General features: G+C 35.1%; 1 protein-coding gene across 1 annotated transcript; it reads right to left on the bottom strand.

Moving 5' to 3' along the window:
• Positions 1-2,792: 2,792 nt before the first annotated feature.
• Positions 2,793-107,808, bottom strand: LOC140169454 (uncharacterized). Its single transcript, XM_072192717.1, has 4 exons — positions 107,581-107,808; positions 53,469-53,537; positions 7,900-8,358; positions 2,793-6,290 (listed from the first exon to the last, which is right to left on the bottom strand). Exons 3-4 carry the CDS (start codon positions 8,336-8,338, stop codon positions 5,701-5,703), a joined length of 1,029 nt encoding a protein of 342 aa, XP_072048818.1. The 5' UTR covers positions 8,339-8,358; positions 53,469-53,537; positions 107,581-107,808; the 3' UTR covers positions 2,793-5,700.
• Between the last annotated feature and the right edge of the window lie 505 nt (positions 107,809-108,313).

Below are 108,313 nucleotides of genomic sequence, written 5' to 3'. Positions count from 1 at the left end.
TATTATTATATTATGTAAAATAAATTTTGGATTTATATAGCACCTTTTTCCAGATCTCAGATGATTAAAAGTGCTGTACTTTCGCTGCCACGGTGAACCATCACAATCCGATCGCACTATCCGCACTTAGATTGTAGCATCCACCAATTATCTTTATGAGCTTCATTGGCTACCCATTAAATTCCGGATTCAGATTCAGATGTGTCTTTGCTTACCGGCACTTTGAGGGTATCCTTCCTTCTTCTCGGTTCTCTGTACTCTCATCGGTTGCCCCTGTAGCTTGGAATTCCCTTAAGGTTGTTTGTGTTTTACTGTGTGTCCTTTGCTTTTTTGTGCAATTGGGTAAGGTGTTTTACCTCACTTGTTTCGGCCCTCCCAGGTGTTATGGGGAGTTGCTAGGGATACAAAATGGTGTTCATATCCGAAGTTTAGGTGCAATCGGGTACAATAGAGTTTTAGTAATTAGCTCAGAAAATTCAATTGCCAGCTTGGGTTGGAGTGGTAATGGTGGTGGGATGAGTGTCGTATGAAAATGAGATTTGGTCTGTGATTTGGCATGCCGGTGTATCACAATAGGCAGGGTCCAACGATTTTCGCGGCGCGAAATCGCGCGACGCGCCAGCGAAATTTTCTTGTTTGTCTGTATTGAAATATCAGCCTTGTTTGAAGCGTCACAGTAATGTAATGATAGATAAATAAACAATTTAATGTAACAATTTGCTAATTTGTCTCGTACCAGTGATTTGAATACTGACTTATGATAGGTTGTAATTTTTTTGTGAAGCGGGAACACTTTTTAGTCGTGACGCGGGAAAACGTTTTAGTTGTATCTATATAACAGAAACTGGTATACTTTATGGTGCATTATGGGTAATCAGAATTGTCTTGTTCTTTTTAGTAAGGTGGTCGCAGCTGGCGCAGGTCTAATGTGACTTAATTGGCTATTTTATTGAAGAATGCAAGCAACATTCCTCTAATTATTAATATTATGTCTCGCTAATGAATTGAGTACTAGCCATGTCCAATGGGATATGAAGTAAACTATGAAAATCAGTTAAACGTTAAATATATATCATGCAGAGAAGTTGCAATTTCGCTTGGTGATGAGTTCGTGCGGGATTCATTATTATTTCCAGCGGAAGCGACACACCAAATTTGTTCTGCAAATTGACTTTTGAAAACGTGTCTGAATCGTATATGATTCATTTCAGAAAATGTTTGACAATTTTCCCGTTGCAAGTCTTAATATAGTCAATTTAGTTATTTGAGATAAGATCACGCTCTCAATATTTGGGTTAAATGTGATATTCCAGTTTAAATCCATTCACCCTATGAAAGCCATGACCGTAATCTCCGTCACAGGGAGTGTGTATTTCATATGGGGTTACCTGAATCTGTGACTCCATATGAAATATGTGGGAGATTAGGGTTATGACTTCCAGAAAGGGTGTCTGGATTTTAATTGGAATAGCCCAAAACGTTGGCGTTTGATAATTCTTAATTATTTATTGGCACGAAGGTAAAGACAAGAAGGAAAGCATTAGATGTATGATTTAGAAAACTAAATATCAGTTCAAACTTTTGCAAATTATTCAAATTATGCCTAGACGGATGAAAGCTAATTATTTTGTTTATGTCACGACAAAGAATTTTGACTAAGTCATGCACCGTGTGCATATCTGTATCATGAAATGCATAATAGCCTAGAAAACTAATATTATGAAAATTTCTGACTTATATATATTAACCAAGCCCGTATTATGCAATAATATCAGAGTGTTTACGCATACTGCTGAATACCAGATTACTATGAATCATTCGTATATGTGACCTGCTATAGTTTGATCAGCTCGTAATCGGCGGGAATTGTTAGGCTTTTACCACTTTGCCGAAAAGTAGACCGAAAAGTAAGAGTGATATAGTTGGCCTATCTGATCGATTTTGTGCGTATTATATAAAGTAGATAGAGTATAGGACTTTGAATTAATAATTTATGATACTTCTGGTGAGATATCACAAGACAACTCTCGAAATAAAATATATTGATATTAGTCCGCGATGTTTTAAGGCCTGCCGATTACGAGCTGATCAAACTGTACCACAAAATGAGTATAAAATCGCAAGATGGTAGTTTCGAGACACCCTGGTTACTGCGTTTTCTTTGTTCCATACGCACCTGTTCAAGCCAGTAGGATGTCTGATGTCCTTTGTGAATAAGGACACAATGGGCATTCACGAAGGGCGGCTTGTACATTGAGCGGCAAATAAAGAACACCAAATCAGCCAGCCAGGATGTCTCGAAGCTACCAAGTTGCGACATATGAAATAGCTAACGCGATTCATTTAACGACGGTAACGACAATGTCAATAACACCCTTGCAAGAAATGGATTCACCTTCTACAGTCAGCAAGAAATCGATGTCGCCCTCTATAGTGCGTATAAAACAAAGAGACGGTTTATATAATTGAAGACCGAATTAAAAAGACTAATTTGCGTCTGACCTCAGGGCAAAGACGCAATGTGATTGATTGTTGACCTGCGCAGTACGGCACCTTCGGTCTAGTTGACAGGACGTCATACGCAAACTAGTCTTTTTAATTCGGTCTTGAAATATAGTTATCCTGTGTTCATCAGTAAGACAAAACACGATGAAGTATGGGTAATGCTGCCGGTAATGAGATCAGAGAATAGCTAATTCGCACATTGTGACCGGGAAGGGCCTAGGGGTGCACGCTTTCAACATACCATGTAATACGCAAATGACTCAAAGAATGACACACAGAAAAGATGATTATTTTCAGGGTGTTGCGCACAATGCTAAAAATTTACTACATTACTGTTTTGTGATATCATACAACATCTAGTTGACAAGTGGTTTATTTACAGGTGCCTACCAAAACATCACAATAATAATTATGCTTGGCTAACTTACTTCCAATGTGTGATATCGAGCCACATTCCTATAGGAAAACACCTGCCTTAAGCTGAATTCACACTCTGTTGCTTGAGGGAAACGCGATTGGTTTCTAGCCAATGAGATAATGCGCTTTTTGTTGCGTTGAGAAAAGCGCATTTCCTCATTGGTCAAATAGCAATCGCTCGTCGAGTAGCAATGTAGTATAAACTCAGCTTTTTGTAATTCTTATAAACAGATAACATTGTATTTTCGTTGTAGAAATGTTCTTCAGTTAATGCTTATCATCGATGGGTTTTACACCTGCATGTACATTAATCAGGAATATGTGTGCAAATACATCTTATCAAGAGCTTACTTACGTAGACGGTCAGGAAGAACACTCATCCCTAGAATCAATGTATTACAAATAAATAAGTAGTTTTACGATCTATCATGTTTATTTCAGGTGAACAACCTTTGCATTTAAAGTCCACACTCCACCTGTTAAAAGATTTTGGAAATATCTTCCACAGAGGGAGTATGAATTTCAAATGGAATCAGCACATTAGGAAACTCTATTTGAAACTTACCCTCTCTCTATGGAAGATTTAGGTTTAATCTTTCTTAACGTGTATGAAATTCAAATGGATCTGCCTAATGTGTTTATTCCATTTGTAGTTTATACTCCCCTATGGAAGACATTTATAACGTCTTCCACACGGGGAGTGTGGATTTTAAATGGAATCGCCCATTCCGATAACATTTCTACAGAATAGCATGTGCGCTTACAAAGTCCTGATCAATATCCATTCTAAAATGAGCCATTTTTTGTAAGAAGTCCCTTCATATCATGTCATAAATTGTCATGAACCTTATCTTAAACATATTATTGTTAGTTATTGTTCGAAAGTTTCCCAGGGCATTTGTATTTATATAGAAGGTCAGTGCAAGTCGGGTTTAGTACTTCTTGATATTGTTTTGAATATCACACACTATAAAGCTGAATTTATACCATAACGCTGACGATAGCGACTGGGTTTTAGGCAATGAGGCAGAGCACTAAGAAAAGCGAGCAACATCATTGGTCAAATACTCATCGCTTGTCGCTCAGCGATAGAGTATAAATTCAACTAAGAAACAAATTATATATGGACATAGGTGTCAATTTCAGGCTATACTTGACAAAGTTGAACGTTAGTCATAATCATCAGAGACAATAACATTTTTTAAGTACCATTTTGGAAATACAATTTGGCTACCAAATTAGTGTTTGAAATTACGTTCGTCTACCAAAATGATTTTTGCATGGTAAAACAGTCGTAAAAGTGTTTGGGTGCATCTGAAAAACACCGTTTACATAATATTTAAGAATAAAATAAGTCCGTATAAGTTTCAATTCAAAAAGAAAAACAGGCGCAATGTCCTTTATATAATTGAATTGATTTCGCTTAAAATGCAAAGCACCACAAAACAACCGTTTACAAAATACTTATCTGCAAAATATGTAAAATAGTTAATTTTCTCAAAATGGCTCATTATTCTGTATTGCAGTTTACTGTCAGTCACAGGCCTGATATATTTGGTCCTAAAGGGCTCTTATAATACAGGCGTAATATTAATATAATAGTCATACTATTTTTCTTATTTACAATTATTATTATCAATAGCGCATATATACACAGGCTCTAGGCAGACACACTTAAATTACATTAAAATATAGGTTTACTCTCGTTGTTGCAGTAAAAATGCAAATAGCAAAAGCTCTACAGCCATAAATTATCATCACTATTATTAAATCCAAATTTTATTATCATAAGAATCTTGTTCATGTGTACAAACAAATGCGTTAGAATCAGTCCTATATCAAGCAATATGAAAGAACAATGACCCTAGTCAACCTTGCGTAGAACTAAATCTTCTAACATCATTGTTGTATTTTAAGGTTATTGATCATCTACTAAGGTGTCAGGTTTTAGTTAACTGGTTCTTCACATCATTTTTGTTTCAAGTTTAAATTCACGGACATGGTAAACTTAGATGGGTATTTAGATTAAATAACATTATTTAAATAACTAAATTATTGCATTTTGATAGGTCGGTACAAAACAAAACATCTACCTCGCCGAAACTCTGCAATTCTGTATAATAAATCTCAGACAACTGCACATCAAAGAAATTAGAGCCACAGAGCACCGACCCATAATTGCACCGTCGGTAACGTTATGGTAATTGGGCCATATAACTTATTTCGTTGTCACGTAGGGCGGAGTGCGTAACCTTATGGTAAAGAACCATATATTTATTTGTGACGCAGGGCGGAGTCGGTTCTCTTTGCATCAAATATCAGTGGTGCACATAAGCGTTTTGAATTTCTATATACATCCTTAATGGTTCTTGCTATCTTTCTTTGAAAATTTTTGGAATATACAAGAATATATTCTTGTCGTTATGTACAAAATATATTTCCTGCATTTGTTTTACAGGTTGAACTATTTTGTTACAGTCATTCAGTAAGATAGCCGACACCAAAGTCAATATTATTTTGTTACGGGCATTAGATTTTGATCAATTAAAGTTTCATTCCACAATGTTCCTTACGGAGTAAATCTCTCGTTCATTGGTCGGTGTAAAAGTAAACAAAATTATAATAGAAAAAAACATTATTAGGCCTATTGGTCTCCGTATTATCTGCATAGAAATAACTACCTTTAAGAACCCCGTAATCATGATTTTTGATCTAACTTAAATGGTCCAGATTATCTAATTAACGTAACCCTGTCAATTGCCTTTACCTATGAACTTATTATTTACCTGCTCTACCTCTACCTCTGCCCCCATTCCCACCTTGAAGGAATCTATTACCCCGCTTGTCTTCTGTATCAAGTAACTCTGCTACTATATTGTCTTCTTCTCCATCCTCTCTCTTGCCGGGACGTCCCCGACCGCGTTGACCGCCGCCTTGGAGATATCGATTACCACGTTTATCTTCTTCTTCAAAAAGTTCATCATCACGTTTTCCAGGTCTGCCACGCCCTCGTCCTGCTCCGCCACCTTGTAAGTATCGGTTGGCACGTTTGTCTTCTTCGTCTAAAAGTTCTTCGCCTTCATCGTCACGCTTGCCTGGTCTGCCTCTTCCTCGTCCTTTTCCGCCGCCTTGTAAATATCGGTTAGCACGTTTGTCTTCTTCGTCTAAAAGTTCAAATTCTTCTTCTTCTTCATCGTCACGCTTGCCTGGTCTGCCACGCCCTCGTCCTGCTCCGCCACCTTGTAAGTATCGGTTAGCACGTTTGTCTTCTTCGTCTAAAATTTCAAATTCTTCTTCTCCTTCATCATCACGTTTGCCTGGTCTGCCTCGTCCTCGTCCTGGTCCACTGCCTTGTAAATATCTGTTGCCTGTGACGAACAAATACAGAAGGGGTGAGATTAGCGCGACAACTAGGGAATATCAGGTGACTATAAACCGTTACTACAATACCCTTGAAGTGCCTTACACAATGTAGCGCATGTAGACCATAGACAAATTGGATTTGCCCCGTAAAATATCGCCCTCTAAACAAATAAGTGCGGTTGCGGACGGTTTATAGCTGCATGGCATTCGTCAATATGTGATGAGCATGAATATAATGGTCTGTGTTATACGAGGGTTATTCAAAAAGTTCTACCTCTATTGTCACATCTCTGTTATCTTACGTGCCAAGAAATTAAAAATACCCATAAATTTTGGCTTTGGCTAAAAGTAAAATGGGATTTTTGGTTGTTAAGATGTAATACTTCCAGATAATACAGTTTTACTTGGTATCGTATCTTTTGCACAACAAAACCGATAATTATAATGTTCAGAATAGCTGTCATATTGACCCTTTCCATAGGTTGTTGACTTCGATCGGGTGAGCACTTGTTGGTTTAATTCGTATTAATTTGTTCATAAGTTAAAATCAAAATAGTCGTATGCATAGTTTTTTGTTTTTTGTAAGAACAAAGTATATACATGGTTATTAACAAACTGTTCATCTTATTTCCCAGCCAGCAATTGGACAACCGCATCTTATGAACGTTTTTATGCAGATTATTCAAAGTTACATTATGATGATTACTACTACTTTTGGCTTCAGTTTTTAATCATTTCCGAACGTACCAAATCAGTATTTGCTTTAACCAACTTATCTAAACCACCTAATATAACATTGTAATTTTTATTTGGTAGCTTAGAGTGTTACCATGGGTAATTTCAATATCCTGACACGTAAGATAACAGAGATGTGTTGATGATGGTTAAATCACTTAATCAAATGTTCGGTATGTATAAGTTCGTCTTCTACGCTAAATATAGATAATTAGAAGGACTGCATTACTGTATATTAGATAATTAATTCGAGTTATCGAAATTCAATGAGGATGGCTCAAATGAAGAGATTTTAGAATTGCGTCAGTATATAGTCTGTGTCATCTCCAAGGATATAAAAATAATGCGCAACAACATCTACCTCTGAAATATGTATTTGACAACCTTCGTTTGATTAGCACGATGCTCTAACCAATTGACAAATTGCGGCACGTCGAAGCAAAGCGATAGATTGAAATCTATAGGTGTTAGGTTTAAGAATGTAATACCATCGAACCCAACTTTATTAGAACCAAATACCTCTACTCTAGCGTGCACCTGTTGCTCAATTGGTTAGAACGTCGTACTAGTCATCTAAAGGATACAGGTTCGAATCAAGTCAGACGCATGCACTGATTTTTTACAACGTTTATGAGCGTTGGTTGGTCTTGAAAAATATTTAGCTAAGTGCCCTTAATGAAAGATCTGAGCTAGTATCTAAAAGTCGTCATGGATACAAACCAGCCAACCGTGCTAAGAAAAAATAGGACTGTGTGATCATTGTCATATCATTCCACCTGATGATTGCTACATGCTTGTAGCATGAAACTCGGAGTAGTGGCCATGATGTGTTAATTAAACTTAATTAATTATTTTATTTTAGCTAAAACAATTATGTACCTCTCTTGTCTTCATCTAATAAATCGTCCGTAAATTCCCCATCTTCACGTTTGCCAGGTCTTCTTCCTCCTCTGCCTCTGCCTGCTCCGCCACCTTGTAAAAATCTATTTCCACGCTTATCTTCCTCCTCCATTAAAAGTTCTTGTAATTCCTCATCATCTCTCTTCCCTTGGCCACGTCCGCGCCCGCGACCACCTCCTTGTAAATATGCATTCCCGCGTTTTTCTTCTTCTGTTGCCTCATCGACAAGTTCGGCGATGTCTGCGTCTTCGCCGTCACGCTTACCAGGACGTCTATTCCGTCCTCGTCCGCCACCTCCTTGTAAATGCATGTTGCCTCGTTTGTCTTCATCTATTTCCTGCTCCTCTACGGGAGCACCACTGATATGTGCGAGGAATACAACAAATGATATGCATATAAGAACTATCCTGGTCTCCATGGTTAGGGCTGTTTTTATCTCTGAAACAAAAAAACAGAGAAAGAGGGAGAAAAGCACATTAATATTTTTGAAGGGTACCAAGCATAATTTGGAGCTGTCCCGTAATATTACATTAACATATGTCGTTAACCGACAAAATTACCAATATAGCCTACATGATAGCTGTGGTCTAAGATCACAAACACAGCCGTGGTGTGACCCCTTTATAATGACCTTAGAACCAAAAACTCTCGAACACCCACATTCAATGCATGTGTGCACGTGGCATCACTCTGCTATGTTATTTGTGGCAGGGGCTTTTCGAAGGTGTTTAGTCTCTGACCGAAAGTGACCCTTTAATGACCTTTGACAACAAGAATAAGAATTTTCTTGGCTGATAAAAGTTTTGAAGGTATTTTGTTTTTACACCGGAAGTGACCCCTTAATGACATTTGACCCCAAATAAAAAAAATCCCATACACATTGGATAACAATAATTCATGTGTGAACATACCGTCACTCTGCCATGTTTTTCTAAGCTAATACAATTTTTTGAAAGTTTTTGTTTACACCGGAAGTTAAACCATTCAGCTGCTGTAATGAAATTAATAATGAATTCATTCTCCATCGCTGAGGGACGAGTGTTTGGTATTTGACCAATAACAAAGCGCGCTAACTCTGGTCTGCCTCGTCCTCGTCGCTAGAAACCAATCGCTCAGCGATGGTGTATAAATTCACCTTTATCGTTATGTGTCATTCTTGTATAAATCGTGTTTTTTGCATAATGCCGAATAACAGATCACTATAAGCCGTCTTTATGACATGTATGAGTAGCGCTTAAGATCGCCCTCTGTATGTACAGAATAATTAAAAAATGATGAAGAAGCTGTCGCTTTATAGTCGGATGCTCTTCGGCCATATGTGGTGACCCTACCCTGACCCTAACCCAATGAAAATGGGGTATACCAATGATTATCTACACTCCAAAAACAAATTTTCACATTCAAACGCAGTAAAGTGTGTATTTAGGGCAACTTTTATAACATCCGAGATGGTGTTCGCTGTGTCCCCACAGTAGCAATGTGGATAACCCAAGACTAACTGCATCCACATTGATCTGGATTCATATTGTCATATGGCTTGCCTTAATAAATTCCATGTCGTCTGCTCATTATATCCGACATGATATGTCGGATATAATGACTGGCAGACATAGTAACTTCGCCCTACATTTTCCACAACTAATTTAAGCCTGGTTTCATTAATTACGCCAAGCGTCTGTGAGTTAAAAGCAATATTTACCCACCATTCAGGTAAATATTTTATAATTTCATTTGAATTCATAACCATTACTTAGTGATGATTTTGGCGGTAGTCTAGTCACGTCTGTCTAACCGTGTCAATAATGCTTAGATTAAAGCTCAGTTTATGATCACTGGCTCGCGATTAAAATTAAAATTCAGACCAGAGGTGATGAGGTGGTTCGTTCCTTGCTGGTTTGGAAAGAGCGATTGAGCTCATCGTCGCCAGTGATTCAATCTGAAGCTAACATTGTGACTAAAGCAAACACAGTGGTGCAGGAGGCAGTTCATTTTCCAAAGTGATTGTATCATACTTTCTGACTTTCGTTCTACTCCCATAAGAAAAGCTAAGAATTGCCTCATTATATTACACGTAGAAAGCACACAAGTAGGTATTTGAAGGCGGGTCGGCGAGGAGCACAATCTAGTGGTGTTTGAGACAAAAAAGCTGCCACACAAGAGGAATGACATGGCTCTATAAAGGATACCTGAAATACCTGAAATAACGGGTGTCATTTCTTCCTTAAAGGCAAAAACGCATAAACTACCGTTTTGATATTTATATAATTGGCCTTAACTCTAGAACACAAGCCATATGGAAATACGATCGTTTGATTTCTTGTCTAATTTCCTAATTTTATTAAAAGGTATAGTACAAGTTTTTGGTTAAATAACTAAACCTGGAAAATATGGCGCCTGCATTCAAACTCGCTGTAAGAACCCACCCTATCTAGATGCTTATAGCTCCTTGTATATTGAGCTATGAGCATGCCTGATATTAGGGACTGGTACCGATTGTGCTTATTTCAGAATATTATAAAGTTTGGCATTAGCATGAAAATTGCATTATAATGAGTACAAACAAGCCTTGTATTGGTTCAATGATTCTTAAGATAACTGTTGATATTGTGAGAGAATATCTCAAAACTTGAACTATTTATGTCAAATCCAATGGGCTATAGCACGTAAAGCATAAATTAAGGTTTCCGGTTCACAAGAAACACACACTTAGAGGACAAGTGCCCGGTTTTGACAAATAAAGATGGATCATGTCCAAGCATTATGCAACTTTAATGTATTTTGCCTCAATCTCTATACTTCACCTTGGACGCATGAACCATCAGAATTATTTACACTTGAGAGATTTCCTGTATAATATTTATTATAGAAACACGCCCATGGCTAGGTAATCAATATCTAGTAATACCTTGTCACGGTATAGCAATATTGTATGTATAGAGCAGTTTGAAGGAGAGAAAGACATTAACTCGAACAAATACTTGCAACTGTTTGGAGAATGAGTATGATGAGGTGTTTTTGAATGATTTGATGCCTATAAGCCACGTGTCCTTGTTATAATAATAATAATAATGTCCTTGTTATGTTTGCCCACACGTAGATGTTATACTGAATTGTTCAGGCTAAATTAATGTCATAAATACTCCAGGACCGTTATCGCTATGAGCCAGTGATCTTATTTTTAATGGCAAATGTCTATGATCCCAAATACTTGAACATTGACCTCATATAGACGAATCCAATGAGCCAAGTGTTGGTCAGAATCTAGTCGGCCATTACTGGGTCCCGTCTGCACCAAACTGGTGTTGTTACTGCCCAATTGGGTGGATTAAATCCGCTTAAAAATCGACGTTGAATTGTATTGTGTTTTAACTTTCATCATTATTTTGTCTACATGTAACATGGGCGATGGAATGCAGTTTAATATCCCCGCCAAGGCCACATCATTTCACATTTTAGGTGTGATAGGGGGCCCGGGGGGGGGGCACTCACACTTTGGAGGTGACGCGTATGTAGGGCTGTTAAGACCCCCTTTTTCAGCGTCACTCTCACCCAAAGACCCCATATTTTTTTACGAACACATGTTCTGTCACCCAAAGACCCCTTATTTTTCCATTTGATCTTTCACCCAAAGACCCTTACTTTTCAATTTGAACAGCAACTTTCATTTATCACTGATTTTGTTACCTATTTTTGAAAAAACTAAGAAATTTGAAGACTTTTTGAACTAAAAATTCGATTTTCGAGTTTTTTTGACGCTGTTTTTGTCATTTTCTCACCCAATGACCCCATATTTTTTACATTTTGCTCTCACCGAATGCCAAAAATCATGCTCTCACCCAATGACCCCATATTTTTTACATTTTGCTCTCACCGAATGCCCCTTAGTGCGAAAGTGCCAGCCCTACACCTATATCCATTTCATATTGAAGTGCCCCCCCCCGGGATAGGGGATCCAGTTATGGCGGCCAATGAGGTGTAGAAATGCGTGAAATTGGATTCGTCTATAGTGGCTTCATTCAAAAGCCGTGTTATGAGTGTACACATTAGTAATAACTTTTTAGAACTGTACTGACAAATTTGCGTATGGGTGATGCTCACATATTCTCTTTTTAGAATTACTCAATTTTTATTGCGTAATAGCCATAGCAAATATGAAAGGTTTATTTTGAGAAACTTTCGTAAAAGGTTAAACCAGATTTACCGGTGAATTTGTCGCCAGTTTTTGCAATCCAAACACCGATATCTATTTCATACTGTTGATATATTCAAATGCAATGTTTACCACAAATATTTATTTGTTCAAATTTGTACTTTAGATTCATTCTTGAACGAGCAAACAAAATATCAACTATCTCTACGCGGGTGTCGACTGCAGACGACAATTAGCAAACAAGTTTCTTGAAACATACTGGATATGCTTCAAGAACTTTTCTTGCGAATCTACATTAAACTATCCTGATGAATCAAGAATGCAGTCGACCAGTTTCAAATTTTTTAATTAAAAATTTCAGTGTACATTTTCATGACCATATTTGGAATCAGAATGAAAAATGCATTAAAATGAGCACAAACAATCCTAGTATTGGTGCAGAGGCTCTTGAGATAGCTCTTGATATTTTGAGAAAATATTTAAAACTTGAAATCTTTACGCAGAACATTAAGACTATAGAACATCATATCATACATGAGGCTGCGCCCCTATTGCCGCATATTGGCGCACAACAAGGAGCATTGAATTAAGTCAATAATTGACGATGGTGCATGTATTCGATCTCTAGTCTTGCATTAAGGACCCGAAAATTTGAAGCCTCACCGACTTGAAAATATATTTTGTAACTCCAGTTGTGAAATTCAAAATTCAGAAATGTTGACAGGTTGCTTTCAGAACTCGGCTTTGATTGATAACTATATTGGAGATAACGTGTGAAAGATTGTAACAACCTAATGTCATTAATTAAAACACCCACCTTTATGTGGAAGGTTTCAAGTTTAATGAATTTTGGAGACAGTGGAGAACTTACGTTAATAGCTTCTTATTATCTGTCACTCGTTGTTATGAAAAAAAAGAACACACAAAAAAGAATGGAAAGAATCATGAGCACATTATCATGACAGTCTAATCCTCATAAACCGTCTTTGCATCCTATCATTAACTCTCTCCACACGGTTGTCGATTGCATACTACAATAGTTCATTTTTTTTAATTAACAAATTTCAGAATTGTCCATTTTTATTACCATATTGAAATGTGAAAAATGTATTACAATGAGTACAAACAAGCCTAGTATTAGTTCATTGGTTCTTAAGATAGCTCTTGATATTTGAGAAAATATCTCAAAACTTTTTATGTTGAAGCATATAACTAGCATCCTATCATTAAATGTTGTCGTTTCCTATGCCATCACTCATCTGGTTCATATTTCCGGATATAATATTGCCGTCAGTGATTGATAAGCATCAGTAATAAGACGATTCCATTAGCAAACAAACCATTACTTTGAGATTTATCAAAGCGATAAGCAATGACCAATGATGGCTCAAAGTCATCCAAGGATGGACATTAATCATCTTCATCTCATATCACAACTTGCTTGGCGTGCTAGCTATAGGCTTCAACATAATTAGTTGTGAGATGTCAAAAGCTATTTCTTGAACCACTACCCCATTACTGGTCTTATTTGTACTCATTTTAATACATTTATCAGGCTGATTCCATAATCATGAATACGTACAAATTTGGTATTATTGAACTTTCAATGACAATTTGAAACGTCCGGTGTGGAGAGGATCAACTGTTTATGCGCATATTGATATAAAATAACAATATAAAGTGTCATCCAAACAGAGTCACTTCAGTTCATATCAGGAATACATAATACAGTACTGACAGTTCACCAAAAGAATAAGCTTTTGATTGTTATGATGGCAATCATGGTTACCTAATGGTTACGCTATGAGCAAAAGTAGTACAGATAGGTGCGATATTCAACTCATTTAAATATCATTCTATGAGTTGAGTTTACACTCGTATTCGGTTAGACTTTTAAGATTTAAATTTGTATATGTCCTTTCATGTCCTTTCATGTCCATTGCGTATGTGTATTGCGCACAAAAATAATTATCCGAACACTTAAACCAAAGCACTATCTTACTGACACTCATCTTAAATTACCAAATAAATTATACAATAGATGGATAAATTTATTCTTCGTACTTTGATACCTCATTTGACACGATGCGATTTATTTCTTTAAGCTATACCGAATTGAATGAAAACGAGAACATTTCAAAAGTGACAAATTTGGCATATTTATTCGTTAAGGGTGATTCCTACCAGCTATTGAGTGTATGCAATAAACCAGCCTGAACAATATGCGCACAATATTGAAATGGCAGCCATGTTGGACATGTTGGAGGACAGTTCTAAGATGTATTAAGATGACAGAAGGGCCCACGAGTCCACAAAACGGGCAATTATACTACCAGGTACTTTATAAATTAATGTGGTCCTTAGTTTCAAAAACAATAGAGGTATTCATTGTGACGTCAACGCCGCCATCTTGTGGGTACGGAGGTCCTTGTTGCTAAGATCACTGCGTTGACGCTTGACTGAAGAGGTGCGTCATGCGCCGCGACTTCCGCGTAATCGGGGGCGTAATGTCTAACGCATGACATGCAGAACGGCAGTACTCCCAAGATGGCGGATCCCGCGGAAAAGGCTAACGGCCTCTATAGATGTACGAGTATTAGTATAGTAATGAAAGATGGAACACTAGTTTGAGTATTTCATCTTACATGCCTCTTCAATCTGTAGACTAGAGGGTGATGGGTCTTTTTGTTGTAACCTGCTGCATGTAGTGTTTTTCCTGAACTGAGCTTGCTTGCCTTCAGTGACTTAGTGACCATCTACTTGTTGTGAATTTTTACTACTATTTTTGGACACATCTTTTTGGTCCTATAGTGCTACCTTAGCTTACTAGACAACAAGCCAAGCTGAGGTACCTTCATACTCCTGTCTAACATACATATATCATGATTAAGCACCACTTAAAATATCTACGGCGTCGAGTAAAACTATTGTGCTAATTTGATATTATTTCAATTCAGAAACAATTAATACTAGTAATAATAGTTCATTTGTCATTCCAAATCCATTATTGCCATCAATGAGTGTTTCATTAATGCTTTGCGTGCTAGAGACCTATCTCAAGAAATACTGAAACATTACAGGGCTTGTTGTAATAATATTTTCATGCTGATTCCAAATATTTCCATGAAAATTCTGAAATGTGTATTTCTTTGCAGAAAAGTTGATGCCATCTGCGGTCGACGCCCGTGTTGAGAGGGTTGAAACTATAGCAAAGAATACCGGAAATCAGGAAGAACTGTCTCAAAAACCACTGAACTCGAACTAGGTTTGTATGTAATTTTTTTGTAATTCATACAGGTATCAATGTGTAATGTGTGATAATGGGCTTTACTAATGGCAGACACAACAGTAGAGTAAGGGCTAAAAATATCATTTACAAGGTTCATTGCAATTGCAACATAAGTATTAGATCATGGTATGATACTTAGGCTGTCCCACAGAGAATTATAACTGCTTTTAATGTCAATTTTGTCTCCAATGGATAGTTTTTAATGGGTTGTCTTGCACGCAATTTAGGCTGGAAAGTGTAGATGGTCGTAAAATATAAATCTACATTCAGAATAAAATAGTCATTTCCTTTACACCGAAATTATGATTCCAAGAATAAGAAACAAACAAGTAAAGCAAACAACAAAAAGTACATTATTTTAGATCACAGTGAATGCCCTTTGTATATGTTCTTCTGCAACTTTTTCTGCATTTGAAGACCTGAGCGCAAGAAGACCGTAAGTCCACTTGGCCCCTCAACATGTATACACTAAAGTTGCGTATAATTTCGTATAGTTTGGTAATATTTATACATGTTCAGGGGCCAAAACAAATCTTTCACAACCTTTCATGATGTTTTCACCCAGGAACATGTATTAAACATTATAAAACCCTAAGAAACTATGCGTAACTTTAGTGTATACATGATGAGGGGCCAAGTGGACTTACGGACTTTTTGCGCTCAGGTCTTCATTTGTTCTTTTTGTTCTTCTACTTTTTCTCATTTGATTTATTTGTTCATTTTCAAATAAGTCGATAAGAATTCATAATAAGTTATAGTATTTCTACGAGTACGCCATCAGTGTTCACAGTATTGGTGCAACCGTCAATGTGTGAGTAATCGAGCTTCTGTAAAATGTGTCTCTGATGAAGCCAGAGACACATCTGACGAAAGCTCGGCTACTCACCCAAGGACCGGTTGCATTGGTACAGTGATAACTGACGACCCACGCCTAGAAATACTTGCACTTTAATAATAATAATATTGAAGACGGACGCAAAAAACAATAACAAAACAACAACAAAACAGTTTCCTATTTATGTATACTGTTTAATTTCTTCCCCATAAGTACAATTTCAATTTAGCAACTGTTATTAGGAAAGTATAAACGCAATTTATAACGCTAAAGAAGCAGCCCAAGCCCATATGTGGTATGATCAAGCGAAATCAGTCTGAAGTCGGACGTATTAGGATAAACTTAAAGAGTTTCCAAAACAATAGGCACCAAAGGGAAATACTTTCTTTGGCTATATCTCAATACAACTATTTTCGACTTCCGACACGTAACATTTCTTATGAAAGGATCTCAAAATCAGCTATTATTAAAAAATGAACATCATAATGTAACGAGACTGTTTTCCTTAAAAAACTTAAACACACATTCCTTCAGGAAAACCTCACACATCCCTCATTCGATGTCTGTTCAAATCAATGTCGCAATATCTTCGGTAAATGAACTTTGAAATGCCGTCAAAGGTTCATTGAAAAACACATTTAAACAAATATTCAAATGACTTGTACAGATATTAGAATTTAGTACAAAGGCATTTACTTTATCAAGTATTTTCCGTGAAGGGGCCGAATATTTTAAAAGTAAATGAATGTTTTTAGTCTTATAGAAAAAGTAGCCGTCTGTGGCAGTTTGCAAATGCATAAGCCTCTTTGCTACCGGTACTGTATATCATAAATATATTTACAAGTATGATCAGGTACTTTTGACGTGGAAGTAACAAGTCTTGTATGAAATACAATCCCGATGTATGGGCCAAATGGCTACAGATTGACTGCGCTTATAATACACAAGAGTCAGACTTATTCCCGCCATTTAATGTCGCAGGCGGTAGGTCAAAATTCTATAAAATGACAAGAAATATTATGTTACATATCACTTGTTTTCTAAATGTAAAATGCCTACCAAAATGCTTACTAATGCTTTAGTGGATTTGTTGTATGTTTTTGTTGTTGTTGTTGTTGTTGAAAATCTATATATTTAATTGCAGTAAATACACGTTTGAACATTTAGTAAGGCAAGATGCTGGCTTTCCGTGCTGCCCATATATCCTTTTGAGATATTTTCTCCAAAAATCAATAGCTGTGTCATGCACCTTTGAAAAATTCCGAAATATATGAAACTTATAATCCTCTCCATTGATGGCAGACGACAAGCGCTAAAGTTTCTTTAAAATTTCACATTTTCACGACCATATGTGACGTGTCATGTCAAAAGGAGACACTTTGGGGCAGGTTATCAATTTTGAGGTTTTTACATATCTTAAATACAGAGATATTTTGCTTTACAACGCCGTTTTCCCCAAAGAAATCGGACATTCCTAAGCGAAGATATTGAGTTCGCCTTTAAAAATATTATTGACAATGTTGAGAGTAGGAATTACTTTGAAAAATGTCTCAAAAATACAAGATGCCAGTTATATTCCGGTCTGAAACTATCAAACAATATTGTTAACATTAATAACATCACAAATTCACAACAAACCCAAATTGGGAAAAAATCACCCCCGGACAGATTTTTGACTATTTCTCCATTTATGATCCTGCCCAAAAGTGTCTCCTTTTGACATGACACGTCACATATTTTGAACCCGGATTTTGAATCAGCATGAAAAAATACATTAAAATGAGAATAAACAAGCCTAGTATTTGTTCAGTGGTTCTTGAGATAGCTCTTGCTATTTTGAGAAAATATCTTAAACTGGGCTCTTTATGTTGAAGCTTATTGGCTTTAATTGCGTTTTTCTCTTTAGTCGGTATTGGTATATGAAATTTGAAAACATAATAATTATCTTCTGCTATCGTATTTCTCCTTTTCCTAAGCAACGTTTTCAAACAAAAAAGAATGAAGAAAGTGTCTTTAAAAATCCTTATAAACCACGCATGCAATATTTAACACTTGTTCTAGTATGTCTACACTGAGGGTGTTAAACGCTTTATTGAATAAAGCAAAACGATTTTATTTATGTAACAAGTAGAGTTTCCTGATAGTGTTGGCATAATTGACCAAGAAAGAGAACATAGCGAGAAATAAAATGTATTTGTTGCATTGCGGATGGAGATACGAGTAGGGCATTGTAGGAATGTCTGGTAATTTGAAGTATTATTTTCAGTCGACACACCAATGTTATAACTAGAAAAGACAAATAAAACACGAAAACAATTCTTAAGGCTTGGGTAAAGGCTTTGTAAATCAAATAATCAGCTGAACGAATATTTTTGCGTGATTTTTGCATAGTGCCGATACCAGATTACCGCCCTAACTGAACCATGGTGTTCCTTAGATGATTTATCGTGCGCGGGAAAGTGACCAGGAAAAGGCCATAACATCGCCCTCTAACGTCATTTTATTAAATCTAAATATGTGCCGCGCAGAAATTTACGGTCTTCCTCATTAGACCTCCTTGATCCACCACGCAATGTAAAGACTAATTCTTATGGTCAAAGATCCTTTTCTGCCACAGCTCCAAAACTTTGGAATGCTCTTCCAGCTAGCGTTCGTTCGGTCAACACTCTCCTCCAGTTCAAGTCTCGCTTAAAGACATTTCTGTTTGCAAATTAATATTGTCTGATTATTGCCATGTCTTTGCTATATATATGTGCATCATGCCGGGCATCATGCATACCTTTTTTGGTTTTGCCACTTTGCGTTTTCCTGAGTTGTACCTTAAGATTTGTGTATATGATATTTTGTCTTGTACCTTAAGATTTTTAATGTGTTTGAAATAACGTTTTGCAGCATTTGTATATTTTTTGGCTGCTTTTAACTTTTCTGTTAGCGCATTGAGTTTCCTTGTGGTATTATATGCGCCCGAAAAACGCGTTTATTATTATTATTATTATTATTATTATTATTATTATTATTATTATTATTATTATTATTATTATTATTATTATTATTATTATTATTATTATTATTATTATTATTATAAAAGGGTGCGGATGTCAACGGTTTATAGCTATTCGTTATTATGAAGGACGATTCCAACGCCTTACCGAAGAAGTGACTTGGAAATGGAAATAGTTTGCACTAAGATTAATTGCTTCAAGGATTTAGTGTGACATAACCTAAGAAAAAATTAAGATAACAATATTGGTACCTTACCATATTTTGCTTCTTGACACATGAGCTTTATGAGTTACACCTAGCAGTTTAACGGGGAGCTGTTATTTTCAATATAACGAAAATTAATCGACAAACACGAAGGTATTAAGGAAAAAGCTGCATCGGTCGTTAACTTAATGTAACCGGAGGCGACTTGCTTTAATGGCCCTGACTAAGTATGATTTTGAGTAGCGTTCATATATCTTCGTCATGAAGAGAGTAAATTATACTGCATCGGGTGACAGAGTCGTGGATTATAAGACTTAGAAAATAGTACTGTATAACTGGATTTTGTTTTTAGTGTGGACTCAAGACCGCACTATCTTGATTATCGATAAGAACAAAATGACGATATATAAAGTGATAATCACACGCGCGGGTCAAACCTATATTACAAGATCTGTTCTTTTAGCTCCAGGTTCTTGTGTCTATTTTGATATTTCATTATCAACATAATGAGTTGCTTTCTTAAATATCACTGAATTATAATTCGTTATAAATTCGGCAAAGTGACGAATCGAGAATTTTGAGCAAATTGAGGTATTGTATGATTATGATTATATTTCATTATATCTTTAACGATAAATCTTACTCCCCGACGTAGATATAGAAATTGTGATTGGGACAACTCGCCCCCTAAGTGCGATTAATAAGAAACGAATAATATACTTGTGTTTTCAAATCAGGTTAATCTATTGTATAGTACAGCTGGAAACCCCGAATCTATATTACATGCCCTATACCGTATATTTGATACCAATGGGTAACTATAGGTATCTTTTATCCAGTGATACCAAAATGAGTACAACCATTCCCCACACGATATCGCTATGGCGTAATTATGTCAGAGCGCCGTCATTAAATTGGTAAATCACAAAATACAGGCCAATATTATTATTTCTACTCTAATCCTTGATTTCAACCGGAGTTTTCACAAAATATTGTAGGGATGACTAATTATAACCGATATACAAAGTTTAGAATCTATAGCTTTAGGACAACCAGTATTTTCAACACAAAAGACCCAAATCAAGGATGAGTGATATAGTTTACACGTAATTGAATGCGTATTGGACCCACTTTGTGCATTGGCGGACACTTTTTGGATTAAAGCCGAATAGCTGCAAATACCTGTTATGAGGGATATATTTTGATTGTTTCAGAACATAGAAGTATTGCAAATAATTGGTGCACATTCACTTATTTAATGTAAACATCTCAAAAAAAAGTAACTAACCCCTTAAATAATGGCTATTATTCAAAAAGGGGGCATTGTATTACAAATCTGTAAAATGCGTTGGAAGCAGAATTTATGTCTGCGCATTTTGACACCTCATTTGATACGATAGCCCAGAAAACAATAAAACACTGGTTAATTTAACGCAGTGAGGTCCAGATTTAAAAGTTGCACTTACACACAAATTTTTACAATACAAAAACACTCAGATATCATTACACAGATTTCCTTCCATTACACTGAATGCAAAATCAATGCAATTTACTGCAACTTTCAAATCTTGGGATACATTGATTTAAATGTACGCAGTGACATCAATATTCATGTCCGGCTCACTGACCACTGATGCAGCCTTCACTGCCGACGACAATCTCCAAATTTTCTTTAAAAATTTATAAACATTTCGGAAGTGTACATTTTCATGACTATATTTGGATCAGTATGAAAAATGCATTGAAATGAGTACAAGCCCAGTATTAGTTTAGTGGTTCTTGAGTGCTATTCTTCGAATATATTTATAAACATGAAGTTATCAATACGCATGTGACTACCTCCGCGCTGCCATAACCTATTTTGCTCAGCTTTGTAATTATATTGTAAGCGTTTCCGTCGTTGAAATGTTTCCGTGATATCGTCAAATACTTTCAAAATGTTGTTTTTGATAACATAACAAATTCGGAATCCCCCATGTGTAATAATTTTGCTATTCAATTAATACTTCAATTTCATGAATTTGGTGATATTGATATTTATCTACATGGTTCCTATCCTTTTCTGTGTAGTGTTAAATGCATGAGGAATTGGTTACGCTTGCTGGGTCTTGGTATGTTCCATGGGTCACGTGCGTATTTATAAATATAGTTGAAGCATACTGCCTATGGCTAGCACACAGAGCACTAAGAATCCTTGAGGCAAAGTTCAATTTGATGAACGTTACGTTTGTGAGTGCGAATAAAGATATACAGTAAGCCAAAGAATTAAGGTACCAATCTTTCAATCTATGTTTTCACACACGACTCCGCGCGCGACTCCTCGCGCGTTTCTGTGCTCTCCTCTTCCTTTGTTTTCCGGCACGCAAAAGGTCATCACTTGGCAAAGGTCTATGACCGAAAATTCGTGTTTAATTTTGCCACGCAAATAAATTTATACAAATGTGGTTTGACACCAAATATTTCTGCTCTTGGACTCTTTTACGAATTAAGGTACCAGTTATGTTCACCCCTGTATATCCTAAATAAAGACAAATATGTCAAAATTAAAACAAGCAGTCAATACCTGTACTCTTTAGCTCTGATTTTAGACCTTATTTGTTGAAATTGGTTGAGAATTAAAGAAACGGTGATCTAAAAACCTAATGAAGAAACGAAATCAAAAGTTGCATTTTTGTGTTCTAATCAATGAAAGCACGACCCTAGTTTTAACGTGCTAATCAATGGAAGCACAGCGCTAGTTCTCATGTTCACGAACGCTTTGTGTACAAATCAATAGGGTATTTGATGCAGCAAACTGCAACTTTTAAATTGGTATCTTCCTTGGGTTTTGGGATCGCCGTGTTTTTTTGTGTGAACAATATCAACAAATAAGGTCTTAAATTCGAACTAAAAGATGCAGCTATTGGCTGTTGGTTCCAATTATGACATATCTGTCTTTGTTTAGGATAAACAGGAGGTAAACATAACTGGTACCTTAATTTTTTGGCTTACTGTAGTTAAATAAATTTGTATAAAGATAATAATGGGTTATTCCATTTAAAATCCACACTACCCCTAAGAAATATATCTTTCATATGGGAGTATGTATTTCAAACAGACTCCATTTGAAATATTTCGATAGCTCCATTTGAAAGTCACACCCCCTCTGTGAAACATTCAACCTGAAATATAGGAGCTCAGAGGGAGGGCGAGTTGGTTAATGTGCTAATTAATTGAAATTCATACTCTGTGGAAAATATATATAAATTCATCCACATGGGGAGTGTGGATGGGTTAGCCCAAGTATTTTTTTATACCTACTGCAACTTCTTTTGTTGTTGAAAATGTGTTATGCTTTTAAATTTTTTAAAGGAACAATGGTGTTCCTGACAAACGTAACGTGTTTCTTCCACGTAACTGTAATCTTCTGGAGGAAAAATTAATCAATATTTGCTCAAGTTTTCATTTACTCTGTAGTAACGTGTTTATAAATCTTGTCATATTTGTCACCTACAACGAAATGAGTTTGACAAATTCCTACCTAAGGAGAAGTGGATGGATTATCGTCGCTTCCGTACCGGGTGGAAATATGAGATCGGTTCCTTCTTTATAAATTCGATTAATCATCTTTCTTTAAGCAGAAACAGGCAAAAACATTCCATAGCATTTAGTTATTCCGTTACATTCATTGTGTAATTGATAAAACAAACCGACCAATCAAATCCCTACGGGGATACATTCAATGTAGCGTTTAGATATCCAACATTGATTTTCTCACATTGACTTCTCCCCATTCACTCTAGGACAAACACTTTACTAGTTAGTATGTCCACAAAGTAACGCTACACTTCTTTGCTCCTTCAATGCCTCTAACTTGGGCTCATATTTCCGTGGATCGAGTGCCCTATTTCTATATCGTCTACAGAATAGAGGCAAGAACGGCGTAAGTGAATTTATGAACCAGAATGGTCATTGCTCGAAATTTGACCTCGAGTTGTCCTACAGATTGCAAAAGAAGTAAAAGTTATTTTCACCCCTATATATCTTAAACAAAGACAGATAATGTCATTATTATAACAAGCAGAAAATTGCTACATTTTTACCTCGGATTTAAGAAAGGAAGACACGATGATCAAAAAATCCCTTGGAAGATGCAAATTCAAACGTTGTAGTTTGCTCCATTGGATGCTCTATTGATTTGTACACAAAGCATTCTCGGACATAAATGTACACGCATTATGTCCTTACAGATGATGTCATTCTATAAATGTACACGCAATATGTCCTCACATAATGTCATTCTATAAATGTACACGCATTATGTCCTCACAGATGATGTCATTCTATAAATGTACACGCATTATGTCCTCACATAATGTCATTCTATAAATGTACACGCATTATGTCCTCACAGATGATGTCATTCTATGAATGTACACGCATTATGTCCTCACATGTGATGTCATTCTATGAATGTACATGCATTATGTTCTCACAGATGAGGTCATTATAATTATGAATGTACACGCATTATGTCCTCACAGATGAGGTCATTCTATACCCCCGCCAAGCATTATATCCACATACAGTAAGCCAAAGAATTAAGGTATCAGTTGTATTCACCCCTGTATATCCTAAATAAATACAAATATGTCCAAATTAAAATAGGCAGCCAATATCTGTACTCTATAGCTCTTATTTGTTGGTTGAGAATTAAAGAAACGGTGATCTAAAACCTAATGAAGAAACGAAATCAAAAGTTGTACTTTTGTGTTCCATTGAAAGCACGAAGCTAGTTTTAATTTGCTGATCAATGGAAGTACGGCGCTAGTTCTCTTGTTCGCGAACGCTTTGTGTACAAATCAATAGGGCATGCAATGGAGCAGACTGCAACTTTTAAATTGGCTCTTCCTTGACTTTTTGGATCGTCGTGTCTTTATTTCTTGAATAATTTCAACGAATCAGGTATTAAATCCGAGCTAAAAGACGCAGCTATTGATTGCATTATGATATTTGTTTAGGATATAAAAAGGGTGAAAATAACTGGTAATTTAATTCTTTGGCTTACTGTAGATAAGCATATTTGTTTTCCATTGTCACTTCCTATACCATCTTAAATTCTCCCATGCAGCGTATAGAAATATTTCCTTTACAACGACTAGGATGTCCCACACCAATCTCAGGACAGACTAACAAACATTAAGATGTCACACACCAATCCCAGCACAGACTTTGAGAAGTTATTGCAAGAAGGTCCTACCTGCAATAGCTGCCCTATTGACACTTGAAAATGTCTGTATTCTAAAATATGACATATGGCAGCAATTGAAGATGAGACTTTCTTGCAATGACACCTTAACTTATTGAAAGTGTATATTTTCATGACCATATTTGGAATCAGCATGAAAAATGCATAAAAATGAGTATAAACAAGCCTAGTATTAGTTAAGTGGTTCTGAGATAGCTCTTGATATTTCGAAAATATATCTTAAAACTTGGACTTATTATGTTAAAGCCTATAGCACACACAACATTAATATGCAATAACGATGAGGTAAGAAGGGATAAAGCACTGAAACGTATAGCGGAATAACCACTTCATTCGTTATGGACGAGCGATTAAATATTGACCATTGAAGTAGATTGGTCTTTCTAAAGTAACAATAAACGACACATCTCATTGGCCAGCTTTCAATTGGTTAGCTCATGAGTCTGCAAAGAAAAATTAATATGCAATTGGCCTCTGTAATGCCTCTTTTACTTTGGGTCACGTTACAATGCATCGAGTGACCTATTTTACTAAAGACCTTTTCAGATTGAGAAGAAGACGATTAGTCATGAATTCGCAGTGATCACAGATATAATGTCATAGTGTGGCCGGTCCACTATTCCGAAGGGGCGTTATTTCAAATTGAAAAGAACTGGTGTTATTCCAAGAACGGTACGGATTATGGTTAGAGTAAGCGTACGGGTTATGGTATGGATTAGTGTGAAGGTTGCGATAATAGGGTTTTACAAAACATGTGTTTTGTGCAGGTCCCAAAGTAGACAAGAGCACATTACATCAAAATCCATATTATAATTAAAAATATACAAACAAATAATTAATTTTAAATTTAGAGGGTAATATAATGAACTTTTCGATGCGTCTTTTGCCATTTGATTGAACGCAGTATTTGTGTAAACATATTAGACACATTTTATTAGTAATAAAAAACCCCAAACATAACAATCAACGCCGTCTCTTCGTACTGTCAAAATGACTCTGTTCAAGACGTAAATGCGGCCTCTGGTAATTATTCTGTAATCAGTTGATGTCTACGCCGTGTTACGTGATGCTGTCTTTGGAATCTTAATGAAAAAACAATATTGGCTGTTGATTGTACAGGTGGTTGACATTTGCCTGTGAATTACTTTATTGACAAAGTATTATATCGTGCACATTTATCAAACTTCATATGGTTGGTATTCGGTAGAATGTAAGGTTGTTGAAAGATATAATGAAAAACATAGACACATTTGCATTCTGTTCACGATATTTTTCAGTATTTCAAGTAGAAGTAGCTTCACACATTTCAATAATAGAGAGTTTGCCGTCTAGAAGGTTATAGAAATTATATCCAAAACCACTCCACTGTGAAACCCACTACTACAATGGACGAAGCAAAAATCGAAGTAAATTTCGAATGGCATTTCGCTACTCTTCAATGCCTTGCGCGAAAAGTTTAAAGGTTAGAAAGAAAAATATGTCCCTTGTCTTGTGGTAATCTTATCGTTAATATCAATGTGGGTGCTTAAGAAACGTTCAGAAGAGTTTACGAGTTACGAAAAGTTTAGAAGACCCGAATAATATCAAATATAATTTTTTAGAGTTGGTATTTTGGGTTTGCCATAAATATTTGTATCAAGACCGTCTATGTAATAGTTTACTTTGACCATTAACATATGATTCGATACTGTCTATATTTAACCGTAACATACACTGGACACGATCGTTACTGCTAACCTGAGATTGCATCACTGAAACAATATTACATTTACTGGTGCTATGATAGTCAATTTAGTTTTGTGAGTCAACCCACGCGATTTAATACCGCGCCACTGGAGATGACAGATCTCGCAAATTTCGTAAGCATGTTAATGTTCAAAATAAACTTTTACGTAAACAGTCAAGAAAGTGGAAACAAATATTTATGGAACAACCAAAATATCGACCCAAATTTTTTTTATGATATTGAAATCAAATGGATTATGAATTAAAATTGCACTATGATCATTTCTGGATACCTTGCAACAGTATGGCATAATAATCATCCATTGGGTAAAACAGTAGATTGGCATTATTATATAATTTTCCTTCTTCATGCTGGTGTCGAATGCAGACGACAAGTTTCAAATTTTATTTTAAAAATTCAAAAATTTATTTTCATAACCATATTTGGAATAAAAATTAAAAAAATGCATGAAATGAGTACAAACAAGCCTAGTATAGGTTCAGTGGTTCTTAAGATAACGCTTAATATTTTGATAAAGTATCTAAAGTATCTAAACTTGGCATCTTTATTTTGAAGCCTATTATGGCTAGCACACAGAGCATTACAAGGCTCATTAGATACACGTATGTCGGATTTCAATTAATACCATAATTCGTGTTGTGCAATGGCAGGATCTTTGCCTTATTTGTATTGAAAAAAAAATAAAAGGAAAATGTAGATATATGACACGAGACCTGTCAGATTCGTGTGTTTTGTAGCATCCAACGCGTATTCGTAATTAACACATAATAAGTTACGTTACCATTCTATTCGTTATCACTAGCCCTGTACTTCCTGACTTTCCGCATATGGCCTCTTTTGTCATTATTAGTTTACCGATGCATTGATTTATTTATCTATTTTGGCTATAAGACCAGGGAATGGAAATATATGAATAAGCTCTCTAATTTTATAATCCTGGCTAGTATGAGACTATTATGCTATGTATCTGTTTGTTACAAGCCCTGAAGCCATGATACGAGAGGCATTACACTTTTACTAGCTGCTATATAACTTGCAAAACGTTGTAGTCATTTTTTTTCCAGGATTTAAGAAATGTTCACAAATACCGGAGTAAGGACCCAAAAATTATCCAAATTTAGCTGAATTGACGCCATTGTACGACGTCATAATGTGTTGTTCTAGTTTGTGCATAATGTTTTACAAGTGACATCTGCGGCATCAATGAAACAAACCACAGCGTACATAATAATAATCCATTAGTATTGATCTCTTTACTCAGATCGAAATAGATTAGTCTACCTAATATATTATGAGTATTGAGTTCAGTAAAAGCATGGAAGCGATTATTTGTCTGGACCAGGTTTTGTAACGTGATTTGTAGATATTTAAATCACGTCAAACCATTAACCAGAAAAAACGAGACAAAACATACGTGACGTTACGGCAAAGTACAGTGTTGTAAACACATGCATAATAAACAAATGCAAAGAGATCACCGTGATTAAATGAAGAACAAAATATATAACAACATTTTACGGCAACATTATTTGTTTTGAAAAATGCAAAATCAGTCGGGAAATATTGATTTTGAGATATAGCCAAACAGAGGAAGTATTTCCTTTTATTTCCTATGATTTTGGAAACTCTTCAACCATGTTAACTGCACATATTTTGAACTGTTTGTCCAAATTCAATGGGGTTTCTGCAAAATGTATCTTTGCAAATGCTGTTCATAATCCTTTCCACTTTGGACTGATTTTGCTTGATCACACCACATGTAATATACTGTGATGAAAATTGCATTTCTTTAACACAACACCCGATTAATTACATTACCTCAACAATTCGGTTATGTTGCAAATGTTGAACTTTTACTTTTAAGTAAAAAAGTTTATTTGGCATTTTGTCACTCAGGTTCAAAACTTTTGCTTCTACAACCGCAGTCTTGAGATCCATTGCAGGTAATGTAGTGCTAGGAGACTTGTTTTACTTATTCAAGCCATCAAACTGTTTTTCGATCAAACTTGGTTTTAGACCTCGTAAAAATATTTGACAATGTTACAATTGGTTAAGCATGTAAGCACGAAATTTTGAGCTATTTCCCATGTGTATGCCACTGGATTTGACTTTGGCATTGTTTTGTCATTATCAGAGCGAAATTGGTTGCATTGATGCGAAGAAAATGGGATGTTTAGCTTGATTTCCTAACATTGTTTCAATTTGAAAGGTAATTTCTTGAACTTGATTGATTTTGAAATTCTGAATTAGATTAAGTTCCGCATGTTTCCCGACTCTAAGTGAATTAAGTATCATAATTAGTATAATAGACATGTCAATTCAACATTGTATTTCACAGCACAAATATTGGCATGGTTTACAGCGAAAAAACAAATCCATATTCACGTATTTAAAGCAAGTGTTTAAAGAAATCCGTTTAAAGCTATTATGGCCAAGTCCACTTAAGCTAAAGTTTGTTCGGCTTATAATGGGCGAAAATTATTCGGCTTTCGTTATTGCGTGTGACAATAAAATCCCAACTTACGCTCGCGTAAATTCACATAAGCGTGCGCCAGTCACGCATTACGCAACGCACAACTAGTATAAATACTGCGCCCAACTGCGTGCACACCGTTCTATATCAACGGTGCTATGTGTCTTATTTTTGTCACCTTATGTAAGCCGAACAAACTTTAGCATTAAATTTTCCTTAACAAAGAACTTCACTGTTGCTCTCCTCCGATATACTAGTATGAAAGTTCGAGGAGCTATAGTGCTAGCTGCTATGGTAGTTCTAGATTTGAAACGTGCGTGTCCTTTTTGAATTTGGGACACACTCTATTAATCACTCCGGCAGATGTTTAGTGGAGAGCAATTTTATTCAACCAATACTCATCAAGAGGGAGCTGAACTGAGGACCTTGTGCACCAAACGAGTACATAGCAAATGACTTACTGTTTGACGTAATTGTAAAGTAATAAGTGATAATGACACTTAAGTAATGTACCTGGTTACGGGATGTTTTTCCTCGTTCCTTACTGCACTGAATATTTCTCTGTCACAAGTTCAACAATCTTTGCTATATCATGATATCGATTGAAAAAAAAATCCCAGAGATAACAGAGGTGCACTACCAATGATCTATGAGAAACGACAGTTGGGAAGTTTTACTTTTTTCACGTAAATGTCACATGATTTTGCAAAACACTATCTCATCCAGTCTCTACTTTAATGCTCACATACTGTGATACTGTTAGGCTAGGCTTTGGCGAGGATTTAGCTCTACATTATTCAGTACAAGAATTCCTTTTGAGTATGTACCATGTGCCTGTCTATGGTGGTTATCGAGAGTGATAACAATAAGACACCTCCATTTATCCTCTGCGAACATATTGAAACCAAACTTCTACTCATGAATAATGGCGAGGTAGCTCGTGGTCTTGGGTTCAAATTTCTGCGGTGCCAACGTGTTGTGCACTTAGGCAAGGCTCTTCACCTCTATTGCTTCTCCCCATCCAGTTTGACAAATGGGTACCAGATTTATTCAATGCTGGGACGATAAAGGAACCGCTGCGGCGGAGGTATAGCGATCTCCACACAGCAACATTGTATGAATGATATATGGATGAGTCTGGCCCAATTGCTTCGAGAGGGAGATGAGCACTCCGGCCTCTTGGTACCCTTTACCTTATACAACATGATCAGATATTAGTTGGTTGAGTGCAATGAGAAGGTACTGACTGAAACCTTATCATAATCTTATGTGGAATGGGTAAACAGTGTCAATGAGTGATATGAAATGTTTGGTTACATTGGCACAAATGATATCGAACCAACCAATACGAGATCATATCTTGTTGGAATGTAAACTACGATTCATTTCATTGGCAAATAAACAATTCATCACGAGCTACTAAACTATAGAATTGATCGCGATGTCATTCCTAGTTTGGTTATTTCACACCCACATTCATTAAACCAACATCTGTTACGTGATGATACCATTAGGATTGCTGTGATATAAATTCCCTCATCCCAGATAGAACTAGAATAAAACGACGAGACGCAGTAGTCTTGGAGTAATTCCCAATTCTGGCTAATCCAGAACTCAAAATACCTAAGAAAGATCATAAAACCTTAAATAGATTAAAAAGACCAAATAATGTTAAAAAGATCAGAATCCTAGAAATGTTCGTGTTCATACATGATCTGTCTTTCCGATTCGGTCGTTTGTATTTCTGTCTGTGGACACTGGACGGACAGGGATTCAATACTGTGGCTTATGGGGCATTGTAGTACATGTATTTATGCGCAGCTTTCAAATTCAAAGTTTGGAAATAAGCTTTTTTTGTGGATATCTACTGGTACCCTAAAATGAGAATGCTATAATCACGAAATACCCCTTTAATCAATTAATTCCAAAGCCATTATAGTGTTGACGCATTGTATGCATAAGTGTGCATATATCCACATTAATCCGGTTTTAAGTGTACCATCTAGACAGCCATTATGAGATGAAGCAATTTCAGATCGTGCTTGGCTTATTGTGCTTCATGTCTCAATTTCATTTGTAAATCAATATAGCCCCCCCTTTGTTCGATACTTGTTCCGAGGAAATAAGTCTGTCACAGGCACGTTAACAGTGTATCCCTTGAGCTCAAGTAACTGTAATAATGCTATTTAACCCTTTATACCGAAACGTCGACTGGAAATTATATGGAAAGTCTGCAATTGTATACAAAACAGAACATTATTTAAAACTCTAAGAACAGAATCAACTTCATCCAAAAGCTAATTATTTCAATATATCCTACCACCTGTCCGTTGGGTTTTGAGACAATCTTCATTTATTTTTCATTTTTGTTTTGTTGATATGGCCATGGTTAAGCTGTCATTTTATTAAATCAACCTCGAGCGACTGTTCTAATGCCACTTAATACACGGAAGTTTTCTACTTAGTGTCAAAATTGTTTAGTGGTTTGCAGGAGGCTATGAAATTCAATGTTTTCTCCCTTCTAAATTATATTGCTCCTGATATATGCTATACTGCTACAAATGAGTGATAAGTCGCCATGCAAAGATGTTACCTATATTGGCAATAAATATAATAACTATATTATGACTAAATAGCAGTATATTAAAAGGTACAAATGATTCGACTTGTAATTTTTCATTAACTCATCAATTATTTTTATTTAAATGTTCCTAAGGGAGTTAATCATCTTCATCTAAATGTATAAAGTAACATGAAATGAACCAATACGATGCATAGTGGTAATCATCTAAGTGCATAATAATCGTTGTGATTTTTCATAATGTCGAATAAAATATTAGTATGGACCGTCCCTTGCGCAATCGATTATAACGTCATCCTCTGTTATCTCTGTAATGAGAATAATGTACAGACCGCTAAATAATTAAGGTACCAGTTATGTTCACACTGTATACACTAAACAAAGATAAATATGTTACAATTATAATTTGAACCTCATTTGTTGAAATTGGTTGAAAACTACAGAAACGGTGATATAAAACCCAAGGAAGGAACGAAATTAAAAGTTGCACTTTAATATTCTAATCAACGTATGGCGCTAGTTCTCTTGTTCGAGAACGCTTTGTGTACAAAACAATAGAGCATCCAATGGAGCACACTGCAACTTTTGATGTTGCATCTTCCTTGGTATTTTAGATTACTCTGTCTTTATTTCTTGACTGATTTCAACGAATGAGGGTTTTTTTAAAATCCGAGCTAAAAGATGCTGCCATCGGCGGTTAGTTATGACATATCTGTGTCTTTGTTTAGGGGTGCCAATACCTTCATTATTTTGCAGTCTGTATGGATGCAAACAACACGCATGGTTTATAGTTGCATTCTATAGGTGACCCCGGCCATCTGGGTACTTATTTTACATGACGTTACACGCTTTCGCTTTTACACTTTTCAACCCACTATAGATCGTGGAGCAGAGCGACTAATTGAAGACTTGTAGCAGAGCTGACTCACTTTGTTTACATTTTGTTTTGACCTCGAATCGAGCAAACTTCTGCGCCGATTTAGGTTAATAAAGGTTAAATACGAAAATTGCATTTTATGTGAAGCTGAACACATGAACATGTATAGGAGAGTCTTTATTTTTGTTGTTGGCTGGAGGCACCATGTCGAGAAGTTATAAAAATGGTAGTATTTTCCGATTTGGAAAGGGACAAACCACAAAAAACTACAAATTTGACTTCAGAATCGGATTTGTTGTCAACGGAGGTCAACGGCTTGTGACGTCATTCCGGGGTCACCTATTCGTCGATATTAGGTGAACGCAACAATAATATTATGTTGTTTATTAATTAATTTATTTGAATATACCCAATACCAGAGAAAAATATAACATTGTATCTAAACATAATACCCCTACTATATGGTGCACCACAACTCCCAAGTAATGTACTAGTCTAGTAACATCGTTTAACATTTATCGCCATTTTCACATACGTATAGTAGTCAACCCCCTCGGAAAATAGCAAACATTTTGATGTGGTGCACCTAGCGGATAGAATTTCAAATCTCTTACGTTTACATGACCCCTCTAATGCAGTCACAACGATTTCTGATGTATTGCTTATAGCGTTAAATAATATTAAGTGATACTACATTATTGAGTTTGATATATTTGACGCACTATTGGCTCAAATTATAACAAAATTGTACTACGAGTATGTATATTGTATACTATTGTTTCTATCCACAAACAGAAGCTGTGAATAAAATATACGCATGGGCCGAATCATAATTTATTTTGGACACTCTTATGTAAAGAACGTAGAAATTCATACTTTTATTAGTTAATTTATATGGGAGAAGGATTGAATTGACTGAAAAATTAACATTGAACGGCTGCATTTCTACAAAAGCTCTAATCATTGGCTAATATTTATTATCCTCTAAATCATCCATCTAGTAGCTTTTATGTTTTATTTCACAGTGACACACTGTTAAACCAGGCCTCATAGAGGAATTATTGATTTGAACTGATATCAGTGTTGATCTCCAGAGTCACGCCTATTACATGTCTAATGATTTCATCTCGGATTATAAGGCAAAACGAGGAGGCAATAATTGATATGTTTCTGTGGGGAGATGAGCGGGAAATTTGCCAACGGAATCACGTTGCGTAAACCAAGACTTATATCATCTGTAATGGACAAGCTGCTATGCAAACGGAAAAATAAATTGAATTTTGTATTACACACATTTTAAATCAATTGAGATGGTAAATAAAGATAAATCAATGAGAGGTATCGTTAGCTGTAACGGGCTGTAACACTAATACTGGGAAGGACATCCTATGGCCAGCGCTCGGCATGTCATTTTATAATATGATATACTTACACATGTTGGTGGCTCGCAGGTTGTATTGTCCCAGACGGTGACATAGATTACTATTAATGCTGTCCAAATACATCGGGCACCCCTCGGGGGAGGGGTACTCGAGTTTGATTTAGGTAGGGGTGTGCCGCTGAGAATTTGAAAGTGAATCCAAAAATATACCAAATTTTCAAGAAATTTGGACCCATTGAAATACTAAAATTCACAATTTTCGGTCGAGTTTAACCCATATTGTATTAATTTGTAAACATTTCCCAAATTTTTTGGGACAATTTCGAAAATTTTAGCTAGATTGAGGGCTATTTTTCGAAAAAATTGAAAGAAAAATTTAAAAAAAGGACCCATTCATATACCAAAATTGGCTTAGAAAAAGTGGTCATTGATATATCCAAAGCCTGAAAATGGAACCCATATTTGCGGCACGTCCCCGTATGGTCATTTGTACTAAGTACCTCCCCCACCCCCTGGGTTGGGCACATGCCACACATGACACAATTATTTTATACAAAGGCGCTATCCTGTATTATTTCCCCTTAACTTAAACTCACTGCATCATTTATCAACTCTTGATTAATACTACTACTTTGGATTAAAACAACTTGTAATGACTTGCCGGTCATATTGATGGATAGATGCAGGAAGAGATAGATTAAACGAGAGGAAATTACAGTGGACTTTGTAGAATGCTGTGATCAATGGCTACTCTATGTGAGCTCTATTAGAAAATCAGTACTTTAATCACGTGTTGGCAATGTTGTTGATGTTGTTGTTTATTGCACAATACAAACACGTTAAAGGGATAAGGCAAAAGGGATCAAATATAGAGCAAGAACAACCAAAACTTAGAATAATAGCGGCAGGAAGAAAACAGTGGAGAAAAAGGCGACGAATAAATAAAACAGAACAAGAACATTTATAGTGGTATTAAAACAAGACGCTTTTAAGCATTATGAGACTATTTTTAGTAAATAGAAATATTATAAAGAACTTTGAAATTCCTGACTCTAACATTAGGTAATAGGACTATTAAAACCAATAAATAGATGTATGCCGTTTTCATTCATTTGCTGCAATAATAATTATTATAGCGTAACATATTTCGAAAACTATTTAAAAAGAGACGACTTCGTTGATTTTTCAAATTGTTTACGTAGCTGAATGTCCATTTTGGTACTGTATTTACACGAAAGCTATATCATAGACATTAACGAGGGTAACAAAAGCGTCGGTACAGTATTTAAATAAGTATAATGTGCAGAAAAGCGTTATTATCCCAGTGATTGATAGTAATGATATAGGACTAATATTATCATAATTATATCCTTAATATGGTATGGAAGTTTGAAGGAATAAAATCGAGGGGTAAATAGTACGAGAATACCCTAACTGTAATAGCTGCCAGGTGACATATGTTCAGATGTTAACCGTACTATAATGCAGACATTGCATACAATATAGAATACTGAAATGATAAAATATATAGGGCAACTATTGCAGATCAAACATTTCCTTATAAAGCGCTGATACATAATGATAGCATGCGATCTATTCTAATAACGCGCATCACAGCATATTAAATTCAATGTGCTAATACACCGACAAATGGCTTGGAACAAATGTGGTACCATCCTTTGCATTCATGTTAGGTAAACATTATTGACCTGACAATTTACCCTAAGCATGAACGACCGTCAACTCTCGAAGTTTTGCTTAATGAATATAACATTTTTGGGTGTTTTGAGTGTAGTGTTTAGTCGTGTATAGTGTATTAGGTAATATAATGCAGATAAATTAACAAGTTTGTACAACCTTTTGTTCACATTGTTGTAATCCAGCGAGGGACCACTTTTATACTCATGCTTGAAGGAATGACGCATTTTATATGAAAAGCTGATTATTTTAAATGATGTCGTTTTCCTTTCTTTCCTTGTTTTGGCCGTCAGTTTCTTTCCATTCGTTAGTAATCCGTAACAAGCCCACTGATAACAAACAAAGTCACTCATACATATCACACGCGGCAAATAATAGTCGTCTCGGATCACTTTAATTGTAATATACAAAATGAGGCCCTATGTTTGGAGTGAATGCTTGACACACACTGCGTCAAATTTGTCAGCAGACAGAAGATGCAAAAGTGTTACAAAAGCATTTTAAATATCAGAAATAGATTTGTACCTATATTTAGATGTGACACCAGCATAGAAAAGGCTGATTACATATTGTGTTCTTGCAATTGATCCGGCATTTGACCATGCATTTGTTAATGTCCTGGTCATATTTTTAAACAGCAAAGTCAAAGTATTGAGATCTTTTCTCAAAATATCAAGAGCTATCTTAAGAACCACTAAACCAATAGTCTGCTTGTTTGTACTAATTTTGATTCATTATAAATGCTGATTCCAAATATGGACATAAAACACAAAATTCTGAAATATTTGAATTTTTAAATAAGATTTGGACCTTGTCGCCTGAAGTCGACACCCTTCTTTAGAGGGTTAATTAGATGCCGTTTTACGTTGAATCCAATGTGGTAATGTGACAAACCCTTGAAGTTAATGTTATTGATGCATATTGCGCCGAATTTGCAAACATGAGACCGTTGTTAATAATCAAAATATGATATTAGTGTTAATACTTTGGACGCCGCTATGGCTTCATGTTAAAAAAATACAGACATCATCCTATTGAAACGTTTAAAAATCTAGTTAGTACAAGATATAGTCCAAGTTCTGAGGATACTTTTAACCGCATTTAAATAAATTAGTATCTAGATTACTTCATTGATGAAAAATGTAATTTGAAATTGTCTACAAATCTTGAACCTAACAATAAGATTGACAAAAAATGATACAAAACTTTTTATACGAAGCTAAAAAGCTTAGAAATATGCGAAAAGAAAAGAAAAAGATTGAGATTGGGATAGTCCATTATTTTAAACTCCATCCCGGGGAAGAATTTTTGGAAAATCTTCGTGGAATATTCAGATTGAATATTTCTCAGAGTTTACGGCAATCACAACATTATGCCTTATATGTTTGAAACGAACTCATTTTGTTAATAAACACGATGGGTTTAATTTCAAACTTTTAAATGTACATCTTTTTCATTGAAATGGTCACCATGACAACAAATTTAGGGCTATTAAGACAAGGTATCAAAGTTTTCAATTAAACTTTGCTTTTTTTTCCTATTTCAGTTTTAAAATTTGATGCATAGATTTTGAGTTAGTATCTCGTAATCAAGGGGCATTATTCTGTTAAGAGTAAGCCCTGTTACCTATCCGTGATACCTGCAAGCGATGATAGGAAATAATTGAACTTAATAAGAAATATTAGACTCTTGGCCAGCCGATACATTTGTGGGCTATTTTTGTTTTTGACTTGTCTCTTGCCCCTTCGAATAATTATTCCAAAACGCGATAATTACGCGACTATATAAATCCGAAATTTATTTTATTTATTTATTATTACCTGACCATTTTTCCATTACAATTTATGTATAACCCATTAACGATCTGAAAGAAGAGTTGTCATTGCGCATTGAGAGTTTTGGGAATATTGATTGTGAAATAAGGTATGAAGGTCGGATGGAATTCGGCGCCTATACGGAAATGTTGTTAAATATTTTGCTGAACTATTGTATAAATATTCAATCTTTCCTTCAAAGTGTGTGTCCCATTCATAAAGGCACCATCTGCAATTACAAGCTTGTTAAATAATGTACTGGAGGTCACTTGCCACTGCGTCACTTTGCTTTTTGTTACTGCAATTTGTCCCTTCTCTGTCATTTTTCCTTTTGGCGTTCACTTGCTACCATCTCTAGCATTACGTCTTTACATCACTTTGTTTTGTATTACTGTAATTTTTGTCTTTTTTCTGTAATTTGTCCTTTGTTTTTTTGTCACTTGTCAATTTGTTCTTCTAATTATACTTATTTGTTCATTGGTCACAATGATTGCCCTTTATTGTTGCTCTTGCAAAGGTCAGTTACGTTGATGTGTATTCGCACACGCATAATATACCAAAATATCCCAGGACAGTTGAATACCTGAATACAAAACCTACCCAAGTCCATATTTTGGCCCAATTGAGTTAAGCATGGGAAATTGTTGCTTAGACATAGACTTATCATTATGTATGAAAGAACAACTCAAATCCACCCTCTACGTGCGTCTATTAAGCATGTACAACCCAAGTCCAAGACTTAGTGGTACTCCCATTCCAACAATGTTGCCTTTGTATGTGATTAAAAAAAGTCCGGCATATAAAAAGTCCCTGAAATACGAATCGTCACACCAAATACAGTGTAACCCACTCATTTGCGTGTGAAACTTGCCATATTGACCAGGTAAATCTACCTGAATTAATAGAAATTATGTACATTTTTTTAGTTTTCTGAAAATCTCTCTCCATGGGATTCTGTATCCATGCATTCAGTTATATTGTGTTTGGACTTTTATTGACATTTTAAAGTTTTTGAAAAGGATAGGATTCAAATAACGATTTAACAACACTTGCCTTTGTTCTCCTATATTATCCTTGACTCACTTTATTACTTTTTAAGCTTGAACATTTAAATTTGTCCGTAAATGTTACAAAAATTAATGCACATTATTCCTTTATTGGTCATCTTTGTTATTATGTGATTAAGTACAAAGTAAAGGCAAAATGTTTTTATAACTTGATTTCTTTCTTCCTTATTTGTGCATTAGCAAAATATTTATCAAATTATTATTATTATGCTAATTTTTCCTACCAATTAACCTTTGACTGTGTTTATTTATAAATTTGGTTTCGGTGCCGTCAGGGCTCTGCAACATAACCAAACCAAATTTGGACATAACCAAATAACCAAATTTTGACATAACCAAACCAAATTTGGTTATTTACTTATCATGAAACACAAATGAATGGACATGCTTTAAATGAAGACGCACTTACTATTCAAAAACATGTATAGGGTCATTTTCCGCATGGCATGCCAAGGTTATCATGTAACCTTGTTTTTGAATCACATTATTAAAATTAGATTTCCCAATGCAAAAAGGTGAAGAAAATTAACGTTGTGCTTGTGAATTTAGGTATACGCTATTGACAGTACGTCACAATGTAATCAAAGTCATATCAAACAATGCCCAAAAGCTCAATTTCAGCAACAGTGTGAAGGTAACAGACCTTCTCATTTTTAAGATGAACATTATCTATTCGAATAGAGTAAATGAATGGTGAATAATATCCTTAGAATAATTGTTAAGTTGACAAACGCCAACATGATCATTAACAACGTATAAAATGGACGTATTGTTTTGAAGTATTGTTACATTTTGCTATAAGATTCGCAATTGAGGTTTAGTTAATTACTTATTGGCTTTAAATGCTCTGATACTTAGATACTTATAGCTACTTATTGTACAAATTATTTTTTTACCATCGGCAGCTAATTCAAAAGAATCTTTGATACATATCCTGGCAGTTGATATACTGCAAACATGTTAAATAGCATTTGTGTAACAAAGTGACAACAGTTGATTTGGCGGGTATTTGATGTAGTACACGAACTTAATAAAACATACACAAGTAATGCACATACTTTATAGGGTTTACTTCCAAATGGACAAGTTGTCAATAATTGAGAAACATTGTCACAGGCATGGGTACTCTTAAGGCATGAGTATTATAGTATTATATCTGAAGTACCGAAGCTACAAAAAGAGTAGAGACAGAACCCTCACATATACATATCCCGGGCACGTATTTATGTATTACATTAATGAGCCGCATAATACTAAACTCTAACCCTAATAACCCTAACAGGATTGCAGGTTGCGGCCCATTGTGGTTGCAAAAGGCACATTTTGGTCTTACACATACCAGCTCATACCACTAACACACCCCACACATCTATCATCCATCACATGTTACCTGCTACCACGAAATGAGCGTAAAGTCGCAATTTGGTAGCTTGAGACATCATGTGTGCTGAGTTGATGTACTTTGTTTGCTGCGCACATGTAACAAGCCCATAGTATGACCAAGAATGATCCATTGTGCTCCCATTCAGAAATGACAATACACTCATACGAATGGCTAGAACATGTGCTTGGCAATCGAAGAGCATTAACTCAGCAGCCAGGATGTCTCGAAACTACCTTGTGACTTAACGTTCTTTTCGTGGTAACAGGTCACACATTATTACCTGTACTACTTTTCAGGAACCTTTTTCTTTACATGTACGATGATAATTAACATTTCTCAGTTGCTTGAGACATCATGACTCTTGCCGACTACTGCTACCATTTCCTGGTAGTCTGATGACATCTGATGTATAACACGCACTTAGTCGTGACTGACAAACGTGGCAACATCCTTAAGTAGTGTCATTGATTATACATGGAAATGCTGCTTAATCAATCATAAATGTTCGTGAAACAGATTAACACACTCTATGCCACTTGCAAGGACTACAGACAAGTTGTCAAAGCACATTAATATATAGATGATTATTTTCATCATTTATCATTCACACTACATAATGATGATAAAGCATTAGAATACTTAAGTATACTTTATACTCCTTTAATATTTTAACAAGAACAGAAGAACTAGAATATTATAAAATTAAAGTATAATGAATTAAACCATTGAACGGTAATGAAACATGAAACCACAGTCAAAAACTTGTCATGGCGCGGCCAGGAAGTAGTCAATTATTGAATGCGTTATATTTCAATTATGAGTAATGAATGATTAATTGGACAGGGGTGGAAAAAAGGCGGATCTCTTGAAATTTAAAAGCTGCTATATTGAAATACGAGACCGCTATAGCAATAGCAGTAAATATACATTTGAGCAATTTATTGATACAAAAGTAGTAACTTCTTTGAGCGGGGCAATGTAACATGGTAACCAAGGTTATGTTTCTATTTAGGCCTCCAACAACGGCCCAATAAAGCATTCTTCATTACTACGTTCCCAAAGAATTAGCTACCAGCTATGTTCACCCCTATGCATCCTAAACAAAGACGTTAAAATTTAAAAAACACCCAATACCTGTACTCTATAGGTCTGATTTAAGACCTCATTTGTTAAGAATGAAAGAAACGGTGATCTGGAACCCAAGGAAGGAACGAAATCAAAATTTCGGCGCTAGTTATCTTGTTCGAGATAGCTTTGTGTACAAATCAATAGCGCAGGCTATGGAGCAAACTGCAACTTTTGAATTAATTGCATCTTCCTTGGATCCTCGTGTCTTTATTTTTTGAACGAGTTCAACGAATGAGGTCTTAAATCCGAGCTAAGAAGTCTTTTTAAAGATATACAAGGGTGAACAATAACTGGTACCTCATTCTTTTTCGCAATTTTTGATCAATTGTTACACCCCCACCCCGATTTCGCTGTGTACCCCCACGGCACGCTGTGTACCTTTTATTTGACGTAGAATATTAAATTCAACATGTCTTTGTTCTTTAATTTATTCATATTCTATTTCCAGTCAACTAAGTTTTTAACTTCTAACGAAACTCGATACTATATTTCCAACAGACATTCATCATCTAATATTAGTGATTTTCCGTCAACAAACATTCGTTAGAAGATAAAGGTTAATCAATTTATTGAATACGAATAGTTGAACGAATCTACACCGAATATTATAATGGCTCTTAACTTACGTCGTTCACTGCAGTGATGTTGATATACATACATTTCAGCATTGGTGGTTAATGGTACAAAAGTGCATATTTATAGGTCAGCCATTGCTTCATCCAATTAACAATACAGACAGACAACCAAGGTAATTGCCACTTTTATTATTAGGAACACGCCTAAATATATCAGGAATACCCCCAAATGTATTAGAACTACACCCAAATGCATTAGGAATATACCCAAATGTATTAAGAGTACACCCAAATGTATTAGGAATACACCCAAATGTATTAGGAATACTCCCAAATGTATTAGGAATACACCCAAATGTATTAGGAATACACCCAAATGGATTAGGAATCCACCCAAATGTATTAGAACTACACCCAAATGCATTAGGAATATACCCAAATGTATTAAGAGTACACCCAAATGTATTAGGAATACACCCAAATGTATTTGGAATACACCCAGATGTATTAGGAATACACCCAAATGTATTAGGAATACGACCAAAAAGTACTAGGGATGAACCCAATTGTATTACGAATACACCAAAATGTAAAACGAATAAACACAAAATGTATTCCGTATGCACCCATAACTATTAGGAATACACGCAATGAGCAGTGCAAATGAGAGCTACACCATTAAATCTACATGAGGATGCACTTGAATGAGAACGAACAAGGCTAGTTGGGATCCAAGGGTGTAGGCAATGTAGATATACAGAATGTATCAAAATGATTGGTACCCATAAATTTTGATGTTTATTGAACAGCCTGCATCTTCCAAATCTAACATTGGATTCTCTTGAAATGTCCAGAATACATAGTTTATGACTTGCTATACAATGTATCTATAAATTATGTGGATCATGTGTTGAATTTTTTATGTCCGACTTATCCGTTATCAATGGAAACTGATGGATACCACTCATTTTGATACAGCTTGTAGATAATTTCAGAAGATTATATTCGCATACGTATGCTAAGGCCTCTCAAATGCTAAGTTACTGTTCCCTTTTTGTATTTCAATTAACCAGCCAAGGTGTGATAAAAACAGTAACAAGAGTAAAACGAATTCGCCATGGGCTTTCACATCACAACATTGCTCCCACTTATAGAAGGTTGTTTTTAGTAAATTCTTGTATCTTTAACATTGATGGCAAGACTAATACTGATGTCATGAAAAGTAAAACAATTAGATAGCTCCGCAAGGAAAACAAAAGCTCATCATCGAAAAGTGCGCGGTTTGCGAACATTTAAGTTTTATTTTACTATAACAGCAATGTCGTATGTCAAATATTACTAGCTTCATATAAATTAATTGAAATTTGAGAATGACAAGCTTGATATATTTTAAACTTACCAAATATAATCTCAGTAAGTGGAGTCACACGCCATGTCGGATAGGCTATTCCATACACTTCTATGAAAGGCATGACCTTAATCTTCCACACAGGGAGTGTTTACCTAAATGAGTGATTCCATTTGATATCTATACCATATATGTCGGAGATTAAGGGCATGTCTTCCGTTAGGGGGTGTATGGATTTCAACTGGAATAGCCCAGTATTTCATTACCAATTTGATAAAAACAAATTTGATTTATGTGATGATAAACATTGAAATTAAAGGGATATGTCAACTTCTTGAGCCCACTTTATATAATATTATATTTCATTTCAAATTTCATTGGTAAAAGCGAAATTTAATAACAAAAAAGTTAAATCTAAAATGTTGAAATAATATAAAAATATAATAATAATATACAAAGAATTGCATTATATGTTCGCTTATCAACGAGAAAGAAATGTCTTATGCACCTTCTTACAATCATTACACTCTCTAGAAAATGAACAAGAGTCCATGGTACCTTAAAACCCCTATGTGGAAGATTAAAGTCATGTCTTTCATAGGGGGGTATGAACCAGCCTAGCTGACACCGAGTGTGACTTACATGCTGCGATTATAATCCGGTTAGCCTTCGGGATGTGGTTCCACAAGAGGGAACCGTGGATTGACTGCAGAAGCAATGACCGGGTGCTTGAGATAGCAGGTATGGAACTGACATCTAGACCTAACATCGCAAGTAGGAGAGGAAGAAGTAGGTGAGGAAGAAGATGACAAAAGTACACAAGCAATGTGTGTTGTGAAGAAAATAGAACTGAACTGAACACTAAATCGATTTTCATTTAAGATTTGCCCACAAATATAATTGACTTAAAATTAAATTGGGGTTCCTTTGACAAATTAAATTCAATGCCAAACTAATCATGTTTGATTCTTCAAGCAGTGTTGTACGCCGTAAATCCCATTCAAATAAGTAAAATGCATGACGTCAGGGTCTGAAATTTACTTCAAGGTGCATTATTCGTCTAAATGTTATTACGGCATAACCAAATAAAACTTCTCTTGATAATAACGAAGTCTGCAATATTATTTCTAGACTAATCTAATGTAAGTGTATAATTATATGTAAATTTGGACATTCATTTTGAACAATTTCTATGGTTAGTCATAGTCTTACACAGGCTTATTTCCAGATGTAATAAACCGAGCGAGCTCTTAGCTTAATCTTAAGTCCACCCTGAAACAAATTGACTTACTATCTTACTCAGGGTATGGTGGGCAGTAAAAATTCGCCGGTGGTGGTGTGTGTGGTGTTGGGGAGGGGGTTGGAGCTCACCGATTTTAATTTAATGTTTTGTTAATAGCCATGTCATAGCGCCAAAATATGGAGTATTTTAACAGCAAACACAAAACGTTTTCGACATTATTCGCAAGAGGTTATAAAAATGGTCAGAAAACATTTAAATATTGGGTTATATTAAGGGTATATAAAGGGCATAAAACGTTTTCACGTTTGATAATCTACTGCAAATATTGTAACATAATTGTGGTGACAAATTACTTGGCAAAAGTGTTTGCAAAAACGTTATCATGACCTTTATATTACCCGACATGTTAATGTTATTAAAACGCTTTTACCTAAACCAAAAGCCAAAATATAACTTATTTAAAACGTTTTAAAACGTTTGCTCGGATAGCGCCTCAATATGGAGTATGCTGGTACGCATATGGTATCACTGGATAGAGGAGATCAGTAGCTATACCAGAACAGTTACATGTATGGGTGGGGTGGCGCAGAAATCCATAAGGTGGGGTTGGTAAACACTGCTAGTAAATCGTGTAACAAAAAAACACGTTGGTAGGAAGAGAGTAAATTACAAACTTGCTTGCATTGAACTCATTCATGAAGATATTCTCTAAATATGTGCCTTGCTTCAAGATAAAAAGTCATTGACATCAGTGATATGGCCATACGAAACCTTGTCGTGAAAGTATTAAACCATTGCTAGTATTCCGGCATAATTAGTAATGATGTACAAGTGTCTTAAAATATATTTAATGATAATTCATTTGTACAAAAACAAAAGTATTAGATTTCGTTCAGTAACGCTTGCGACTGGACTATATTGGATTCATATAATCTAACAATACGACTGCAGGACCCTTTGCAACCTCGTAAAGTTGATCGTCAGCAGTATTGCATGGATATTTGTCTTCCTTGACCACGGGTGTTTTACGCATACAAATCACTATGTACTGTTTCTTCTGCAAACACCTGAAGCGTGTACAAGAATGGTCAAATGGCCAGCTAGAGGTCCCTCTGAGGATTAAAGTAATATTGCTGACTGAGTATGCTACTGGGTCTTATATATGGAATATCATAAGTACGGTAATGCTTTGATAACTTTAATAGATTCCCCTTGATGCTTTAAAGCCATATTGATTTCTGGATAACACATGGGACCGTCCAAAAGAAAACATCCCGTACAGTCCACAGTATACTGCCCAACCAAGATAAAAGGGCACGACTAAATTGTTAACAAAATTGCATCTCCACCCTTCAGGGTGTCTCTGAAAGAACTGTAACTTCTAAAATTGATTTGTTTGTTTGTATTTTAATATCTGACCCGAACAAGATTGGTGTAATCTTCTAAGCCTTTCAATAATTATGACAGTTCCTTTTGAATAATAATCACCACGGATTCAATACAGTAGATTAGTTGTTCATGAAGTATCAAGCACTGGATAATTAGTGGTATTCGGCATCAATTCTGCTTCTTTATGGCATTTAGATACTCAAACATTAACTTTCCTGACGGTGCAGTTCTGTCAGAGCATTGGAGCGTTCTAAATGATTTGACTCCTGAGGAGGTCAACATGAACCGTATGTCACAGATAGGACAAACTATACCTTTTCTGATTCCTTATGACTAGAGGAATAATTTATATAGTTTGATGACTTTTTCAGGTTCTTTTATTGGCCCAGACCAATTTTATCATGTTTATCAACAACTAAATATGTGCCGATTTGTTTGGTTTTACCCCAAAAGTACAATATGTTTGATATGCTGCACCATTCTGCAGTATTTTTAGGCTATTCCATTCGAAATTCAAAGACACCCATGGATGTCATGACCTTAATCTCCCACACACGAGGCGAAGATTTCAAATGGAGCTCTTGCGCTCATTTCGACATCAATAGTCATTTGAAAGAGCGTTTTAAGATCAAAATGCAGCTTGATTACAACCAAATTAGTGGTATTTTGTGCACATTTTCGCGCAATCATTTCGGGAATTGAGCGGGTGCTATTTTGTACCCAACTACCGATGCCCCTGGGCGCTACAACCCATAGTTACGCCACTGTACTCATCGACACTGATATTAGCATGTACCCATCTACCCATGCCCCTGGGCTGTACAACCCATAGTTACGCCACTGTACTCATCGACACTGATAGATTAGCATGTACCCATCTACCCATGCTCCTGGGCTGTACAACCCATAGTTACGCCACTGTACTCATCGACACTGATAGATTACCATGTACCCAACTACCCATGCTCCTGGGCGCTACAACCCATAGCTACGCCACTGTACTCATCGACACTGATAGATTACCATGTACCCAACTACCCATGCCCCTGGGCGCTACAACCCATAGCTACGCCACTGTACTCATCGACACTGATAGATTACCATAACACCTGTTCACCTGCTGAGTAATTCCAAATGACATCATAACATATTGTTCTGTCTGCGACTTTAAATCATGTCAAAGGCAGTGGATTGAAAAGGTTACACATAGCTTAAAATGTCATAACCACAGACATAATACAAAGAATCAGCTGAAGAATTTTTGGGAGTGATTTAAAGGCACAATATGTCAAATTATGTTTTTTAGAGTTACGAGTTTATTTCAGCAGGGACGTGATTTCTCTCACAAAATATATAATATAAAAGAATACATAATGTTAGAGAAAACTCGCAAGGAGCTAGACGAGGCATGGACCCTCTATAATCAAACAAAAGGAGCTGTTTACCTAATCACCAGAACAAATGATTAAACAATACAAGGTTATTGTTATAGCGTAGAGATTTTGGAAAAAAATGGCAATACAATTAAAATCACGATTACACAGTGAAATATACGAGCTCCAATTGACCAATTAAGTTTTAGTAAACTTGCTGACAGCTGATAGAAAAATAATACATTAATTCCTTATTCTTAAACACTTGAGAACGTTCCTGCAATCTTATTGGTTCTTACACGGGTCAGCGCGTAATCGCTATTTGAACCAATTGGAGGCGCATAGCAACAACGAGACTGATCGATTTTAAATCCTAGGTAGTTCCTTGTAAAATGTAGTATTTAATTTGATTAAAAATTGTAATACTTATGATATTTCTATTTGAATTGAAGTGTTTAAGAATGAGAATAGAGGTATTGTTTTCAGCCGCTGTCGTGCATCTATCGTCTCATATAACACGGGCGACATCATTATTTTTGGCGTAAAACAACTCGGCTTCGCCCTGTTGTTTTACTTAAAATAATGATGTCGCCCGTGGTAAATGAGACGATAGATGCACTCCAGTGGCTAAAACCAATACCTTTATTCTCTAAATATCATTTTTAAATCACAATCACAAATGTTGTTACTGCAATAATACACCCCAGCCATCTAATCCAATAGGCACCACATTTAAGAATGTATCCTAGTAATTGTAGCCTTGGTCACCCTTAATATTGTATATACGCTCGCATTTACATACAGCTTCATAAACCAGGTCAGCCTTTTAAATTAATAAATTCCATAATAATCCAACAATAAATTACAATGTACTTCAAAGTCCAACTTGAATTCAATTGACTTAACCTGATATATAATTTTATTACGTTGGATTTTCTTAAGATTGCAAATAAAGGCATACATCTTACGACCTCCAATCAGGTTACAGCTCTTAAGTCCATTATATTTGTACACTCATAAATTGACCTTTGGCGGCAAGTACTATTAATACTATTGTTATTTTAAAATGTTATTATTGTTATTATAAAAATTCTTATATTTTCTCACATTTCCAAGTGGTGCATTAATATTTGTCTTTTCGCTTTTTAATTACAATTGCATCCCTCAGTCTGTTTAATGGTCTATTCCAGTTGAAATCCATACACCCCCTATGGAAGACATGACCTTAAATTCCCCCACAGAGAGTGTGAATTTCAAATGGGTTTACTCATTCTGGTAACCCATTACGAATTTACATCCACTGTGTGGAAGTCCATGTCTTCCATAGGGAAGTTTATACATATACATAGGAGGTTTTGCTTCAAACATGTTCACTAACCGGTGATAATTACCATATCCAATGAATATATTTTTTTCAGTGTTATTGATTGCTTAATATAACTGATAATTCCCTTGATACTACTGGTTTTTTAATGTTTGTTAATAAATTAAGCAAATTAATTATTCTGCAATGCATCAGTCATGGAGACCAATTTGCTGCTCACTGACCAGGGCTATTTTAATATAGCCCGTGGCTTTACACGTAATGTTTAGAAAGCATGAAATTTAACAGATTTGGTACGACCCAGTTTGTCCATTCTCTAATGCTTGGTTTGTCAAGATGAAGTGATGTCAATTTGATGTGGATTTCTGAGCTACCATTATATCGTGTATTAAACAAGGCAAAGGTAAATAAATTACGCCATTGGAAATGGAATTATTACTTGTACACACATGACACCTCATCCATTAACCATTATTTTATTTGGTTTGAAAACAAATAATTATCTTGTTGCTTCAAAGGACCACTTGGTGATTCGTACGTCTTCTTTTTAGGATAAATCAATAGATATCAAGTTCAGTTGATTCAAATATTACATTCGCGAGCTATAGTTATATATGTATTACAGCGCCCATAGGTCATCATTATTTTGTCATTTCTGTCTGCCGACATACATAAACTACAAATTGGACAATGTCATGGTCAAATGAACAAGTCGGTAAGAATAGTTATGCGCACACAAATTATGTAGTCCATGATGTTTGATTTTATAAATATAAAATTTTTTCTGGAGTAATCGAGTTGGGGAATACTACTACTACTACTACTACTACTACTACTACTACTACTACTACTACTACTACTACTACTACTACTACTACTACTACTACTACTACTACTACTACTAATAATAATAATAATAACAATAGTAACAATAATAATAATAACAATAGTAACAATAATAATAATAATAATAATAATAATAATAATAATAATAATAATAATAATAATAATAATAATAATAATAATTATAATAATATTAATAATAATAATAATAATAATAATAATAATAATAATAATAATAATAATAATAATAATAATAATAATAATAATAATAAATTTCAGATTTCGAATATGGCTGTGGATCCCGAAGTGCCCCATTAAGTAGTTCATTTTGTTAAGTGTTTTAAGTACAAGACGAATACATCGATTCATTACAAAATCTGAACTACAAGCAAACAAAATAAACCAACGAAGCAACAAGAAAATTTTCCATTACCGATTTCAATGTCTATATTATAGTAACCCACTATGTCGGAGTGCAAAGTATTTGCTACTTCGCTCCGTTTCTGTCATTGGCAATTTCCCAATAGATCAACTACAAAGGATAGACGGAAAGTAATCGTTATCATTGAACAATATATGAATAGAAGTCCGATTACCGAATGATGAGAAATAATAGGACACGGCTTGGCCAACTGGGTTACCAGGCGTAGATGAGACAGATAGCATGGAATACAGTCTGTTTCAGATTTTAAGCTTTAATAAGCAGGTGCAATCTGAAATAAATCTGATTAGAACAAACATCCGTACAAATAATAGTTACTGGGGTCATTCAATATGTTCTACCTATACTCTTATAACTTTGGTTTGTGAATGGTAGCTTATTATACATTGGAATATCACAGACACTTGATTCCAAATGTATATTAATACCTTTTCCACATTTTTCCATATTACGAGATTAGCTCAATATGCAGGTGTTATGATTATACTAGCAGATTATAACTGACACACCATCAAATGTGTCACCAAACATTAAGATAAACAGCTACAAAAATGCTTTTTTTATCTTTAAAAACTTATCCCAGCATTCAATTTGCACTGTTCTATCTAATGTATTTTAAAATGTATTGTTTTTTTTTTTTTTTTTTTTTTTTTTTTTTTTATGTTTTAAGTTTGACCCTGGGCCAAACTGAAAAACAGTGTTAAACTGAGTTTTGTTACCCAGGCAAAAGAAGTTTTAATAAATAAATAAATAAATAAATAAATAAATAAATAAATAAATAAATAAATAATGGTCTTACAGAGCATGAAAATATGCTTGTGGATCGTCTGTATGAAATGAATATTTTAAGTTGCGTTTGAGAGCTGAAGGTTAACACCCAACCACTTTTTGTCACTTGCTATTTTCAAATTGGTTTCCTCGGTGTTTAATTAAAATGGTGTAATTTCCAGTTAGCATGGTCAGCTTTTTTCAAATACAAATAATTTCTGTATAAATATCTTTTTTGGCATTTTTTAGAAAAACAGTAAATTTGATTACAGTTCTTATCTACTTTTATCTGTTCTTTGCTAATTGCTAGGTTTAGAGTGGTGCAGATTGTTTTTGTCATTTTTACATAATTTTCAATATCTTTCCTTACGTCACCTAAAAGCCATCTAAAGGGACTAAATCGCATTTATGGTCTCTTCAATTTGGTCTACTCGTGTGTTATTTGCGGATATATGAAGAGATTTTCTCCGGGTCCTAAATCCTGGTTTCATCTTTACCTCGCTTACAAAACCGGAAAATGATATTAAAAGTCAATTTTTTCATCAGCTAGATAAGATCATGGGTTATCATCATGGAAAATACATTATGAATAGGCTGCTACTTGCAGAAGCTGAGATTAATGGAGGTAGAACTTTTTGAATGACCTTGTATTTAAGGTATTGAATATGTAAGCAACACTGTTGACGAACACGTCGAACAGTTTATGCAGTGTACAGAATTGCAACTCTTTAACTATTATTAAGTTGGTGGTCCGAACTTTCTATTGTTCAAAGGATCCAAATCTCAATATAACAACTCTCTCCACGTGGGTGTCGTCATTTTGTAAATTCAAAATGTTAGAATTGTAATCTGTCATAACCATTATTTGAATTCAGCATGAAAAATTCATAAAAAATGCAAACAAGCATTTAGGATTTAGTATTTAGGAAGCAATGTTAGACTTCTACGCTACTCAATTTTAGTACACTCACCGGAGTGCTTTCACTAAAATTGAGTAGCGTAGAAGTCTAAAATTGCTTCCTATTTACGTTTACCGCTACGTATGAATATACATCATTATATGCCTAGTATTGTTCCAGTGGTTCTTAATTAAGATAGCTCTTGATATTGTGAACAAATATCTCAAAACCTGGACTTTTTATGGCAGTTAGCATTAACTTACCTAATGTGAATCTAAACTGAATATGAATTCACATACTTTTGCTGTGGATAATCAGTTTCCAATAGCTTGTCTTGTAATTGTAAAACCATTTATGTTAAACTCAATTTCCTTTAGTATTGATTATTCTTTACCAAACTTTCAGCATTTTGTATTCCATTTATGGCCCGTAGGTTTAGGAACATTCATTATTGCCTTAAAATGCACACAATTATTATACGAACAACCTATCTTCGACAATTAGAGGAGGGTCAAACTTAACACTCAGGCACTGATATCTTTAATCTCTGAGACACGCGTTATAATACCAACAATATTGGATTTCATTCTATTTCGTGTACGGTTGAACCCTCGTTACCCCTAAGGTTCTACATCCGGGACACTCAAACGGTTGTGCTTACACCCAAATGACTTTAGTTAATCGTAGATCCCTTAGAATAATTTCACAAGAGCAAATAATGGTTGACTTTGATGAGCGCTATTACCCCTGAGTAAGATGGTGGGATAAATCACTAAAATGAGCACAGACAACGGATATGGAGTTTAAACTTGGAATATATTTCGTTTTATATAACAGAAAATCCGATGAAAATTGCGTAAGTTGATTTTGTGCTGATACTTGTCTATACTTCTGTAAACATGGTAACTAGGGCTTGCTTACAACATTACTTCATAGTAATGTAATATGGGAAATGTGTATACTTATTTTGGACAGAGGGGGACAATAGAGGGTGTTTACATTCGAAGTTTGTGTCACAAAAATGGCTCAGTTTGAATGTTTGTAATCTATACGTTACCGACGTCTGCAGCAAAAATAAACTTAACGTTATCATTCATGAAGAAGTACTAGTATATGCACCGGTCAATAATGCGGCAATTCCAGTTCAAATTCATATACCCCCTATAGAAGACATGACTTTAATCTCCTGCACAGGGAGTGTCAATTTCTCACACCCTGTGTGAAAAATGGGGTGTATGGATTTCAATTGGAGTAGCCATTTTAAAGACTAAAATTGGATTATATTCCATCAGCTGAAATGACCTGATATTGCCATCGCATATATTGACACGCATGGATATCAATTTTCAATAACCCCATCATGAATCTGGAAGGATTTATTGATTCCAATTTCAATTAGATATAAAAAAAGAAGAAATTGACTATTGAAATTTACTATGGAAAACGAGTACACACACATATCTAATTTGTATAAAACCTGCAAAGGAGAACCTGAGGAATTTCAACCGACACAAGGACGTTATACACGTGACACACTCACAGCTCCTGACCGTAACCAAATCGATACTAAATTTTGTTACATTTACACAATTTTAAGAAGTGCATTAAAATGCTTGGCTCCGTTTGTTGGTCATAATATTGCATTCTAGATTATGCTTTCAAATCATGCGTGATATTATACAAGCTGACATATGAGCAATAATATGTGCCTTTACTGTCTGTACAGTTATCGGAGATTGTATGTCAGATACCATTGCAGATCTTGCCTCTCCCCCGATGAGAGAGATTAATACTTTCATTAGACAGCAGACACTTGCGATGACAGCATATTATCTTAAAACAAATGAAGCTAACATTTGTTCTGGAAAAGTTTGATAGATAGTTGATCACCCAGATGAGCAAAGAAAGAATAGCCGTGAGTGCGACGTTATTAATAATTAAAAGAAACAGGAAACTCGTGTGGTATGATAATATTATAGCCTCAAACCGTTAAAAATCAGTTAACTTCGTTCAATCTCCAGGATCACAAGTTATGCAAATATTTCATGCTCCAGATGAAATGGCTAAAGATATTTGCCAATACGAACAGGTGGAACATTGCGAATTGTCTATTTGCAATACAAAATTAGTACGCTTAGAAAAGTAATTGAGGTCATCCATCAAAGTGAGATATTTGGTTTAGTCGTGGCATGAAAGCATAGCGCAGACGAAACTTGTTATATTACATTCTGAATTCTGTCACTTTGAAATTAGACACTATCTTTTCAAAAAAAACCACAAACGATAAATCATCTTAATTTAAATTGTTTTTGACACCTGATTCGAAGATGAAGGACTTGAAACATCGTTGTAGATATAATTCTAATTAAGTAGTCCAAAGAGATACTCATGTAGGGATAAAGATATTGGTGTTTGAATATGATTTCAAAAACACCTACCTAATGTATAGGAAAATGGCGACTTACCAAGTCACAAGATGTGATTCAAGTTTATATACTTGATTGGGCGGGTGCGCTGTCGATGTAATGGTTCACCTAAAATGAAAACAAAAAGAAATATGATGGTAAAAATAAAATAAAAGAGATCGTGGCAACAATGTTATATTGTCTGAAAGGTAACAACTTTACTTGGTGTCTTTACTAATTCAGGCTCAAAAGCTGTGCTGAATTAACGAATTCGTCCAGAAAACGAGTTGGGCCACATTTGACATTTTCGCGCATATCAAGCTTGCATTGACTTTCACGATGAAATGCATTTTTAGTTTATCCTTGTAAGAGAGCACGAAACACTAATAGGATTAGAGTTAGGGTTAGGATTATGGTTAGAATTTAGGGTTAGGGTTAGGATTAGGGTTAGGATAAAGGTTACGGTTAGGGTTAGGGTTAGAATTAGAGTTGGGATTTGTTTGGTATTCTTTTACACGAATTAATTGCTTTTCAGACAAAAATAAAAGGACCCATGGCGTAAATGTGATATGCAAGAGAATCAGTAATATCTGGGTTAACACTTTACTTCTTTCCTAGTTCAGGTTCAAACGCTATCCCTAATTTTACTTAATCGCCCGAGTTGGGTCACTTTGGGCCATATTTGCACATATCAAGTTTGTACCTCGTAAAATAAATTCGCATTCTTATCGTCAAAGATCTCAGAACAAAACCAAATGTTTTCATGTTTGTCTTTCACAAATTGACATTATGAAAAATTAATAAATAATATGATATTTATTTCAAATTTATAAATTAAAATAGTACTTCAAATGCCCTATTGTTTAAAATTACCCGTCTTTTTTTAAGAGTACCGTCCAGGTGGTTCATGTTTCAATCCGATTCAGCCACTTTTGCTACACAAAGACATGAAAGTGGCCCAAGCTGTCTTAGGACTACTTTACACAGCTGGACATATCTTCGCTTGTAGACCACCAGTTTTATTGAAATAGAATTTATGTAGTAGCTTAAGCAATTACCATGACGACCATGTAAAATGTAATAAAATCAATAAGTGGTATCTTGGCCTAATACTATTTTCTAAATTGTATAAATTTTGTGTTACAACTTATATATATTTTATTAACGTTAACTGATAGTAAAATAAGTAATTAAGGCAAACTCTTTCCACGAAAAATGCATTAAAATGAGTTCAAGTATTTATATTTTTGTGTAGATGTTCTTAAGAAAGCTCTTGAATGATATCTTAAGAAAAACTTGGACTTTTTATGTTGAAGCCTATGGCTATAGCACACAGAGCATTAAAGAGGCAATTATTATTTATGCAGTAAATATGTCTTCAATTTAGTAGTCTCTGAATACGGTCAATTTATTTAAAAGTAGACAAATTCTCTAATACACTTGACTCACTCGCTTTGAATGACAACGGTGACATAGACGCCGTTTTTCTTGTCAATGGTAAACAACAGTCGCTTGTTTAAGGACAAGGACCTGGTGTAAATATTTGGGCAAAGCACTTGACATGCTTGAAGCCTGTGTCATACCATGACCATACCAGGGAGTATAGATGCTAACGATCTTAGTTTGGTGAAAACGTTAGCGAGAGTAAGACATCGATATTTGCTCATTGGGTGGACAGTTAATGAACACTTCAATTGAATTGTATCACATTAACAATGTTTTTACTCCAATAATTACACCCGGGGGGGCCACTCAAATATAATGATGTAAGCATGCGTGACCAAAAAAACGCGTGAAAAGGGGTGTTTTTTCTTGGTTGAGCACGTTACGCGCGTGACGCGTTAAGGGGGTAAAAAACGCTGATTTTCATGAAAAGGGGTAGTTTTAAAATCGTTTGTAACGCATTTAGGGTACCATTTTAATCCGCTTTTCAAATCTGCTGACACTCCGATCCCGGAAAGTTTATTCACTCGCCGGAATTCCCCATTCGTAGAAATGTTTACAGTATACTCCAAATCTAAAGTGTCATGGTCTTATGCAAATATTTCATGATGTGTTACATGTGATTTAATCATGGCCTCGTACTTCTATGTAAAATACCGTTTAGAATAAAAAACATGCATATTCATTAATGACGTCATATAAAATTTGATGGGTAGGCCTATATAGTTCAGTGGACAGACGGATCGACGAAAATATCGTGTGTTGGCCTACTCACCGAAATCATCCGAATTTCAAAAAGATTTTCAGGACTTTATATAGATTCCTCATGCATTATTTATTAGGCCTACTACTGTAGTAGATTTGTGAGTTTTCTCCACTGAAAAATGTAAACCTTCTCTGTATTACTTAATGAAAATTTGCGGTAGAAAGCATGGAAAGGGCACACGATACCGGGACACGATAATCAAATGTGCCGAATTCGGAATCAAATACAACGTGAATACTGAAAACGTTGCTTCTGTATAAATTACGTTGTATATAGTCACGATTATCGCACTTTCAGTTTCCCACGCGTTTGAACGGGAATTGGATTGCGTACTTTTTCGATGTCTAGTGAGCAAATTTTTTCAATATTTTGAGAAAATGATGTCAAATTTTCTATTCTATATTGTTTGGTAATAATGTCTTTTGCCAATAGTATGTTTAAAGTTATGTAATTTTGTGTTTTTGATCGCAAAGATCGGATATTTTCGTTCCCGATTCGAATTCTGAACCCTTCGCTAGGGTGCCGATTTCGGCAGAACTTTGACGATAATTTTGCCTTTTGGACACTAAAATGCATTCGATCCTTAATTTTGTTTCAACCGAGTCTTAAATTAGCAAGCACAATAAGGTTGGTACCACTTTTATATACATTGATAAAATTTTAAAGATTTTTTTTTAGTTTCTAACCGGCGCAAATCGTTAAGTGTGTATTTCCCATTGACATCCAAAATGGGAAATACGAGTCTGATGGACATAGGAACGGCGTCCATGAGACTCAGCGAGTCTAGTTGTATATTGGTATTTTATATTCTCACAAAACTACTTTATACGAGAATCCAGCAGATTCACATAACAAGCTACGAATCTGTAGGCATCACATACACTCTGAATTCATCGTGTCATTATTTATGGGTCATATCCAAGAGGGGCCTGTTCCACTCTGGGCCTGTTCAATGACATGTTAGTCCAAAAAATTGTTCTCAAGTTGTCAAAATCCATCAAAACTTGTAAAGTGGGATGTATACTCAAACTTGTTCAGGGGGTGAAAATTAGACAAAAAACTTGTTTAGGGGGTCAAAATTAGACAAAAACTTGTTTAGGGGGTCAAATTTTGGGGAAAGCGCGCTAAAAAACTTGCTTAGGGGGTCATTTTGCTCACAGAGGAAAACTTGTTTAGGGGGTGTTCAAAAAAATTTGGTCACGCATGCGTACACTGTCATATTTGAGTGGCCCCCCCCGGGTAATTACAATACTTCCAAGTTACATGAAATACCTATTCGCCGCCAGAGTCACTACTTGAATTTTAGTAGCAGTACTATACTGCAACATGTCCAATTTAAGCGATTTCAATGTCCTGCAATTGCAGAGCTACTCCAATTTAAGCGATTTCAATGTCCTGCAATTGCAGAGCTACTCCAATTTAAGCGATTTCAATGTCCTGGAATAGTATTGACATTTGTATTGTTATGTCTATTAGTTTCATTTTGTATGAAGTCCTTTATGATAAAAACGATCTGTTTACCAAGCAATGCTTTGACACAGATCAAGTGGACAGTGACTCGTATACATTACGTTCACATTTTGCTTCAGTTCCTTGGAGATAAAATGGTGCATGCTGTTTCAGAGTAGTGTTATTTTTCCAAATTATTCTTAAATTCTCTATTTAGAAAGAATATATATTTAGAAAGAATATAGTTGGTCGATGAAAAGAATACATTTTTGGGGAAAGGAACTTGCTCTGAAACATTATAGCCTACAATTTGACAATATGGTTCGTTTAGTTGAGTAGTCTTGGTCGATTGTTTGACGTAGTGTACATGGTGTATGCACTTAGTATTCGTAGGTAATGGCTAAATGACATTCTTAATGCTAATGACCAACTGTTTTAATGCTCTGCGTGCTAACCATAGGCATCAACATGAGTTTTGAGATTTTCTCAAAATATCAAGAGCTACGCTCGTATCTCAAGAATCACTGATTCAATACTAGGCTTGTTTGTACTCATTTTAATTCATTTTCATGCTGGTTCCAAATATGACAATGTACAATTCGGATTGTAATGATCTCATTCACATTGTCAACTTAAAACCTCCATTTAACAGTAATAAAGCTGAAAGGATGACCTCAAGATGTGAAGCATGAGTTTTGATATCCAGCACAGCTAAAGGTCGTTATTTAAGTGAACAAGAATCAAAGGATGAAAGAACCGTGTCCAGTATTGAGATGCAAGTATATAATGATTCAAAATTTTCGATAAGGATCATTTAATGCTTTGGACACAGCTCTATGCATTACTTACAGGTAAATAACTGCGTATTGCTTGTTGAATGTGATATTTTACAAAATAATGCACGCGAGCGTACTGAGATGTCGATGCACCTAATGCACGAGCCCCGCAGGGGAAATGCATTTTTAACCTTTATTTTTTGAACCATTTTCATACACTAGAAAAAAATCCCTGATTTTTGCTATTCTTATAACAAAATTGACGGAAAATACGAACAAATATATAAATGCATCAACCCGCAAACAAAGTTAATCAACCCACGCGACGCGTATGCGCTCGAAACACTTCGCTTTGTACGCGGAGTGCATTATACACAATAAATAGCATCCTCGTACTTTTCTAACCGCTTTTTTCTGGTTGGCTGTTATGATAAAGGAGTGTATGAACCAGCGATACATCACAAGCTACACGGTCTAAAATTTTAATAAGAATATTAAAGATATGAACCATTCAGCAAAAAAAACCAGAAAATGATTTGTTAACTTAAAAGTAAATACTAGATATAGACATAATATTTGGTGCTCAGAATTATAAGGAAAATATTATCATGGGGATTGTTTGTTTTTTAAAACTCTAGAACTACGAAGGGGAACCAACCCACGAAGAATTTTCATGCGTCATAAAAAAAATACGCGTATTTGGACCCCGGCCCCCCAACTCAACACAAAAGTTGGCAACCATGAGAGTTACCAAAAAGCGCAGAAAAGGGGTAATTTTTTTACCAGTAGCAAGGACCGCGAAATTGGCAAAATAGGGGGTATTTAAGTTGGACTGTCCGCGAGATTTGACTGTGAAATCAGCAAAATAGGGGGTATTTAATTTGCACTGTCCGCGAAATTTGGATAAAAGGGGTACTTGAGAAAATCTAGTAATTTTTTGGCAATATTTAGTGTCATTGAAAAAGGGGTGTTTGAAATTCTAGTCATTCAAAATGGGTGTTGGAAATTAAAACCAAAAAAAAGGGGTTGTTTTTGGCCCAATTTTGTCCTCGATTTTGTATAAAAAAGGGGGTAAATTTGATGAAAAATCATTGCAAAAGGGAGTGTTTGAAAGATTTGGTAACTCTCATGGCTGCCAACTTTTGTGTTGAGTTGGGGGCCGGGCTTTGGACAACTATCATAACTAGTACATTATTCGAGTTAGATTTATCAAGATTTTGTGACACGATGTTTGAACGTTTTTATCTGTCGGAATAGATCGCATCAGGGAAGCAAATAATGAATAAGCATGCGGACAGACGAATCTATGACAGCAAATGTATTCATATTTCCACTAAGGTTGAGTAAAGAACCATTAAATACAAAGAAATTGAGCTCTGATATTTTATATGGCTTTTATTGTATGATGGAAGTGGTGGTGTTTAATACTTTGAAAATCTTGTCAATTTTATACCAAAGTATGACACAAACGTTGCAGATATACTGGTGATTCTAACATGTTGAGCAAGTATTTCTTTTGCTGCTGACCCTTCCTTTATTTTGGTTATCAATTACTAACTGGTGTATTTGCCATTTTTAGATGTTCCTGTGTTATATTAAATATTCTGTCATTGTAGTACTTTGCTTTTGTAATGCTGTAATACTGTACATACATACATCATGAAATGTTTAAGAACCCCAGTCAAACTTATAAACTTATGTTTTATTCCTACCAATGTAAATATAAAAGCTCTGCTATAAATTCTGCACCGTAATTATATTTGATCCAATTTGCACCTCTCTATGCTGTTAAAATTCGTTTGTATTTCAATGGTTACAAATGAAAAGACTTGTGCCTAATACGTAAGTGCATTAATTTTAAAACCCTCTCCACGCGGGTGTCGACTGCAGACGACAAGTTTCAATTTTAATTCTACAATTTCAGAATTATAAATTTCCATGACCATATTTGGAATCAGCATGACAATGCATTAAAATGGGAACAAGCAAGCCTATTATTTGATCAGTGGTTCCTTTGATAGGCCTTTTATATTTTAAGAAAATATTGAACAGTTGGATTTTTTAGTGTTGAAGCCTATAGCTAGAACGCAGAGCAATAAAACTCGAGTTCAGATGCAGGGTAAATACACCATAGCAAGTCCAAGCTGTTAATAAGCTTGCATATATATTACAAGATTATTTCACAAATGCAATATATCAAAATGTAAATATAGTAGAAATGTGAAATTCATTGATTACCATTTCATGCTTTAGATTTGAATAACTGCAGGTGCCATCGACAAATAAAATTGTCACCAGCAAATACCTCTTTAATGCCAGCTTTCTAGGGTGTTGTAACTTAATTTACAAATTCTTTACAATTTATGGAGACTTTGTGTAAAATTATATTTGTATAATTGCACCAGACGATCAACAATTACTTGATAATAAAATATCATGAATATTTCAAAAACATTGCATACTGTAATTCACACTGTAAATTAAAATTGCAATACTATTTATCGAAGTCTCATTTTAACCTATCATATAAGCGATTTTAAAAGTAGGCCTATTCTTAAACACTTGAGAAAATTTCTTGCAACCTTATTGGTTCTTACCCGTGTGATATGGCACGATATCACACATTTTAACGCACCTGTCGACTCGATACTCGTACGCGCTATTTGAACCAATACAATTGTTGACGACAAATATAAATATCAAAACAGGAACTTTGATACGAGAGGCAAAAATACCACACTGACGCGATGATCTCAACTCTTTTGGTCCATATTATCAACCTTTATATCAACATAAATAAACATTATTTTTTTATCAGGTTCGCCGTCGCAAATAATAAAGGAGAAAAGCAGAAAAAGTGATCCCGCCTGTGAATCGAACCCAGGACCTCAGGTTTACGAGACTGTGCCTTAACCACTCGGCTGGTTAAAATTCGAACCTGAAAGCGGTCACTTTGACTTATCTCCTCCCGCAAATAGCCCATAGTTGCTAAGGCCGTAAAATGCGAGAAATAAATTGCCATCCTCCCTGTGAGGAAATATAACACGGAAAACAGTGGCTTTATATCAACATATTCATAGAAACATATTTCTGTCATTTATTCCATTTTATCCCTAAATGGTAAGTATGCATTTTACACCCGGTGGCAAACTACTAATGCAAACCAATATTTGTAAGATTTCTAGAATAATAACAGTAGATATCAGGTTTCTTTTTCATTTTTACCCAAACTAAGAAAGCGAAAAAAATGTATATAGCGCCTAAATCGTGAATATATTATGTGTCTCACAGAATCTGATCGGCTAATTAATCACCGAATCCTGAGATTTATTTCAAAATCCATTTTTCTAAAATAATGCAGCATTTTAAGTCACCTTTTAATGTTTACCATTATTTATAAAAAGTAAGAATTTTGAAGCCCCCTCTTCAACCAATCTATGCTGCAAGGGAGATTTTAGCTTCGAGAATGGTAAAATAGGAAACTGATTTAGCTAAAATTGTAGAAAATAATAACAGCACTAAACCTTAACCTGCAAAGTGAGTGTATTATACATGATCGTATTAGGTTACGCCTATAGCCAAGCCATAATGGTGTTCGCATTTTATATATCGTGGCAAGATAAGAACATGATGATGATATGGTGTTAACATGTGGTTTATCCATTTAGTAATATGTCGTATAATATTGTATTGCAAACATAATCTTTATAATATGACAAGACTGACCTGCGTTTACTCGCTAAGTCAATGGATGAGAGTACTAAGAATCGACAAGGGGCCTTCTCAATTAGTGGAATGGACTGTCCACTGATGTCATCAATTGATATATCAAACGAGTGGAACGACGAAACACGCACTGTGAAATACGGTTCAACTGGCTTCAAATAAGTAATGATCATCCTTCATAGTGACTGAATATAAGCACATCTGTATCATGTCCAACGGCAAAGCTCACTGACCTCCACTTAATGATCATATGTCAAATGCTGACATAATATCATGAAGTATGATATTTGTATGCAAACATGCAAAGATCGTGATATGGGTGTACAAGCAAATTGGGGTTAAAGAACCGAGTTACGCAAATTGACAGGTTCAAAATATGTGCTTGACTCTGGTGCCATACTTTCGGTGTTTAATAGGCTGAAACGAATGCGAAGGCGAACTTCACGTTGCAGGTTTGCTTTATTCAGAAAAATTGTTTAAAAAATGACAATATATTATGCCATATTCTGGATTCTTATCCAGTTAATACTTTAAAATGTTGATTTGTTTTTATGATTATATTATGCATAAACGAACATATTAGGGGATCTGGATAGAACAAGAATCCTTTTTTAATAATGACTTGAAGTAATTGCTTGTGTCATGCTTGTCAAAACACCATTTGGCTATACTACCAGTATACTACCAGTATACCACCAGTATATACTCATTTCGTCCTCCCAATTATGTTTTCCTTTGGGGAATAAAGTAATTGTATATCACCATACAGATACAACCTGATAAGACCCTAAATTATTATTTGTTCATCTACATCTTGACTAGATATAAACTCAAACACGCCAAATATCATTATTGATTACATACAAAACGTGACAATTGTCAATACAAGCAGATAAATATGGAAATGTGTTCCAGATTTATTATCATGGGTAGCATGATTGGAAACAATGTGTCAACATACGACGGGAATACAATGTATGTCTGTCGTATGCAGATATATCCGGGATGATAAAATCCCGGTGGGGTCACTCAACTCGCAATACTGACCGCACGATCGTTACCAAAATCAAGGAAAAAGGGGTCATTTTTAGGGCATGTCCGCGGACAAAATTGTCCGTGAAATTGGAAAAATAGGAGTGTTTTATTGCACAAATGTCTGCGAAATTGAAAAAGGGGTTCTTATTATTTTTCCTGATCCCGTGGCCAGATAAAAAAATCACAGGAATAAATTTGGTTTCCTACTTTGTACTCAACCCGTGATCAAGGTTCTCGGTTCTGATTTATATGCAAGGGGTACTACTTGAATTCTGTGATGCCCTTGTTAATTACTGGAAAAAAACCATTCATAGGCCTAAAAATCCCTTCCTTGAAATGTTGAAATAGGGTCAAAATTGCAAATGTGTCCTCGGAATCTAAAAATAGGGGTGTTTCAGAGTACCATTTTGTCCTTGTTTTGGAGTAAAAAAGGGGGTAAAATTGTACGATTTGTCCTTGAAATCGACTGCAAAAGGGGGTAATTTGTACTTGTGGTAACGGTCCTATGCGTCCCCCCCTGCCAGAGAGTGACCCCACCGGGGATAAAATAGGCTATTCCAGTTGACTGTTGAATTCCATACACATTTGTAATTCACACTCCCTATGTGGAAGGATTAAAGGTATGTCTTCCATAATGAGGTGTATGAATTTTAACTGGAATAACCCTATACGGTAAATGAAGTGTTAACTTTGTTTGTGTATCTTGTGTCGCGTGTATCTCAGCGCAATGCGATACGGAACATTGAACAGCGATGAGCAAATATCTTGCTAACCGTCCCTCACCCACTCTGACCAAGGAAGTTTGACCTAAATAGAATGGACTCCGCCATCTTTGACATACCAATATGGCGGATTTACATACGAGCAAAGCATTCGATTCTAATATCTTCAGGTCTAATGTCTTTGACAGAATTATCTGATGAAACAATCGCATTCTATGCAATTTTTCAGAATCAATTGCATAATTATGTTGGATATGTTATAACGGTGTGTGGGGGTGTGTTGGGGGTGGGGTGGTGTGTAAATCGTCAATCTTGAAATAACTGTGATAAGATTTGTGATCCAAAGAAAAGAAAGTAATAATCGAATTCTAATACGCCAATTAAGGGTTTGCATTATTACAAGACTTTCCTTTGTGAGATTTATACCAATAAGGAAATCCGATTTGTAGTACATTAAAGCCATTCGACCTTGAATTCCCCTCGACTATTACGCTACATTACATCTGTAATACGTGTCCAGTGATAACAATGACATTCCAGATTAATGACTATAAGCAGACAATCATAAATTCCTGACATGCCTTAGCGCAGACTATTACCTAAACATTCATTTAAAAGCGATTTTGTCTGTGGCGAAAATAATATTGGATCCTCGGAAGCAGCGTTCAATTAAAAGGGCATCATATCCTTGATCATACAATATATAGGTAATTCATGAAGATAAATGTAATTATGTATTATAACTCATTATTAGTCTATAGTCTAAAGATACTAGTGCATGTTTGGGGAATATATACTTCTTCATGTCAGATCCAAACAAAGTTACAATCGAAATTACGCAAGGGTTTGCCTTATTAAAAGACTTTCCTTTGTGATGTATACCAATAAAGAAATCCGTTTTGTAGTACATTAAAGCCATTCGGCCTTGAATTCCCCTCGACTATTACGCTACATTACGTCTGTAATACGTGTCCAGTGATAAGATAAACAATGACATTCCAGATAAGCAGACAATCATACATTCCAGTCGTGCCTTAGCGCAGACTCTTACCTAAACGTTAATTTAAAAGCGATTTTGTCTGTGGCGAAAATAATATTGGATCATCGGAAGCAGCGTTCAATTAAAAGGACATTAAATCCTTGATCATACAATACATAGGTAATTCATGAAGATAATGTAATTATGTATTATAATTCATTATTAGTCTATAGACGAATCCAAATTCACGCATTCCTATACCTTAATGGCTGCCAAAGTTGGGTCCCCGTCGGCTTAATCTCACATAAAATGTGAAATAATGCGGCATTGGAGGGTATTTTAAACTGCATTCTATCACTCGTGTTACACGTAGACAAAAGAATGATGACAGTTTACAACACAAAAGAATCTAACATCGATTTTTAAGCGGCTTTAATCCACCCGATTGGGCAGTCACTACACCAGTTTGGTGCATGCGGGGACCCGTCATGGCCGACCAAATCCTGACCATGACTTGGCTCGTTGGATTCGTCTATAGTCTTAGTCTAAAGATACTAGTGAATGTTTGGGGAATAATTGATTTTCAAATTCAATTCAATAAAACATGACCATATTTTAAGAATAACATTACCATCAATCAAGGTAATATTTTGGTACTTGTCTTCTTGCGTTCTCTTAAACATGTTATGTCTATTTGGCTATTATCATAGCAGCAGACTTGATTTACGGTTAATTTTAAGGTAACTTTTTCCGATTCTGACTGTCTACTTAAAGTAGAATACGTATTTGCAGGATGTTATTCCCATGTGAATTGCTTGTGCTTAACGTGTTTTTGCTGTATAAAAACGAGCTTTTGAGACTTACCAATAATAATAATGAGACTAACTAGTAATATACTAAACTTTAGAGACACATCGATTGCTCCTCATGTGATTAATGTTGGCCCTGGAAACATCTAGCGTCCTACATCCCTTAGACTTTAAATGCTGCAAATTATAAATAACAGAAAGGAGCTGTTGCACATACGACTTTACGATGTGTGATTTAACACAATCGCACCAGTGCATCACGGGAAGTCACTTTACCGCAGACTCTTACCTAAACGTTAATTTGAAAGCGATTAATCTCTTTTCTGTGGTGTAAATAACCTTGGATCATCGGAAGCAGCGTTTAATTAAAAGTACATTACCATGATTACATCCACAATCATACAATATCATACAATTAATGGAGACAATTATCATATTGACATATTGATTTCTCCAGTCTACTAGGACATTTGGGATAATGGGTTTACATATTTAATTAAATAGGACCATTGTTATTCATTACTAGAATAATACAAGGCCCTCCTTTAGTACAAATACTTGTCTTCTTGCGTGAAAGAAGTTATTTGCGGATTTGCCGTACGAAAATTAATTAATCTTTGAGGCCTTTTGGAGGTAACATTTTCCGATTTACGATTTGTCTACTTAATCTTATATAAAACGCTATGAGCAGTAAAAATAATACTTATTTGCGGATTCAAAATTCAAATCCCACGTGCATTGCTAATACTTATTGTGTTTTGCTGCATAGAAAAAGCGACATTTGGACATAGTTACAAGAACACAATGGTATCGATAACATGTTTGAAATCCAATATGAAACGCAATGTTTGGCTAAAAACTTATGGAGTTACGTTGAGGTTATTACTACAGGTTGGCATGTAAGTGAATCGGGTCATCATTTAAACGTATTTAGCAAGTGAAAAAGTGGTTTCATTTTTGTTGTCTAATTATTACATGAAAGATCTAATTGATAGCAAAAATCAATTAACCCATATATAAACGTATTACCCAATATATTATCCAATGAATTGTTTCGTTTCTTCCTACGTATGAATTGTACAAGCCATGTAATTGGTCACCTCGTCAAATAACTCATTTGTAACAACCAAAGATTAAATTTAAAGATAAAGGTTACGTGAAACTCTCATCGACTGGTACTTGGTGCCAACGGATGGTTATTTAGTCTAAGGAGAGGACGTTGAATAGTGTTGATCTATAGTTGAGGTAGCGCCAATGAGTGGTCGTCCTTAGCGACCTACATTTGGAGATTACGTATAGTGGATTTGTCAAATTCAGACTAATTTGCCAAAAGGGGCAATGATAATATTTCCCGATGATAAGTGATTAGTCCAGACATAGTTTAACTATTGCGTACATACATAGCTTTTTATAAGTTACGGGATACAACTGACAACACAAAATATACCCTTTGATTCCCAGATGCAAGAACTTAATTCTGGAACCTTTATTCAGAGATTTTTGTGTAAAAATCCAAATTTGGGTTGATGTTACGTACCCCAATGACAGTTTCGTACTAAGACTTATCATTTTCTCAAATTGACTGACCAATTCCTGCAGCTCGACGGTTGCAGCTGACGTAGTTGGCGTTGTTAGGAGTTGGTCGTAAAGCTGTAGAAAATAGTTCCCTTCGTCTCTGTTGGGTGTTTTGTTCCCCTCTTTCTTATCCAGAATGCTTCCTTTATATGTCTCCTCTTTCTGCTCTGTTTCTGATTTGTGACTCCTCCCGTCCGATTACATGATTATCCTCTGCGACGTAATCAGTTTTATTATCCTCATCTGTAGTGGAGGCCTGTCTTTGTGATCTGGTAAATGCTTTCTTTGAAGCTTTTTCTAGTCCGGTTTTATGTCCTTTGAGTCTAGTGCCAAATATTTTAGCTGTCTCTCCAATGTAACGGCACGAAACTGTCATCGAGGTACGTAACATCAACCCAAATTTTGGATTGGTATACAAGAATCTCTGAATTATCTGTTTTATTGAAAAACCTGATAACTTATTTACGGATAATTCCGAAACTCTCAAGTACAAAGTTTAATGAAAGTAACTTTTTGGTTTCTTAAAACAATTCAACCAATGAAAATACTATCATAATCCTTCTTACTGGGCTATCTCTTTAATAAACAAAAAACTTTAAATCATTGTTTTTACTACGACACGGTTGTTTAATGGCATGTAAAACTTTTCATTTTTTTAGGAAAAGTTGAACAATGATGGCGCTATTTAACTAAAATCTTGTTTGCATCTTTACGAGGTGTAGACACTTGCAAAATGGTTTTAGAACATCAGCAAAAAGACTAACAAATGACAAGGGAATTTTCCAGAAACTTTTTATCATGAAATGTAAGGTAAAACTCATATTTTTTGGCTAATTTAAATTAAAAATATATGTAAATTGCGCCCTCAATTTGCACACAAATGTACAAAAAAGGCAAAAAAGATGAATAATTTGATATAAAAACGAAAATCTATTTAAAAATTGCTACAAAATATATAGTTTATTAGTGTTATAGCTGTTGGTATTATTCAGGTCAAGAATTGCACAATATAATAAGTTTTGTTAGAAAAATTACTAAATTACCACATTAAACAACCGTGACGAAGGTTAATACAATTCTCCTGTTTTACTTGTTCAACTTGGATATAATTACTACAGACGGTGCCATATTGGACTGTTCCATATAAAATCCACTCTCCCCCTGTGGAAGATTTTGGAAATATCTTCAACAGGGGAGTATGAATGAAATGAACATATTAGCTGCTCTATTTGAAACACACCCTCCTTCAGTGGAAGATTCAGGTTGTATGAAATTCAAATGGAGCTGATAATGGGTTGATTCCATTTGAAATTCATACTCCCACTGTGGAATATATTTCCAAAATCTTCCACAGGAGTAGTGTGGATTTTAAATGGAATAGCCCATAACCCGGGAAAAGATTACTCAATCACAATCTGTAAGTGACCTTCAAATGGACACAAAAGAGTCATTTTAGTGGTTAATGATTATATCAGGTGGCTCGAGGTAAATGATTGAAGGTAATAATCTCAACAATGCCAACAATGTTCCATTTTGGATAGCATTAACAGGAATGGAATGTTGTGAGAGAACTTATCTTTACATGCATAATAGCTTTAACATTAATCGTCTGAGCATTCAAATGTAGATCGAACCATAGAAAACTGAACCGACCATATAGAAGCACACCAAATGAAAATACGAATAATTTTGGAATATCGTTAGGTTTAAACAAAATTTGATACTTGTTTTCAAATATCAATGGCTTATATTGCTGGTTTATATTTCGAATCGTCAGTAATTTTATTATTTTAACGCATTTATATTAAAGTATTCTTACTTTGATTTGCCAACCAACTATCGATTCGGCGTACACAGAGAGAGAATTATAATGGCTTACCGCGCCATTTATAAGTACCGATTCTAGAGTTTGCCTTCATATGACAAGAGCAATATTATCCAAGAACCAGATCAAATCGCATGTCCCGTCAAGTTTTTTGTTGACTTTACTCTTGCAAGGTCTATTATCTGGCAAAAAGTTTTGTGTCGAATAGAAACTGAATAAGTGGGTCTTGATCAAGAAAACAACGTTACTTTAAAATGGCGATAAAACAAGTCTCGTCATCTCAAAGATTGTTCAATTCTAAATCAACATTAGACCCTTGTGACTTACGTGCGGCGTCAAATTTAAAGTTCTTAAAGTAATAGAACTATAAATTGGTCGCAGTTATACAAAAAATGGTTGTAATCGTAATCGATGTCTACGGACTGTTGCCACTGCAATCTTGAATGTTATCAAAATTCTAGATATTATGAGTTGATTTGACAACAGGTTATAGTTAGAAAAGAAGGTTTTTTATTTATGTCTTAACAATGCAATGTATTAACAGCTGCCATTAGTGTGATAGCGATGATAGGTTGGCGCCAAGATAGTTGTTAACCTCCCATTGGAAGCTCAGCCGATTGTGGCTAAAGGAGCATTCCATAGGTGAGCTGAGGATGGAAGGAATGGTTTCTTGTGGCTGACCAGGTTGGATCTTGGATTTTTGACAGCTTGATCGTGGCGCCGCAGACGAGGATGAATGACCATACGATCTGGTAACAGGTGTTGAAGGAGTTCTGGAGCGTCACCATAGAAAATACTATGAAATAGAGGGATGGTTCCCATTGCTCGTCGTATTCAATGTACAATGTTCAAAACTTTGTTGAGCACTTTATTATAATAGCCTATAACTGCCGTCATCAGTTTATGCGATCCCTTTATTTGGTAAGGAATCATCAGCTATTCATAACTGATTCTTACGTAAACCGCCATTTACTAAAAAGGTACCATTTCATGGTCTTTGTTACGACACCATCGTGGCGTCTTCGATCAGCGTTGTTTTTACAATCATCCTGTCACGTGGTAAAATGTTAAAATGACAGGGCCATAAAAAGGACACACTGATGTAAACTTTCATGTTTAGAGAAGTCAAAATTCCTGGATACTGTGCCTGTTAGTAGAGTTGCCGTTCTGTTGTCGGCGGTATTGTGCGTACACGTCACTTTCACACGTCTCGCGTCTCCGGTAGAGGATTAGCACAACTCCCCAAATATAAAGCGGTAGTATTGACTAAAGATTTAAACGCTCCGTCCTCAAAGCTTTTTATACAAAAATACACGGCGTATTGTCTGATTATGGAATGAAATGATATTTGGGGTTTAAGATCAACATCATATCATGATCGTGGTTTGAAAGTTGGAAACTTGGAATGCGTTTCAATTGACATATCTTTATAGGTTTATCACGTATTTTCACTGCACGTGAAATACATGCATTTATAAATTTGGTAAGATTGAATTTGTGATTCCAACCTAGGTCAAAGGGGCAAGGCTAAAGATGTAAGTAACAATTCAGTCTTGTCATACATAAATTTAATTATCAGTTATAAATTGCGCGCACTTAATTCAGAGGCCAAGTGTCTTCATTGTCTTAATGGAGTGGGCTTTAAATGGAATGCTTTTATTTCTGGAATGGTTTTACAGGTGAAATTAGGTCATCTCACACGCATTGTTAAACACAGAAAACGGCAGAACCTGACCAGGGCGTCGGTGCTCGTTTTTTGCTCATTTGGAATTATTTTAATCATTTTATTAATAAAGGATAGGAAATTAAAGAACGCATACCGGAGGAACCCAATTTTCAAAATTCAACTTCTCTGATATTGTCGGTAAATTTAACTAAAAGATGAAACCAATAAAATACAGAGATATGCAAGAAGTATGAACTGAGCAGGATATTTAGTTTTGGCTTGCTTTATTAACAGTAATAAACATTAATGAAAATCGGGTTTCCAAACGACCGTAACAATATAAGATACGTACATAGAGAGTGTGAAGCGAGTGTAACTGTTCTGTGTCATATCTGAATCTAACTACGGTATCTGAATAAGCCATATAAAAGCATAACCTATAAATATATCTAGATATAATATAATATATGACTTTTGAACAACCATTTAACTGCGTATTTACAATCAAATTCAGTAAGCTGGTAAAAAGAAGTTGTAGTTATGAATAAAGATCAAAACAGAAAGAAAATCAAAGAGTTAAAATCTGGTTGAATTTCCTGAAGAATTGAAGTTTGTTCTATCAAATAAAGATAAATAATTATTATATTGGTTAATGTAGCAGATCAAGCAGAATGTTGTCAGCATATGTTGAGAAATAAATTTCATTCAATCCATTGCTTACTTTCATCAAGTGTATTGATACTAGTAATTGCATTTGCTCACTATACTAACTAACTGTGTAAAGAAAAGAATACAAATTAATTTACATCTTTTTTTGTCTGGAGATACGTGTGAAATGTGCCCTACTAAACAGAAAAACACATAAAAGTCGCATGGGATTTATACTGCATTACATGCAAATATTCATATTTGTTTTGATAACTGAGTATGAGATTTTTTGTCGCTATATCAAGAAATACGAATATTGCGAGTCCCTTAACCAAGACTTAATATCGGTATTTATTTATTTATTTATTTTTATTTATCAATGTTTATGCTTAGTGATTTAATGAATGTTTGGCAAGCAATTTCTTGCTAGATACCGAACAAAGTATTTGATGCATGTACGGGGATATAGGACTATAATAGTATTTTTGAACACATTAGTGGAAATATTGTAAATTGAGAAGCAATTCTTGGAATAACCCTTCGGGTTTTATCTTACATTCAACGTATTTGTCACTTATGATATTTCCCATCGGATGATACGAATACATATAGATGTAAATAAGACGAATGCTCAGAAAGGCATGAAAGGGGAGAATAGTTTACGAATGCTTGACAATTTGCATAGAATAATTGCAATAATCTTTCAAAAAATATTGAAATAAGTTGTTAATAGATGCTTTACTTTACTTATATCATTGATACCCTGACAGTATACAGTTTGCATTTGTAACAATGATCCAAGATAAAAAAATATCACGATTATGTCATAATACAATAATAGTAAACTATTTTCCCGACGCTGCTCCTGCTATTAGAATTATTATTTATTAGAATATTACTCTTGCTGATGCTGTAGTTGTAACTTACACCTTTTTATAATTACTGTGTAAAGTATACAATATAAAGCAAAGTTTCGACATATTTACGACTTGCTGCCTGGAGGTGCTATCCTCAAGGCATGCACTGTTGCCACTTATTAAAGAACACTTATTTCAACATGACATTTAATAAAGTATTACATGAGACCTTCAAACTTACAGCACATGGACTTAAGTAATTGTGATGAAAGTGGTTGGCTCGAAGGAATGACAAATAGAGAAATGTTTCCTAGAGTAATATAAAAAAGACCTTGTTACAGTCCAGATGTGTTTGATGTAATTGCGTATTTGTCCTTTCCGGTGAAATAATTTACCGTTCTGAACACTGATGAGCTCTAGTCATTATCACACTTAGCTTAACAAACATCTGAAATACAGCTTTTGTCGCATGTCCTTGGCTGCGAGAGACGTGCGAAGAAAATAAACATCAATATTTTATTTCATGCACCAAAGAAACATTGTGTTCTTGACTTAAGGTAATTTGAAAGAGATGTCTAAGTATGAATATTAAATAGACACAATAAATACAACTCTAAAAGTAAAATGTATATTACAGAATATTCTTAAGCTGTATGCAAAGAATACAAAAATAAGCTCAGACGATGTATTCTTAAACATAAATGTGTTTAATAAAATTAAAACTTACTTTGTTGTATAAAATTTCAAATCGCAATACAGTAAAATATTCCAGACATCTTTTCATTTCTACTTAATTATGAAATTAAGTAAATACAATTGTGAAACGACGAAATGAAAGCCTAACACTATACATAAAAGGACGCCGTGTGATAAAATGAAGGCTTAAGCTGAATTTATACTACATTGCTGATCGATAGCGATTGGTTTTTTAGCCAATGGGATAGAACGAGTTGTTGTTGAGTTGAGAAAAGCGCGCTACTTTAGTGGTCACATACAATCGCTCATCGCAGCCATAAACCTCAAGTTTATCTACATGACAGTGTCGGTTACACAAACATTCGAATTACCTCTAAGGGACTGGTGCAGTATGACACCTCCAATTTCTTCGATAAAGACACTCCAGGTGCGTCCACGCACATACGGTCAGCAACCCCGTTCAACCGCTTTCGTTTTCCTTAGTATTCATCTACGTGTGGAAAATCCTGTCACAGGTGTGTGCGATAACTGGGGTAACGGGATTGCTTCTTTACCATATCAGGTGCGTATTGATAATTTTGTTTATGCTTAAGTCCAATCTCAGTACCTGCCATTCAGTGATCCCAGCGAAAGTGTAAAAAAAAATTGTTTATAAATTGCTTAAAAGTGAAGGATAAGTCATTCAAATTGTCATTTGGTATTTTTGAAATGACAAATTTTGCACAAAACGAAGAAAACAGCAGTATTGACAAAGTTGAAGCCCCATTCAAATACATGTAGTTAATTTACATACTGTCAGTATATAAATTACAGATTCATGAAAAAATGCCTTATTTTGTCTTAAATATATGGCTTTTGGCCGAACCACTAGCAGGCTATGTTAGCACATCTATGACAATGACAAAGGTGCCAACTTCTACATTTTGATGATTTTTACGATCGTCTGGATGAGCAAATCACTGAATGGGCCTTTAAATTAGCACCCAAATATATTTAAATTCACGTTTTCCACATTGTATTAAAAATTTTGAAGCACACAGGCTTAAAAATCTGGCAATACACCGTTACAGTTTAGAGTCAATCACAGCACGTGTCTAATCAATGTAAAGGTGATGTACCTGCTCCCATTTTCCTCACCTATTAGGATCTCAGAAAAAATATCCCACACTTCCTACAATGCATTTCGTCAACTGATTTGCTCGTGACAAAACGTATCTAAATTTAATACACATCAGAGCACATCCAGATCTTGCAAAATATGTTTGTTTTTTGACTAATCTTGTTTATCCAGTTTATTCTGAACATGAAAACATAAGGAACCTGTACAAAGTAATAGTAGTGTCATTTGATGTATGCGATGCGGCATGTTGCAAAGGATTCTGGGAAGGGTAATATATCTTCTCTGTTAGGAGCTATATAATGTCACCTTTTGAAACAAATAAGTTGCTGGTGTTGAAATCCATTCACGAATCACGAATCATGGGCTTGCCCCCGGATGACGTAATTTGCTTTCATTTTAACTTTTACTCGCAAAATGTCAAAGGCTATCAAACGTCATGCTAACAACAAAAGTATAACGAATTCGAAAGAATTTGAACGGTGGCAGATTTAGGGAATGACACTTACTTACCTAAAGTTTAAAGTGGAAAATAACGTAAGATCCATTAAGACATATCCACATTATATCCACCCACATATCTGCTTTATTATTCCCTTGTAGATACTACCTTTATATTTAGCACACACAATTAATGGTGCATACAATTACCCACAATACATTTCACCTTATTTCCTTCTCTAAGGTGTGCTTAGGAAACTATGGGCCAATTATATTCTCGGCAGGATGGAACGTGTACATCGTTATGGGTTACTGTGTTACCCGATAAACCCTGAGAAAGCCACTTAGTCAGAACGCTATATGCGGCTTTTTACCATTCACGGCTCTATACTCAATAGGTTGCCTAAGTAGGCTAGTGTATCAATGGGGATGTGTCGTGTACTTTCAGGTATAGTGATTTAGAAGATTTACGAAGTTGCCAAATTGTCAAACTTTCTCCAAATTGACAAGTATTGCTCACACAATATCTATGACAACGAAAGGGCGATTGCAAGTTCGTGCTCACCCAAGATTGTTTTTCTTTTCTGATGTCAAGTAAACTCTCACAAAATAACGTTGCCAAAAGAGTGCCCATTTCGGCAACCTTTTTGTATAGTCGACACATCGAAAATCGCGGGTAAAAGGCTTAGCAGATATGTATTCAATAGGCGACACATACTCCATACCATGAGCTATATTAACCCTTTTCGTCTTAAAACATCCAAAGTTTCCAGGCGATACATGTTTAAAAGCAACAAAAATGAAGGGAACATTTGAGCTAAGTGCAAAATGGGAGTGACGTGGTAATGAATCCGGCAGGCTTACATTCAACGCGGTTCACGACATCCCATTTCCCCCTATTGCACGTGATGTGCAGGCGACATCGCCATTTTGTAAAAACTATGTGCAATATTTTATTAAATTTGTGATTAAAGTAAGTTTGTGCATAGCACGATGGATAAAAATCAGTCTTAATGTTTTATCTTTGCATTCTTCTCCTAACATGATGATATGTTATAAGGATAGGAAATAAGGATAGGAATTAAAAGTACAACGGAATAATAAAATAAACAAAATATAACGGTTCGATAAAACCACTAAAACAAACAAATTGATAATCTGTCAACATGTGTGCACGCTTCATCTTACATTATATCGGATCTTGAGACTGTAAATACTCTGTATCAACAACATAATTTCATCCTACCAAAGTTGGGGCATTAGATTCTTTCAAAATTTCCAATAACAAAAACCGAACCAGAAGTAGAATTCTGCTGTATCTATTCCCTATGATCAGTAAGTGCTTTATCAATATCCAGGAAGTCCTGTGCGTTCGTAACTATAAGCACATGTATAGACTGATTATGAATGAAGTTTGTACTCTGGAATATATGCATTTATATTAAAGTATTCTTACGTTGATTTACAAACCAACTATCGATTCGCAACTACACTCCACGTGCACATAGAGAGTTATAATGCCTTATTGCACCATTGCAGAGAGTTATAATGCCTTATTGCACCATTTATAAGTATCTATAGTCTGTTCTATATGACAAATGGCAATGTTATCCAAGGACCAGATCGAATCGCATGTCTCGTCAGGTTCTTTGTTGCCTTTACTCTTGCAAGGTCTATTATCTGGCAAAAAGTTTTGTGTCGAATAGAAACTGAATAAGTGGGTCTTGATCAAGAAAACAACTTTACTTTAAAATCGCGATAAAACAAGTCGTGTCTCGTCATTCCAAATATTGTTCAACTCTAAATCAACACAGACCCTTGTGACTTACGTGTGTCAAATATAAAGTTTTTAATAACACTATAAATTGGTCGCAGATATAAAAGTGGATGTAATCTTAATCGATGTCTACGGACTCTTTACATTGTTCTTTAAAAAATATTGAATGATATCAATATTCTAGTTATTATGAGATGACTTGATAACAGGTTATATATAGTTACAATAGTTCAAGTTCCGTTTTATAACTGTATTTTAGACAGTTTGTAGATGAGCCATTTATTATAACAACATTAGAGTGTTAGCAGCTTGCATGTGTGCTTTGTTTTGTGTCAAAAATGTGTGCATGTTTCGATTGTTATCAAGAAAAACACGAGACTAGTGAAGCTAATAAGAAGATTACATACTTCTGACTTCTATTCTTTTCGGATTATAATATACTCACAGCAACTATTTTATGCCAAATATTGAGCCATGCGAGGTTACTTAATTCGAATACTAAAAATATACGACCTCGCTATTTTCTTGGTATAAAATCTTCAAGAACATGTCAAATTGTAACGTAATGTATTCCACTTAACCGACACGGATAAGTGTTTCAGGGTTGACATAATGTGTATTGCTTTCAAAAGTGTATCCGTGTATTTATCAAAACGATGAACATAACCTACTTTTAGAGACGGAATCGTTGCCGTTCCAACAATCAGAAACGTTTTACGAAACGTATGTTCGCAGAATGAGATAACATTGAGACGCTGGTGAAAAGAAAGTGTTATCAAAGAGTTGCATTCATAAAAGCAATATATATAACAATGGTTGCAAATGCATTCCAACTCTTGTATGCTAGCGCTAAAGTTATAAAGTTTTCAATCAAGAAATTTATATTATTAAGTTTCAGTTAATTTGAAACTTTTAGATCGAATCAATTTTCCTTTAATTGTTAAATAATGTAGTTGTTAGCATTGTTGTGAAAAATCGGGGGAAACCTGCAGCTATATTAACATTCCTGGCACGATTCTATTAATTGTGCTGCTTTTGTTTCATTAAGGAATTGGTTCAAATTTATTTCCTAAATATGTTTACCTTCAAAGAGATTACAAGATACTAATTATCCCATCTCAAAGACCCATCATGTGACATAACACACCATTGATAACGCAATAGTTAATTTGAACTATTGATGAAGAAACTTCACTAATAGACACTAATGTAAAAAACCAGAAAAAAAAACTTTCTAATTACCGGAATGATTAACAGATCGTATGATTATATTGATTTTTCAATACGATTCCATTGCTAATGTACATTAATTAACGTATTCAAGACATTTTTATTGAACATGTATAAAGTGTAATATACATGTAATATACTATATCTATCATTTTTTTAATCAATTTTCATCCCCCCGTGTCATTTCTAATCATAAATATATCATAAATCTTGCAACATTGTACTTCGATTCTGATTTGTGGCTCTTACGCAACTTTCGAATTATTTTTTATAATTTTTTTGATTAATTTTGTTTTATAGGCTACATTTATCAGAAAGTAAACTGAGCAGCATGTTATTTTGGGTATTTAGTCTATAAATGCAATAAAACTGTGCAATACCTGCACCTTCGAAATAATAATAAATATTCGGAAATTGTCGATACTACCTGATAATTACGTGAAGTCGTCATATCCCAAACCATCAGTAGATCAAGTTCTCAACACTTGATTGAAATCTGTAGAATAATATAGACTTCGTAATCTAGATTGGTTATCCGCAATAAAGAGAATCACCTACCCATTATAATCAGGCAACCCTCTTTGCAATGTAAAGGAAAACCTCGTATAATCCAATCACATTACTTGGCAATTCCATAAGAGCGTCTTAAAACTAAAATGTAGTATAATGCATCATTACTCACAATACTAGTATAGAAACCCATATCGACAGTGGACATGAATTATAAATAAAATCACAGCCCAAATGAGAGCAGGAACTAATTCCCCAATAATACCATCTGAATTGTCGATATGCTGAAATCATCTGCGAATTGGAAGTAATTACTCGAAACAACCCTCTGACACATATAATGCATCAGTGAAGTTTTGTCAACAAAACTCATCTATTATAAATAAAATAACACCTTTTACGAGATAGCGAATTAATTCTCACTTAATTCTCACTTAAAAGTCCATTTCAGATGCGTAGTCAGATGCCAAAGCTACATACGCACACACGAACATAACTCGACTGCAGACGACAAGTTTCAAATGTTCTTTAAAAATTCAAAATGTTCCGAATTGTAACTTATTTGGAATCATCATGAAATATAGTGTGATATATTTGATATATGAAAATGATCAAAACAAAATGTAAAAAAGAGCCAACTTCTACATCATGGCGATGGAAGTTATTGTACAAAGTTGATTTTCACCAGTGTATTAAAACATATATTACGGTGAAATAATAATGCATTCACGTAAATAAATACAAGGCATTATAAAAAACCCGATTTAAATTTTGAATAGTTTGTTAAAATAGGGCTAAAATAATGCATGTTTTCAAATTTATACTGGTAAAAACTAGAAACAATAAACAACACATAGTCATTTGTTATAAAGGACACAGCTGAGTAAAGTTAACGAAACATCTAAAGAATATTAACGGGTTTAAAATGAAAAATGACCCATTATAGAAATGAAAAGTCATTGCACAAAAACAGAAGGGATATATTAATATACTTGCATAGCAAACGATAACATAAATTGATATAATTGCATCATTTAATCTAATAAAAGAATTACGCAATGTAAGATCGTGAAAAGTCTGGCCAGAAGTTCAGAGAATTGGTATAATAGCCAGGACACAAAACACTTTTGAAGTTCAAAGAACACTGGCAGAGTAACATTAAAAGGTTATTATAATTACGTGATCATCTTTAAACATTGCAAAATATTAATACACTTACAAAGGGAACCAAAGTTTCAATAATGGATAACTTTTCTTTCAATTATAACCGGTTTTCAAATCATTAGGATAGCTCCAGAGACACCAATTACTGTATATTCCGACAAAAGTACTATGAATTCATAGTGCTATTACAAACTTTAAATTTGACGCACGTAAGTCACAAGGGTCTATGTTGATTTAGAGTTGAACAAGCTTTGGAATGACGAGACACGACTTGTTTTATGGCCATTTTAAAGTAATGTTGTTTCTTGAAAGACCCATCTATTCATTTTCTATGATACACAAACTTGTTTGCTAAACGCTGGACCTTGCAAGCGTGGGGGCAACAAGAAATTTGACGCCACATGCAATTCGAACTGGTTCTTATATAATAGATGATAGTTGTCATATAGGACAAATTCTAGAACCATTACTTATAAAAGGCGCATTAAGGCATTTTCAATTTCTCTGCTAACATGAAGTAGAGTAACGAATCGACAGTCGGCTGATAAATCAATATAAAAATACTCGTAAATGTTTTCCAGATCAATTGTATTGATAATGTGTTTATAAATGAGTACAGATGCAGGGAGATACAATACAATACAATACTTAGTGAATACTTACTGATAAGGAAATTACTGATCATTGGGAGTTGGATTGGAACAGGATTCTAGTACTGCATGGTTCGGTTTTTGTCGCAGAGTTTGCCCAGGAGATTTTGAGAAGAATCTACGGTACCAACTTTTGTAGGATAAAATTACGTTGTTGATACAGTATTTTACAGCCGCAGGATAGGTCCGATATGATGTAAGATGAAGCTGAAGTCGTGTTAAATTCAATAGCTCTGTGGATGAGGCGTATGGTATTTTAACCTCAACTATACCTCTGCCCATTATCGATGCCATCAAGACTACCACATCCGTTTTATAGTTTCAATCGCAAGCGTAGCAGAAGAACTTAAGATTGGCTAATGAACTACGGTAATGGCTAAACTTGCTAGAATCAGTATACGCATGCGTGTAAACGATAAAATCGCTAACGATTCTAGCTATAAACCAGCAAAATAAACCATTGATATTAGAAAACAAGTATCATATGTTGTTTACACTATAGCAGTATTCCAAAATTATTGGTTTTAACAGTGGATATTGTTACCAATCTTGAGAAATTCGGTGCATTTCATTGGGCGCAGCCTCAAATCGCTTGCGTTCGCTGAAAACGCTGATGTACACACGTTTTGACGCCGCAGATGCGCGAGCGAAACAGCCGCGTCAACGCGTTAATGTCACTGCCACAGCTGGGTGAAAAAGGTGTAGTTGGTCCAATCTTCTGACGGTGGTGCGATGTAGATTTTAATGCTCAATTATTAAAGTTTGTTCGGCTTATTGGGGAAAATGACACTCATAATATCGTGTATTGATATAGAATAGCGTTCACGCAGTTGGATGCACTTACACTAATGCGTAATTGGCGCGCACTTATGCGAATTCACGCGCGCGTAAATGGAGACGTCACCAGCAGTAACAAGAACCGAATGATATTTGCAATTATAAGCCGAACAAACTATAGTGGACAATGTAAGGGCAAAATAAGGTTATTCTAAAGTTCTCTCAAGTTTCTTTTCTTTTAGCATTGTTGAGACTATCAACTTAAATTATTTACTAACGCGATTTACACTTTGCACGAAAAATAACTACTTAGTTTTTATAAGCCGCCATTATTAGTAAGTCGTTTATTAAAAGCTTGTTTGGAAACATTAAGTAAGAAACGAGGAGATTCATATAGACAGTCCGTTACCGTTCAAATCAAAAGTTGCTCTAGGTGAGAATGTCAATGGACATAAGATATAAAAATTTTGCGTATACATGAAGTCATAACACAGGTTAGCCGGCCGTGATGCATTACATACCATTGAAACTTTTGAGTTGGAAAAATAACATACGTTCTGGCCTAAAACTATCGCTTCTTTCTAAATTTTACAAATGAGGTGTCGAATTAAAGAAGACATTTTCTGTAACAAAATGTTTATTGAGGATGTTTGTTTCCTCAAATAATGTGTCATACACAGCATCACCGTCCGGATGTTAAACCCAGGTTGTACCAAGTGAAACAGGAGAAACGCTTATTGCTATTATATTATACATATTCTGTATCTACCGTCGTATTAAAACCAGTATTATGTTCTGTTTATTGCTGAGATAACATTACACAAGGTTTTTGTTGTATTTTCATTGGTCGAATTGTTTTGAGAAGCCAAAAACTTACTTTCATCAAACTGCATACACATTTCAGCTGAAGATACAAATAACAATATTACGTTGGCGGTGAAGGTTCCAGCATGATGTCATTACATTTGGACATTATAAGAGTATGTGTGCGCAACACAGGGTATCAGCTGCATTCGGTAACTTATGGACAGCTGTACGAATTAGTTAGTCGAATGCTAGACTAATCCACAGTCACTTATGGGGGAAAAGTATCATTGCCCCTTTGGCAAATTAGTCTGAATTTGACAATACGTAATCTGCAAATGTAGGTCGCTAAGGACGACCACTCATTGGCGCTACCTCAACTATAGAACAACACAATTCAACGTATTCTCGTAACACTCAATAACCATACCAAGTACCAGTTGGAGAGACGAGGAGTGTTACGAGACACGTATTCTTTGGATGTTACAAATGCTTTATTTTATGAGATGACCAATTGTGTGGCTTGTATTATTTACACTTAAGAAGAAACGAATCATCTCATTGGGCAAAGATAGATTAGTTGATTATTGCTATCAATAAGATGCTATTGCTTTTGCTAAATTCGAATAAATTATATTCCATCATATTTGGATGTATTTATAACCCCAGAACTTCTCCATCAAACCCGAGTTTTATATAAATTGACGGACACAAATTACGTTATCAATACCGTTGCTTTCAGGTAAATATGCCCAAAAAGCAGAGTATATTTTCTGTGCAGCGAAACGCAATTCACATGGGAATTAAATCCACAAAATATAAAAAAAACAGCAGTATCTCTCAGTCAAGTTAGCTCAATCGATAAGGCGGTCGATTATCATGGTGCGAGAGGTTGTGGGTTCGAACACTGGCGGTGGTAAGTATGTTCACGTGTAAAAACTGAGTTAATTTGAAATTCCCCTGGAGAAGGAATTTACTGCTAATTGTCTCGTTGTAACCCGTACGAAACTCGGGGACCAGAAGGTCAATTGTGGAATGTCTAAAGTGTGCGCGTCTTAGCTGCAAGTCACGTGTTGTTGTTTAATGGTTTATAGAATGATGGGGCCGTAGTAGTCAGTAACAACCTGTAAAGTGTGCTGAGGCCTGTGGATCAACGTCTAGGCGCTGTGCCTCTGCGTAGTGCACTATAATCACTGGTTTAAAAAAAATAAGATTAAGTAGACAATTGGAATCAGAAAGTGTTTTTCTGAAAGACTACAAACTTTCGTAAGCCTAAACTGCTGCAATCATAAGATGCACATAACATCTTAACTACAACACAAGGAGACAGGTTCTTAAATCTAAAAGCTGGATTGGAGAACCTTGATGATGATGTTATTCTTAAAATTGAATAACAATGATCCTGTTTTATTTAATTGAATTTGAAAACCAATGCACAAAAACCATCCTCGCCCTAGTCTTTGTAGACTATAGATGGACAAGATATTCAGGCAAATATTACATTATTTTCATTAATTACCTACTCTCTATTGTATAGCCAAGATGTAATGTCCTTAAATTGAACGCTGTTTCCGAAGATCCAAGGTTATTTACCCAATCGCTTAATCGCTATTTAATTGACGTTTACGTAAGAGTTAGTGACAAAGTCACAGCATAAACTCATGCCTTCCCGTGATGCAACAATGGTGAAACTTTGTTATACTTTGAAAACTATCGGATGGTCATTGGTTATGGGACGTCACAGTCATTATGCATAATTGCAACCGTTATGACAATGCGCAGTGAAAGTAAATGTCCTGCGTTTTCCAGATTATTAAGTTTAATATGTGTTGGTTTATAGAAAGACTGATATTAAGTATGATAATGCTAAAAAACACTGCGATTCCATGTATGGTAACAGCCTGCAGGGATTTATAAAGCATAAGCAGTTAAAAGTCCTCGTTTAATATTCTAATGTATTCTGTATTTTAAATGCCCCTACGAACGTTGTTCTAATTACATTTTTAAATGAGTATTAACCTAATTAAATTTTTGATTTAGAGCCCAATTCTCAGGAAGTGAAATCCTTTAAGATTCGCCTTTAAGTAGCTGTAATTGCATTTTAATGAATATCGCATATTGATGAATATTGGCAGCTGAACCGCCATCGTTATGCATAGCTAAAAGCATTATGCATTGAAAGTATAACATGAAATTACATTAAACATTCAACATGTTCAACTGGTGTGAAATGAATAGAGAATTAATGGTGTATTGATCGGTCATCCAATGTACTCATGGCCATCGGTATTTAATGTTACGCAAAGAGAGTGTTATTCTTGGCGCCTGAGTGAGAAGTGTGTAATTTGTCTTTACTTGCGTCCTTCATGTAACAATACTGAATTATATTATAACAGCTGTAAAATGCAACGTATAATAAGTCACAGTCAATTTGACTATATATAACAAGAATGTGTGGCGTGAAGTTTTCATTAATATATACATGTATACTCTCTTTGTCCAGAGAATTAAATCTCTGACGGTCAACGTCACTCAATGACGTTTCTTCTTTGACAGATATCATTTAAGAAATTATACTTGCATGGTGCAGTTTGTAATTAGTTGCACTAGCCACCAATAACTTTTAGTGAACACGTGGCAGTACACTTGAACGAATATTATCAGAGCCAATGAATCTTTGGTATACTATACGGCTCTTTTCTGAGCCACCATCTTATTACTAGATAAAGAGCATCTAAATCATATTACTGTTATGTTTACGACAGTCTGTCGAACAGGAAAGTTCACAAATTGACTCATTTGTCCGCCAGTACATCATGTATAACCTGTTCTTCTATTGACTTTTAAAAGATTCCTGGCATTACACGCGCCCTATATATGCACACACTTCCCAACACCCTATGGCATTCAAAGATTTTCTCGACTTCATTAAATTGACAACATATCCAGATGCCGGGACAGAGGCTATTGCAGTCGAAATCCATACATGCCTTATGGAACACATGACCTTAATCTTCCTCACAGAGGCTACCTAAATGGGTGGCTCCATTTGAAATCTACCCTTCCTGTGTGGGAGATTAATGTCATGTCTTCCATAGCGGGTATATGGATTTCAACTGGAAAATCCCAATTGTTTGGTAATCTTTGGTTCATATTGTATGTGAAGAGGTAGCCATGATTCAACATCAAAAGTCCAATGTTTGAGATATAACTAGGCTTGCGTGTACACATTTAAATGCATTTTCATGCTGATTCCATGAAAATGTACAATTCTAAATCTTTTAAAGAAAATATGAAACTTGTCTGATAAGTTTTTGGTATCTGGTCCAGAATGTTCACATACTTGTGTACGTTTCAACTACATCTGTTGTCTTTATCAACACATGATGTGTATTTACTACTATTGGCAACCTACGCTAGAAGTAGTTCCAGCGTTGAACTTGGTGTTGCCAGTTGGTTTTCTTTCAAGGGATTTTTTAGATCCCTGTTTCAGAAATTCATCAAATATATGAGATAATTGGTACTGCCCTTCGTCTCTATTCACGGGGGTGTCTTTCTTATTTCTACAAGAAAGTGAACATACTCGATCAGATACCAACTTTCTTTATCGGTATACTACACCGATTCTGATTAATCTGCTTATGAAACTTGTCGTCCTCAGTCGGCACTCGCGTGCAGATTTATATGAATATACATTATGCAAAATAATCTTTAATAATATTGTTGGCTGCTACTTTTTACTAATAATTTACTTCTTTTATGAAATTCCACATCATTCACCGTCTATTTAGCTTGTTTTAATATTGTACAATTTCAGATACACGACAATGACGTGACGTGATCGTAAAGATAAAAACTGTAACACGTTGTCTTTTCATTGAACGCTTAAAAGCTGCAATGAATCAAAATCAAGCTGCGCTCGCCATACTACTTCACTGCTATACTAGCTGGTTATTAGATACAGTTTGCTGAGCTAGTGTTCTTAAGGCATACTGTACAGTGGTATAAGAATTCAATTTAAAACCGTTAATGTATTAAACACAGCTTTAATATGTTGATGTGAAGTAAAACAATGTGACGTATCACAATTGTTTCAACGTCTAGTTCATATAACATCTGAAAATAAAAGTAACTAACCCCCCTAAATAATGACCATTATTCAAAAACGGGCCGTTGTATTACAAATCTGTAAAATGCGTTGGAAGCTGAATTTATTTCCACACATTGTGACACCTCATTTGTAGCAATTGACTAAATATTGACATCACGGCGTACATTTAAATCAATGTAACCCAAGATTTGAAAGTTGCAGTATATTGTATTGATTTTGTATTCAGTATAACATGTATAATGGAAGGAAATCTGTGTAATGATATCTGAGTGTTTTTGTACTGTATGTAAGTGCAACTTTCAAATCTGGCCCTCACTACATTAAATTGAACGGTGTTTTATTGTTTTCTGGGCTATTGTATTAAATGAGGTGTCAAAATGCGCAGAAATAAATTATGCTTCCAACGCATTTTACAGATGTGTAATACAATAGCCCCTTTTGAAAAATGGCCATTATTTAAGGGGGGTTAGTTACTTTTTTTGAGATGTTTATAAATACCTTACTTTGAAATGAAATACCGACAAAATATTGAGGAGTATGAATTTGTGTATTCAAATTATTTTAATGTTGTTCTCTATTTAGTGTGTAACCATTTTGATGTTAAAGAACCCAGTCCCAGCAAACACAAAATGTTTTCGACATCATTCGCAAAAGGTTATAAAAGGTTGACAGAAAACGTTTATATTTCGGATTATATAAAGGGTATATAAAGGGCATAACACGTTTTCCTAATATTAAAAACATTTTTGATAACCTACTACAAATATTTTAACATAATGTTAATCAAGTGTTGACAAAATATTTGGCAAACATGTTTGCAAAAATAGTTTACAATAACATTTTGAAAACATTTTAAGAATATTTTTGTAGTGTATTTTTATACAAAACGTTTTAAAACGTTTTCATGACCTTTATATAACCCGACATTTGATGTTATTAAAACGTTTTTACTTAAACCAAAACCCAAAATATAACTTGTTTAAAACGTTTTTAAAATGTTTTTGTATTTGCTTCTTACGTAACTAGCTGATTTACTAGTTATAGGCAAGAGGTTGAATAACAAACTGTTGAAATCTCTCAAATCTGCCTCAAGCTGATTTAAACTCAGTCACTGATCGACGAGTGATCACTTTGTAACCATTGAAGTATAGCCCTTTTTGTTGCCTTTCGGCGAAGCACGTTACCTCATTGGTCAAAACACCAATTGCTTGTCGCGCAGCGACGAAGTATAGATTCAGCTTGAGACTGCAATCAGACCCTAGCTAGATTACTGTATCGCAATTTGCAGAACCGGGGATGTTAGTGATAGAACATAGCGAAACATAAGCCTTTTTGTTTATTATACCTAAATACCTTGAGTGGATAGCGATGATAAGCCTCTCAAATTCGCCGTAATTGCCTGACTTGGTACTCTTTCCTCTCGTATACGGGATAATTGATGCAGTAGTTTGGTGCTCCATATGATTACAGCAAGCTTATTTTCCAGCGAATATAAAATAAACTTAAACTAAAATAATATTGTTTTAATGACTCGAGAGACACATCAATATTTAATTACGATGGCTCTCAGTAAAATGCTTGTAAGGTTTTTTCTTAATTAAAATATAGTATTCGTATTATATGAAACAGTTTGATTTTGTGCTATGTATGCCTATTCGGTATTTTTGCAATGGTGGCATATTAAATTCCATTTTGAGCAGAATTATAATTAATTCATGTTTTACTCGCTAGACTGTGTCAAAGCTTTGTACAAAAATAATGCTACTAAACCACATCTTAATCTAAAAAAACACAATGCCATGCCTGTAAGTATGTAACCATAAAAGTATCATTTTGGGTTTTGACAATTAGTAATTTTGAGTTTGTAATATGTTTAAGCCTAGATAATAAGCTTTTGCAATTGTTTGTTATTTTGTACATGTATGTTTGTTTATACACGACCCAAGAAAGAGCAACTTTTGTCGAATTGGGCTTTCCGTCTTAAAATAAAGTATAATATCTCTCTTGAAACAGTTGCTGCAAAATGGTTATACACAGTGCTTTTATAATGATCAATAACTTGATAAATTACTTATCAATCAATAAGTAACAAAAAACTTCAGTAGCCTCAATGCACGGCGTTGGATCATTAATGTAGAGACAATTTATTATTGTTTTTTTTGCCAAAGCTCATAATGTCTTCAGAGTAGATGCTAAATAGGTTTGGTGATAGTACACAACCCTGTCGTAATCTTCTTGAAAGCTTGAACCAATCCGTGTCCCCAAAACTTGTTCTGACTGCCGATTTTTTTAATCTTCATAGCAGCTGATCAGGTCCGCAAGACTTGGGAAACCCATTTTTTTATAGTTTCCCAAATAAATAAATAAATAAATAAATAAATAAATAAATAAATAAATAAATAAATAAATAAATAAATAAATAAATAAATAAATAAATAAATAAATAAATAAATAAATAAATAAATAAATAAATAAATAAATAAATAAATAAATAAATGTATTATTAGCTCTGCTTTAATGCATTCTGCACGAAGATAGTCATCTTTTTCCAAGTAAATAAATATAAACGTCTTAGAAATGTCCTTTTCATAATTAAGTCATCAAAACGTTTTTATTACGCTTTGTATGAAATTAATAATATTTGTTTAAGTTGTCCAAATATTTTCTTAATACTTAACTATCTAATAACATAATGTTAGAATGTTTTGAAGCAAGTTCTCAATTTATTTCGGATGTTATTGCAACGTTTATACCCTGACCTTTATCTATCATTATTGATGTTAATATTACCCGACATTTAAACGTTTTATGTTTGCTGGGGCAAGAAGTTGTTAATTTAAAGCATTACTACATCATTTAATGTACATCGTGTACTGGTAAAATAAATAAACACTGCCAGCCGGACTTAATCCTAGCTAAGTAGGTGAATGTCATCACAAGTGACTTTTCACGTCACCCATATTACAACATCGATTATTACTGTTGTATTATTACTTTAACAGATGATATGGATGTGTATGAACATGAGATACTTGTCGCTGATATTGATCTTACGATATGGCTGAATTATGCGCCCATCAATTCAACTCTTTACTTCGTATTCTGCAAAATCAAATCGATTAGTTCAGTTCCGTTTTATACCAGTAGATCATATCTGCAGATCTGTGAATTAAATATTGAGCGGATCTTCAGTATTTACAGCCGCAACAATATGCATGTAGTATTAATTAAGTAAATATGAATTAGAGAATAAATGTATTGTTTTAGCTACTGTCGTGTCAATAACACGGGCGGCATCATTATTTTAAGTAAAACAACGAGGCGAAGCCGAGTTGTTATACGCCACTTTAAATCAAATAAAACATTAGCGGGTACTACACCCCTGGCCAATTTCGTGCCTATTTTTGCTTTTTTCTCAAAAATTATAGCGCATTGGTGACAAGTAATATATGTAAATTTATATTATAGGGGCAAGGACTACAACTACCGCACTGTAAATTCAGCAACTCAAGGCAAGTAGTTATTGATTTATTGATCAAATATTGGTTTTCCCTCCCTTTTGACTGTTGTCTGTGCTGAAATAAAATTTCCAGTGCAGTAGTTGTAGTCCTTGCCCCTAGAATATACATATCTTACTTGTCACCAATGCGCTATAAATTTTGAGAAAAAATGCAAAAAATAGTCAACAAAATTGGGCCATTTAATGTATAAAAGTAAAGAATTAAAATTTTGGAACAACTCGTAGAGACATATAAATTTATTTGCCTAGTACAGAAAGAAAACATGGTGTAGGCCTAATCGACAAAAAAAAACGCAGCAAAATATCATCTGAAGATTCTAACCAGTATATATGATTCTTGGCTTCCTTCCAAGGCTTCAAAAATTGGTTCAAATAGAAATATATCTTGAAGTGACGTACGCGCATGAAGGCAAACATTCCGTGATAAAGTCGCTGGATCATGTTTTATTTTTATAGTAATATTTTTGTTTCACTTACAGTCAAAAATACAATGCAAAGCATTTTAAAACCGCATCATTTTTTTAGTATCCCCTGGTTAAGCTAACGGTAAAGACATGAAATTGTTTATATTTCTCAAAGCGTTTTGAAAATATTGAATTTCAGTTAACACCTATACAGAGCATAAGCTTACTGGGACGTAAAAAAACTGCAAACACGCAGTGTTGGAGTCAGTGGATCATGTTCTAGCTCAGGGGCGCACTTAATCCAATATAGAGTAATTAAATTTATCTAACAAATTAAGAACAGGTAATTTTATTAAATACAAGTCGATCAAGCAATAAGCACATAGAATAATAACCGTAAGCACCTCATTCAAACTTTAACCGCGCGAATTGGGTTGCAGACGACAGTTTTAACCACTTCACGCGAATTGGGTTGCAGACGACAATCCTTTGCAATTTCACGCGAATTGGATTTCAAACCAAATGTAACGACATTTAACACATTACAATGGTATAAAATTGTTCTCCTCCTACACTAATTCCATGACCATAAAATGTACGTATTAAATAAAATGAAGGAGATAATATGACAGTGACTCTTAGGATTTTTTACGTTTATAAGAAGAATTGGGTTGTGGCCATTTTGATAATTTTTGTCTGTAGAGATGGGATCGGTAAACAGCTAAAGTTAGCCTTTTAGCGCCAATGGGCAGGGTGCATATAGCGCTGTTTATAGCCGATTAGATTTTCGCCTGGAGCCTCTGAATCGTTCTTATTCATGCATTATGCAGCGATTCTTCAGTCGCCATTGGGATGAGCGGAGGACATGCAACCAATGAACTGGGCTGCTTCTTCTTACTTTGGAAAGATCAATTTAGGTTATTGGTCAAATATCATTCCTCTTCGTTAAAGCGACTGAATATCGACTCACCTTTAGTATTAACACGATAACGTTCGCTCTATTTAAGACACATTATGTCTCGTCACCTACCTATATATAATGTATTGGAAAACTTCAGTATTAAAAATAACGGATTGAATGATACTCTATTTAACTTGAAGGTTTAACCACTCACTGCGAAGTCCCCTTTCATAATTTAAATTGTCAAATATGTATGTTATTAGAGCTTGCTTCTTACGAATCACTACCATAGAAAAAAACATTTCAAAGTAGCAGGCTTATTATATAATAATTCAAAGTCATTATTCAAAAGTTTTAATATAACCATCAAGAATTTGTTAGAATCATTTTGTCAAGTTTGTGTCTTCCCGTACATAAAAACACCTAGTTGGCTTATGTTACGTTAACCATCTCCACACGGAGAGTGACTGCAGACGATAACTTGCAACATTTCTTTAAAAATTTAAAAATGTCAGAACTCTGCATTTTCATGACCATATTTGGAATCAGCGTGAAAAATACTTTAAAATGAGTACAGACAAGCACACTGTTGGTTCAGTGGTTCTTGACATAGTTCGCGCTATTCTAAAAAAAACCAAAACCCAAACCTTATATTTTATTTATATTTTATTTTATGTTGAAGTCTATTGCTAGCACGCAAAGTATAAAGGAATCCCACTTCAGGTGAAACCGGATGTGTTAGTGTCAACTCTTCAAAAATTCAAACTAGACTCGTTATCACTTGACAAAAGTATTCTTTGCTACAATTGATGGTGTCATATTATTGCCTGGGTGTTTATTTCAGGTGACATGGTGCATTAACTTAACATGAATGTGTTAATGCAAACATTCACAATTGCATAACACTGTACATATTCTGTTTGATACAATAGGTTTGATTAAACCATGGTTAAAAGTCATTCCAAAATGTGCTACGGAATATCTAGTCTTAATTCTGCATTCTTTCGGTAGTTTCACATCTCGTTTGTTCAACACGCAATCTTCTTCTTTTTTGTTATTGCTCCACGCCCCTTTTAAAAGGAGTCAGGCGAACAGAAATTGACACAAAGACATGGAGTACTTAATAAGTTTTAATAGGCTAAGTCAGTAGGGTAAGTTTAGGGTTAGGGCTAGAGCTAGGGTAACTTACCTTGCCGAATATGCGTAGTGTCGAACAAATGGTTAGGATAAAGGTAAAACAGTCAAAGTCCCCCGGCAAAGTCCCCGTGCGTTGAATACTGTAAATTCCTGAATATTCATTTGGGCCCATCGCTTGATCGTGCGTTATCTAGCAATCACGTCAGCGTATACGCGATAGAAAAAAAAACACGCGGTATGTGCGTGGTAGTTTCGCCTGTCGCACTTCGAACGGTGGAACGATCGGCCCCATTATCGGGTGATGCTGAGAATTTGACTTTTGAACCATCGTGTAAACGCGTGCGACGTCAAGCGTGTGTACAGGCTGAGTCAAAAAGAAGTAAACTCATGTTTGAGGGGCTGTAACTAGAGATCTGAAAAGAATCTGCTAACAATAAAAATATCATTGGAAAGAGCAAATTCTAAACGTCTAAATAAACTAGAAATTGTTGCAATTGCTCACAGCAAACTCCAGTTACACTCATTTGAATACAACCGCCCATTTTCGTTGCTGCACACGGTTTCACTTTCCAAATACCTATTATATTGATCGGTAAGGGCGCGATATTCAATGCAAATAAAGTTACGTGGTAGGTGTGCTTTCGATCAATAATTCCTACATGTTAAAGGGTTCTTTTTAATATGAATTTTACTTCATTGCACTACATTATAATGAAACGGCCCAAATGACAACATGACACCACAATTTACCGCACGGGAGCGCACGTTTCTGTCAACGAAGTATCATGAAACTAAGAGTCCCACTGAAGTTCAGCGTCTTTTTCGTCTCCAATATCCCACAACTAATCGGATTCCATATAAGGGAGCAGTACATAAGAATGTGAATAAGCTCAATGGGCATGGGACACTAAGGAACAGACAGCCGGAAGCTTCAGGCAGACCTTCTAGATCACAAGTGAACATTGCTAGAGTTAGGCATATGTTACAGCAAGACCCAAAGATCAGCTCAAGACGCAATCCTCTACCCAACATTCCAAAATAAAGCTTCTGCCGGATCGTTCGTAAAGACATGAATTGGTATCCCTGCAAACTACAGTACCGTCATGGACATCATCCTGAGTTTACATGCATTGTTTGTTGAATTTTAATTAAAAACAAAAGTTGTCATTTCAACAATAAATCCTGTTAGCACTTTGTTGATTCGTCGAAATGGATGAAAATCAATCAGCCGTGTGCAGCTACAAAAATGAGTTGTTGTATTCAAATGAGTACAACTTTAGTTTGTTGTGAGCAATTACAACAATTCTTTTTTATTTAGACGAATAGAATTTGTTCTTTTCAATGATATTTTCATTTATTGCAGATTCCTTACAGATCTCTAGTTACAGCCCCTCAAACATGAGTTTACTTCTTTTTGACTCAACCTGTATAGGACTTTGTGGAAAATAATGCGCCCTGGACGGTTAGCTATACGCTTAATTTGTAAAAGGATGTCTGCAAACTATTATAGTCTGCAGTAGTCTGTGCGTAGTTCAATATCACCCTTTCAGCTCTAAAAGCTGTAGAATCGTTGTATTAACATTCAATCCATTCAAATTGACAATATTAATTCTATAAGCATAGTAAGTGTAAAATTCGTATGTATATATTTTATTATGTGTAAATTTCAAGTAATTGTTTTAGGGGTAACGCTAAAGATCGTTTATTTGAATCAAAGTTAACCAGTTAGTGCTTTGATAGGAATTCAGTTGACTATTGAGCGCTATTTGCCTTAAAGAGACAACATACATAACGCATAACCTGATTTCGTCTTTAAATGATGAACTTTTGAAACATTTTGTGAGGCGAACCCACTTGCCGCAAGTTGAGCAGACGGATTTCTATTTTAAAAGGTGGCGAAGTTTTAACGACAAGATTCCTGTATATAGGCAATTCGAGTAGCCAATGGCGACACTTGGTGCATTAAACAATATAAAACAGTTTAACGAAACTGTTCCAGACAGCATCACAAAGAGACAGAAATATTTATTTATCATGGTGTAATCTTAGTGCATTAAACCCGTAACATATACATTACACATTTGTAGAGGTCTTGTTACCTTTTATAGCAGTTCAAAGATAAACTCTGATAGCATTAGTCTCATCCGAGTAGCTTGTAAATAAAGGCTGTATTATCGTAATGATAGACGTGAAAAAAAGGTGCCAAGTTTTCATCAGTATCTTACAGGTTACATTGGCCGAAGGTGACGGGCTGTCATTGCACCCGTCAATATGCCATATGAACACACTCTAAGGTAAGGTACGCTTTGACACATTTGAAGAGGCATCTCTAATCAAGGAAATTGTGTTACCACACCAAGTTTGACACTCTGGCTAGTATTGAAGTCTGATCCATCGCACTGTGTTTCATCGTAAGTTTTTCAGCCCCCACTCGTGTCTCCCCCTTCACGTCCTTTATACTGGTTAATCAATATTGTGAACAAGATTGGTGTCAGCCTAAGTGCTCCTTAGGGGGGCATCTATAATTATCTGTCCCTGAGAACATTTGTTTCGCAAAGTTAATCGTGTGTTTCAAATGGTGTTAGTCCAACCTCTGGGCTTGCAAAATATCATCCTGGTACTGGTCATATTTTGGTGATGTCTTAAATTACTATATTAGAAAATTAACATGGAGCAAAGTGAGCCGAAATGTCATTATTTTGGTCGTTTTCGTACCATTATTTGATTACAAAATCTACCTTCCTTAAGGATCATACTTACAGTCATCTTATAAATATAGTGCATGTTTTTTGCTTTACAAGTAGGTCTGCACATGAATACCAAAAAGACAAAATGCATGGTATTCAATCAACATACTGAAGTGGATGTAAGAACTGCAGATGGAACCAGTTTGGAAGTTGTGAAAGACTTCAAATATCTTGGAGCTTGGATCAAAAGCAGCGAGCAGGACATCAAAACAAGGAAAGCACTGGCATGGAGGGCATGTAATAAGCTCACTAAAATCTGGAAATCCCATCTTCCAAGGCAGATTAAAGTCAAGCTATTCCAAGCAACAGTAGAAAGCATCCTGCTCTATGGTTCAGAAACATGGACAGTGACAACAAAGATCCGCAAGTTGTTGGATGGTTGTTACACCAGGCTACTTAGATCAGCTCTTGATATAAGCTGGAGGACACATACCACAAATAAAGAACTGTATGGAGAACTCCCAAAGGTAACTGATAAAATCAGGAAAAGGAGACTACAATTTGCTGGTCACTGTTTAAGAAGTACAGGGCAGGTGGTGTCAGACCTAGTGTTGTGGAAACCCAGTCACGGCAAAAGAAGTGTGGGGCGACCGAGCAAGACCTATGTAGATCTTCTGTGTGAGGACACTGGACAGGAACCAAACGAAATCCGGAGCTGCATGCAGGACAGACACATCTGGAGAGCCATCGTAGGAGTCCGACAGAAGTCGTCCGAGTGAGAGTGAGTGAGCATGTTTTGTGTGTGTCTTGTACGTGAGCATTTGTAATGTCTTTGAAGTTGAACCAAGGCTTGTTTATATTATTGAAGCTTTTCTTTTACATTGGGATACCAGAAGAAGACATATTCTTCCTGTGATAGATTGTTGGTAAACGGAGAATTACCAAAGGCAGGGAAAATCGAATTCATTTATACACAGTGAGGCGGTTCACAACATGTAGCTCCTAGCTCGACAATAAAGCAAAGCTACGAGAACTACGCTAATAAAATGACATTGTAAAGAACGGGGTTTATTCTATTTTGGACATCTTATTATTGTTGAAAATGTTGCAAAAGCATCAAATGCTTTCTCTGGAAGCCAGTCCTCTTACAGTTTTTGTTTAACGGATATCTTATTTTTGCTGTGGACTATTGTGAATTGCAAATTAAAATTGATAGTTGAGACGCGTGATAGCATATTGACACAAGTGTTTTTGTTTAGAGGAATATCTCGAGGTAATATTTCAAGACGTGTTAAGTTTCGACACGCCAAGTTTGCCGCGTTTCCTTGTATTTTTGGTTCAAAAGTATTGATGATATCAAATTATGGGTGAGTTTCCTAAGGGTAACAGATTCTTTCCCAGAGCAGCAAGTCTATAGATACGATCGATTTTAATTTCCTTCCAGTAATTTTGTCTGACTCTATCGCATTCTGTTTAAGACAATTTTGCTTTACAATTATTGAGTGGAATAAACACCTTTCCTAGTGGGAGAATGTCTGTCAATGATGTGTTATGGCGTCATGTGACACTGGTAGGAAGGCTATAAGCTTTGGGCGTAAAAATGGGTTACATTTATAGCTTATTGATAAGACCAATTCATTGCATAATACTTGGAGTTGGTGGATTTTTCTTTCTTTCTTTCTTTCTTTCTTTCTTTCTTTCTTTCTTTCTTTCTTTCTTTCTTTCTTTCTTTCTTTCTTTCTTTCTTTCTTTCTTTCTTTCTTTCTTTCTTTCTTTCTTTCTTTCTTTCTTTCTTTCTTTCTTTCTTTCTTTCTTTCTTTCTTTCTTTCTTTAATTCTGCTTAGGGTTAATATTTTATTTACTTACTTTGATCTGTCTTTCGTTCGTCCTTTCATTTATTCTTTCTTTCGTTCAATGTGGTTCCTCTACTATATACATTAACACCAGTAAACGAGGGCACTGACAGTGTGAGACACTGGCGGGTATTCCCTAACGTTTGTCCTGAATTGTATTATAACCCTATGGTATGATCCAGTACAAACAAGTCCACCTCGGTGTGTTATTATATGCAATGAAGTCAGACTGCAGGACGGCAATATCATACGCTTGTATTTTTAATTCGAGAGCATGATGTATTCAATTTTTTCAAGCCATATCATAGCTGTTGAAGATATGTTTGAGTTTATGTAAATGTAATTCTGTCATTCTGTTATTTTTCCTGTGTTGGTCATTTGTCTGGTAAGGTTGTCATAAAAGCGTCCCGTTCTAGCCATATGATAGGTTTCAACATAAGTTTTGAGATATTTTCTCAAAGTATCATGAGCTATTCTAAGAACCAGTGAACCAATACTAGGCTTATTTGTTTTCATTTTAACGCATTTTTATACTGATTCCAAATATGGTCATGAAATATTTAACATTCTGAAATTTTTGAGTTGTTAAATAAATTTGAAACTTGTCGTCTGCAGTCGACACCCGCGTGGAGAGAGTTAACAACTTCTTCAGATGTAGTCTCTTTCACAGCCACATTCTGTGTATGTTCATGATTGAGCCACATGGAATATGGGCCAAAAGACTACTCCCGTTGTCTACTAAAGTGTTAGCTTTTGTTCGATATAAAAAAAATTCTGATTGGATGAAGGGAACACTTGAGGTTTTGACAAAAACAATCACAGATGCCTATTTTCCACTAGATCTCACACAGCTCTTATGATGCTATGCACTCAACCGTATAGTATAAACACAGACTCGGGTGTATCGACATGATCGAGGTGGAATCTGTGCGTAGATGCATTTATAAGAGAATCGTTTTTGTAGTCAAACCTTTTCATATGAACGGAATGTTTTTGTCAAAGCGTGATAAAAAATAAAGCAAGTGTACGTCAACGAGAGAAAACTATCTCACTGCATTTATACGATGAATCTACGATTAGCATTAGCAAGCGTGTGAATCGACGGAAAGTATATTAATTATGTAGTTTACGACGAGGATCAATGATAGCAAATGACCCTTATCATTGTAACATTGTTTCAGACATTATCAAATAACATATTACATACACTGGAATGACATACGTGCTGGAGAATAATGAATATCACATGGATCTCCCGCCTAAGCAGGAAATTAATCTTGAGGAGTCTTGGCTTTACCATCCGAGCGTTTCAAACACAAAGTTAATAACATTTTAGGACAAACGCTGTGAAAGTCGCTTTCGTGCAACACCATGCTCGAACAGGCGCATTGCCGCATTGACTGCATTTCTTGCATTTGGATGCGTGAAAAGACCAAAACATATTTTGCGGAGTGTGCTAGGGGAGGTTGTGCTAAGTGACTCCAATTTTCAATATGATGCATATTGGTAAATGAAATATATTTCAAGAAATGAGCAAAAATCGTACGAAATCTTATGCAAATTAACAGAATATTAAAAAAAATTAACCATTTTACTTTTTGGATTTGCACCATTTCTGTATTTTTGAAACTCCAATGTCATAAAATGATGATAGTCATAGCCATATTTGATAGAGCAATAGTCATTGGTATCTTATAAAATTTTTTCTTTTTTTGTGAATGGCAGCTGATGAGACGCAGAGATATTTAGCACGTATCTTAGATTGAAACTGGGTAAAAATAATATCTGTGAGCCCCATGGAAAACTTGTATTATCTGCTAAATGAATAATCCCGGTTAAAGAACGAAACAAACAAACAAACAAACAACCCTAATAAGTGCCCATTCGTTACATCCCACATTAAACTATACAGTCATAATGACTAACGAAGTCGGACGATAAATTGTGAATATAATTTTTACACGGGGTTCCGTATACAGGAAGGATAATAAGGTATTGCTATTGAAATTGTTCTTGCGGGAGCAATGATTTTTCATTTTTCATTGGTTTACTTTTCTATATCTGTGTTGACATAGGACAAAGTTTTGGAACCAGATTCTGTATTGTTAGTATCTGTCTTAGTGTATGTAACATGATTAAGGATGTATTTTGATTTGCCCTATAAGCTATTCACCTTCTCTGTAAATCCCGAACGCTGTTGCCATCTAGCTCTACATGTGACATTCCGGTGCGCACATCGTTACCGATCGTCGTTACTGCGCACATTAAACTGCGCAGTAACGATGTGCGCATCGGTGTGGCGTTTTTATGATAACATCGCAAAGGCTTTCCGGATTTACCGCAAGCATGGATATAGTCACATAATTTTGTGTTTAAATTCGCCTCTGATTTAGCTCAGTCTATTTATGGAGCATAGAATGCTTACATTTTAATATCACAAGGCAAAATGTTGTGCGGACTTTTACATATTTTACACGTTTCAAACAATATTCTTGTTGATTTAAGAAATGGCTTTCGCAAATCACAATTACTTCAGGAACTGGGTTATTCATTCATTGACCTAGACTGTATGTTGCAAATAAGCTCACTCTTTCTTATTTTGGGTAACTGTATCTGTGGGATTCCAGTTTCTGAGCCTAGATGAAGTAATTGGACATAATGAAACCTCTTTTGGTATTATTATCTATTATTGAAAATAAGTTAAATAACCTATGGCTTTAAATATTCTTTTGGCAGGACAAACCACGTGTATCAGATGATATACGAGGCTAATGTATATACGGCTCACGATAATAAATCAAGTTGAGTAAATGACCCATAGCATCTTAACGTGATATTATACACTCTAATATATTCTCTGTGTAGTATTAACAGGCTGGACGGACGCTATTTATTATAAGATAACCAAGAAATGCATGTGATATATTAAAGCACCCAGGAATAGATTTTCTCTTTCAACATATACGAATATTTATTACAATCTATTTTGGAACCCAGTCTTTGATCCGTTAAAGTAGAAGAGTGCGTATGTGTAATATCCATCTATTTGCAGTGTTCTTTTAATCTTTGTCACATAAAGTGTGCGTGTCAAAATAAACATACCACTTCATTTTATTTTTGCTACCATACGTCATGTCTACCACTTACATAATGCAATGGTTTAAAAACATACACATACTCCCGATTCCAGACATACCGCACTATTTTATTGGGATTAAAATATCATAGTGTTTTGCCAAATGAAACATAGCTAAGTCATAATCTTCTAGTTAGTTGTAACTTTGAATAAAAGTCTATAAATTGTAATAATCTTGGAGGGAAAAAGGTCCAAAATTTTACATTTTTTTTACAAAATTCTGAGTAAAGACTTTGAGTTTCTTATGAATTGAATATTTTATGTTAGTTTTGACGTCGCTTTGGGGAGTTGATGAAATCTCAACTTTCGAGATATATCGCTTGACACGTGAATGCATCAACCAATCATTTTCTATCAAATTCGGCGATTGCACATCACTTTCCAAAAGCGGTGCATCGCAATCGCTCGGCGATCGAGTATAGACAGGTTAGGTTCCAGGCATGACGAATTTTAAGCATTCACGCGTAACACGTACGCGTAACCTTGCGTTCGCGAACACGATACTGGACCGTGGATTCATCACGGATTAAAAACGATTGGCTCCTGTACAAAGGTAGGCTATAGGATGAGTTGGAGAATAGCTGCATTCATATGTATATTATATATTGTATATTGATAGCTGCATTGGATGGAATATGTTTTGAAGTTTTGTTTGAAATGTTGAAGTGCGGGTTTTCCCTTGTGTGTGTGCGACAAAAATAATACTGCCACAATTTGAACCTCATGACAAGAAAGAAAAAAGGCCTTTGTTTCCATAAAATCATCATCATCGTTTGTATAGTGTTTCTCATTGTCATTCTGCGCATAGTGTATACAATGTGACAGATGAAACTGCTTGTGATCATATTTGTTTCAATCTGTTCTTTCAATCAATGAACCTCTCAGGATTATAACAAGCACAATGCTTATGTCATATTCTTAACTCACATTTCTGCAAAAACGCAGAATTGAACTCTTTCCACACGTTTATTACAGATGGTAAATTTTCCTTTAAATATTCAAAAATGCCAGAACTGTACCAAAAAACGCAATCAAATGAGTACACACAAGCTTAGTAGTACTTCTTGCGATAGCTCTTGATATTTTGTTGAAAATGTTTCAAAACTTGGTATGTTATGTTGAGTTTATTATAATAGTCAGCACGCAAAGCAAAAATGCAATATTAACCCAAGAACTACTGAGCCATATTTGTAACACGGACTACGAAGGAGAGCGTTATATACCGTTATATTTGGTACCAATGTATAGCTATATGGACCTTCTCTATCCAGTGTTACCAAAATAAGTACATCCATGCCCCAACTAATGTCGTTATGACGTCATAATGTGAGTGCGCCCATTCAAATTTGGGAACTTCTGGCTATGTACAAAAGTATAGGCAATATTGATTTTGGGCTAAACATTCTACGAACATGCAATTTTCACCACAAGGTAAAAAGTAAAAACTCAGTAGCTCTTGGAATTATTTTACAAGACCGAAGTGAAAATCATGGATTTTACTGTATAAATCAATAGGGGGCGCACCACTCTCCTCTACGGTCATCTTTGATGGCCAGTCCTACCCCAAGGTGATGGTGCTAAAATGAGCGCAAAGGATGGCTCTACAATTAGCTTAGGCAGTTTGGGTGTAAACAAGCGCATTTTGTTATGGCTGATAAAAAAATCTTGGGAACTCCAATGTCATAAAATGTTGATTTGATAGAATTCTTGGTAGTTCTAGAGTTGCATACTTCAGTGGTAAGATTTAGAGAATAAACGATAGGAATTTTTGTTTTTACTATCCTCTACCGTAAGATCTGCCTGTCGTCTATCATAGGTAGAGGATAGTAAAAACAAAAATTCCTATCGTTTATTCACGTTTATTCACCACTCTCACTGATTAAGATTTATCTTTGTTTAACATGTTACGTATAGGATAATGGCCAAGGATTAGAACGTGAGTGGGTAAGAATGGCTGAGCCGCGGAGCGGCGAAGCCATTCTTACCCACTCACGTTTTAATCCGCGGCCATTAACCGACTTAATACACACCTATGACGTCGCGCTATTGTTTTACCGCTCCATTATTTTTCACGAATGGAGTGTTATTGAAATAGGTTGCTCTTTACAAATTGATCAATTACTCATTGATGCCGGACAATACACTAATATAATGATCGTACTAAATTTTAGGTGCGAGTGCAAAAATAGTCCGACTCAGCTTTATGTAAAATTTCTATAGAAATACCCATCATATCACGATCCAGGTGTTTAGTTCAAATCATCCGTAACCACCTTCTTGAATTATAAAGATTTAAAATGTTTGTTACACAAATTGAATAAACGTAGATTCGTAAAATCATTAAAGTGATTAGACCATCAATAGTTCTTTATGCCCACTTCTAATGTATTAACTGTTGAAGTAGTTGCGTTTAGGTCTCTATTTTGCATAATAAGGAAAATTGGCAAAAGGTCATATAGCATGTATAGGCTCATATGAAATGGTCATTACAGTTGTCAACCTCAAGAAAACTACACCTATCGCTATACCTGAGCAATGATACTCTTCTCTGTGAATCGAGTTTACGATTTTGGAACAACCATGCAATTATGGACACTATTGTTTATCTTGGATAATTTTGTGATGGAATCATTCCGAGGATATATATCGTTGATTCGCAGCAGAAGGACCAAAATCAGGTACGAAAAGGTACGAAAATTTTAAATGTACTACAACACATTTTACCTAGGCCTATTATTGTCCTTGAACTTTGTCGGCAAAAAACAAAACAAACTTCGCCGCCTTCGACGCGAAATAAAAGCCACCTCAACTTCCAGTCCCCTTCCGAAATCAAATGGAGCGTCCCTAACATTGTAATATTTAATTACCGTAAAATGGGGTAACTTCGGTAAGCGGGGTAACTTTGGTCGTTCAAATATATTTTTAAATGGTCATATTTCCGTACAGCAATATTGTTTTTAGTCATATTTGGTCTCAATTTGTTAAGAAATATATTTGGAAGAAGTCGTTCATGTCCAATTTCTTTGAAAGTTACGAAAATATTGGCATTTTTGACCAAAGTGAGCAAGGATGCGTGCTTGCTTAATTTTGCATGGGGACAAATGTCACAAAAAACAAAACCTTGCCCATATACAGCGAAGATCAATTTTTTTCATTTTCTTTTCTTCATGGAATGTAATACTCTGACCAAAGTTGCCCCAAATGCGGGGTAACTTTGGTCAGGCTATTTTCAACCAAAATTATTCAAAAATCTTTTTCAACTTCAAGGTGTAGAAGGGAACCCTAACGTCATAAAAAAGAGATAATTAGAAATATATTTGGTTTTGTTTGGAAGCAGTGGTTTAAAAACTCTGAAAAGTGCCCAAAGTTACCCGTTTTACGGTATCGGATAGGCCTACTGATCGATGTAAGTAAATATTCAAGCATGCCAAAATACCTGAAGATGAAACATTAGATATACTAATGACAAATAAAAATTATACAGAAAATAGACCTACTGTGGCTTTTATCATTATTAAACATGCCCGAAGAGAACGATTTGAAAATAAACAGATTCATAGGCCTAAATACATTGATACAGAATGTGTATTATGTATGTAGCAATGTTGCCCAAAATATGACAAATTATATGTAGGGCCTAAGCCACTGAAAACGTATAAAAAATAAAAAAAAAAAAAAAAATGTTATAAAAAACAGTAAGCGTAGAAAGAAAGGTCCAAATAAATAAAAGTAAAGGCCTACGAAGTAAAGCCTAAGTGAGGGTAAAACACATCTTGCATAATAAGTACAACGTACTTAGCCAACAATTTAACCTGCCCGTTTTGATCTTGACTTACTCTTCACAGATTGCATTGTAAGGGCTCGGATAGCGACGTTTTTACGTATTTTGTTTGTGGCACCTAAGAGCAAATCAGACACATCCTTCTGATATCAAATAATTTAGATTTTTATTAAATTCGCGATATACACATGTTAAGGCAAATTATTAAAAATTGATATTTTTGAAATTGAACAGTCCTCAAAGTAAATTGTATAAATCTAACGATATGCAGTAAATAGTAGGAAGTTGGGTTGAACAGCCGTCAATCATATGAAAATTGTGACCTTCATTATTAAAGATATAGATTTTTTCCTCAAAACACTAAAAAATGTAGGTCTTTTTGGAAACAAATGTTTCAGTTCTATATGAAAGGTCAAATTTTCAATTGAGTCGGCTTTTCATCCCAGCTACATAGGCCTATAGTTTAATTACATATCATTAGATTTATAAAGTTTACTTCGAGGACTGTTAAATTGGAAAAATATAAAAATATGAAATTTTAATAATTTGTATTATATCGCGAATTTCACAAAATCAAAATTATTATTATTATTAGATATAGGGACAATCCTCGTATTCAGCATGCAATTCGATATGTCTGATGTGCTCTCAGGTCCCATAACAATACTGTGCAAATGTTGCTATCCGCTTCCTCAATTTATTGTATTAATGAAAATCATTTTCTTCTTGTTTTTCGTATCATTGTTTTGCATGAATGACGTGATGATAACAATACCGCACTTTTCGCAAATAGGCCTACTTGCTTTTCAAAAGTGCAATTGATATTAACACTACATTCGTAGCTATTCGTAAATGCCGGTATTTTTTCCCTGAAAAGTATTTGCTTTTCAGAGAAAAGAGAAAGGCATTTACGAATGGCGTGTTATTGTGATCATCGCTCCATTCGTGGAAAATAATGGAGCGGTAAAACAATAGCGCGACGTCATAGGTGTGTATTAATACTTCGTAATGCTTTGCGTATAGTCCCATGTCCTAAATTGTTGAGATATTTTCTCAAAATATCAAGAGCTATCTCAAGAGTCACTAAACCAAATACAGGGCTTGTTTGTACAATTCTGACATGTTTGATTTTTAAAGAAAAATCTGAACGCGTAATCTGCAGTCAACCACCGTGTGATGAGGGTTAAGCATCCATACTTAAGCCATATTATTGAAACACTTGCTGAGAAAGACGCCCTCAATAATTTTTCAAAATTCTGCTTTTTGCACGATAATGTACTTTATTAAACTAATATACCCTACAGAAATCAAGACTTTAGTGCTGTAGTTTTATCAACATCCGAGGTTTTGAATAAAGCGTAGGAACCGTCGTTTAATTAAAACGATGACAATATTAGTCGAACGCGATGTTTATAACACAGTGCGTATACATGGCGTGCTGGACAGTCATGCACACATAAAAGGACCATGCCACAGCACGGCGAATTGGCGACATCGGCGCTGGTAGTAAATTCCACTTGTGCTTTTCCTTAGTTGTTCGGCTCAAAATTAAAATATCTGACAGTAAAAGCTAACATGTGATGGTGCTTAAACCCTAAACCAATCTATAGTATATATTGTAATCTTGTCCATACGTCAATTATGGCATTTGGCATTAAAACCAATGTTATTATAACATTTTGGCTTGTGTTCTCTATGCTCTTTAAGTTTTTTAAATGATTATTTCAGGAGTGTTAACCAATGTCCGTCATATCGAGAGAGTTTTTAATTGCAATATACCCTATAGTACCCCATTACGTTCTCTCTCTTTAAGTTGTTTAAATGGTTATTTCGAGAGTGTTATCCGATGTCCGTCATATTCGAGAGGGTTTTGCGAGAAGGCTTTATTTGCAATAGCTATACCCTATAGACATTTGACAATTTCTGTATTTTATTGTAAACAATCTAAAAATATGGCACCTGGTAGCTATTATTGTGCTTTATCGAATAAGTCAAGTCTATAGCCGTTAATATGTCTACACAAGTTTATAAATGGAAACTACTTAGACATGCTATCTTGGCTCATACGCAATTGCAAATTACGCAAATACACCATTGCCATACATGTCTAGGTTATAACACTACAAGCCTCGGCAATAAACCCAGTCCATGTAGATTACGATTATGAAACAAGAGACAGAGGACCCATTGGTTTTGATGTAGTATCATATGCCTCGAGGCCTATAGGACATACCATTAAGAGTTGCTACTAGGAATAATGAATAGCATTGTATACCTTATTCAACGTATTACTAAACCTTCACACAACACAAAGTATTATTATTGGATCCACTACAAAATACAAAAAATCGAGAAAACTACACTATTTTCTGATGAACTTGTTATATTATTGATCCCGTTACTTGCATCAGGTATGGATGGGCAGAAGATTAATGGTCTGTTTCTCAGATTTATTATTGATGGACTATGGTTTATTTTAATAAACGTAAACCATGGAGGCATGTCAATAATAATGACAACCAAAGTCATATTAATTCATAATCTCATTGTCAATTACATATGACATTTATTAGCATTCAAGAGACGCGAGTAGTTTTGGAACGCACAATTGTGCTATTTCTTCAAACAAACATACATTCCTATCTATATGATATTCATATGTAATATTTGATATTCCTTATTTCATTGACTTTTGAAAATTAAGGAAACGACTAGGGTGGACATCCTCGGATATTTGACACCGTGTCAATAAAATATGATATTTTATGACAACCATGGTAAAGTTCAAGTGCAACGGACAGTTTCAGCAATTGAACACATTTTGAGAAATCGTTACACTTACAAAAATCAATGTGCGTCTTGCTTTAAAATAATCAAATTTCAGACTTTAAAACAATACATACTGTTTGAAAACTTGTTTTGAATTAACCAGAGTTAATCAGAATTGAGCAGGGTTTAACAACAATTAACCAGAGTTTCATCAGAATTAATCAGAATTGAGTTGGGTTTAGCTGGTCTTCGAGAAGTTTACCGTTTGCAAGGCATCTGATAATAACCTAAGTAATAACTGGGCGCCATGAAGTTAAAGAAATGGGTCTATAATCAATTTGAATCAGTGCTATAGATTATGTTCCAGCCATTTCAATCAAATAACCTTAGAGCTCGTTTGACGCTATGGGTATACTAATTTGTTTTATGCTGCTTCAATGCCATTATAGGTAGATCGGAAATAAGCGATACATACTGAAGTATTAACATCGATGTTTCAAGGTATACAATTAAAGACACACCAATGTTGCGCTTACGATGGACATTGCGCTGAAACCAAACATCAATAATCGTTATTCTGTACTTGGATTTAAAGTATTACACATATTATGCTCATAATTATCAGCTCCAGATATGATATATAACTTATAACATGATACTGTATCATATAGGTTTAACATCAAGATTGCAAATACATAATTGTTGAGCACTGCTTTCTTTTTTGCAATTGCATATAGGTGTAATACTCAAAGCTCTTGATGTATTCTATTATTAATTAAAAGTCAAACTTTCTTCGCATTTTGGATATATATTTCAAATTAAATACACCGTTTGAGCCTTGATTTTACTATTTTTTCATCTGCATTTCTGTGCCTTTCGAACAAGGCTTTTTGGAGGAACCATTAATGCTTCTTTGAACAAACAAGTTTTAAGTAGCAATTTAATTTTCATCATCAATATAGGTAGTTTTGCCCTAAAACGACAGTATTTACAATAAAACACGGTGTCGTGTTGAAATGTATGAAACGTTCGTGTCCACGGTGGTTATAAGTGAAGTAGCAATTCATTAGAATTGCACGTTGTACCTATACACTGTGGTTGAGAATATATTAGTTGCTTAAATCCTGTACTCACTCTTAAATTCCGTTTTTTATGTTCAATTGAAATGTTTGAGACAGACATGTTTGCTGAAGAAACTACACATTAGAATAAATTAAAATCTAACGGTTTGTTATGTAAAGTTCTTACGCTACATGAAGACATAATTCAAGATGATGAAGTGTCACTTCTCTGCGGAAACTACGTGATTGACTGTATTGGTATCTCTCCACGCAGGTGTCAACTGCAGACGACAAGTTTCAATTGTTTTAAATTCAAACATTTCAGAATTGTAAATGCTCATGACCATATTTGAAATCAGCATGAAAATGCATTCAAATGAGTACAAATAAGCCTAATATTGGTTTAGTGGTTCTAAGATCTTTTGTGTTGAAACATATGGCTAACACGCAGATCATTAATCTGGTATGTTTCGGGTGTGTAAAGGTCCTTTCCACATATGTGAGATTTAAGGTTTGTGGTCCACTTATAACACTTGGTGTTTTTTACCTTACATTGCGACCAATCACCCGAAAAATTCTTATTCCAGGTTTCGCGTTCAATTGCACTCTCTAGCAGTTTAGATTTTAGATTTTCCAGATTCAAATTTCACCGGAGTTATGATAAAACTATTAGCTTTTATCAGATTTCAAAATTGAAATTTTGATGAGGATGGGACATTCAATCGGCTGTTTTAATTATAAAATATTCTAGGAAGACGAATATTGGATATTATCTCTAAATAAAAAAAAATCATACAAAATCAAATTTCTGCATTAATTTTTCTTCGTAACATACGCTACAAATGCTTATGCCAATGATAATACCAAACAGGGCATAATAAGGGGAAATGTCACGTTTTTGGTTCCTGTTTGTGGATGTTGTCACTACCGATATTGTGGCTGCACGCGACTGAATGGATCTTCATTATCCGTTTTTTTATTTTTTATTTTTTTACTGTTATTTACTTTTAAACCAATCCAACATATTCTTATTTGTTAACACTCTCGGTGGGATTGCTGATAGAGCCTTAAACATATCGCTCACTGACTTGGTTTATTGTCAACACAAACGTCACAGTGCTAGTATAATGTTTTAACAACTAATGTTAATTGGTGCTAAGTTTAAAAAAAATCCGAGTTCCCTTCATCAGCTGTTAATATGACTACTGGTTGACGTTGGTGGTAATGGAGTAATTTATTTCTTTATGTTAAGTTATTTGACAGAAGATTTTAAAAACAGATGTAAAAATATGAATTCTTTTACATAGTGTTCCCTTTCTTTTAAAACGCTTATACCAGTTTCAAACTTTCAAACTGAAGCAATAACCCACCTGTTTCGTGCTGGATCCGTAGGTCCCTTGGATAGGTAAAACAAAAAGGTACAAATTCCTTTCAACTAAAAAGCTCCAACACTGGCCAATTGTTTCCAATATTCAGTTGTAGTCCAATGAGGTGTCAGCTTAGAAAGAAAGAAAGAAATCCAGTTGGATGAAAGAGCGTAAACCACAACTTATTCCTGTTCGTTCTCGTGAAGAAGTGAGCGCAACTGATAATACACTTAGCTGCCTAGTGGTTTTTAGAGTATGACTTATAAATAATTCATCATTGTCACCGAGTTGAGTGATGTCTGCGCATGCGTGGTACCAGTAACGTCATGGATGTTGCTAGGAGACAGCTATTAGTTGAACTTACCGTTATTGGTGGAGCACAAACGGCTTATTCACTCTAGCGTTGGAGTGGTTCGTATAATCATTTATTAGGTAAGATTGCTAGGAGGTGACATGCATTGTTTCCAACTTCAATGGCTTATCTGAAGTTAGTCTACTCTACATCGGAGACTTTGTTTGGTCCACAATTAAATCAAAATATTAAAAGCGCTTTTTAAATCTAAATATTAAAAGCGTTGTTTAAGGTATGTCGCGTAATAGTTCACATATTTTTTTGAGAATGCAGCAAGATAAAACTACTTTAGTTAATTCAGATTGATAGGTCTGGAAAATTATTCATTATTTTATTTTTGGAGTAGATTAATGAACAAAATCCAAAAGTGTTATTATTCATTTA

Source organism: Amphiura filiformis, chromosome 1 (genome assembly GCF_039555335.1).
Source record: "Amphiura filiformis chromosome 1, Afil_fr2py, whole genome shotgun sequence".
NCBI lineage: Eukaryota > Metazoa > Echinodermata > Ophiuroidea > Amphilepidida > Amphiuridae > Amphiura > Amphiura filiformis.
The sequence above is the reverse complement of the archived record's forward strand: the minus strand, read 5'-3'. Positions and strand labels throughout refer to the sequence as shown.

Coding starts and splice junctions, on each gene's coding strand:
- LOC140169454 (XM_072192717.1), bottom strand. CDS start 8,338: ATGGAGACCAGGATAGTTCTTATATGCATATCATTTGTTGTATTCCTC. Junction 6,291..7,899: donor ATTAGATGAAGACAAGAGAG/GTACATAATTGT, acceptor TGTTCGTCACAG/GCAACAGATATTTACAAGGC.